This window comes from Protomyctophum bolini (genome assembly GCF_963924005.1).
Source record: "Protomyctophum bolini genome assembly, chromosome: 15".
Taxonomy (NCBI): Eukaryota; Metazoa; Chordata; class Actinopteri; order Myctophiformes; family Myctophidae; genus Protomyctophum; species Protomyctophum bolini.
In genome coordinates this window covers 17726347-17870525 of record NC_137876.1, presented here as the reverse complement: position 1 = coordinate 17870525, position 144179 = coordinate 17726347, and the positions used below count along the sequence as shown (strand labels likewise).

At 44.6% G+C, this 144179-nt stretch overlaps 7 protein-coding genes across 9 annotated transcripts in view; 4 read left to right on the top strand and 3 right to left on the bottom strand.

The window, feature by feature from the left end:
* lck (LCK proto-oncogene, Src family tyrosine kinase) overlaps positions 1-15667 on the bottom strand; it is a 37146-nt gene extending 21479 nt beyond the window's left edge. The window contains exons 1-8 of the mRNA XM_080784393.1: positions 15560-15667; positions 8289-8410; positions 5793-5862; positions 5508-5598; positions 4904-5005; positions 4416-4519; positions 3421-3570; positions 1347-1499 (exon numbers count right to left, since the gene is read on the bottom strand). Coding sequence (XP_080640519.1) covers positions 1347-1499; positions 3421-3570; positions 4416-4519; positions 4904-5005; positions 5508-5598; positions 5793-5862; positions 8289-8399 — 781 coding nt within the window. The 5' untranslated portion in view covers positions 8400-8410; positions 15560-15667. The remainder of the gene's footprint in view (positions 1-1346; positions 1500-3420; positions 3571-4415; positions 4520-4903; positions 5006-5507; positions 5599-5792; positions 5863-8288; positions 8411-15559) is intronic.
* A 13011-nt stretch (positions 15668-28678) lies between these two features.
* fam167b (family with sequence similarity 167 member B) lies at positions 28679-34289 on the bottom strand. Its single transcript, XM_080784901.1, has 2 exons — positions 33810-34289; positions 28679-31939 (listed from the first exon to the last, which is right to left on the bottom strand). The coding sequence occupies exons 1-2, from the start codon at positions 34185-34187 to the stop codon at positions 31676-31678; spliced, it is 642 nt and encodes a 213-aa protein (XP_080641027.1). The 5' UTR covers positions 34188-34289; the 3' UTR covers positions 28679-31675.
* A 2067-nt stretch (positions 34290-36356) lies between these two features.
* On the top strand, positions 36357-53302 carry LOC308330169 (myotubularin-related protein 9). The gene is made up of 11 exons (XM_080784902.1): positions 36357-36600; positions 36771-36844; positions 38758-38866; positions 39430-39555; positions 41980-42153; positions 43874-44091; positions 45801-45962; positions 47472-47613; positions 49376-49596; positions 51763-51914; positions 52510-53302. Exons 1-11 carry the CDS (start codon positions 36484-36486, stop codon positions 52608-52610), a joined length of 1596 nt encoding a protein of 531 aa, XP_080641028.1. The 5' UTR covers positions 36357-36483; the 3' UTR covers positions 52611-53302.
* Positions 53303-54434: 1132 nt separating this feature from the next.
* Positions 54435-61496, top strand: tdh2 (L-threonine dehydrogenase 2; the record flags this gene model as incomplete). Its single annotated transcript, XM_080784247.1, has 8 exons — positions 54435-54624; positions 55499-55541; positions 55633-55703; positions 57055-57204; positions 57934-58106; positions 58693-58783; positions 59939-60208; positions 61308-61496. 8 exons carry the CDS (start codon positions 54435-54437, stop codon positions 61451-61453), a joined length of 1134 nt encoding a protein of 377 aa, XP_080640373.1. The 3' UTR covers positions 61454-61496.
* A 6741-nt stretch (positions 61497-68237) lies between these two features.
* Positions 68238-69281, bottom strand: LOC308329747 (kelch domain-containing protein 3-like; the record flags this gene model as incomplete). Its single annotated transcript, XM_080784245.1, has 1 exon — positions 68238-69281. The coding sequence occupies one exon, from the start codon at positions 69279-69281 to the stop codon at positions 68238-68240; it is 1044 nt and encodes a 347-aa protein (XP_080640371.1).
* A 1845-nt stretch (positions 69282-71126) lies between these two features.
* srrm1 (serine/arginine repetitive matrix 1) lies at positions 71127-95524 on the top strand. 3 transcript variants are annotated; one of them, XM_080784438.1, is made up of 17 exons: positions 71127-71259; positions 72849-72938; positions 73577-73699; positions 76731-76901; positions 80738-80832; positions 80932-81210; positions 82626-82814; positions 83278-83397; positions 84709-84935; positions 87906-87989; positions 88241-88327; positions 89454-89595; positions 89999-90088; positions 90495-91061; positions 92455-92623; positions 93759-93932; positions 94542-95524. In XM_080784438.1, the coding sequence occupies exons 1-17, from the start codon at positions 71239-71241 to the stop codon at positions 94551-94553; spliced, it is 2640 nt and encodes an 879-aa protein (XP_080640564.1). In that variant the 5' UTR covers positions 71127-71238; the 3' UTR covers positions 94554-95524. The 3 variants fall into 3 exon arrangements, with proteins under 3 accessions (XP_080640564.1, XP_080640563.1, XP_080640565.1); XM_080784437.1 differs by having other exon boundaries at positions 94535-95524; XM_080784439.1 differs by lacking the exons at positions 71127-71259; positions 72849-72938 and adding an exon at positions 73987-74110 and having other exon boundaries at positions 73580-73699; positions 94535-95524.
* A 1810-nt stretch (positions 95525-97334) lies between these two features.
* clic4 (chloride intracellular channel 4) lies at positions 97335-139331 on the top strand. Its single transcript, XM_080784394.1, has 6 exons — positions 97335-97838; positions 125299-125408; positions 131410-131535; positions 131838-131944; positions 134472-134653; positions 136209-139331. The coding sequence occupies exons 1-6, from the start codon at positions 97770-97772 to the stop codon at positions 136371-136373; spliced, it is 759 nt and encodes a 252-aa protein (XP_080640520.1). The 5' UTR covers positions 97335-97769; the 3' UTR covers positions 136374-139331.
* Positions 139332-144179: the final 4848 nt, after the last annotated feature.

Here is a 144179-nt window from a genome sequence, read left to right as displayed (position 1 = left end):
TTATACACCCAATTGCTGAATGTCAAGTCTCCAGGTTATCTTCAGAAAAAACAGACCTGCTCTGTGGTCTTCAGGGCTATCTCTTTATATGTGTTTCTTATTATTATTGTCCGCTCAGTTTCTATGTCCACATGGTAAAAATATAAAATAAAAAAAAATTGACAAAAACAGCCCAACATCTGGTGGTGAGTGACAACACAATCAGACCAGAGGCTGTTTTGCATAGATACGGTCGGGTGTGCCATGGTTGGGATTTTGACACAAAAGGTTTTAAAACCCACACAGACGATGTAACACTAAACCCATGGATCTTTATGAATGAAAGGACGATTAATGTGCTTATGATTTTATGATAAGCTATACCGTTTAATGAGGAGCATTCACTCTCCTGCAGGTAACAATTGTTTGAGTTAAGCTACCGTGTTAAGGTTAATAATACGTGACATCAGTCGATATAGGTTCCAACCAACCAGCTCAAACAAGCCCTGTGGTTGTGGCTGCGTTGAGGGAATGCCTTACGATGGTGGAAAGCGCACACCGTCAGTATATGAAGGCCCAAAGCCAGATTGAGCAACTGTGGGCGCGTGATCAAACTGTGCAAGCGAAAGTGCATCTATAAACTGCCAATGCCACACGTTAACGTTGGGCTGCTGCATGCCTGGAGGCGTTTAAAAAAGTGTTCCCACACGCAGGTTGATTGGCTGATTCGGTGCAGACGAACATCAACCGTCATTATGTGTGACAACTCACCCCAACGTGTATTAGGTTCATATAGAGTCCACACACGCGGTACACCGGGGTTCGCTCAAAAACACTGGCAAGGGCATGCAGACTATAGTGTTCTAGAGTGACTTGCTCTGCGTGCCTTAATAAGGGCCTTTCAAACGTGAAGCGATATAATAACGCGCCTATAGTTCATTTCCAATGAGACCTGCGGTTTATTTTTGCGCCGAGAAGTCGCGGCGCGACAACGCAAGCGTATTTACGTGAGCGCGGGTGGCCCCGTGAATTTGTGGCGCGCGTGCTCGTCATTTGGGTCTGAATGTCCCCGCACTAATTGGGGGAATGACTGGTCTGTTAATTAATTATTTTTTCCCCCCCCCCGACCCACGCTGGTGGTCTCTCTCTATAGCGCCGTTCCCATTTTTTTGCCCCGCAATCGTCGCTGTGTATTGGCTGCAGCTGCGTAACTTGCCTCTCGCCGCAACGACCATTCTGGCTACATAACTGTATAGCAGCCTACCCTATATATACATGCAGTTGCTCTCTATAGTCTCAACTCTCGTTCTCCAATATTGTCCAACTTTTCATGTCCCGACGGTGCCCAACTTGTCTGCAGCACTCACCCATCCAGACCTCTCCAAACTGCCCCGCCCCGAGCCTGCGTTCCAGTTTGAGGGACTCTCGGGGGATCTCCCACTCGTCCTGCCACCAGGGCTTCTGGGGAACCTTCGACTGGCACGGCTTGGCCAGCCGCGTGCACAGCCCCTCCGCCTCGCCTGCATGCGCCACACCACCAAAAAGACAAACAAAGCGTGGTCCGAAATAGGGTCGTTAAAGGTTTTATGACATTCATTTTCTTTTTCTTTTTTCTTTTAGGACCTCAATTACACCCAAAAAAAACCCTGAACTTTGAACATTCAGTGGATTTTCTGTGGTCTGAAGTTTTCTTTGGGGTTTGGAAGTCTTTTGAGCTACAATGAAAACAGGCAACACAGTGAAAACAGTGACATCTGCTGGCAAATCCCATTGACATAATATATGGGATTTGCAGGATCTTACATCACAAACAGCAGGAAAATCTGAGCACCTAGTTTGAGCCAGAAAACCCCAGATCACAGAAAATCTACTGAATGTTAAAAGTTCATGTTTTTTGGGTGCAATTGAGATTAGAAAACCTAAAACAATTCCAAAACCTATTTTTTAATGTCACCATCCCTTTAAGCAAGCATGAACCCTATAGCTTCCCTGGTCTGGGGGGGGTCGTGTCATATAGTATAGGGCAGGCAAACATTTGACAAAAATAGGTCAGCATTTTTTATGAAAATCATGGCAGATCTACACGTTGTGACCGTGTAGATTTCCGTTTGTGGTTCTCTAAGTGGATTTTAGGGTCTACTCTAAATGGACCCTTGCAAGTATGTAACTCTGACAGTGTACACATAGAGCCAAATGGACCCTCACAGGATTATTCGGTTCCATTTGTGTACTGTCAGAGGTAAGGGGGAAGCTTGAAAGGTAAAAAAGAAAACGAAACAAACATTGGTGTGTAGAGGAAAAAAAGTCGGGGGACAAATCCACAGCAAATGGTTAAAAGATTGTTAGTATGATCATGATAATATGACCATGATGTGGTGATCCGTATCCCTCTACACCGGTGGTTCCCCAAAGTGGGGTCCGGCGGGGACCCCTAGGGGTCCTTGAGTGAGTTCCAGGGGGTCCCCAGCTGCAGCTAAATGATAACTATAGGAACCAAATGGACCCTTATGGGTCTGTGTAACTCAGAGAGTGTACCAGTGGAACCATATGGCCCTATATAGGGGTCCATTTGGTTCGATGTGTGCACTCTCATATAGTTCAATTAACATTGATTTTACAATATACATTGGGGGTCCCCAGAGATGGAAATGCCATTAACCCATTTTGGGGCGGGCACCCCTTTTGGTGTTAGCATCATGTTATGCTTTAGCTATTGAAAAACAGCAGATCTACAAGCTCATAGCGCGCCACCGAGTGGCGCGCTACGAGCTTGTAGGTCTGCTATACTGTCATTTTCAAACAGACATTTGTAGAATCTGATCTCAGGTCAGAATGGGTTAAATGGGGGGGGAGTGAGTTCTCATCGGGCCCGAAAATTAAGGTCCGGCCCTAACTGGGCCCTAACTGATCAGGCCCTATAGGCCCGGCCCGGCCCGACTGATTAGAATAGATTTTAGGCCCGACCCGGCCCTAAAATGTCGGGTCGGGTCGGGCCTGGTCGGATTTGTGTATAGAATTTGAGAACTCTACACAGAGTAAAAGTGAAACGCCAGTCAGCACCATCTTCATAATAGATAAATACACAAACAGACAGAACAGAACTATTATTTTTATTATTCTAAACAAATTCAATATATATATATATTTTTTTCTTTCATGGAGCCCCAGGCCCGGCCCGGCCCTGCCCTACTGATTAGCATACATTTTAGGCCCGGCCCGGCCCTAAAATGTCGGGTCGGGCCTGGTCGGGTTCAGGCAGAGTTTGAGAACTCTAGAGTGGGTGGTCCTTGAAATGAAAATCGGTGAAAACACTGCCAGAGCCATAAAAAATATATATTTTCAAATGGGGGGGTCCGCGGGCTAATGGGTATCATTTTGGGGGGGGTCCTTGACATGAATAAAGGCTTTAGGGAACCACTGCTCTATACACATTCATCTCACGTGAGTAATGCTGGACGAGCTCCTTCAGGGAGAGGAAGGATATCTTGGCGGTGATGTAATACCCTCCGCTGTCCATGTTGCGGATTCTGTAGTGCTTGACCGTCTCTCCCGAGTCGTGGTCCAGGTCCCTCACCGATAAGGAGAACGACCCTGCAGGGAAGAGGGGCTGTATTACATATCATTTTGGGGCCGTCCTTGAAACATGAAATATTGAGAAACCGTGGAATGCACTTATCCCGCATTGCAGTCAGAACTGCAGCATCACTCCCAATCTTTCCGCCGTATATAGTCTGAAAACCCACCTTTTTAAGACTCCTGAAAGTCATGGCTCGTAGCACTTATACCCTATACCCCCCCTTAGATAGCATTTCTGTAGACTTAGATAGCATTTTATACAGATTTATAGCATGTTACTGTAAGCAGACAGCATTATAATTGCATTGTATGTAGTCATAGCACCTCATAGTACATATGTATCTAGAATAGTATAGTATATATGTATAGTTTCATTATATAGATATTCCACTGTTACGTTCTTAGCTTACGCATGTTTCATGATAAATGCTTTTTATGTGATTATTCCCATGCTTTTTTTTGTTCTTGCTTAATGTATAAATCGCTCTGGATTAAGAGCGTCTGCTAAATGCCTAAATTGTAAATTGTAAGAAACACTGACGTAGAAACATAGGTTTTTTCAGAAAACATGTCAGGAGTTTAGAAGACATTTGTAGAATCGACTTCAGGGCCTAAATGGGAGACATTATATATATTTTTATAATGGGCCTTGTTTGGTTGTTTACCCATTTTGGTGTTAGCATTATGTTGTGCTTTAGCTATTGAAAAATAGCAGACCTACAAGCTCGTAGCGCGCCACTCGGTGGCGCGCTATGAGCTTGTAGGTCTGCTATTTTTTTTGTTTAAACTGTCAGGATTTAAGACATTTTTAGAATCTGATCTCAGGTCAGAAAGTGTTGCAAAAAGAGCCGGTGGTTCACCTGGCGACGTCTCGCTCTCTCTGAGCAGGAAGGACCCCTGAGTGTTCCCAGGAGCCAGGAGCAGCCTCATGGCGTCGTTTCTGGACAGGCCCCTGAAGAACCATCTGGAACGCCACACAAGCACACAAGCAAAGGTTAGAATGTAAAGAAGTGTGACTCATGGACTGCAATATAGATCCATGATATAGGATCTTAATAAATAGATCATATCATCCCTAAAAGATCCCTTGTTATAAATTAATTTTTTTGAAAGGACAAAAAACTATGGGCAATTTGGTCTATATAATTTCAGATTTTAAAGTTATCTTTTTTTTGTTTGTAGTTAACTATAATAAACCTTGATACGTTCTCACACACTCGCACACTATACAGTACATCTCTAAACCACATCCCCTGCCCGAGAATATATATATATATATTCTACGCAGCAGTGTTGTGGTGGTTGTCGGAGCATATATATATGCAGCAGTGTTTCCTGTGTGACTCACGGCTCTGTCTCGTTTGTGTTCATGGCGGCCACGAAGTTGTACGGAACGTAGCCCCTCTGGCCTGTGATGAGCGACTCTGCCATGTACCACTCTGGATCATCCCTGGTGGCACACGCACACACACACACACACACACACACACACACACACACACACACACACACACACACACACACACACACACACACACGTCACACACACACACACACACACACACACACACACACACACACACACACACACATGAAAACGTGTTCAAATCTTCCAGTATATGTTCATTCACAGCGAACGCTTTTAACTCATATATTTGCTTCATGGAGGGAACCTGGAGACGGAGGTCTGCGTCCAAATACATGTAATCGTGTGGGTGTGGGTCGTTGGCATGAAATAGTTTGACATAGACAGAAACACTGTCAGGATTTAGAAGACATTTCTGTAGATTCTGGTCTGGGGTTTACTAGCATGCAGCCAGCGTGGCTTCCTCCTCTCTCTCTCTCTCTCTCTCTCTCTCTCTCTCTCTCTATCTATCTATCTATCTCACCCAAAAACACAGCTTCTTCTGTCCACGGCTGTCCGCTAAAGTGTGCCCAGAGTGACTCCTTACTTGTTAAGGATCTTCAGCTTGTCTCCCTTCATGAAGCCCAGGTCGTCGTTGTGGTTGGGTTCATAGCTGAATAAGGCCACCACGAGGTTGTCTGCACACACACACACACACACACACACACACACACACACACACACACACACACACACACACACACACACACACACACACACACACACACACACACATGCACACACACACACACACACAGTTGTATAAGGCCAACACGAGGTTGTCTGCACACACACACACACACACACACACACAGACAGGTTTGTAGTGTACCTGGTAGAGGGGACGTCGGAGGTGAATGTTGTGAGTGCTGTGAGGGGTATGGAACCAGCTCATCTGTGTACTGTGTGACGAGAGAGGGAAAAGGTTTGTTTTGTTATTATGTTATTGGTATTTGAGCACAGGCGAAAATAACATTTCCGCTATGCATGAATGGTAAATGGTGCATTTATATATAGCGCTTTTATCCAAACGCGCTTTTCAGATCAGATTGTGCATTTCATTCACCCATTCGCGCGCACATTCACACGCCGATGGGCGGAGGAAACCATGCAAGGCACAAACCTTCACATCGAGAGCAATTAGGGGTTCGGCGTCTTGCTCAAGGACACTTCGACACTATAACTCTTAAGATCCCAATAATGCGACACCTTTACTTTGTAGGACACGTGCATTTCCCTTATGCAGTTTAAGTGGACTTTCACAATACAGTTACAATTACAATTTTGGCATTCAACAAAATGCTCTTGTTCTCTCGCATCAGTGGTTTTCAACCTTTTTCATATCAAGGCTATTATTTATTCGGCATTTAAGCCACGGCACCACCATTTGATGACATTTAAAGCCTCTCAGACCCAAAACTAAAGAATATTGTGTTGCTGTTGGATAAGATCTTGTCCACAGTTCCATGCTGTATTGATGTTCGTGCCATTAGGATAGACAACAGGCAAACATTAATCAAAAATCAAACAATATTCTACATTCTCTCTAAATCTGTAGACTTTCTCTTGAGAGCGTAAAATGAAATCAAGTGGACCCGTGTACGCTCTCAAGAGTTAAAGCTCTATAAGGGTCCATTTGGTTACCAACTCCCCATCGTTTACCTGGGGACCACCTGGAACCCCCTCAAGGACCGCACTGGTTGAAAACCACTGTCTCACATGAACCATGTTAGTCAGTAAACAACAACAGGGTAAATATATATAGGGCCATAAATAGAGTGCAGAGAAAAACAATTTAGTGCTTCGAAGAAACTAGGATAGCGGCCAGGTAACCCTAGCATCTGTGTAAACAACATGCTATATAAATAGCACACACACACACACACGCTAGTGTGTAGAATAAATTGTCACAGGTATTGTGAGAGCAGACTAAGTGGCTCATATACAGTGGTCACATGTGTTATTCTCCTCTGACTCTTTAGAACGGGCCATGTCTAATCCACATGGGAGGAAGCAATGGAACGCCGATGGAAGGATTACAGTTTTCCGATTAATTGCTCGCACAAAAGAACAACTTCCCCCCGCCCTGAGATAAATAAGCATAAAGCAGCCTTGGGAACCGACGGTTCCAGGGTGGTGGAACCAGGAGCTTATGTCCTGTTTACGCGTCTCAAATAAACTTTAACTGGCCTGCGGGGCTGGGCCATGGCTCAGCGGTCCAGGCACCTTGGCTGGTAATCCAGTCTGGCAGTGTGCCACGGGTTCGACTCCCGATCCCGACGGCCTTTACTGCATGTCCCCCCCCCCCATCTCTCTCCCCATTTCCTGTCAGCCTACTGTCTGTCCCTCCATAAAAAATATAAAATAAAGCCAAAAAAACATTTAAATAAACTTTAACTTACATCATTTCAAGGGGAAGTTGCCTTGATTCCCAGAGCCAAAAACGTGAAAATACCCCATATACAGGTACTAGAATTTTGTGGCCCTGACGGGCCGCTCATCCTGGTTACATTGCAGCGCACTATGGAAGAAGGTAATTGCGGGAGTTGACTCCACATGTAGTAACGGATGGGTTATTAGTTATTATGTGTCCTTATTAGTGTAGTGTAGTGTATAGTCAACATGTTAAGGCTCGTACACACTGCCCGGTATTTGCTCCGATTATGCTGTCAGGGAGCATTTTTGGCTCTCGCCGACAAAAACCCCTGATCTGACGTTAAGTGGTGCCCAAATGGTAGATCACGATCTACAAAGGCTTTGCAGGTAGACCACATGACATGCCCCTAAAAATATATATAATTTTAATATAAAAAACGATTTTTGCATCTGCCGCTTTAGATGACCTGAGATGACTTGATTGATTGACATCAAAAAGGGCCTTTCAGCTCAAACTGCAAATACTTGTTGTTGCTTACAATCATCAGTAGCAAAGTGAAATACCAACAAAAATAAAACGGTTTTCAGACAGACAGCTATGTTGTATGGTTTAGAGACAGACAGCTATGTTGTATGGTTGGTTTAGACTAGAGACAGTCGCACTGAGGAAAAGACAGGAAGCCGAGCTGGAGGTAGCAGAGACTAAAAGGTTGAGGTTCTCTCTGGGAGTAACAAGGATGGATAGGATCAGGAACGAGTACATCAGAGGGACAAAAAACTGAAAAGAGGACATGATGTTAGTTGTTGTGAAAGAATTGGAGAGGCAGAGGACAGGTTGAGATGGAGGCAGATGATTTGCTGTGGCGACCCCTGAAGGGAACAGCCGAAAGGAAAATAAGCAAGGTACAGGCCATATAGAAGAACACATGCAAAGTTGCAGACAAAAACTCACCGGATTGCAGGTCTGAGGTGGCATGTCACAGTTGCATTGATCACAAACTTCATCCAAGTTCTCGATCCATTCGTCGTTGTCTGTGTAGTCTGAACTGCAGCTACAGCCCATCTTTGCTGAAACTTTAAACATTCACGTTAATGTCACGAATTAAATGATACCGTATGTCACTTATTTACTGTGCTTCTGGATGTGGAGCGATTGGGTTGGGTGAGGAAAGATGCAACTAAGTCCTGGCATTGAGGCCTAAAGAGCCATCCACCTCAAGCACTAACTATGACTATAACTATATAACCAGTAAGGGCCGATTCATACTCCTATTTTACGCTGTTTCGGCGCTGTAGTGCCGAAATGATTTCGGCTCGTCAGAAATTTTCAGTAGCACCGAAGAGCCGACTTTAGGACGGTACCCGCCCCCCCGAACCTCAAATGACGTCAAATTGTAGGCTCTACAGAGCCGAACCGACTTTTTTTTTTTTTTTTTTTTTTTTTTATCCCACGATTTTGTAACCCAGTTTTCTTTTTCACCCAGTGCCAATTATCTAATGTAATCCTGGGCGCTACACTTCCTCTGCCAACCTGGGGGGGCAGCGGACTGACCTCATGCCTCCTTCTATGCATGAGGAGTCCAAGCTGCTTCTTTTCACCTGACAGAGGGGAATTTCCCTGGCCGGACATAGCGTGTGGAAGGGACACGTTATTCCGACCAGGTCCTTTCCCCTCCATCAGGCGCCCCGGCTGGCCAGGGGGAGGTAGTTTTAGAGACCAGGATTACGGCATGTTTTTGTGAGGGTATCTACCCTAGGGGACACGGGGAGAACATGCAAACTCCACACAGAAAGGCCCTATCGCCAACCCCCACCTCGGGTATGGGCACTGATGACGCGGAGGAGGGAACACGCCGCCAGTGCCCACAGTGTCCCCAGTGGGAATCGAACCCAGGACCTTCTAGCTGTGAGGCGACAGCACTACCAACTGTGCCACCGTGCCCCCCCGAACCGACTTTTATTCGGCTCTAAAATAGGAGTATGAATCGGCCCTTAGACGCCTGAGAGCGAGAAGCACGCATCCGCCCGGGTGACAGCAGACTGCTGGGTGAGTGCTGGCGCTTTGGAATGGGGGGGGGGGGGGGGGGTCAGATCAACATCTGTCCATGGGTGACAACAGACAGCTGGGCGAACGCTGGCGCTCTGGCATGGGGGGTAAGATCTTAATTTTCGGGGCCTGTTGAGAACTCTAGTTTTCGCCGGCTGCCGGGCACGGCTGCACTAATAACTTTGGGGCAGGCCCGTCTAGAGTTTAAATGGACAGGTATCAGTCAACACTCATGAGGGAGACATCGAAGAGGAGGAAGGATGGATGGGGAAGGATGAACATATGGAATGTCAACACAAGTCAGCTCCATATATGGTGATCTAACCCGCCTTGACTATACTGTAATGCACACGACTATACAGTTAGTCCAACGGTTAGACTACAGTTAGTCCAAAACCCGGCCGATCGCCTCCTAACAGGGCACCGGAAGTATATGACCGCATCTCCCCGATTTCTCGCCTCCCTATACACTGGCTCCCTGTGCGCTATACAGGATCCAGTTGAAGATTTTAATGTTTGTTGATTTTAAAGTCTGTAAATGGGTTGGCACCAGTCTACATATCGGAACTTGTAGCTTCCAAAGAATCGACAGGGGCCCTGAGGTCGACTGAACAGTCACTTCTTAACCCATTAGCATCACGTCATGCTTTAGCTATTTAAAAATAGCAGATCTACAAGCTCATAGCGCGCCACCGAGTGGCGCGCTACGAGCTTGTAGGTCTGCTGTTTTTGAAAAAAAACGAAGAACGGCTGACATAGAAACATAGCTTTTTCAGAAAACTGTCAGGATGTATAGAAGACATTCTTAGAATCTGATCTCAGGTCAGAATTAAGATCCCCGAAAGCAAAGCTGAAATCCCAGGGGGAAAGGTCATTTTCCGTTGTGTAGCGCCCTGCCGCCTACGCTGTGGAATGAACTTCCAACCTCGTGTTAGAGCTTCTTAATCCTTGCCTGTGTTTAGATCACGTCTGAAAACTCACTTGTACTCCCTGGCGTTCGAACGAACATGTTGAGTCCCTGCTTCTACCGCAGTATATGTCATTGTGTTGCACTGTTTATAATTGATTGCTTTCGCCCCTTGGTATTTTAGCATTTCTCTTAATGTGTACAGTACACTTTGTTTCAACTCTGTTGTGTTCAATGTGCTTTATAAATAAAGTGGATTGGATTGGGGTAAAGGTTTGAGTTGGTGTGTAGAGTTGCCGGCCAATATTGATGACATCAGGGATCTCCATATATGGCCTTAGTATTGATGACATCAGGGATCCTCATCCCTGATGATGTCACGTAATGTCACATGCTCCGTCCCTGATGTCACGTGTTGTCACGTGCTCTCTCTCACCCCGACCAACACACTGACGGGAAATGCACGATTCCATAGTTAACTATGACTATATTATTTATTATCATTATGTGTGGACTTTTTCAGCCGGGCTCAATATTCAACAAAATACTGTCTTGCATTACAATATATTTTGGACACAAGTATATTCACTTATTCACATCATGCAGGTCACAATGTTCTGTTTTCACAGTCACCTCTATATAGCCAGATCCAAACAAATGGAAGTATACGGGTCAATTTTGTACACTTTGATTTGGACTGTGTAACATGCTATGCTATGAGAGGGTCAAAACATTCTGTTTAAAGGTTTTATGACATTCATTTTCATTTCTTTTTCTTTTTTCTTTTAGGTTTTATGACCTCAATTACACCCAGAAAACCTTAACTTTGAACATTCAGTGGATTTTCTGTGGTCTGAAGTTTTCTTTGGGGTTTGGAAGCCTTTTGAGCTACAATGAAAAAACAGGCAACACAGTGAAAACAGTGACATCTGCTGGCAAATCCCATTGACATATATGGGATTTGCAGGCTCTTACATCACAAACTGCCGGCAAATCAGAGCACCTGTTTGAGCCAGAAAACCCCAGATCACAGAAAATCTACTGAATGTTAAAAGTTCATGTTTTTTGGGTGCAATTGAGATTAGAAAACCAAAAAAATAAATAAGAACAATTCCAAAACCTTTATTTTAATGTCACAATCCCTTTAATATTGTCTGATTAATGTTGTGAGAGTCAAAATGTACAAGCACTGTCCGTGTCCTTGACTAAAGAACATATGGGATGACTATATACACTTCTAAAAAGCATGCACATCCAAACCATCCGCATTAGATGCTGGACTGTGGTTGTAATATTTAACTACCGTACAAACTTTTCAATAGTTGTTGTTGTTTCTAAATATTTTCAAAAATGGCATTGTGAGTCGTTATAAGCTTGTAGATTGGCTATTTGTTAGTTGAATAAATAAAATAGGGCTTATGTGGTTAAAAGATTACATGGGATTATTTTCTACTATGTGGGACTCCAATTACCGGTAGTTCATGACATTTCCTTTTCCTTCCTTCCTTTTTTTTCCCCAGCCGTTGCAGACTTTAAAACCTACAGTATATGTATTGTTGTTTGTTGTCCCAACGACAGTAGCAGAGCATGTCACAGATTTGACACGCATGAAAGTTTAGTGTGAACCTGGTTTGTTTTGAAGCAGTCCTGCATGTACCACTGTGTCTCTTTTCTTTGTTTCTGGTGTTGAATTCTGTCCGGTTTTGTCTGTGGTATATTGAATTCTGATCCACATCCGAATGAGTACAGTATAACCAGGAGAGGCTGTTACCAATACCATGATATTATCTATTATTTCAAAGTTGGTTTTCTTTTGATAATTCGCTCAAGAACAGAACAGCCCAAATCAAGTCAAACTAAATGAATGGTGTTACAAGCTCAGTTCTATCGACTGTGTCCTGCGTGTATACTTTTACAACGATGATATCAAAAATCCTATCGATATCCCGTGTAATCCGTGCTGTGTGCACGTGCTCGGCACATGGTATCCGTCCACTGCCGTGCGTGTATACAGTACGCACGTGAAGGAATAGTGTTCTCAAGCTCACTGAGCTCCCATTGGTCCAGACAGTATACCGGCCTGCACTGACCCAGTTGGTCAGTGGGCTAATCGCCGTCTGTCCCTAAAGGCTCAAACTCATGAGAAAACTCTGGAAAAGTCTGACCCTGCAGTGACTTGCGAGGCAGCACGAGGGGGTCCCCCGAGGAGGACCACTGGAGGCAGGATGACAGAGTGATATATATATATAAATATATAAATATATATAGAACTCTTTGGGGACACGACAGCAGCAGGGACGTGCACACATAGACATCAAAGGGGGCTTCAGCCCATGCCCTTTTTACGCGTCTGTAAAAAAAACTGCCCTCTCCAGACCACGAATGCAGCGTTTACTACACGGTGAAAGAAATGCAAAATGCAGCTCCTTTCCATGCCATGCCGGAAGCCATGCAGCATTCAGGAGAATTGCTTTTTTTCTCCAAAGTCTCCTGAACTTGAACACAGTAATTTGTTTAGAAATCCATGTCGTTACACCGCATCTCCACTAGCTGAAGAGTGCTGGGTGGCGGCCCAAAAATAGCTGATCTACAAGCTCTCAACGCGTCGCAAACGCCACGCGTTGTGAGCTTGCAGATTTGCTATTTTCTCTACTTTTGTCCAAAGTTTCCAGTTTCCAGCCCCTGCCTCTCTATAACACTCTCTGGACAGCAGGGTTTATCTACTGGCAGATCATCACAGAGCTATATACGCAAACAACGACAGCAGTTTCCATTCGAGGGGCCGGGAGATGCCCTGGTTCTGAGAAGATAAGATGAGGGGTCTTCTCTTCACACTCACGTTGTTATACTTGCGCAAGCAGAGCGCACACGCACTAGTTTCGCCCAGGACGATATTCGATGCGTATATGCACCGTCCCAGCAAATGACGTAATGACTATACTTGCGCCTGATACGGCAGTGGTGCCAGATTACATGTACACACAGGAGCATTACCTTTAATCCTCCCGACACTAAAACATAATATCGTCATTACGTCACCATCGTAAACCAATTACACTCTGGCATTGGGTCCTTTAATCCACATCTTTATTACGTCATCATTGAGAGCTAGTTATACCAGTTATACCCTGACGTCATATGCTGGGACTGTGCATACACATCGAAAGTGGCACAAAGTAACCACAGTATACCGCTAATCAATTTATAACTTACATAATACATAGAGGCATTTCCTTTAATCCACCCGACATTGATCGACATATACGTCACCATCGAAGGCATTGGGTCCTTTAATACACATCTTTATTACGTCATCATTGAGAGCTAGTAATACCAGTTATACCCTGACGTCATATGCTGGGACGGTGCATACGCATAAAAAAAGTACCCACAGTATACCGCTAATCAACTTACAAATTACATACCTAGAGGCATTTAGTATTAATCACTATAGTCCAAGATTAAGTCAATTTAAAGCAATTAAATAATTATACTGTGTATACGTGATAACATGTTTAATTTCAGTTTATATACCTTTTGTTTTCATCCGATATCGATGATTTATTTTTCTTTGAGAAAATAAAAAGGGATCCAGAATAATTCTAAATCGATAAAACTGTATTTATTTTATACATAGAAACTTGTACCATACTTCATAATGCTACCTTTTTACATGCATAAAGTAGGTAGGTAGCAAATAGCTAAACCTAATAATTCAACATTTCAAACGTTCCTTCACAGAGAAGCCGAGATGTGACAGTTTGTAGCGGTTGAAAGTACTTGTGCGCTCTGCTTGCGCACTAGTAGGCCATTTATGGCCATTTATGGCCTACTAGTGTGCAACAAGCAAGTAGGCACTCGACAGAGTGCAGTTCTAGTTTATTCTGGTTCTGATAAGATGAGGAGTCTTCAGACTCACGTTGTTTCTTTGAGTTTGCATATTGATTCTCTTGAGTTTCTGAAAATCACAGAAAATCTCGGTGGTTCTCTGCCATGTTGATTTCGTCGACGATGACGAAAAATGTCCGTCAACTAGCTTTCTTTCACTGACAAACTAAGCTATATGATGTCTAAAACTAAGACTAAATATATTGACAATTCCGTCAACAAATATAAACTCCCTAACTATAATGTTAGGGAGGGACTAGTGGAGAAGAGATCCAGTAGAACTAAAAGACAAGTCTGTTTATGCTTGGTTGTGTGCGTGCCACTCTACGAAAATTGTGATCTACAATTAAGCTACAAGCTTGTGAAATACTATCCTTCAGTGTTTATCGATTTAAATTAATTTCTTTGTACAGTAGTAACCCAGTGGCCATGATCGACTCCCCATCAAATATTATTTTTGAAGCACAACAAAAGCAGTGTTTTTGAAGGATGAGAAAACATGCCGTATCGTGCGTGCTGGAATGTAAAATTAAATTATTTTGTGACATTTCGATCATTCAGTTTTTTTTTTTATTGAACCCAGGGTCATGGAAATAACTTGAAATCAGAAAAGGTTTGGAATTAATGAAATGTTTTTTTACAACTCTTGGGCTATCGTCTCTTTCGAGTGGAAAACTCTTATCTCTCTTCAGGATTCAAATTTAAAAAAATGGTCAAGCCCAAAACGCATCTCTCCGCACCACGGAGCTTGTAGATCTGCTACTTTGGATGCTTTTGAGTGTGACTGTGGTATGATTCACAAACGAAAACATGTCAAAATATGGAGATAGAGGTCAGTCAGCAACAAAATACATGGTCTTTGTCTAACATTACGTGAAGGAATGCATGTGCTACTTCTGATACGTTGTTAGCTTGTAGATCTGTTCTTTTTGTCACGTGGGTGACTGTCACCTTCGTCTCATAAATGCACTGTATGTATGAGTGCTACAGGCCTGGATACGGGATAAAATACTTTTGGAAATGCTTTGAAAATGAATTGTTAAAAGAATGTGTGCCATGGGAACACAGTGAATAATACATTTCCGCCAATATGACGAGAGAGAAAATGGATCTGAGCCTATCGTTTGTTCCAATACTTGTGTCTTGTGCATATATTATGAAAGTGTTTTGTCATGCATGATTTTCACACCCATGTTTCAGTCAGTCAGTGAACTATATACATTTTTTGACCAAATGAGAAAACCATCTACACACATTATTTGGGGTTAATAAAAAAAAGATTGACTCTTGCTTTAAACCTGCATGTTTCCGCACACCAATCATATCCATATACTGACATGTTTCGATCAATAAAAAAAAATCTCTTTAAAATCGCTCTCACCTCTTTATATGAAAAGTCTTGGCACCGAAGGTCCAACCGCAACAACAGGTTCACTTCTCTTGAGCCGAAACACTCTTATCCATGACCAGAATAATGCACGCCGCTCGCAACTTATTTTATTTAATTTGTGTTGCGAATATAACTATTTTAAAGCATATGTATGTATATATATATACAGTATATATACACCCGGGGGAATACTTTCTTCTAACGCCTGCAGCAGTCTAGGTAGGAAGATGATGTCCTGACTGACATCATCAGCGTGGATGTGTGTGTGTGCAGTGTGTGTGTGTGTGTGTGTGTGTGTGTGTGTGTGTGTGTGTGTGTGTGTGTGTGTGTGTGTGTGTGTGTGTGTGTGTGTGTGCGCGTGTGTGTGTGTGCTGCCTGCGTGGTGAGTTAACTACCCAGAGAGAGCATTTCCTGTCGTTGAAAGGTTGAGGCTTGGTGCTCGCAGCAGTCTTCTTCTAACAGATGTGTCACAATACGCAGCTTGCGTGCGTGCGTGCGTGCTTTAGCATTGTGAACTGTCACCTCTGTTAAAGACTGTACTTTTCCCTGTGATGGCAGAACATTATAACGTTAACGTTAACGGTGGGCAGGGGCCATCAATACGCCTGTCTGTCCACAGAAAAATGTGTCTGCAGTGGCAAATCTTTACCCTGCGTTGAGAACCACTATGCCCTTTACTTAAGTGACTGTGTATCATCGTCAGATCACAACAGGAGGTCATGTTACACCTACTCTATCTAACTCTATATGTCTGACAAAGTTCGGTGATCAAAGACTCAAGCCAGGACTCGTGAGGTCATCGTATATGAATCAATCACGCACTCTTTACTATATTCTTCGTCACACAACCGAAGCTGGAAATAGCATATACGGTCACAATGTGTCACAAGTCGATTGTATGACAATTTTGTTAACGTTCAACCAAAATAATGTATTCCAGAGTGTCCAAACTCATGCCACGTATACTGTACACACAGTAGATAAGACTGATATTGCACTTATTTGTTTGAGCTCCGTTTACAAAATGCAGGTCCTATATAAAAGTGTTTATTTGATTGATTTATGAACGTCACGTTTCCTGTGCTGTGCTGTGGTGGTCTGCTGCTCTGAAAAAAAGCACCATGCTATGTTTGTGTAAGTGGTTGGTTTGTCTCTGGTCGCTTTGTAACCTGTGGCTTATTGTTAAGACATGTTTCGTCCTATGGACGCCGGTGTCTGCCACAGACTTCTGTATTGATTTGAATGTATTGTGTATATTGTCTCAGTCACTAACAAAAATATAAACCAAACAGTTGATGGTCTCTTCTCTTGTTGTGACCCATAATAACTGGAGGTGTTAGTTGTGTCAGTAGTCTGGGTTCAAGAGATATGAATTCAGAATTCCTTTCAGATAGTCTGTAACGTGCGCTCACGTCGAACAACACAACAAAACACAACACAACACAACACAACACAACACAAGACAAGACAAGACAAGACAACACAGCACAGCACAACACAACACAACACAACACAACACAACACAAGACAAGACAAGACAAGACAAGACAACACAACACAAGACAAGACAACACAACACAAGACAACACAACACAACACAACACAACACAACACAACACAACACAACACAACACAACACAACACAAGTTACACAACACAACACAACACAACACAACACAAGACAAGACAAGACAAGACAAGACAAGACAAGACAACACAACACAACACAACACAACACAACACAAGACAAGACAAGACAAGACAAGACAAGACAACACAAGACAAGACAAGACAAGACAAGACAAGACAACACAACACAACACAACACAACACAAGACAAGACAAGACAAGACAAGACAAGACAAGACAACACAAGACAACACAACACAAGACAACACAAGACAAGACAAGACAAGACAAGACAAGACAAGACAAGACAAGACAACACAAGACAACACAACACAACACAACACAACACAACACAACACAACACAACACAACACAACACAACACAAGACAAGACAAGACAAGACAAGACAAGACAAGACAAGACAAGACAACACAACACAACACAACACAACACAACACAACACAACACAACAATGGAACACAGAGCTGTTTTGCGGTGACAGACTGCAGCTTCAGCGCACGCACTGACAGGAAGTGGGACCCATCTTCACAGGAAGCGCACAGAAATAGGTGCTTACATTGTTTAGTTTTTTTTTGCCACACCATATCTTGCATGTCATTTGACCACTTATGTATGTTAAGTATTTTTCCATTAAACAAGAACATGACGTATACTAACTTGAGAGCACAAATTAAATTATCAAATTAAATACAGTTTCCAGTCATATTGACATTTTTAACAGAAACGTGCATTTAGCTAAATTAGAAAGGTGTGCTCAGTGAAGGGCAAATCTCCACCAGCAGTGAGACTCGCCCAAATATGGAATGGATCTGAGATGATTGATCGAGCGATTGATTGATTTATTGATTGAATTCTTCATTAACAGTTTGCAGAAAAAAAGCACAGGAAGGTATACAGTTCAATACAAGGTCTGCTAAGAGAATTTAAACCCAAGAAAGCCTATGGCTTGTTTCCATTGGTGTCCTCATAGGATTTATTTTACACATAAAGTAAAGTTGTCATTGATCGATGTGACAGATATACTACTAGTATGGCTATACACAATACTGTTGTTGCTGATTGGTGTAGGACACACACACACACACACACACACACACACACACACACACACACACACACAGTCACACACACACACACACACACACACACACACACACACACACACACACACACACACACACACACACACACACACACACACACACACACAGTGTGAGAAACCCCCCCCCCCCCCCCCCCCCCCTTTTTATTCAGCCTGTAAGTGGTAAGTGGTAATTATCCACGGATATAAAACAGTAGTGATTATTATCTGTTGTTGGGAAACCCTAATGAGGCATTCATTTTAAGGCGCACCGGCCCCAGGCCCGGGGTATTCCTGTTTTCCACCAGTTCCAAATGTGGTTGGAGATCACTATATTCGCTTACGCAATCTCATGGAGATACTATCAGAAAACGTTCCAATACCTCCCCTGCTTCAAAGTGCAGGTGCTGAAATGGTTATTATAGTAGGCAATCAGAAGTGATGAGCTTCAGCATGAGAATCTATTCAGTTCATTGTTCGTATGCCGCTCACCCTAGTTTGCACGTGATGCAGCAAAACAAAATGTTGCGAGCGTTTCTGATTGAATACGAAGCTGTTGTGACATGTCACGAAATGTACAGTGAAGACACGGAATGCGCGCGTGCGGGGGTGGGGGGGGGGGGGGGGGTAGAGCGCGCCAGGGAGAAAGAGCGGGGCTGTGCTGTCGTTGCTGTGTGTTGCTAAGATGAAGTTTAATAAAAGTGAAGTTGTTGTGAAGAAGCTTGTCACCATGTCTACTGGAGAAGTAAACCCTAGCAGTCATCACAATGGTGTCAGAAGTGTCACGTTGCGGCATGGGAAGGGCATCAAATGGTTTAAAGACCTATTTATAGAAGGGAGCTTTGCATCCTTTGATCACATTTCAAAGGAATATAGTCTAACCTAGACCACACTTCTACAGATTTCTGCAGGCCCGGCATTATGTGAGCTCTATATTACCTGGCTTCCCCGATAAGCCTATAATGCTAACCCTATTGATGAATTGCTGTCTTTTGACCCACCGATTAAGGGCGCCATTTCAATATTATATGATTGATATCATTTCAAATTTGAGGCCAGCGCCCTTAGATATAAGATAAAGGCCGACTGGGAACATGATCTGGGGCTCACATGACTGTCTGATGAAGTATGGGATTATATTTTTTCTTCTACACACACACACACACACACACACACACACACACACACACACACACAAGTCCTCTCTTTGTGCACGACATTGTGCAGTTTAAAATAGTCCATAGAGCTCATATGTCTACGGCTAAACTGGCTAGTATTTATCCTGACGTAACTCCAACCTGTGACAAGTGCAAGAGCGGTGATGCAACGTTGATCCATCAGTATTGGATGTGTCCGAAATCACAACCATTTTGGTGGAATGTGTTCAATACTCTAAATGGTAAATGGTGCATTTATATAGCGCCTTTATCCAAGGCACTTTACATAGATTGTGCATTACATTCACCCATTCACACACCGATTGTGGCAGAAGCCATGCAAGGTACCAACCAGCACATCGGGAGCAATTTGGGGTTCAGTGTCTTGCCCAAGGACACTTCGACATGTAGACAGGAGGAGCCGGGATTCGAACCGCCGACCCATGGATCATTGGACGACCTGCTCTACCTCTTGAGCCACAATCGCCCCTCTATCCAACATTCTACATCAAAGTCTAGACCCAGATCCCTTAGTGGCTCTCCTTGGCACTGCTGTAAAGGGATGACCTTCCTCTAACACGCATAGAGTGTCGTACGGTCGACTTTGCCTTGTTGCTCGCTAGGCGTGACATTCTTCTCAAATGGAAGGATGCTGCCCCGCCCGTGCTCCGTCAGTGGCTTCGTGATATAATGTCCTGTCTCGAGTTGTGGAGATGTTAAGGTTTTCAATTTCCGGCTCTGAGAAAAAAGTTTTACAAGACCTGGGGCCCGTTTATGGCATTCCACCACAACACACAAACTGCATAGTGTGCCGCGTGCCTATGCCTCGGCCAACGCCAAACCACAACAGATTTTTTTTAAATGCATGTATTTTTGTGTATAATGTGTATATAGATTTATTTATTTTTTATTTCCTCCAGACTTGTTTTTCCGACTATCCTTGGGATTGTGGGTGGGAGGAGGGTGGGTTATAGGGGATTGAGTTTTATTTTATACGTCGGTTTAATACTTGCCCCTGGGCTTCTGTTACAAAAGACCTGAATAAAAAGATTTTGAAAAGAAAGAAGTGTCACGTTGCTCACATGAGGGAATGGGGCTCTATATGCACATACTGTACGCCATTTTGGAAAGAACTTAGGCCCCTTCCCTATACTGCTTGATACAAGTTAAGGCTCTGTTCCATTCTGGTCAAACAGTTTGCTACACCAGTGGGCCTCAAGGTGTCCTTGAGTGGGTTCCAAATGGTCTTGTACGGGTGTGTAACGAAGAGAACCAAATAGAATTTGGTTCCATTGGTACACTCTCAGAGTTGGGGGTCCTTGAAATTGAAAGATTTGAGAACCATTGTATACACTAAATAGAACAGAGCCTTAATTAGTAGGCCCATCATCGGGTAACACCCGGAAGCAAGGAACGTAATGAAAGGAAGGGACGGGAGATCATGTGACTCATGAACGCCAGGGATGCGCCAGACACAAATTAGCCATTGCCATAAAACAAATTGACAGTGTGATTTGAGTCTGGCTTATTTGCCAGGCTACAGTAGTGCCATATGGGTGGCAAACCTCACACCGGAAATCCCATGAAATACATGGCAGTGTATATGGACCAGCTCATGAACAAACACTATAGTCATGGACGATTGCAACCTTTTTCATATACAATCGGTTCAGGAACACAAAAGAAGACATTACAGGTTGTTTTCTAATCACTTGCTTTTCTATGTGCACACACACAGTATACATCATTTTATTGAGGCATCGAAACAGCGGCAGGTATCGTTTCTGTCTCTCGAGTCATCGCAAGGTTTGGATGCCAGACAGAAATTTGGTCGCGATACTAGTATTCAGAAACATACTCGGTGCTCTTTAGATACCTCTATAAAATGACACAGTGAGTGTTCACATCGACAAAGCAACACAGCAGACAATAATGTGTTTAATGTGTATTCTGCCCACCCAGTGTGACGAATCTGACGGCCTTTCTCCTTTTACGTTCCTTGCCCGGAATTAGGTATTTAATTGGTTATTCTGTGTGCATATAGAGCCTCTCCGCTCAGCTTTCTTGACGCGGGTGGTCGTTGGCCAGACTGGTAAAGCCGTGGGTCTTGTGTTCGATCCTGGGCCCCTGGGCCCTGTACTGTTCAGTCGCTATACACGTAACAAGTTAACAACAATGGTTAACTACTTAAAGCGTAAAAATTTGAAAAAAGGCCGCACACACACACGTAGCCAGGATGCTGTATAATTATTGAATTCAATAAATATACAGCATCATGGCTTATACGTGTGTGTGTGTGCGGCCTTTTTTTAAATTTTTACTTATTTACTGCCTTAGGCCAGCACCTCACCAACACGGGTGTGCGCCCCTTTCCTGCTTTGTCTAACTACTTAAAGCGGAATTCCACACTTCTGGGGGTCATTTTAACGTCTACTCCCGAGCCCCCTGGGTTAGTGTCCAAGTGTCCGACCTGTATAGAAATGTGTCCGTGAGCCAGTGTTTGGAAACCAGCTTTGTATATACTATTACCCAATGCTGAAATGGAAGCTGTTGGAATAAGATCAGTCCATCTGCGGGGCAGGGAAACATGAACAGAAAGCACATACCGGTACTAAAGAATTAAGGCCTTAAGGTGCCAACACACACACAGTGTCTGTCAAATCCTGCGTACGATAGCGTTCGTGACAATAGACCTTTGTGTGCTTTTTTGTGCTTTTTGTACGCCTTGACGTCATCAGTGATGTAATTTATGTCCATCATCATGTCATGTCCATTTAAAATGGTGTGCGTGTGTGTGTGTGTGTGTGTGTGTGTGTGTGTGTGTGTGTGTGCGTGTGTGTGTGTGTGTGTGTGTGTGTGTGTGTGTGTGTGTGCGTGTGCCGTGTGTGTGTGTTGTAACTATCCACATGGGGACCAAAGATCCACCCAATGATGCTGTAGCTGAGCGGTTAGAGAGGCCATCTGAGAATCAGAAGGTAAATGGTATGCATTTATATAACGCCTTTATCCAATTTACAACGCTTATTCATTTACAAATGTTGTGCATTACATTCACCCATTCACACACCAATGGTGGACGAAACCATGCAAGCCACAAACCTATGCTCATTGGGAGAAATTAGGGGTCCAGCGTCTTGCTCAAGTCAAAAGTCAAAGTCGTACGATTTGTCACACACCGTTACCGCAGTGAAACAGTGAAACACAGTGAAACACATCACAATCAGATTCGACCTGAGCAGTCGCATTCCCAGGAGCTCTCTCCAACCAAGAACCGGTAGCTATGTTTTCAACTTGTTCCGCCTTTTACCTATTCTTCATCCTATGGATTACGGACGCATGCTTTAATTCAACATGGAGTTTACACCAAGAAGAGATGGAACGATACGGAAACGAAGCAGAGGAGTTTGAGTTTCACAGCGACTATTTCCTCCTAAATGGTTTGGAATGCAAACACATTTCTTTTGGGTCGGCGGCGATTCATGGCCTGTTAACAGCGAACCCGAATCGCAAGTACAAGCCCCCGACTGGCAAAATGGATCGCAGAACTGTGATTATTTTATGCCTGTTGCTATCGGGAGACATTCATTTCAATCCTGGACCGGTTACACGATCACAAGCGGTCTCACAAGCGAGACTGCTCCTACAGCAAGAGGTACTTCCGCAAGCCACAGCCGTTTCCATCGCAACGCGCCACGGCTTCCAGAGCGCCGCCTCCATGGACTTGACCACGGACGCAACTCCAAGATCAGCCTGGGAACGCTCTCCAGCCTCTCCCCCACAGCATACAACCAACGCCAGCGGACCCCCTTATTTCACCGCGGGCGTTATGTTTGCTGAAACCAACCCGGCTGTGATCGAAACCGAGGAACACCCCCCCCTCCCCCACACCCCCAGTCAATCCAGGACTACTGAGGACAATGGCATTGACATGTGCAGGACATGTCCTGACATGCACAGTCAATCCAGGACTACTGAGGACAATGGCATTGACATGTGCAGGACATGTCCTGACATGCACAGTCAATCCAGGACTACTGAGGACAATGGCATTGACATTCCACCGCCCCTCCCCACTCACACCTCAGCCACGGAAATTCCACCGCCCATCCACATTCACACCTCAGACTATTTCAACACAGACGAAATTAACACAATCGTCGAAACCAACGGCCTTCATCTGTTTCATTTGAATGTGAATAGCCTCAGTCGCAAACTGGCAGAGATCAGACATCTATTTCAAAACGGTAAGGCAAACATCCTGTGTTTTTCTGAAACTAAGCTTGACGAGTCCACTAAGGACCCAGAGATAGAAATAGAAAACTATACTGTCATTAGGAACGACAGAAACAGGCATGGTGGTGGCGTGTGCATGTATATTCACAAAGACACTGAATATGTTACTCGTACTGAATTACAGCATGATGAAATTGAAACTGTGTGGGTTGAATTAATTTTCAAAAATGCTAAATCAGTACTAGTTGGCACCGTCTATAGACCGCCTGATCAGCACGGGTTCTATGATATTCTTGAGGGGTGCTTAGCTGGGGAGGAATCTGTAGAGAAAATCCTGATTGGCGACTGGAATACGGACATGCATCGTAAGGAAGTGCCTGTGTTTAAATCGTTTAGTCGGCTCTGTGATCTGCATGGTTTCAGCCAGCTAATTACCCAACCCACAAGAGTGTGTGATTCTACTCAAACTGTCATTGATCTCATTCTGACCTCGGACAAATCCAGAATCTCCAAGAAAGGGGTTATTGTATGTGGGCTCAGTGATCATTTTATGATTTTCTGTACCCGCAAAATACAGAAACTAAAATTTGACTGTCACAAAACAGTCATATCTAGGGACCTCAAAACCTACTCTAGTGAGGCCTTTAACCTAGAACTGGAGAGACTGGATTGGTCCGATGTGCTCAGGAGCTCACTAGTCGAAGAAGCATGGCTTGGCTTTAAAACCAAATTTACAACAGTACTAAACAACATGGCTCCTCTGAGAACCATCAGGGTCAAAACCCGCTCGGAGCCATGGATGAATTCGGACATACTGACTGCAATGAAAGCCAGAGACAACAAATGCTCTGAACTTCTTAAATGCAAGTCCAAGCTAGCTAAGCGCTTCGACAGTGATCTCCAAACCAAACTGTGCATCCTTAAAACCCAATGTAACAAGCTAAGAAACGGTGTAATTGCCATGACCAAATCAGCCAAAAGTAACTTTATCAATGATAAAGCCGAGGAAATCAAAAACAATCCTCGGGAGCTCTGGAAGCTACTAAATAACCAACTAGGCTGTGGTCAGAAACTTAAAACCAGGTTTACTAACATAAACATCAAATCAAATAACACACTCATCACTGACAAGGTTGATGTAGCCAATCACTTGAACATCTTCTTTACAAACATTGCAACAATGCTGGTTAACAAACTGCCCTCCCACTCTGGGCGTTTTGGTGTAGAGCACATCAAAGGCTTCTACAAAAACCTAGGTGTTTGTAAAGATGATTTTAAAATGACAATGGTAACAACTGAGGAGGTACTTAAGAAACTGAGTGCCCTCCAACCCCACAAGGCCACTGGCCATGACAATATTCCCTCCAAATTTCTCAGAGACTCAGCCATTTCCATAGCTCCAGTCATCACCCACATAGTTAACCTCTCCATCAAACAAGGACAGGTCCCCAGAGATTTCAAACTGGCCAAAGTAACCCCCCTGTACAAAAAAGGGAGCAAATTAGAACCCGGCAACTACCGCCCTATTTCTATTCTAAGCTCCATCTCGAAAGTGATGGAAAAAATAGTCTATGAACAGGTTGAAAAGTATCTTGCCACTAATAAATTGTTGTACGAGTTCCAATCTGGTTTCAGAACATCCCACTCCACTGACACATGCCTTCTCTATTTGAGCGACCACATCAAACACGAGGTGGATGCTGGAAAATACTGCGGCATGGTCATGCTGGACCTCCAAAAGGCTTTTGACACCGTGAACCACTCCATACTGGTTAACAAGCTTAAAGCTATTGGTTTTGATAGCACATCAGTGAGCTGGATGCAATCCTACCTGGAGGGGAGAGAACAGATGGTGGAAGTGAACGGAACACTGTCCCCCCCCCTCCCAGCGAGCTGTGGCGTCCCACAAGGAAGCATACTAGGGCCTTTACTGTTCCTAATATATGTAAACGACATGACTTCAGCTTGTGACTGCAACTTGTTCCTGTTCGCAGACGACTCAGCACTGCTGGTCTCGGACAGGAACAAACTGCAGGTTGAAAAGACCCTCAGCTCTGAACTCGGTAGAATCTGCACCTGGCTCGCTGATAACAAACTATCCTTACACCTGGGAAAAACTGAATCCATTCTCTTCGGATCAAATAGTAATCTCAAAAAGGCAGATGGCTTCTTGGTTAGAGTTGGTGATGATATTATCACACGGAAGGATCAAATTACCTACCTAGGTTCCATCCTGGAGGCCAATCTTTCCGGTGATAAGATGGCCACCAACGTAATCAAAAAAGTCAATCAAAGAACAAGATTCCTCTACAGGATCTCCTCACTGGTCGACAAAAACACCTTGAAGACCTTAACAGGAGCCCTTGTACAAGGTTTCTTTGACTATGCATCCACCTCCTGGTACCACAGCACCTCAAAGGCCCTTAAAACAAGGCTCCAGACCTCCCAAAACAAACTGGTCAGGCTCCTACTTGGCCTCACCCCCCGAACCCACCTCACCCCTGCCCACTTTGACAGGCTGGGATGGCTTAGGGTCGACGACAGAGTACAGCATCTTGCAATGGGTCTGGTCCACAAGATTAGATACACCACCAAGATACCCATGTACCTGTCTAAATACTTCCTTAATGTAAACGAAGTCCACACCCACAACACCAGAGGGAGTGCAACAAACCATGTACAACCCAGATTCGGCACAAACAAGGGACTAAATTCTTTTCGCTCCTATGCGACCAAAATGTGGAACGCCCTACCAACAGTCATTAAGACATGTGAATCCCTTGGCTCCTTCAAAACTGCTCTCAAAGGGCACCTACGGATGGCTGCAATTCGAAACTGGCCTCTGTAAAAGCTGAATTTGTATCTGGATTGTACTATGTTTTTGTATGGACGTGGTGTTGGGTGCCTGCACATATGCACACATGGCATCAACGCATGGTGTTGTGTGCAGGCGCCCTACACTCTGTCTTTGTACTATGGATTGTACTATGTTTTTGTATGGACGTGGTGTTGGGTGCCTGCACATATGCACACATGGCATCAACGCATGGTGTTGTGTGCAGGCGCCCTACACTCTGTCTTTCGTTTTCTTTTCTCTTTTCTTTTATCCCCCTGTTCCCCTCACTGTATATATATTTTTTTTCCCTTTTCGCTTCCTATATGATGAATTCCTGTTCTGTTCTTTAACTACATAGAAGTGTCTATTTGTTTGTCTCTAAATGTTTTGATGAATTGAACAATGTGGACCCTGTTGTAAACAAGTGTAAGGCTTAATTGGGTCGTCCACTCACAGTTAACAGTCTTTGTATTGAGTTTGTGCTTGAAATGTACTGTAATTCTGCAAACTGTTAATAAAGATTTCAATCAATCAATCAAAACTTGTTCTCCGACCCATTTGACCCATCTCTGGGAGCGGTGAGCCGCATCCAAGGAGCGGTGAGCTGCAGCGTGCGCCGCGCTCGAGGAATCATTTTGATTAGTTGATCTGACCCCCCCAATCCAACCCTTTGATGCTGAGTGCCAAGCAGGGAGGCACTGGGTCCCATTTTTACAGTCTTCTTTGGTATGACTCTGACCCGGGCCGGGGATCGAACCTCCGACCTCCCAGTTTCAGGGCGGACACTTTTGACACCAACTCTGGGGGAGCCAGCCCGGGATCGAAACGGCAACCTTCCTGTTCCCGAAGCGGCCGATCTTCACCTCCTGAGCCAGCGCCAGTTCGCTCCACCAGGGCCAAATTAGCCATTGGGCCCAGGGGCCCTTGGCTCCCAGGGGCCCTTCAGGGAAAATGTAATGCTCTGCAATGGGTTTGAGGCCCTGAAAAAAGCTCCTGCATGGGACCTTCATTGGCCATTGATTTTGTTACATTTATAGGTCAAAAATGTTATCAAAACTGGAAAAGGTCTGCGCGCACGCACACTATAGGGGGCCCCCAAAAAAATGTTACCGACCCAGGGGCCCTTGTGGGGGTTCATCCGTCCCTGCGCTCCACATGCCTCAACCTGTAAGTGTGGATGTGTCTCTGACAGTGTGGTTTTTGTTGACAAAAGAATGTAAAAAAACTGTGTGTGTGTGTGTGTGTGTGTGTGTGTGTGTGTGTGTGTGTGTGTGTGTGCGTGCATGCGTGCGTGCGTGCGTGCGCTTGTGATAATGACTACACTAGAGCACTAGAAGTCTGATGTAATTTACACTTCTTTAAACAATGAATTAATATAATGAATCCACTGACGTTATACCGCCGCTGAGTTATAGTTACATTTTCGCCAGAAACAGACTGTGTATATGAAATATGAGTAACTGACTGTCATAAACAATACAGAGCATATCCCCCACCACGCCCCACCCCAACAATATCGCAGAGACGGTTTGTTTATTTTTGGACCACAATGCTTATATATGAGACGATTCTAAGTTGACCCGATGTTATTCTCCACAGAGGAAAACTTCTGTGACCCTGCAGGGGATGAAGTGACGTCAGGACTTCGGCACTCTGCGCTGGCTATTTGGTTTCTTGCTCAGCCAGTTGGTTGCTCTGTAGTGTGTGTGTGTGTGTGTGTGTGTGTGTGTGTGTGTGTGTGTGTGTGTGTGTGTGTGTGTGTGTGTGTGTGTGTGTGTGCACGTGTGCGTGCATGCTAATGAGGGTGTGAATCCCTGCAGGATGACACTTTTATGTTTATCTCCTTTTTATGTGAGGAAGACTCTAAAAAACTATTCCTGATAAACCAATGCTTCTATATCAGTGGGATTCGAGTTAAAACACGTTCGCTCTGAAAGATTTGCACCACATTTTCAAGGTTTTTCAAAAATATCAGATCTACAAGCTCATAGCGAGGGCAGTTGGTGCCAGGCTATGAGCTTGTAGAGCTGCTGTTTTTCAATAGCTAAAGTACGGTATAACATAATGGAACATTTGAAGCAGGTGGACAATAACATGAATAGAATAGCTTTATTTTGAGTACAAATATGTAATCATCTACATTTTTTGACAGACACGTGTTAATACAAAATGAATAAACATAATCCATAAGGACATTGTGGTGCTTGTGCAACAGCGTGGCGGGTTTAAAAAAAGAAGCACAACTTTTTAAATTGTTCAGTGTCATTTGCTGTTATATTCACTTCACTTGCAGTCTTGCAGTAAAATGCACCCATCCATTGGATTGCACTATTTATTATCTATCTATTAGGACCACTCAGTTTCATTGCATTAGGCCACACAGACCCCCGGCCCATTTTATCTCTGGGACCCTCAATCTATACACCGTCAAAAAAGAAAGAAGGTCCTCAGTGTTATTGTAACTCACAGAGTGTGCAAATAGAACCAAATGGAACCATTTGGTTATATATTATTTGTATTGTACTTTACACTATACCCATGCAGAGTTCCAGGCATTCGTAAAAATGCAACAATCGCAGACACTGCACTGCTTGATGCTAGCTTGGGGGGGGGGGGGGGGGGGGGGACCTCGGGGGCACACCATGCCTTCTTATTAATATAATAATCAGCTCTTTTTATTATAACAGTGGATAAGCTGCTACTGTACAGTATATCATGGGTTGTTGTCGGGCCAGGAAACTCTTATCTCCATATTCTAACTTTATTTTGTTTGGGGGGTTTTTTCCCCAGTAAATGAATGCCCTACTGGCCTACTTGATCATCAAGGTTTTGAGCAAAAATAGCAAAAGTAGATCTGCTACTTTTGCCATTTTTTATTTGAATCCTGAAAAGTAGTTCTGGACATATGAGGTTTCCACCCGACAGAGACGATATTACATATTAATATGCGTACATAATTTTAAGTACAAAACATAGATATGGCTATACAGCAATTACGCAAGTACTTGAGACATTGTTATACTTGAAAGTGCTCATCATTTAAACGTTAAATGATGACTTTCAAGTATAATACTTGACATTTGAAAGTATCATTACTGATGGAGACTATGTTGTTTGTGTTGTCACCCATTTAGCGGAAAGATGCTTTAGAGGAAAACCACTGTAGCTGCTGGTGTGAAATTCCGTGAAATTAGTCTACCTGAAAAGAATACGTTTTTAAAACCAATTTAATGCCTGACATGCAACACAATACAAAGGGGTTTATCACCAGTCCATATTCCATGGAATCTGCATGTGCTCATGTGGCATGCGGACATTGTGATGGAAATCACGGTGCGCTGCCCGTCACTGCAGTGAAATAATGACCCTTTACTGGGTTGGCTGTTATTTTTGGTCAGCGAAGGAGGAGAGGTGTGAGAACGCTCACTTCCTCTGAGGCCCGCCCGTTTGGCACTGGTCCAGGCCCGGACCAACCACACAGCGGAGGGAAAGAATGTTCTGACCCCTCAACGAGTGAGGTCAGAATACACTCTTTCTGACGTGGAGTTTTATCAGGACCGTGTTAAGTTATGCTCTCGCAGGCACGGCCAATCTATTGGCATATACAGTCATATTTCTGTGCGGGGAACATTAGGCGCTTCGCAGGGGAAAGAGGGGTGCATTGTCTTAAATGCTGTACAACATCTCTATTCTTCAGTGTTTTACAATGCCTGCAGGGCACATATCTTCGTTGTTTTTTGTTTTTTTTTAGTATTGAACCCATATTGATGCTAGCAATTGGTAACTGGAGCAGTGGGCCCCTGGGAAGTGGGAACATATTTATTATTAATATTATTATTATTATTATTATTATTAAAAGAATATATTATGTTTAAATTTATTTTACAAATGAGGGACCAAATATTCGACATAAAAAGTGTTTTATTAAATTTAAGGCCCGGTTTTCTACAACATGCTACAAATTGCTACAAAACCCGTGATAGCCAGTCATTTTGGGGATAATCAAGTTGAAAGGTGAATCTAGGTCTGTTGCACCATGCATATTAAAATCACGTGTACGGTATCCAAAACATAAAGTTTTCATTTTTATTTTTACATTAAAATAAATGGCCTGTCTATATCCGTAAGCGTCCCGCACCTTCCCTAAATCACAGCCTGACTCAAGAGTAGAAATAACAGACAATACCTGAGCAGTTATGGTTCAATATTGGTACAGGTCAGTATAAAGGACCCTCTGAGGTGTGTGTGTGTGTGTGTGTGTGTGTGTGTGTGTGTGTGTGTGTGTGTGTGTGTGTGTGTGTGTGTGTGTGTGTGTGTGTGTGTGTGTGTGTGTGTGTGTGTGCGTGCGTGTGTGCGTGTGTGCGTGTGTGCGTGCGCACACAGGCATGCATGCATGCTCGCCCACCCAGACAAGGCTCAACAAACACGGCAGACCTTCTGTCCTTGAACAAGGTCTCACGTCGGGGGTCTGGCAAGGCAAGCGCTCTTCCCTCCGTCGTCCACTCCAGAATGAAGCCTGGCATGATGGAAGTGATCAAACTAGCAATAGAATACATGGTTTAGAGAAGCATCTTCCTGAAACATGAATGGTCTTTCTTGAGATTTGAGATTTAAATTTTTTGCTTTATTCCATGATGTGACCTCCATCCTCTCTGCCTTGCGTGGTTCTTGCGGTGCCGCGCTTGCTCCCTATTAACACAGCGAGAAGCGCCTGGGAGTTGATGTTTCATCTTGGCGAGGCCACGGTGCTTAGCTTGAGGGGCGTCGACAGAGCCAAGGGTGCGTAACACTAACCTTGCGTCACCAGGCTTTCCACCTCAGAAGAAAGCGTGGTTCCGCGTTACTAAATTGCCGCGTGATCCGGTCGGGAGCGGATGATATCGTCACGTCATGTCGTCGTCATTGTTTTGTATAGTCATCAGGCCCGGAAACCGTCTAAACCAGAACATCCTTTCCCTCAAACCGGAAGAATTATATACCTTCCCATTATAAAAGCCTTGGATGCAGTGCGAGTCACGCTTTTAATGGGTTTTGATGACTACAAAACAATGACTACAACATGACGTGGCGATATCATCCGCTCCCCGGGGGCCGGATCATAAACCTCACGAAAAGGGAAAGCTGCCCCCGGGGGCGGCCGGCCCAGTCTTTAACACAGCGAGAAGCGCCTGGAGTTGATGTTCATCTTAGTGAGGCCCAGGTGCTTGAGGGGCGTGGACAGGGCGAAGGCGGCCTTCATGGGGATGTCGCAGAGCAGGTCGGACTCCTCGCCGCACTCCTCCAGCTCGTAGGTGGCGTCGTCCAGCATCTCCTTGTGCCGGTGGCACACCTGCTCCACCTTGATGCGGTAGATCTCGGTGCGCAGGCGGATCAGCTGGCGCGCCAGCCGGTTGTCCTGCATCTGCATCTCCCTCTGGAGGGACGGAAATACGGGAATGAATGATACATAATAATAATAATAAACATAATAATAATTGTGTCACCTTTAGTGTGGTTGTTGCCGGGGCTGTCGGACAAGTGCATGTACCCAGTGAAGTGACAATTTAATGCCTTTCAAGACCTTTTACTACTATATTGCCTGGGCCCCGGGGCTCAGCGGTCCAGGCACCTTATAGCCGGTATAGCCCGAGTCTGGCAGTGTGCCGCGGGTTCGACTCCCGTCCCCGACAGCCTTCACTGCATGTCCCCCCCCCCCCCCCCACCCCTCCCCTCCATCTCTCTCCCCACTTCCTGTCAGCCTACTTTCTGTCCCTCTATAAGAAATATAAAATAAAGGCGAAAGCTGCAAAAGAAATCATTAAAAATAAATTAATAATAATAGAAAGAGGAGAAAATGGCCGATCTACAAGCTTTGTAGATCACGGTCTGAAAAAAGGTGAAAGCCACTCATCGCAACTAGCCTACACTGCCCCCACATGATCGCTCACCCTTGAGAACCACTACTTAACGGTTAGAGTCAAATGAACTCTCCGGAGTTCACTGTAGTGTAAGTGTCATTTTGATGCATGCGTGCTATATCGGTGTAGTGAGGTATAGCCTGCTATTTCTTATCTCGTCTTTTTGTCTTTGACTTTTTGTTGTCGACGTTGAAATGGCTGACGTTTCTATCTATCGCAGTGGGTTCAGGACCGCATTAAGAACACACGTCCACTCCGTACTCTTTCAATGAGTGTCATTGTGTGTTTTTAGGATGCAGACATAGTAATGAGGTAAGTCATGCATACTCTTGTCAGCCATGGCATTCATGCACAGGCTGGTAGCAGTGAGCGCATGAGGGTTGAGTGACTCACTCACCAGCGTATGTATATGCGGCCAGGCAGGCATCTCAGGATACATAATAGTTAAACCACTGTTGGCCAAACAATGGGTTCGGGACCCACTCGTGGGTCGCGGACACTTTTCTATATTATGGGTCACAACTCACGACGAGTAAATATCTATAATAATAATCCCCCACAAATGAGAAAATAAGAAGTTCAATGAATTTTCAAAAAGAATTCCTGGGCAGAATTTCTCTTTTGGTTCTCGAGCACCAGTGTAGTAAACATAGTAGCCTACTCTATAGTGAAGGCAACAGCGGAGCATGCAGCGCACAGTAAATTCCTGCAATTTAACCCTGACTGCCTGACAGTGTGCAAATGGAACAAAATGGACCCTTACATCATGCAATCATTTTGTTCCAGCTTTACACTCTCAAGAGTTGGAAATGGTTCTCTCGTGTATATCAAAAAGTATTAGGCTGCAGTGCAGACCGGGATATACCCCCGTTTGAAAAGAGAAGATTTCTCTGTTGTTGGACCTAGATTTTGTAGGCTAGAATTCTACAACTGCTGTCCACCGCAGTGACATCATCATTAGGCAGATTTTATTTTTAAACAAGATTTTCATTATCGTGAGAACGATGGCTTCCATTTTCACATTGCAACTTTTCAGGACTAGAAAGCCTGCAGTTTCTATTAGCTTGTATTCCCCATCGATGATGTCACTGGAGGACCTATAGCCCTGGTTCTTGACTCTCGTGTTCATACGTCATGAATTCATACGTCATATGTCATGATAATCATCATGGCAGCCATGTATCAGGGCTACTGGAGGACCGTTTCTGAACTGCCCACAGCCCTCCTATGAGACACAGACCGAGTAGAAAAATAATTGCACCATGTCTTCATGATCATTACTAGTGAGGACCTATTAGGCTATATGAAGATAGGTTGAAAAGTGGTGAAGTGGTCCTTTAAAGTTAAACCGTATACCCATAGGCCCAGTCAGTCAACTGCACTCACCAGTTCTTTTCTAAGAAAGTCCAGGGCGTCATCGATCGTGTCAAAGCCACAGATGTTGCGTACGACCAATTCTTGGTTCTCGTCTCTTAAAATCACTGGCACGTTGACAGCAGCAGCATCTTTCTGTCCGCAGGAGGAGGAGGAGGACTCCGCAGCGCCGTCTCCCCCCTCCTGCTGCTCCTCCGGACAGTCAGATTCCTCCGTCTTAATGTTCTTCCACGGGGTGCTCTGGACTCGCTCTTGCCACTCCAGGTAGGACGGTCTGCGCGTCTGCAGCTTCAGCTTCTCCGTGAGCGCCTTGACGCTGTCCAGGTCCTGGTCCTCCGCCTCTCCCTCGGAGCTGGTGCAGTCGTCTCCTCCGAACTCTTTAAAATCCATCGCGAAGTCGACGTTTGTTTACGTTACGATTTTTTACGAAGTTACTGTATACGTGAGGCTGCGCGCAAACGGTCTTCTTGGACTTGCTGTGCGTTCAGTCAGTGCGCCTTCTGGAGGTCTAGTGCAGCACACAACGGATCCTTAACTTTATTTATAGGGAGATGAGGAGCAGTGAGTGACCGCCCATATCTCTCCAGCGGAGTCAAGCCTACTTTATGCTCCCTGTTATGTTATAACAGACGGTGTCTTCTGGAGGTATTGGGGGTTGCCATTTAATTAAATGTGCTGCTTCTTGGTGGCAAATGGCAATAATACACCGTATTTAATGTGTGTTTTCTATATGCAGCAAAGCTGTCAAATATTTGTAGTGGAATAAGAAGTGCAATATTTGCAATTAATTGCTCTGATAGAGAGAGGCTGAATGGATAGCCTACACATTTGTCTATATAAAAATGGAAATACTCAAGAAAGGTAAAAGGACTCACCGCAACTGCTCAGGTTTCATGTAGGATAATTATGAGTTCACTCATATTCACTTATCCATGAATAAAGTCACTATCGTATGCTGAATTCTGTAAACGGTTTGGCTGAAATAAAATTAAAATACTATATTGTTCACGGTTAACTTTCATACAAGTCATAATTGTTTTGTGAATTACCTTTGGGTTCGAACTCGAGGGTGAAACTGTTATGACGCTGCCTAGGCTGTAGCCAATTTATTATAACTTAAAAGTCAGTTTCCACGGCCTACCCCCCAATGTTGAGGAAATGCTGCCACCATGTGGTCTAATGACATACTGCAGGCGGCCATAGGCATCCATGAATCCGCTGCAACAAGTGAATCCAATTATGTGCAAACTGCAAACACGTGTGTAGCAAGATTTGTGAAGTGTTGCGATAAAAGGTTGGATTAATGGAATACAATGAATGGAGTAAGCCTATTTATTATTACCGATAGACCTACTGCACATATTTTAATCTGAGTTTTATTTTTGTATAGCCTACTATTTAAATAGTTTTGAGGGGGAAAAAATGCTGCTGTACAAAAGTGACTGCAAAGGATACATTGACACGAAACAAGACAGGAACGCCCCAAAACGTCACATCCGGGACATTTACCCTGGCAGAATTTTCTATGGCTGCCAATGCAACTTTTTCCAATCCTTAATAACATACGGACAAACATCTATGCCGATAATATCTAACTTGCGGAGGTAGCGTGCCTTGTCCACGGGCAACAGATCTTTCAACGTATGTCATTGCAAATAAGTTTGATAATCGCTACTCTGCGCAATATTGTTTTGGAAATGCCGCAAATTGCATTGCAGTGAACGAGAGCAAATCACAGTTTACCCGGGGGGTGGTGACTCCGCCCTGAATACGCGTTTTCGTGTCAATGTATTGGTGCCATTTGTTTCAAAAAGCTTTATACCCTGTAGGCCCTATGGGGATCGAGCTATATATGACATTCAACTGTTTTTATTATATTTTGAGACTGTTTTCTCATAAATAAAGCTCTCATAAATAAAGCTCATTTGAATTGAATGAACTGCGACGGTGTGTGTGTGTGTGTGTGTGTGTGTGTCCGTGGCGTGCTTGTGTTTGTGTGTGTATCATGTATGTATGGTGACATATTTGGCACGAGCGCGCACAGAAGAGAGAGAGAGAGAGGGGAGGAGAGAGAGATTGTGGAGAAAAAACAAAAAAGCATTGCTTCATTGTGACAGCAGGAGGTCGCTAGAAGCCTGTCGTTATTCTGAGGAAACAGAAATACTTCCTTGTCTAGTTGTCTTCTGCTTTAGTTGCCTGAAGATGTCTCTTTATTCTTTAATACTTCTTTCCACCAGCTAAGCGTTTTGAAGGTGTATAAAACCAGAATGCAACGAGCGTCTGTTGTTCTATTTATAGGATCCTTATCTTATCAGTTGAACAAACAGGAGATTGCAGCAGCAGCCAGCTCGGTAGCAGCAGCAACATCAGGTTTACTGGACTGGAGTGTATGAGTGGAGTGGAAGGGGAAGGGCTACAGCCTACATGGAACTTTCTCAAGATCTTTTATTTTCGGTTTTAAAACAGTCAGTCAGTCACTATAGTCAGTGCGTCCTCACTCAGTCCTCTCCAGTTCTATGACAGGCAGCTTTTACGCACGTGCCACGCGCGCACACACGCACGGACGCACACACACACACACACACACACACACACTCTACCAGTTTTACATTTCAGCAGCAGAACTAAACGCACCCAGACGGTGTGTTAACTTGCTGTAGGTTAAAGTGTTATTATTATTATTATTATGGAGTTTTCGGAGCACATCAAGACGGCCAACGTGGAGGACGTAGTGCTGCGGCTGCCCTTCCAGCCGCCGGCCAGAGGCACGCTGTGCATCACCGGTCACCATCTCCTGTTCTCTGTAAGTATACATTTCGATGATGTTGTCAAGTGCTATACTTCTGTCATTTTACTCAAGTACATTTTGAATTCCAGACTTTTCTGGGAAAGTATAAGAAATGTGAGTATAGGCGGCTTACTTTTTACACCGTGCACATGGCTGTTGGTTCCTTCTGACTCGCACCATGCCAGGACAGGGAGGCGGACTGCTGCCGACGGAGACAGGTCCTGCTGCTGCTCAGGAACATCGATGCCATCGAGAAGAGGTGAGTGATACCCAGGCTTTCATTTAGTAAGAGTTTGCTGGTAAAAAACGATCAAGTGTTAAGAGCTTCGATCCATCCTTCTCATCACCATCATCATCATCATCATCGGGGTGGTGATATCCGGGTTTTCTTCTTTTTTGTATTTGTTTTAATTACTATAAATGATGATAATGGTTATTATCATGTTAACCTCCAACTTCTTGTTTATGCCCCAAAATGACTGCAGGTTTTGTAGCAAGTTGTAGCAGTTGTTGTAGAAATATTAGAGCCTTAGAATTGTCACATGTTTAAGCATATTCTAATCATGTATAGGCCTACTTAAAAACATTTTCAAAATATTACCATTTTCAACATTTTAAAAATACGGTCTGATTATGTATGCCTACTGTATATGATTAATGTTAACATATAAATTGTACAAACACTGTCTGTAGGGCTGAGTCTGATCTTGTCTACTCTAAATGTCCCTTTGAAAAATCTAAAAAAATAAATGATATATAAAAGCTTCAATCCTGAACTTATTGTAATTAATAAAAATGTTATTTTGTACAATAGCTTATAGCCTATATCTATGGTATCTTTGTAGGCCTATAACATAGCCTGGCCTACTACTAGTTTTTAATAGGCCTACATTACTATATAACTACTAGCACTTCGAGGTTGGAGGCCCCTACTATACTCTCATTGAGAAATGTAGACAATGTTGTAAGACACATAGATGTGTATCTACATACTACTAAGTACATATACTGCATTGATGCTCACATGTACCTCCCCTGGTCAAGTGGGTATTGCATCGTGGATGAGTGGTAGGAATTGGGGTTCGAATCGCAGGTAAGACATTATGGAATGGATTGCTGCCTTAATTTTACGGTCCATGTCTACACTCTGATCGATACATTGACACAGAGGACTGGAGCCTTTGGACTAATCCACTAATTCGACAATAAACTAATCGACAGCTAAATCAAAACGAAAGCTGACGGACTGTTCCATGATTGCGGTGGTGGTGGTGGTGCTTCTTTGGGTGTGTGTGATTAATTGTCTAATCATCTCTCTAATCTAATCTCTCTAACCAGCGTGGAAAACCTTTTGGGCTATTCCGATGTCCTCTCTAAAGCAGGCCAGAGTCAAAGGTTGGGCATAATTGAAGTTGCTGTCTGGATTAAAAGGAAACTGGTGTGTTGCTTCTTGTCTTGTCCCCGCAGCACTGGAGCTGCCTAAAGTATAGTGTACAATCTGTGTCTTTTCATAATGCTGCTGCATTGCAGACTTCCTGCGCTCTCTCTCTCTCTCTCTCTCTAGACATCTTTGCTTCATGCATTGCATACATCTATACATACAGCTACACCGCGTTGACCCAAAGCAGTGGTTTTCAACCCGTTTCATATCAAGGCCCCATTATTTATTCGCCGTTTGAGCCATGCACGGACCACCATTTTGATGACATATAGCCTCTCAGACCCACAACATTGAATGTTCTGCCGTTGTTGAAATCGGATTTTGACCACAATTCCATGCTGTAGCCTATTGATGTCATGGTATATACCATCAGGGGAGAAAACGGGCAAACGCTGATCAAAATAGCTATTCTTCTGCGTTCTCTAACCGTGACTTTCTTGTAAATTAACAAGAAGTCACCGGCTCCAACACATTATACTATAGTACTAGAAAAACACATACAGTACCTCGCTCCCACGCATACTGTATACCATGTACTACTGTGTACAGGCCAGTTGACTCGGCTGCTTGTTTTTCCTGCTACAACTAAACATGGCGTGTGATATGAGACTGGGAGGGGCAGCGGAAGGGGAGCATTGTTCCTCACAGCTTTAATACGATTTGTGATGGTGTGTGTGTGTGTGTGTGTGTGCGTGTGTGTGTGTGTGCGCGTGCGTGTGTGCCATATACAGGACGTCGGGGTCCTCTGGGACCATTACTCTGAAGTGTAAGGACCTCGGTGTGATCCAGCTGGACGTTCCGGGCATGGAGCAGTGTCTCAACATCGCTCACTCCATTGAGGTGAGCCATGCTGTGGGTTCATCTCGCACATTTACACGAGGCACATCGAAACATGTCATTCAGTATATGTATTATATTATCATACTATATTAGACTATCTCAAACCAAACACCAGTGATTCGCCATGCAACTCCTCGCAAACCAAAACGGTTGAGAGTATAGTTGCATTTAGTAGCGTGGAACCATTATCCCCATTATGGCACTGTGTGGCAGTTGCAAGGAGTTGCATTGGTGTCTGTAGGAGTTGCACGGAGTTACGACTAGTTGTATTGGTGGTGGTTTGGGCCTAAAAAAGACTGTTTTAATTAACAGCCATACTACTTTCTTAAAATGTATTCAAATGTATATCTGCACTTGGGTCTGAATATCTCTCTCAATTCTTCAAAATGGGCTTTATTGGCATGAGAAAACATACGTTTACATTGCCAAAGTGAGACAATACAATTCCATTTGATATCCTTCTCCTATCACAGCAGCTCAGCTTGTTGTCGTCATGTTTTTAGTCATGTTTTTCTGTGTGTGTGTCTCTCTCTCTCTCTCTCTCTCTCTCCATCTCCATGCAGGCCCTGTCCTCTCTAGAATGTGTGTCGGAGATGTATCCGTTCTTCTTCAGACCTAAAGACCTCAGCCTCCAGGACCAGTGGGGTCTCTCCACGCCTGAGAAGCACTACGCTGAAATGAAAGAGCTGGTAAAGGAGCTTACACGCACGCTCACGCACACGCCAGTGTTGATTTCGTCATGTAAAACTATGACAAAGAATGTCTGTCGGACACCTTTTTTCACTGACGAAAACTAAATAAAAACCAAGCTGTGAATAATATGAATACGACATACATATACTGCCAATTTCGTCAATAAAAAAACAGATCGCAATGTTAGGGAGGGGACTAAGTGGAGAAGAGATCCAGTAGAACTAAAAGACAAGTAATGTATGTTTGGTTGTGCTCTGAAGCATGAGGCTCAGCACCTGTGAGCTTGTAGATGGGCTATTTTCACGCCATAAAAGGCCAAAATACATTTTAGTCGACAAAAATCTCATGGTATTTAGTCAACTAAAATTAGACTCAAACTAAAACATTTCAGATGACTAAAATATGAATAAAACAAAGGAATTTTACTCAAAAGACTAAATCAAAATTGCTGTCAAAATCAACACTGGCGCACGCACGCACTTACGCACTTACGCACTCACACACACACACACACACACACACACACACACGCACACGCACACGCGCACACACGCACACGCACACGCACAGAGGCGAACCTCAGTGGCACTCTGTCTTTCCTCCCAAACGGGGGACAATGGTGCATGACAATGCCCCTAACTAACAGACGGTCACATGAGAGGAAGGCACCGGTCAGTCAGAATGCAGGGGGTCAAGAAACAGCACATCCTCTGTGTCACAGAGAGCTCTCACCCCCTCATGTGCTTTCAGTTATTCCTCACAATGGCTGCTGCATCGCGCACATTATATAATGGAAGTGTTCAAAACCTCCCCAGAAAACATCCTCTGTAATCGCTGCCATGGTATGCGGTGGAAGTGGCGACATATACCAAAGCCTACACGGCTTGTGCAGTCGACGCGCTGTGATTGGCCAGTCGCTGTGATTGACAGCCTAAACCTAACCCTAACCCAACCCCTTTGACACTAATGGGCTTGATGGGTGGACTTAATCCCCTCAAAGGTAATCACACTTTAATCATTGACCTCCAGACACTTACAAAAAAAATCTAAAAAAAAACACACACATGCACACACTAAAAAAATAACTTAAATAAAACGTAACTTAAAAAAAACGTAACTTATTATTTATCAATATATTATTGATTATTTAATATTTGAGTCATTATAATACTGATGCTAGATAAAACCAGGCTTTTCCATTCCATGCCAGCTTGGAAAATCAACAATGGTGGACATTGTAAACAAAGTGGAAAAGCAAATTTGGAACTGAAGACTGAAGAGAGGGATGAATTATACAAAGTAGGGTGACATTGATGACATCACGATGAGGCCAAAATCAGTCGAGCTGTTCCTGAGAGCAGTTTCCATTAAAGCAACTACTGTACTGTATATGATATGAAAGCCTGATTGTTCAAAATGGGTTATTTGTGGGGATAGAAAACACACATGGGAGCCCCAAAAACACAAAAGAAATTGAAAAAGTTGAATTTTATGTTATAGGTCCTTTAAGAGCAGGACAATAATGATAGATAGATAGATAGATAGATAGATAGATAGATAGATAGATAGATAGATAGATAGATAGATAGATAGAGGGGGGTCCCCGACAAAATGAGGAAGAGCTACATTTTACTGTTATTTCACAGCTAGAAGAGAGGCTGTGTGTATTCTATCAATGGCTGTTGTGGTCATAGGTTGGTTTCACTTGTTTTCACTGTTTCCACTGTTATCTATTGCAAAAAGAGACTATGGGCCTAATACACCGTTTTTTCTGTGTATGAAGAGATCCTGAAGAATGAAAGAGATCTTGTTCTCAGTTTGAAAAGGAGTAGGACTGTCTGGTTCCAGATAAAACATTATTTTTAATGAACTAAGTGACCTTGTGCAACATTCAAGGTTTCAAAAATGATTATATTTCGTAAGCATTTTTATCTGCCCCTGTAGCAATGGATTACCCACGCAGTTCTATCTGTATGCCATTATACTGTATAATGTGTTATAATGGCTTACAAAAAACAGTCTAGTAGAGTCTACTAGACTGTTTTTTGTAAGCCATTATAACACATTAACAACATGATGAAAATAGCAGATATTTTCGTGTCTATATTGTCTACTAAGTAGACAATATAGACACGAATAGATCTGCTATTTTCATCATGCAACCAAGTGTAAAATGACTCATCCTGGATCTCCTCTCCACTAGTCCCTTCCTGACATGTTAGTCTAGTTTTCATTTGTTGACAAAATCGACAGTATATATTTAGTCGTGGTTGTAGTCATCATGGCTTAGTTTCTATTGAGCGTCTATGTCGTTTTTGTCAGTGAAAAAAGGTAGTCGACGGACATCGTTTTTTTGTCGACGAAAACAACACTGATTAACAAGTCGATCATTCTCATGTCGTCTGTGGTGTGTCATGCAGCATGACCGCTGGAGACTGAGCGACGTCAACAGGGACTACTCGGTGTGTCCCTCCTATCCTCCTGCCGTCATCGTCCCTAGAACCATCGACGACGACGCTCTGGTGAAGCTGGCCAAGTTCAGACACGGAGGACGCTTCCCTGTGCTCTGCTACTACCACAGGACGAATGGCATGGTGAGGTTTACTTCATTATATAATAGCACAGCTACTCTTTAAGGAATGGAACAATGAACGAACCTGCGTTCCAAATGGATCCATGGATGCAGAAAGAGCGAGTTGAACCCAAGTGCAAAGTCACAACAACAAGAGTAGACTTTAAAGTATTAAATAAAGAATTGGGCAGATCTTACACTGAAGATGCAGGTCGGAATCAGGCAATCGAGAATAACATAACAGTCCAAACGGGAACAAGTAAAACCTCCAAAGCAGGACATCTTTCTATGCCAACCAGGTTATGAACTGACATTCTGCCACAGGTCGTTTCGAGGAAGCAATCTGATTGGTTCAAACAGCCTTCTAGCCGTGGGTTAAACCAGCACCGTTCACCACCTAATCAAAACAAAGAATTCAGCTGCTCTGTTCTCCCAGAGCGCTAGCAAACTCGGTGGCTATAGGCTAGCTAGTTCCCTGGGACATTTGTGGTCGTAGTGACTACATCTGTCATTAAAAATATATTTTTTTTCAGCGATTCTATTAGTTTTAAGGGTAACTGTGGTAGAATTGCAATATTACACTTGAGGGTGTGGTTTAACGTGATTATTGCCACTTCAGTGACGCTTGCGGAACTCGACTTCGTCTCGTTCCTGACCGCATCACTGTCGTGGCAATAATCACGTTAACCCACACCCTCTCGTGTAATATTGCTTAAATGAGTGTTTACTTTGCGTCCAGTCCAGTTTTATAGTAGCCGGGTGTTTGTAGAAGTGTTCACAGGTGGGCTGATGAGAGAGTTGAAGACAGGTGTGTAAATGGGACTTCAGTCTGTTGGTGGAATGAGATATGGGAGTGGCCAGGGTGGAGACAGACTGTACCAATGTAGTTATTATTTAGCTGTTATAACTACTCTTGATTGGTTCAATATTCATGAAGAAAGTGATATCGGAAGTGATGACAGAAAGAAATGGCCATGAAGACACAATTGGAACTGGAACACTATACAAATGATGCTGATAAATGGCCACTCTCTCCTGACTGGACTGAAAGTTTGTCACCTACACACCTGCAAATGTATTTTCAGTTTATTAAAGAGCTGGGGAGACAGAGAGAAAGAACCCTGTTATTGAACAAACACTCCGTAGCAATGATTACTATCGCACAATAGTGCTTTAACGTTTTAACCTAAACATATCACTTACCCTTGCCTTGCCTATACCTTTAACTACTGTTCATCCTGCCGTCACTATTCTGGGCTTACAATGTGAAAATCCAAAAATGTTAATAAATGGCGGACAAAGTACTCACATTTCTTTATTGGCATAGACCAAAAAGGAACACTTACGAGTTTCGGCTATGAGCCTTCATCAGAGCATCAGGGCATTAACCCATTTAGACGTTAGGCCAATTTCTGTTTCTAATTCCTGAAAGTTTTGTCAGTGGTTCTCAACTTATTTCATGTCAAGGAACCCAAATATTATCTGTATTTGGCTGCGGATACCCCCATCTGAAAATATGTTGTTCCAGGGACCTCCCAGAAGCAAATATTTGAGTTACAAAACGTCCACTGTGAAAGACTATATAAGATTTGCGCCACATTTTCAAGAACTTTAAAAAAATAGCAGACCTAGATGAGCTTATCTGCTATTTTTCAACAGCTAAAGTTTTAAATAATGGTTAAAAGTGGTGAAACGTGATGAAGCGCGACACAGATGCGCTAATTTGTCCTCGTCCTTATCAGGTGGTCATGCGCAGCAGTCAGCCGCTGACAGGAGCCAATCGGAAGCGGTGCAGGGAGGACGAGCTCCTCCTCCAGGCTGTGATTGACGGCTCGGACAGAGGTTACATCATCGACACCCGCTCCCGCCAGCAGTCCCAGCAGGCCAGAGTGACGGGCGGAGGGTTCGAGTCCAAGGCCAACTACGACCGCTGGAAGAGACTACACAGACAGATGGAGAGGTGTGTGTGTGTGTGTGTGTGTGTGTGTGTGTGTGTGTGTGTGTGTGTGTGTGTGTGTGTGTGTGTGTGTGTGTGTGTGTGTGTGTGTGTAATAGTGAAAATCATGTCAGTAGTGCCTCTGTTATGGGGGGTCCTTTAAACTGAACCATTGGAACATGTGATGTTACGTTATTAGTATAGGTCAGGGTTCCCCAATTCATTTTCCTCAAGGGCCATATTTTGACTAGGTCGAGGTCTTGCCCTGAAATCAATGTTCAGGGCAAGACCCCATTTGAAAGTTCTCCATAAAAGTCAGAGGTTCTTTACTCTGGAATTCACACATACTTATTGCCAACTCCGCATCTTCACTCTGTAACTTTAAACATAGATTGAGGGCCAGCCTCTTGAAGTTACCCTCTCCAATTTATTCTAACGTAATGTAGCGCATACGCACGCACGCACGCGCACGCACACACTAGCACACACACACTTCACAAGTGTAAATAATGTATTTACTTGCGCAAGCAGAGCGCGCAAGTAATCATTTCGCTTGGTCTCTTCGAAGTGAAGCCAAGTTTTCTTCAACCGTAAGTCTGTGCCTGGTTTGCTGGGACTAGTTACAAGTTACAACATTACGTCATATACACACCGTGTACTCTGGTCCCAGCTCTCAACGATGACGTAATGTGGTATCTGGTGGGACCAGATTACACAGATGACCATTTCTCTTACGTCATCACTGAGATACAAATCCAACTACAGATTTCGGAAGTATTTTAGATCATGTATATTTCAACAAATTTGAAAGTATTATTACAGAAATTGAAGTTAGAGACACATATTACTCTGATCATGATTTAGTATTAATATCACTATAGTACAAAATGAAATACATTTAAAACAATTGACAATTTACAATAAGTAATAAAATAATTATACTGTATAATATATTTTAGTTTATATACCAGTTTATATACCTTTTTTTTCATCACATATCAATGATTCATTTTTCTGTAAAAAAGTAGTTTGGTAGCAAATAGTTACACGTAATGATTATACATTTCAAACGTTCCTTCACAGAGATACTGAGATGTGATAGTTTCCAGCGGTCGAAAGTACTTGCGCGCTCTGCTTGCGCACTAGTAGGCCATTTATGGCCTACTAGTGTGCAACAAGCAAGTATGCACTCGGCAGAGTGCAGTTCTAGTTCTTGTTGTTTTTGTTTCTGTTATTTTCCATACCTATGCTTGATTACTTTGTCTTACTATTTGTATATTACTATTTGTTAAATTGTATATTAACCTTGGTGAGAACCACATATAAGCCCTCCCTGGGTTTCTTTTCTCACCTGCACACACTTCTCTTTTATTGATGTTACCTTTTTGTACTGTTTTTATTGTGCGAAATAAACTAAACTAAACTAAACCCCCAGTTTGACATGCAGAGGCTACTGACCCCAATTTAATGCCATTTATATCTGGGACACCCCCCCCCCCCCCCCCCCCAAAAAAAAAAGATGTCCCGCGGGGCGCGCTAATTGGGGAACCCTGTTATAGGCCAACCAGACTATAGCAATGTCATCTAAATCTAAATTCTAAATCTGTGTGCGTGTGTGTGTGTGCGTGTGCGTGTGCGTGTGCGTGTGCGTGTGCGTGTGCGTGTGCGTGTGTGTGTGTGTGTGCGTGTGCGTGTGCGTGTGCGTGTGACCGTGCGTGCGTCCGCGCATGCAGGGGCAAAGCCCTTCAGGAGAGTCTGATCAAGCTGGTGGAGGCGTGTTCAGACCAGTCTCACAACATGGACCGATGGCTCAGCAAGCTGGAGAACGCCAAGTGGCTGTCCCACGTTCAGACTGCCCTGTCCACGGCCGGTCTGCTGGCCGAGTGCGTCGAGAGGTAGGCAAACGCCACGGGTATACTATACACGGGTGCATGTGTTTGGTCCGACGTCCGACAAACAGTCCTATACAGTCACGCACAGTCCTGCAATGGATATACCCGCGTTTGACGGGTGTTCGCTTGTTCGTGTAGGTGCTACGGGCAATTTGGACATCCGCCAAGGACTGTCTAAAAAGAGGACGAGACGCGAAGACGCACGCGCAAGGGCGCCGCCATGTTGCTCACATGGTGCTCCATGGAAGGAAAGAAACATGCGCAGTTGAGACCAAAGGAAGCTGAACGCGGAAGTGTTGGCTGCATATATAGGCCATTGCGCATGTTTCTTTCCTTCCATGGAGCAACATGGTGTCGCCCGTACGACGCCATGTTGTCTTCGTGTCTCGTCCTCTTTAGACAGTCCTTGACATCCGCAAGGAAGTGGTATATATCGTCATCCGGTTCAAATAGGCCGCTGACTCCATAACCACCGTGTCTCTCCTCTCCGGGGATAATCCTTATGCTTTCTTTCTATGCTGTAAAGCAGAACTGGTGATTTAACTAAACCAAAAGATAATTGAAAAGAACAAATGTGATCAGCCAGGGTTCTAATTCACCCTTTGTCAAGTCCCTGGTTGTGCCCCTCTTCGCACCCTTTGGTTGCTGTTTCGTGGTTGGACAAAAGCCCTCTCTCTCCAGCCACTACCATGGAAATAAGGTGTTTTCCAGTTGCTTCGTATTGATATTCTGTGTATTCAAGTCTTATTTTAAACCTGGTGTCAGTAAAAAAGGAACATCACATCTGCAGCATGGTGACTGGGCATATCATGATTGTTTTTTAGTTTTCACCCAGAAATTATGTTTTAGCAAATTCAACATAAACAAGGTGGAACAAGGCAGAAAGAGCCTGCTGGTTGGTCAGTCAGGGACCAATCAGGAGGCTGACAGAGGGTGAATTCTGTATCAACTCTTAGTAGCAAGTTAACAAAACAATATCTCTCTTCCTCTGAAAAGCGCGACCGCTTCCCTCAACACCAGAACCGCTTCCCTCTACACCAGAACTGAAAGTAAACCCAAGATATCCCATAATACACCTCGTGAGAGCGCTCAGCCCGCCAACGCAGTTAAAGGAACAATCCCCCTGTATACAGTATATATACCTTAGGGTTGTTACACATGTAGTGATTTGAAGATTGGGCATTCTTCATCGATGATGCGTTCAACACAGTCTGTGGTTTCCCACACTCACACTGAGACCAGTGGCAGAGACACCCCAATCATGTGCCGATACTAGTGTTCGGTCTTGTCTTCTCCAGAGCCAAGTATGTTGTCGCGCACCCAGGAGGATTGTTGTGACGACGACGACGAGTGAAAAGATATTTTGTATAAGTTCACAGAGTACGGTACTACTAAACGCCGGCAGGTAACCTTTTTTGGGGGGAAATCAGAGCACACTGTTTCTGAATATGTTGTGGTGCGTGCGTGTGTGTGCGTGTGTGTGCGTGTGTGCGTGTGTGTGTGTGTGTACAGGGACGGTCACTCGGTGCTGGTCCATGGTTCTGAAGGGACAGACTCCAGTCTCCTCGTCAGCACTCTGGCTCAGCTCATCATGGACCCCCACTGCCGGACACTGGAGGGCTTCCTGGCTCTGCTGGAGAGGGAGTGGGTACAGGTGCGTGCGTGCGTGCGTGTGTGTACATGTGTGCGTGTGTAGTCGCTTTTATGCAGAGTACGTAATATAGTAATATTTAGGCAGTCAGAAACAATTTGTTTGTATCAACAACAAGGTGTTTAGTTTCGACTCTGTGTGTTGCTTTACATCCAGAACTCATGGTGCTGCCTGATGTGTGTCAACAGTAACACCACACTAACTAAGGGCTGTATTTTGCGTGTCTTAAGTACCAGGTCTTATTCCCTAACTTGAGTAAACTAAAGACCTGGAGGCGTGATCAATGCCATTTGGCTATTCTGAGTGGCCAAAGAGCATTGACCACGCCTCCAGGTCTTTAGTTTACTCAAGTTAGGGAATAAGACCTGGTTCTTAAGACACGCAAAATTTAAATACCAACTCAAAATGGACTGCTGGTGTAGCAGCAAGCCCCACGACGTTACTGAAGCCTTTCACTTCACGGAGCAACACGAGGCTTGTTTTATTTTCCTCTCCGAAGTAGACGAGTGTGCTGACGTCGTGTATTAAACCCAGCTTCAGCTTATTTCAATTTTTTATTAAATATAAAATCTACAAGCTTGTGGATCTTCCACTTCTTCCCTAAATAGAACAATAATCTTGTAAACCTTTTATATGTTTTTTTAAATTATTTCTGCTTCTATTTAAAAACCCATTCTGGGCGGGAACCCCTTTTGGTGCTATTTCTTGTAAAATGAAGAGCCACTGACATAGAAACATAGTTTTTTTTTCAGAAAACTGTCAGGATGTAGAAGACATTTTTAGAATCTGATCTCAGGTCAGAATGGGTTTAAAGAAATGCCATTTTTGCCGCAGACATACTAAATGAGTGGACAATAATATGACCAGAAACACATAAAGAACTAGAACTGCACTCTGTCGAGTGCATACTTGCTTGTTGCACACTAGTAGGCCATAAATGGCCAACTAGTGCGCAAGCAGAGCGCGCAAGTACTTTCGACCGCTACAAACTGTCAACCAATTACATATACTATGTATATGTATATGTAATTTTTAAGTTGATATGTAATTTTTAAATTGTGCCTGATACGGCAGTGGTGCCAGAATACATACATGTATACACAGGAGCATTACCTTTAATCCTCCCAACACTAAAACATATCGTCATTACGTCACCATTGAAAACCAATTACACTCTGGCATTGGGTCCTTTAATCCACATATTTCTTACGTCATCATTGAGAGCTAGTTATACATATACATATACACCATGTAATCTGGTCCCAGCAAATCAGGCACAATTTGCTGGGACGGTGCATACGCATCAAAAGTGGCGGGTTGGCTGGGCCGGTGCATACGAGCCGGGCGAAACTATTACTTGCGCGCTCTGCTTGCGCAAGTAATGACCGTAACAGGTCTGTAACTCTGAGAGTGCAGACTCTCAGAGTCATTTGAAATAAAACATTTGAGAACCACTAGTACTATGTCGTAGTAAATCAGTGTCACACATATATTCTGAAGAAAACCTGGAGACTTTGACATTCAGTAAGTATTGGGTCTACTTATGCTCCAAATAAGAACATTATAATGGCGTGTGTAAAAACTGAAAATACAAAATGTTGCCACGGACGAAACCAAGTCTTTGCCACGGACATATTTGTCCGTGTGCGGACACATTGGCGACCCCTGAATGTATAGGAATGTCAGGTTGACATTCACACACACACACGTAAAACTGTGCTCTCTCTCTCTCTCTCCCCCACCCCCACCCTCCCCCCTTATTAAGGCGGGCCACCCCTTCCAGCAGAGGTGTGCCCACTCGGCCCACGCCCATGCGCGCCTCCAGCAGGAGGCGCCGGTGTTCCTGCTGCTGATGGACTGCGTGTGGCAGCTGTGGAGGCAGTTCCCCCTGGCGCTGGGCTTCTCCGCGGCTCTGCCGCTCCGCCTGGCCACCGAGGCCTACGCCTCCGACTACGGCACGTTCCTCTGCAGCAGTGACCAGGAGAGGTCAGTCGTGTGACACTGGTTGCCAAAGCCTGCATATTTCCAGCCTAATAACGTGGATTCATTCACAAGTTGCTTGCCTGGTTTGGTTTTTTGGAGGCTGCTTTAGCTTATTTCTGTCACGACAGTCGCCACGCCACCACTGGCAACAACCCATAACGTCCCATCGTCTGCACAGCATTGGCTAGTCGAGCAGTTCTGATTGGCTGCCTCGTCTCCAGCCATGTTGCCTCGGAATTATTTAGGGTCACTGATTTGAGCATAACAGCGGAGCGCAGCTAAAAAGTGGCATAACGTCAGCAGCAGACCCACAGATAATACTAATGCAGGCTTGCAGCTGGTAATTAATTGATTTAATCAATTTGGGCTTTTTTTTTTTTACTACTACATTTTTGTCCCACAATTTTGCAACCCATTTGTTTTTCACCCAGTGTCAATTATATAATGTAATCCTGGGCACTTGCAATCCCTCTGCTAACCTGGGGAGAGCAACGGACTGACCTCATTCTCTCTGTGGTAAATGGTGCATTTATATAGCGCTTTACATAGATTGTGCATGAATTCACCCATTCACACACACACATTCACACCGCACCGATGGCAGCGGAAACCATGCAAGGCACCAACCTGCACATCAGGAGCAATTTGGGGTTCAGTGTCTGAATAGGTGGCGCAAACTTGGAAATGAGTCGGCAGCCTTGACCGAGGGGGGGGGGGTGTCATTCCACAGCTTGGGAGCCTGAGGGGAATCTTGGAGCGTTGGCCATGGAAGGGAGGGACAGACGTCCTGTGTTTGCTGATCTAAGTGTGCGGGAAGGGGTGTGTGCAACAATCTAAAATGTTGAAAGCAACAATCTAAAAGTCTCGTACATTGTCTCCCTCTCCTGGTGGAGAGAGGTAATTACAATTATATTTCAAACTACAATAAAATCACCACCAGCTCAGTGGCCTTGTGGTTACTGGTTGTTAGAGTGTCCGCCCTGAGACTGGGAGGTCGGGGTTCAATCCCCGGCTACTAGCGTCATGTCCAGGGGGTGTACTTGTACATCAAGCTGCCTCACGCTACAGAAACAGGAGATAGGCTCCTGCCCCTATATGGGCCTCATGGCTCGGCAAGGCTACTTCCTTACTTACTTACAATAAACTTGGTGACACGTCTAGTGTCCAATATGCAGTTTGCAACTAACCATAACCCATCACACCCTGAAGAAGACGCAAGCCGACACACATAGCCCATATTTAAAAACCGGGTAAAGGCCTTTTACTTATAAATCCACCTTGAGTGCCTGGACGGTGGTTTGAGAGATTACCAGTAGTGCTCCTGTAATTCTTTATTTTTATTAAGTGGTGCAACCACTTCTACATCCAGCTTTGTCCGTGTACATACCTGTGTGTGTACCTGTGTACCTGTGTCCGTGAGCCTGAGTAGTTACTTATTTATACCAGAAGGGGGCGCCAGAAACAGAGAGAGGGGTAGTGCTGTGTCTCTAATGAGAGAGAGAGAGAGAGAGAGAGAGAGAGAGAGAGAGAGAGGGGGGGGGGGGGGGGAATTGCACCACTTGGTTCACACAGGTGTGATTTTTTCATTTTGTTGACATTGTCAAACCATTCAGTATCCTACCTGCCAATGCCATCAGGGTCTATACATCTCTCAGTGGAAGACCACCTCTCCAACCACTGCAGATGTACTATACTGACAAACTTTACCATGATACAGATTGGTTAAAATAGTTTTTTATTGATTACCGGTAAACTAAGTACCGGACTTCAAAACAAGGAAGGCGCCATGACAGCATGCAGGCACAAAATGAACGCGCCATCCGAGTTGAAATGCAGCATTGGCAGCAAGTGAACATTTGGAAAGGTTGAACTAATTAGTCAGTCCAGGCATTCTGGGTCATCGGAAAGGCATTTGAGCGAGCATGCAGGGAGACCAGTAAGGAAGGAGACTTTGCCATATCAAAGCCACTTAATTCATTCACACATACATCAGTCATACATTTCTGTACAAACTCCATCTCCCTCTGTTATTTTCTCACACTGCAGATCTTTCTTCTCGATTTCCTTCTCCCTCTTCCGTCCTCGTTGGATTATCTGTCCCTCTCTCTCTCTCTCTCTCTCTCTCTCTCTCTCTCCCCCCCTCTCTCTCTCTCTCTCCCTCATGCCTAGGTGTATTGCAGGGGTAAAGGGGAAAACGCATTGTCTGTTCCAGGCCCTGCTGAGGCCCGGGGAAAGAGAACATTACTTCAACCCCCTGTATGAACGCATGGAGCTGGCCATCTGGCCTTCGGTCCACCCCCAGTCTCTGCAGCTCTGGGAAGGTGAGTCATGATGCCAAGCAAGCACCCAAAGATTCTTTGTTGGTTATACCAATACCGAGGAGGAATCTGGCCATGTTGGGATGAGGAGGGAGTGTCACACAATATGTATGTGCATATACAGTATGCAGTGATGTAAACAGGTTTTCAATGCAATGAGTCCCTGGGATGCAGGGATGGTCTTTAGATGAGTCTCAGGGACATTTTATGAGTCCCACTTCAACAACGTTATAGGAGTCATATTTTGCCATTTTTGACAAATTGCAGCATTTAACTCCCATTTCATTTTATATAGTTATAATGTGATTATATTCATGTAGAAAACAGAAGAAGAAATTATTATTATAACTAAAGCTAGCAAAATGAATTAAAAAATCGGTACAGTAGTACTAGTACAGTAGTGCATCCCTTGGATCATGCAACGGTCGCTGTTTTATTGCGTCCCTTAACTATGAACTGCGTTTTTGGGATGCAAAATGCACCCTATTTTAATCTCTGCAGTATGTGCAATTTATGAACAGGTGCTAAGCTTATTCCATTGCTCCATCATGGCGTGCCAACTGACGAGGTATGTTGTTGTTTCTCATCGTGCTGCCAGGTTTCTTCCTGAGGTGGACGCAGCACGCTCGTCAACAGGAAGAGAACCAGCGGGAGATCAGGAGCATGGTCATTGAGTGGAGCAAGTTGACAGCAAGCTGATTATTATGTGATGATTGTGGAGACATTATGAACGATACGACGAACGGAGGCGTATAAGAACAAACTTTTTTCCCCGAAGTCTCCTGAACCTGAACACAGTATTTTGCGTTGTTTAGAAATCGATGTCAAATAACGCCACATCTCCAGTAGCTGAAGAGTGCTGGGTTCCCCCCCCCCCCTGATAGCTGATCTACAAGCTCTCAACGCGTTGCAGCGCGACGCGTTGTGAGCTTGCTATTTTTGTCCAAAAGTGACCTCTATACGGGATTTCAGCCTCTGCCTCTCTACAGGCCAACACAAACCTCCTGCGAACGCCGCGCGTCAAAACAGCCGCCTCCGTTATTTTCAATGAACCTATATCCCACACCGGCGGCGTCCGACGACGCGCGCTGGCGCGCGTTCACGCCTCGCCTGACGCTCCGATAGTATACGCCACTGTTCTATTTTATTCCGCGGCAACGCCTGTGCCGCGTCGCTCATGGCGCAACCGCTTCACAGACGTGTGTTGGCCCTTTACACTCTCTGCACGTCCCTGGATACAACAGACCGTTTGGGTACGCAGCGCCCTGATCACCATGCACCTGACAATGGATGGAGGCTTCCATAAAGGCCATGGCTTTGGGGTGGAAGTGCTATACCAGCGTGTGCAATGCTTCTGAACGTGTTTTTGAATCTCGATAACTACTGTGTAGGCCTATAATTGTTCTGCGCTTGTCTTTTTTTATGACTTCATAAAAGAAACGTAAAATGTTTTAAAGACATGTGTTGGTGTCGTTTCTTCTGATGTTTGCTTTAACAGTAGTTTAGGGGAAGTATGTCAGCTATACATGTGATTATTCCTATAGATCTTATTTTAAGAGGTTTCCTTCACACTTGCAACAGATTATTATTATTTTGCATTTTTTTTTATTAGATGCAATTGTGAACAATAGCCAAGTAATACATAGTAAGATACATATCCATTGGCCAATCAAATGGTTCACTGCAGCTCATTGATTCATAATCATATTACAAACGTGTGTAAACAGTAGCCTACAGTACACAGCTAGTTTGTTTTCCATCATAATTATCAGTAGTTGCAGCCTACAAACAAGGCCAGTGCTGTTTTGGTCCTGTTAAGCTCAGCTATTACAATTCTTCAAACAATACTAAATCCCCGTGGCCAGCAAGTCAGCATGTTTGCACAGACATAATATGGAGCTTTGGAGTCTGGGAAATGTAGTCCTGTTTCGGTCCCCGAGACCCAAGTGATGGCCCACAGGGGACAAGAACCACAACCCCCAGCATGCCTTGTAAGTTTCTACAGCTGCGTATTTGCCCAATGGCCTTTCGATGCGCCCAAGCGATGTCCAATCGCAAGGCAATGTCCTAATTCTAACAGTTAAATGCCACGAAATACCGTTTTATCAGCTCGATCTCATTAACTTTAGCTGGCTGCTATTGCGTTTGTCAAGTGAAGTGAACACTGCATTCGCCTCAGTCCAACAACAAGTGCAAGTGGTGATGATCGTTTCAGCTGTTGCAACTTCCAGTAGAAATCTGTCTATACACAGGTAATACTTTGCTCTATATTTACAACTTTCGAAACTTTGTGCCTCGTAATATCTATAGGCTAACAGCTTTGTTATTTTAATGGGAACGGTAGCATCCGTTGATGATGTAAAAAAAAAAAAAATACAGTTGATGTTTATTATCATTGGCACAGAAAAAACATCGATGTCTAAAGGCATATGGGGGATTATTATGTCAATTATGTTCAGATTCGCTTTTCAGGGGCGGCTGGATCGGGCGCTCCTCCTCAACGTGCCGGCGACGGTGTCGAGTATGCGGGCGCAGTGTGTGAGCACTGCCGCGGCTCTGCTGCTGTCCTCCCCGGCGTGCCGCGGCTGTGGCAGCAGCAGCAGCACGGTGCGGGCTTTCAGCTCATCCAGCAGGTGGAACAGTCCCCCCGGTACCCCTGGTGGTCCCCCCAGCAGCAGCGTGGACCACTCCCAACCCCGTGTCCTCATAACAGGTATGGTGGTAGGCGGTAGCCTCTATAATGCAGCGCTTCTCTCAACAACAATGCAGGGTCGGGACCCCCAGGGGGGGGGGGGGGGGGGGGGGGCACCGGCCCCACGTGATTTTTTTTTGGGGGGGGGGGGGTTCCTTTCAAATTGTGAATGATTTAAGGACTTTTTTTTTTTTTTTACATTGAATCAAAAGAATCAACAAACTATAAGTATTAAAAACTGGTAAAACATCGACTTAATTTCTTAATAATATATAATATGAGAAAGAGGGATTTTCTTTTTGAAAATACTGTAGACAATTCTACAAGCACACACTGCATGTTGTGAGCTTGGGCAGATCGGCTATTTTGACAATATTGCTGTGGGACCGAAAAAACTGAACCACTGGCCTAATGTTATTGTCATAGCCTCTTATATAGCATGCAGAAACCCACGTTTGCCATGGATTTGTAAGTGGGAGCCATCAGCCATGCACAATAACACAGGCACAACGCCTGTGGCGTATTTGACATTTTATTTTTCTCTTGGGGTTGTTTTCATTGGCAGCAGGAATCCCATTCTCACCGCTAACAATAGGCTGCGCTCAGACAGATCTGGTGCCATAAAGGCAATGGACTCAGGCCAGAATAATAGCATGCAGTACACTTTTTGTTTCTGCCTAAAGCTGCGGGTTAAAAAAAGAAAGAAAAGTTGCTGTCCAGTTGAACTATAGCTATAGTTTATCTGGATTGTTTAACATGTAAGTCTATGCAATGTGTTTGTATATAGGCTATATGTCTTCTAGCTTACAAACAGCACATTGTTATATTTTACCAACGTAAATGTGTTATTATTTGCTAAATAGTTTAACATACTAAATTATCTTTCTGAATAAAGGTGGCCTTGGACAGTTAGGTGTGGGGCTTGCACAGATGCTCAGGTGAGATATTTTCAAATGTTTTTCACCCAAACGTTACTTTTGATTCCCCAAATAATTTTTAATTCTCAATGTGCATTAATAATCCTTATAGGGAACAGTTTGGAAGAGAAAATGTAATCCTGTCCGATATCAAGAAGCCTCCACCCCATGTGTACAGCAGTGGTATGAGAAATCAGTTTGAACTGTTGTTTGTTTGTTTTTGTTTTATTTATAAAGTGTTTGGTTTGGTTTTCGATTTTGCTATCTGGAATTCAAACTTTGGTCGGCTATATACACCAAATCTCTTTGCTGAAAATAGCACATCTACAAGCTCACAAACGCATTGTGAGCTTGGCAGATCAGCTTTTTCCTTGTCAAATGTTACACTATTCTTTTTGCCCAAAGACTGTTTGCCTTGACATACCCATGCAGAATAAAGATGCTAGGCTAGTGATACTCAAACTCAGGCCTGCGAGCCACTTCCGGCCCACGATGCAATGGTCCGCCACTTAATAACCCATTTAGACCTGAAAGAAAAACATTCACTTTGAAAGAATATATATTCAAAGATTTGCGCCACATTTTTATGATTTTTTCAAAAATAGCAGACCTACAAGCTCGTAGCGCGCCACTCGGTGGCGCGCTATGAGCTTGTAGATCTGCTATTTTTCAATGGCTAAATTATAACATAATGTTTAAAACACCAAAATGGGTGTCCTCAAAGTCACACATCCAACAATCTTTAAACTGAGCAGACTGGACTTTCCATTCCAGAGATAACTGCCAAAACATCTTGAATTATTTTTACCCCTCTCTCTCTCTCTCTCTCTCTCTCTACAGACAGACTTACAGTATAGGCCTATTACCTATTACCAGAATTATTCAAAAGAGAGAAAATGTAGCAAATTAGGCTACTTTGATTACAAATTGTGTCATTGACAGAACTGAAATGGAAGGCCAAGCCAGAATGCTCGATGCACATAATTGCATTTGCCGAAATAAAAGCCACGTTGCATTATGCGGAAAAACTAATATTTCCGCATTATGCGGAAATAAATGCACATTGCATTATGCAGGAATAAAGCAAAAAATAAAATAGAGAAGTTATCAAGTTATCATTAATGTTATTTTTGATCAACCTTCCCCTGCCTGGCCCCGTGCCATTTTTGTAATGTGGGCCCACAGGTTCAGCTATATATTTGAGTATCCCTGCTATAGGGTTTGAGTGACTAACCCATTTTGGGCAGGAACCCCTTTAGGTGTTAGCATCATGTTATGCTTTAGCATATTGAAAAATAGCAGATCTACAAGCTCATAGCGCGCCACCGAGTGGCCGCGCTACGAGCTTGTATAGGTCTGCTATTTTTGAAGAATCGTGAAAAGTCTTTGAGAGAACGACTGACATATAGGGAAAAAACAGCTTTTTCAAGAAAACAGTGCGGGATTTTGAGAAGACATTCAAAGCATCGTTCCCACATGGTCAAAACGGGTTAAACACAAATTGCGCTGACATTCTCTTCTCCCCATGCCACAGGTCCATTTGTGTACGCAGACGTCCTGGACTACAAGCATCTCAGGGAGCTGGTGGTGAACAACCAGATCACCTGGCTGGTTCACTACAGCGCCCTCCTCAGCGTGGTCGGGGAGGCCAACGTGGCACTGGCTCGCAAGATCAACATCACAGGTCCGCTCTTAATGTTGCACCCACACAGCATGTACTGTAGAGTGCGTACTGCGTACTGTACGCTTTTATGGAACGCTCTGTTCCAGTGGCTTTTTTTTCAACCAGTGGTCCCGGCCGACCGGCGGGGACCTATAGCCTGGGTTCCAGCCTCATCCGCTGCGTTCCACGTGAATCTGAAAATGTCACTTGCGCTATATAATCATTCTCAGATCCGCGGAACGTATAGCGAATCATGCTACCGGGGGACCACCAGTGGTCCTTGGGGTCCTTGTCATTTTTTTTAATTTTTTTTTAAACATATGTTTATTAATTTTCTTTACAGTAGGCCTACACATAAGTATTTTCAACAATTTACATATATTTTTTTCCCCCACATCCCCCCTGGCAGCACAAATACAAACAAAATCTTGTCACGAAATGATTTGACAATAATAAATACAAAACAAAAATTAATAAATAATGACAAAACGAGAAGAAAAAAATGAAACACATTACATACAGTTAAACAAACAGCTTTGGTCCTTGTCATTTTGACAAAATCTTCAAAGTCGGGTCTGAGAGAGGCTATATATACATCTCATCAAACGGCGGCCTGTGGCTCAAAATGTCAAATAAAACAATGGGCCTCCTCGACGCAACACGGCTCGGAAAACCCCAACGCTTTGCTCTATTCAAAATGGTGGCTATATATATATACTTATAAATGTCTCTGGCTCTGCCGCCATGCAGGGCTCCACAACGTGCTGGACTTGGCGTTGGAGAACTCCCTGCGTCTCTTCGTCCCGAGCACCATCGGAGCCTTCGGACCCTCGTCTCCCCGCGACCCCGCCCCCGACCTCTGCGTCCAGAGGCCTCGCACCATCTACGGGGTCTCCAAGGTGCACTGTGAACTGATGGGGGAGGTGAGGCTGTGTGTGTCGCTGTGTAAACTTCTTTGCGTGCAAAAACGTAATCGAATAATCGCCACTGAATCAGTGTCCTCCTTTATAACCCATTCTGACCTGACCTAAAAGAATGTCTTCCACGTCCTGACAGTTTTCCATTCTGACCCGAGATCAGATTCTAAAAAAAATGTCTTCTATGTCAAGTCGCTCTTCGGTTTTTCAAAAATAGCAGACCTATACAAGCTCACTCGGTGCGGCGCGCTATGAGCTTGTAGATCTGCTGTTTTTCAATAGCTAAAGCATAACGTAATGCTAACACCAAAAGGGGTCCCCGCCCAAAATGGGTTAAATCTCTTTTGAAAAGGCACTTTCATCGATTATCCTTAGCCTTCACTGCCAATCTTTATTAATATTTTATTTTTTCCCCCCTGCTGCTTATTATATTTTGCTGTTTTTTTGTGATGTTTTTCTGCTGCTCATTTTGCTGTTAATTGTTATGTATAGGCCTAAAGCAAATGCGCTTGCAATGGTTATAGGACTCTTCTGAATCTCGAATTCCATGTCCCTCCCGTCGCACTCACGTCCGATTCTTTACTTTTCCTAGTATCTCCATCATAAATATGGCCTGGATTTCCGCTGCCTTCGCTACCCAGGAGTTATCTCAGCCAACACACAACCTGGGGGCGGAACAACAGGTAGGACTATAGCTCTCTTTAAAGTCGCCGTAAAGTGATATTCTTTGCTAAAATACGCAGTGTTTGTTGTTCAGTAACAAGGGTCTCCTTCTCCAGGTCTTTAGTAAACATATAACATACAGTTTCCTGGTTGGGATATATCGAGTTCATCCGATCAGGATGGAGAACTCATTCAGGACACAAGATAAACAAAAGTTGGAACTGTCTGAATGTCACAATATACAAATACAACTAAAGCTGATGAATGGGTTCTCTTTCCTGATTGGAAACTGTATTTTCTCATTCTTGAAGAGCTGGAGACTCAGGGAGACCCTGTTACTGTATTTAAAACAAACACTCGATAGCAATACCACAATATGTAGCACAAACATTGTTGTTGTTGTTGTTGTTGTTTTAAACCAAAGAATGAAATGAAGAACTATTACTACTAATTATTTAAAGAAAGAATAACAGGTGTTCTTCCTCTGGAAACTGCCCTCGGTTCTCAGCTTTGAAAATAACTTAACTCATAAACCAACTATGTGGAAAAAGCAGCACTTCAAAATAAAAGATGCAAGGACTGGCTCGGATGCAATTTCTCATGTTTAATGTGCAAACGCCGACACGTTTCGGCAGTAGCAGACTATACACTTTTTAGTCTTGCATCTTTTATTTTGGAGTGCCGCCTTTTCCATGGTATGAGTTAAAACCCATTTTGGGCGGGAACCCCTTTTGGTGGTTACATACATTATGTTATAATTTAGCTATTGAAAAATAGCAGATCTACAAGCTCATAGCTTCATGTACTTGTAGGTCTGCTATTTTTGAAAAATCGTTCAAATTTGCCTCAAATCTTTCAGGAAATTGTCATGATTTAGAAAACTTTTTATTTATTTTTAATTTCGACGTCAGGCCTAAATGGGTTGGGCGGGAACCCCTTTTGGTGTTAGCATTATGTCATGGTTTAGCTATTTATAAAAATAGCAGATCTACAAGCTCATAGCGCGCCACCGAGTGGCGTGCTACGAGCTTGTAGGCCTGCTATTTTCTTTTAAATCGAAGAACGACTGACAGAAACACAGCTTTTTCAGAAAACTGTTAGAAGACATGTTTAGAATCTGATCTCAGGTCAGAACGGGTTAAATATAACAATCTCCCGTCTCCCTTTACACGCAGACTACGCCGTTCAGATCTTCCACGACGCCCTCAGCACGAGTCACCACGAGTGCTACCTGCGCCCCGACACGCGCCTTCCCATGATGCACATCACCGACTGCCACCGCGCCACGGTGGAGTTCATGCAGGCTCCGGAGTGCCAGCTGACCCTGCGCACGTACAACATCGCCGCCATGAGCTTCACGCCGGCGGAGGTGGCGGAAGAGATCCGGAAGCATTTGCCTCACCTCAAAGTCACCTACAATCCTGACTCGTTTCGCCAGACCATCGGTATGTCTTGAATCGGTGACCTGAGATCAGATTCATGCGAGGTTGGTCCACTGGACACACACTGGTCTGATTAACCCATTCTGACCTGAGATCAGATTCAAAAAATGTCAGGCGCCCTTCGATTTTTCAAAAATAGCAGACCTACAACAAGAGTGGCGCGCTACGAGCTTGTAGATCTGCTATTTTTCAATAGCTAAAAGCATTTAACATGATGCGAACACCAAAATGGGTTCCCGTTCAGAATGGGTTAAATTTAAAAATATGGATATTGCAATGTAGGAACTAGTCCGGAAATCCAATTTTACTTGACTCAAAAGTACAAAGGTATTGGTATCAAAAGGTATTTAATGTACCAAAAGGAGAATGTACTCATTACACAGAATGTCCCATTTTACAAGTTTTCAAAATGTATACAAATCTTTTGAAAAATAGAAGATCTGCAAGCTCACAATGCATGAGCTTGTAGATCTACTATTTTCAAATGGACGAAATGTATCCAGGGCTGAAGTGACTAATTCAAATTCTGCAAAGTAACTAACTGGTAACTAAAGTTTTCAAATAATTGTAGTGGAGTGAGTGGAGTGTAGTGGAGTATAATATTTGGCTCAGCCTCTGAGATATGGGGTGCGTTCGGAAACGCAACCCTGAACGCACTGGTGTGCTCTCTTGTCGTTCGTTCATTCAGTGCACTCGGTGCGTTGTCGTTCGAAAATCCAGTGCGCAGTAGAACCCGCACTGAGCGACCGACCCATACCCTGAAGCTGGGGTTGTTCCGTTCCGGTGTGATTCGTCACAGCTGTGGTCGTTCGTATAAATAAGGCACACTGAACGCACTCTGTGACGTCACCGCACCACCGTGACACTCAACAAACTGACCACATTCCCGGTGCGCATTTCCGAACGCACCCTTATAGTGGAGTAGAAGTGAAAGTACAGAGAAAACTGCAAATGCTCCAGTAAAGTCAAAGAATATCTCAAAAGTGTACATAAAGTGACATTTCACTTAAAAAAATAAATTAAAAAAAACTCTACTCAGGCTTTTATAATGTTCAACAAATGTGGAAGTTTCCTAAAATCTTGCCCGGTATTCTTTTTGCAGCGGACAGTTGGCCGGTGAGATTTGATGACTCCAATGCCCGGAGAGACTGGTGCTGGGCACCAAAGTACGGCCTCGAAGAACTGGTCTCCGACATGCTCACGTCCATCCGAAACAAGCCGCCCGACGAGAGACGGCCAGTCAGCTAACAAAAGAAGACCAACCAGTCATCCAGCGCAGTGATTCTCAACCCTTTTTTCATTCCAAGTTTGATATGCATTTTCAGAACGTTTAATCTCTGGGTATCCTAATCTACTCTACAAACTCAGGCACAAATGGGGTCCTTTTTTTCGTTCCATTTGTACACTTTTGGAGTTATACTTTGGTTACTAACTAACAATAATTTAGCTGGGGGGGACCCACTGGAACCGCCTCAAGGACCCGTTGAGAACCATTGATCTATATAGCACAGGGTTTCTGCCTATAGGGCGTCGTGATGCCTCAGAATACTTTGATAACATTTGGATTGATCATTATCACTTCAGTTTAACCACTTAGACCCCTCTATGCTTAGTAAGAAGGACCACCGAATCTCCTCTGCAAAAATAGACGATATACAAGCTCACAACCGGTCACGTGATGGGGGCGTTGTGAGCCTGTATAGGTCTGCTATTTTTTTGCTGAATGTCCCCCCCCAGAATAGGAATGCTGGGGTTCAAGTGGTTAAATGTAGTTGTTTTCAATCTGGAAACTACCATTCATAAATGTGTGGTTCTGTAAAGTAACGGTGTAATTCAGGGGTGGCCTCGAATGAAAACGTTATTTAGAGGGGTTATTACCTGAGACAATTTTTTTAAAATAAAAATACGTTTGAGAACGACTGATCTAGCAGCATATACACCTATCTACTTCAGCTTGCGATACAGGATTGGATCTTCCTTTGGCCAATCACAGTGTTGAGGTTGAGAAGGTGTCACATTATATAGGGTATATGGGCACATCTGAGATGCCATGCGCGGCCAAAGGAAGCTGACTCCCGGCGTCTTTTCCGGGTTTTTTAGACAGCTGGTGGATGGAAAAGAAGCTCCGCCCTCGCGGCCAGATTCCCGGAAAAGCTTGCCCCAGCGGCAACCTGCTGCGTGGGTGGAGCTTATTTTCCATGGATGGAAAAAAACGGAAATGACGCAAAACACAGCTTCTTCTGTCCGCGCATGGAATCCAAAGTGTGCCCGGGCAAATAGCCGGATGACCCGATAGATCTCTGCCCCGGTGATCTAGATTTAGTGGATGCAGCCAAAACTGGAAATCATTCAAAATGAACAAAGAAAGAAAATAAATAAATAACGTCTTCTTCACAGAACAATGCAAAGATACTTTGACGCAGTCCTTCGTAATTATGGGATGGTATTTCAGGATTGGTTTTCAAAGCAGTGCAGGGGTGCGTATTCGGCTTGTCACCGCAGGTTATCTCCAGTGGTTTAAGACGTATTCAATGAATTTAGATCCACAAACGTGTCAGTAGGTGGAGATCACTGATTCATCTGGCTATATAGCCAGAGCCTCCCACCTTGCATTGAAACACTGAAAGACTGCCTGCCAAGTAAGGTTCATGAACACACACACACACACAGTCACACACACATACACTGCAGCCGTGATATCTTTCAGGGAACCATACAATGTCAAACATCCTCTTTTCTTGTGTCTATCACTATTTTCTGTTGTTTTAATTGTAAAAGTAATTTCATTCTACAAATGGGGCTGTTAGTGTTACCCCAGAGGACGTAGAACTTTTATACCGTTCTCTATGAAATATAGCTAATATGGTGTTACGTAATGTCAAGTAAAACATCTGTCAGAAACGTCAGGAGTATATATATATATGCCTTAATAACCATACATCAGTCCTACACATGCTTTAATTCAACGTTGGAGTTACTTCTGGTGGCGTAGAGGTGATACAATCGCCTATACCACAGCATGGACCCCATGGGTTGAATTCCCAGCAATTCCGGTTTGGCCAGCAATACTATAGCATGAAACTCTGCACACGCTTTCCCAGTGAAAGTCCTGTGTGGAGGACACATGGAAGTCAACACACTCCAGTCCCCACTAGGTCAGTATTTGGGGGGGTTGGCAGCAACAGGGACGGCCGTGCACACACACTCACACACGTGGAGGGAACTGAATAGAGAGGGTATATGCGCATGCATAAAGCGAGTGGCAAGTCGAGTGGAAAAGGGAGCGGCAAAGTGAGTTTAACGACGTTTAATGGAATCAAGTATAGGGACTTTTCTGATTGGATGTATATGGGCTGTCAAGGGCCAGAAAGTAGTTTTTTGCCACTCGGTATAGGGCGTTCCTGTATGATGATGTCACGCGCATATATCTCGCCAAAACCAATAATCCACCTGCTAAACTTATTCTAAGAAAAGAATGGATTAAAAGTAGGATTTTCATTTACATGCTTTACCCTCAGTTTGTGTGTTACCATCATATACGCAGTATTATTATGCACCATATTCAAGCTCCAATTCACCATTTTGTGATGTTAAATGTGTGTCTCCTATAAGGTTTCATTTCAATTTAAACAAATTCTCTCCAGAACCTGGACATTAAACGCATGGCAGTGAATATATTTTAGAATATTTCGAGTTGTCTGTGAGTGTCGGTGTCTGTCTGTTCAAGGGCAACTTTGACGATTTTCAACATGAGCCTTAACCCATTCTGACCTGAGATCAGATTCTAAAAATGTCAGTCGTTCTTCGATTTTTCAAAAATAGCAGACCTACAAGCTCGTAGCGCGCCACTCGGTGGCGCGCTATGAGCTTGTAGATCTGCTATTTTTCAATAGCTAAAGCATAACATGATGCCGACACCAAAATGGGTTCCCGGTCAGAATGGGTTAAAGGATGACTTGTGTGATCTTGGGTAAATACGAGTAGCTACGGTAAGCTACCAATACAAGTGAAGCCTTATTTTTAATTGCAGATTAATTTGGAACATGTTTGCATAAAACGACATTGCAGTGTGCTTTGAAAAGGACTTTGAAATAAATATCACCCGTGCCCAATAATTGTCATTATTTTCACTTATACTGCTTACTATATTTACTTTTAAAATGTATTAGAGGATAAGCCTTTTGTGATGAATCATCTTGTTTTCAAGGGTGTCCTCCTCGCGGACAACACACAAACAACTAGAAATGCACTCTGTTGAGCTGACAACTTGCGCTTCGCACACAAGACGGCCATGATTGGCCAATGGCGCGAGCAGAGCGCGCAACTTACTGCTGACTCCCGTCAACTTACTGTCCACCCGAAAGACGAAAGACATTTCCGGTAATAATGAATTTTATCTTTATAGCGCTTTTCCAAGTGCTCAAAGCGCTTTACAACGGTTCATTCATTCATACGTTGGGAGGTGAAGCGGCGAACAGTCGACGCCAGCGTCCTCACTTCCCACATTCACACACCAATGGTGGCGAGCTGACACCGACCAACTCATTGGAGGCAATGTAGGGTTCAGTGTCTTGCCCAAGGACACTTCGACATGTGGACGGGAGGAGGAGCCGGGATTCGAACCGCCGACCCATGGGATCATTGGACGACCTGCTCTACCTCCTGAGCCACAGCCGCCCCCCGGTAATGAGCTTAGACTCTTTTTTTTACCTATAGTACAGGGGCCATGCAGTTACAATTTGCAGCCACCTGTAGGTGCTCTTTTAGAGCTGTTTTGAGGAGGGTAAGGACTCGGAGTCACACAATTGTATTAGTGTAGGAGGCTGTAGGGCCTTCCACATTCTGCAGTGGTGGCATAGCAGTAGAACAGATTTGAGATTTTGTGCCGAAACTGCGTTCAGTGAGATCAGTGGAGCTCCTTCTGCATGGCGTGTGCGTGTGTGTGTGTGTGTGTGTGTGTGTGTGTGTGTGTGTGTGTGTGTGTGTGTGTGTGTGTGTGTGTGTGTGTGTCTTTTATGCTATTGGAGTAGTCTAACAGCCAGTTATTGTATACAGTATGTGTATCCCTGCTTTTCCCTGTATCTTGAAGACCATGGCCCATTGCAAGTTGTCCTCCTCTCTACCCTGAGCCAATACACACCGGTGTAAGGCCTATAGTTTCGACCAGTTTGTTTTGAGAGGTCTGCCGTTTTGTTTTGAATGTCTTTGAGGTACTCAAGTACAGTATTAGGGCCGGGACTTTAACGCGTTAATCGAGATTAATTAACTACAGAAAAATGTATCGCGATTAACTATACAGATAAATGAATCGCACCTTTTTGTTTCCCCCATAATAAAGTTGTTTTTATTTGTTTTCTCATGCCCAGCCATGTAAAGCACATTTGAGTATTCATATACACACTGAAGACACTTTATATAGGCACTTGCTGCATATATCACCTGCCTATATATCACTGTTGGGATAAAACGCATTTTTCTATTGAGTTGTGTGCACTGGAAATAATAAAACGTCCCCCCATTCTGTGTTGCCTATAGAACTGGAGGTCTGAAAAAAACAGTAACATTATGAAGTACATTTTTGTGATGTCACTGAGATGTACTTCATAATGTTTGTTAGATTTTTTTTCTTCAGTTCTAGGCAACACAGAATGGGGGGGACTTTTATTATATCCACACAACAACTCTAAGGTATATGAATGACAGTAAAATGTTGACTATTCACTGGGATACCAAAAACAACAGGTTTCTCACTGTTCCCGGGTTAAATATTGATATGCGATTAATCGAGATTAATTAACTACAAAGCCTCTGATTAATTAGATTATTTATTTTAATCGAGTCCCAGCTCTGTACAGTATATACCACAAAGTGCACACATGGTCAAAATTACATTGGGTCAGTGCTCCTTTGTCCTCAGGGGGACTGCCCGTAAGTCCGACATCCCATTACTCCGACACTGAGGCGTGGTCGGTTAAGACTGCAGGTTAGGGTTAGGGTTTGGGATAGTGTTAGTAATCAGTCGGACTAACGGGAGGTCGGAAAACAATGACATGTTGCCGTTCTCAGTGTATTCCCAGTGACCACTGCGGAGATCCTGAATAGAAAACTTGATCTTTGATTGACTTTTCTGAGTGGATTTGGATTTGTTTTCACTTGAGACGTTGCCCTCTCTTAAGATGCAACCCATGTAGTTAATTTCATCTTTCCTTAATTGTCCGACATTGTCGCCCACTTTGACCGTGAAGTCTTTGGCCTTGGAGAGGTTTATTCTGGACCCAAAGAGAATGGATTCAGTTGTTTCCTAAGGTAAATGGTGCATTTATATAGCACCTTTATCCAAGGCGCTTTACATAGATGTGCATTACATTCATCCATTCACACACACATTCATTCATACACCGATTGCGGCGGAAGCCATGCAAGGTGCCAACCAGCACATCAGGAGCAATTTGGGGTTCAGTGTCTCGACATGTAGACAGGAGGACCCAGGATTCGAACCGCCGACCCATGGATCATTGGACGACCTGCTCTACCTCCTGAGCCACAGTCACAGCCACAGCAGTCATAGCCACAGTGATAGTTTGTTATCAGTGAGCCAGGTACAGATTCTATACCGAGTTCGGAGCTAAGGGCCTCCTCAACCTGCAGTCTGTCCTTTCCTTGCCCGAGTCATCTGCGAACATGAACAGACTGCAGTCACGTGCCGATGGCATGTCGTTTACTGTACATACAGTAGGAACAGTAAAGGTCCTGGCCTATAGTATGACGCAGCTCACTGGGAGCTGGGGGGAGGACATGATTCCGTTCACCTGCACCTTCTCTCCCCTCCAGATAGGATCTTATCCAGCTCAGTGGCCTTGTGGTTAGAGTGTCCGCCCTGAGACTGGGAGGTCGGTCGGGGTTTGATCCCCGGCCGGGTCATACCAAAGACTGTAAAAATGCAACCCAGTGCCTCCCTGCTTGGCACTCAGCATCAAAGGGTTGGATTGGGGGGTCAAATCTACTAATCAAATGATTCCCGAGCTCGGCGCACACTGCAGCTCACCGCTCCTTGGCTGCGGCTCACCGCTCCAAGAGATGGGTCAAATGCAGAGAACAAATTTCACTGCGGTAACGTGTGTGTGACAAATCGTATGACTTTGACTTTATCCAGCCCACTGATGTAACCATCCTAGACCATCCTAGTAACCAGTATCTAAAACAAATTTAATTTAAATAAGAAAACAACAAGAATAAACAAACATGTTTACTATTTTGGGCATATGTCATTATAAGTTCAAACATTGTATAACTACTGGCAACCATGACCTCATACTGCTTGCTTTAAAATTGTCCCAAATATGACAGAGCAGAAGAAAAACGAATAAAATACTTGTGTGAAGCGAGGGGCACGCATATATCATCATACATCACATTCCGTGCTCAGCCAATCAGCTGAGCACATTCCGTGCTCAAACGAAACGGACAGACAGACAGACAGGGTTCCCTCTCTCATAGTTCTCTTCCTTAACTCTCCATTCCTTTTCTCAAAGAATGCATTCATCCCTGATGGAGAACAAGTGGGCATAATATGATACTTTGCAGCCATACCGTGGCACAGTTCAGTTTTAAACAGTTGGTTTATGCTCTATGCTGCTTATAGTTCCTGGTGGGTATCATTAAGCACATTCCTGTGCTCTGCTTTCTTTCTTTCTGTCTTTCTGAATGGACACTTTGTAAGTGTGGGGATCTCCTGGTCCTGGTCTTTCCATTTCTTCTGTTCCATTGAACTTGTTTTCTGCCGATGTCATATCTATGTTTGAGCAGTGCTGACCGCTCAAACAAGTGACTTTGTGTGCATTCTAATTCCCAAGCACAATTCCCATTCAAGTCAATGGCAAAATACTATGACGTCATGTATACTTAATAGTGGGTTCAGAAAATCAACTCATCAAAAGGCACCTCTCACTTCACACTGGGGTGTGACCTTTAATCTGTATGTGGGCTTGCTGTATACTTGTTTTTTTTTGTGGGTTCATGTTAGCGAGCATACTCAATAGTCTTTTCTGTTTCCGTTGGTCGTCATGGCTGCCAATTCCCACCTGATGGTGTGTGGGAGTCCAGACTGCTCCAGACTGCACTGAATAACTGCCAGCTTGCATAATGTCTTCAGGCTAGGACTTAAGTCTAAGATGTACAGGTCATCGGGCGTGTATACTCCAAAGGTGACGATACGATCTCCCACAGTGCAACAGCACATCCTAGACATCCAGCACGGGCCTTTCCCCTTGGGCTTGATCTTCCTCCAGGAGAAAGTCTCTGGATGGAATTTCCACAGATCGTTGAAGTCAAGGTGTTTGCCACCGAACACGTACAGCTCCCCGCCGTGGGCGAAGGCGGGATTATCCCCTCTGACTTCCGGGAAAAGCCGTGCGGAGGGCGTGCTCAGCCAGCAGTCGGTGTCCGTGTCGAACACCCTGACGTTGTCATAGTTCTCGTAGTCGTTGTTGTAGCCCCCGAACACGAACATCTTCGTGCCGACGACGGTGGAAAAGTGACGTTCCGAAGCGGGCGCGGGGGTGCCTCCGGCGTCGACCAGGGACCAGAACATGGCGCCGGTGTCCAACGTGTGAACGGAATTTGTGCGTCCGGTCAGCTGGCCGTACCCGCCGTAGACGTACATGACCCTGCGCAGGGCACAGGCCGAGTGGTTGTACCGCGCCTCGGGGACGGTCCCGTGGACCCTGGGCTTGAGCCACGTGCGGGCGTCGACGTCGAACGCATAAAGCCCGTCGCCGTACCTCCCCGTGTTGGTGAAACCGCCCCAGACGTAGATGACGTCTTCTATGGCCACGGCCGAGTGGCTGTAGAGCATGGGGGGAACCTGAAGGGGTCGTTCCGTCGTGCCTCCTCCGGTCGTCACTACTTGGGCCAACGTGATCCAGCGCAGCGACACCGTGTTGAAGACGTGGACGCCGATCTGATCCACGTTGTGCGCGCAGTGCCCGCCAAACGAGTACACCCTGTGTCCCACCGCCACGGCAGCGTGGAAGTTCTTCTTTGGCACTCCTTTCAAATTCAACGTCCAGCGCAACATTTCTCAACTGCCGTTGTGCGGTTGACCCATTAAAACCTATAGGAGGAGGAGGGGGGGGCGATTCTACAAATGCCTTCTGAATCGTTAGTTCTCGCACTTTCAAGATTCCTCGAAAATGTTCACAAATAGCAGATGCACAAGCTCGCAGCGTGGCACAAAGTGACGCACTGTGAGCTTGTATGTCTGCTATTTTTGAATAGCCAACACAAGATGCTTCCCCTGATTCAATGGGGGTTAATGGTAAAACAGTGTTGTGTTTTTACCATTTATATTGGTAAAGGCACAAACATCACGTGAAGCCTGTAGAAAGTCCAAGCTTATCCCCAGAAATTCACAGCACCCCCCAACCATTTAAGGTGGTTGCACACTGGACGCGTTTTCTCGGAAAACCGATGGAGAAACGCAGCTAAAAATCCGACATATGGCCAATATAAATCCATCTTGTGCCCCTCACTTCACGCAAGTGTGATTTTTGAGGGGCACTATAGGCCCTCCTATGCCCAGCTTTCCGGGTTTGTGTGAACACAATCATTGAATATGTGAAGAAAGTGAGGACTCACCCAAATTGTGATTGGCCAGAATGAGATGATGTATGATGATGTATGGTGAGCACCACTCACTTCACACAGGTGTGATTTTTCTTCTTTTTTTTGTCTGGCTTTTGAAACGATATGGCAGCCAAGTCTATGGACTTTTAATGTTTGTTTACAGAAGTTAAACAAACATTGATGCAGAATTGCAGTGGCGTATCTATACAATAAGGCGTGTCCAAATCCTCTTCTGCGGATTGACCGTTGCGCATAGAGCATTGATTGATTGATTGATTGAAATATTTATTAACAGTTTGCAGAATTACAGTACATTTCAAGCACAAACTCAATAGCCCATCGACAATGTAAGGAGAAATTAGATCAAATGTCCACAACACAAAACATTAAATGCCATTGACAATGAAGGAAAAGTTGACGTCATCTTGTCAACCACGCGTCTCATATTTGCCGTCACCCCCTGAACCCACCTCACCCCCTGCCCACTTTGACAGGTTGGAATGGCTTATATAGTTGACGACAGAGTAATGATCTTGCAATGGGTCTGGTCCACAAGATTCGTTACGCCACCAAAATACCATGTGCAATCCAGATTCGGTACAAACAAGGAACTAAATTCCTTTCGCTCCTGCTATGCCACCAAAATGTGAAACACCCTACCAACAGTCATTAAGACATGTGAATCCCTTGACTCCTTCAAAACCGCTCTCAAAGGGCACTATACGGATGGCTGCAATTCGAAACTGGCCCCCATAACATCTGAATCCCCCACCCACCACTTTTCCCCCTCACTGTATATGTTTTTTTCCCTTTTTACCTCCTATGATGATTTCCTGTTTTTGGCTATAAGTGTATAGCCTATTTGTACATCTGTATATGTTATGATGAATTGAACATGGTGGACCCTATTGTAAACAAGTGTAATGCTTTATGGTGTCGTCCACAGTTAACAGTTTTGTATTGAGTTGTTGAAAATGTACTGTAAATCTCCAATCTGTTAATAAATACATCAATCAATCAATCAATCAATCAATCAATCAATCAATCAATCAATGCTTGTAGATGTATTTTCTTATTTCTTCATAGCTTTTATTTATTATTATTATAATTATTATTATTTTAACAATTGTCTTTGTCCCTGGCACGAAATATTAGTATCAAACGGCAATTTAATAGCTTGTTCTAACCTAACGGTTTCTAACGGTCTACTCTGGCGAGACCCAGAGCCCTCTCTCTCTCGCGTGACCACGCCATACCCACGCGAGAGATCACTACCCTATGGTGTGTCACTCTTCCATCCATGTTTAGCCGGAGCCTCCGCCGCCTCGAGTCGAGACTGAAACCTCCACCCCACACACGTACTGTCTGTCTGTCTTCAACATCATCTGTAATATCCTTCTTCTACCACAATGGACGCGGGATTCTTCCGCGTAAGCAAAGCACCTTTTACAAAACCAATTACACGATTTGTTGTCGTTACCCAGTGCATTTTGAATCGTGTTGGTTTTGTGTAAAACTTAGCTGCAGCAGCAGCAGTGTGTAGCCGGTTGGTTTAATACGCGACGCCATTGATTCAAAGTGTAATCTGTCTGTAATAAACACCTCGGGGGTGGGGGGGGGGGGGCTGATCCTGTTCCACTTCATTAGTTAGTTAATTGGTTAAGACTGTGTTATTACATACATGGACAATGTGAGCTAACGTTTGGATAATCTCGGTTATTTTGTGGCGTTTGATCATTGAATTGGGGATGATGGAAGTGCCGTTATAATAAAGACACCAGGAAGTAGACCGGGGTCCGTTTTAGCTAACTTAGCATTGAGCTAACTCGTAGCATTGAGCTAATAAACATGGCGGCCGTGTGCTTGGTTACCCACTTATTCAATTCTTAAATGTTTCAAAACAAATGGTATAGAGATCTACAACCTCGATACGACGCGCTTGTCGATTGAATACGCGTTTGAAGCGCTGTGAAAGAGTTCGCCATGATGGGACAAAGTGGCTAAAAAGGCTCACGCACACTTCGTCCTGGGCTGGCTAGCATGGCAAAGTACATGTTTATTTTACAGACCGACTAGGCCACCACGCGAGGCTGTCTGTCGCTTGCCGACATACAAGAGAGCACCTTTTGGCAAGGGAAAGCGACAGTAGGCTACAGTACACCCCACTATGTAATGTGAATGAATGGCTCGAGACTAATGAATTAAGGCCTGGGTGGTTCTTCACGCGCAACAAATGCACGCACGAGACACTCACGAGTAAAACAAAAAGTCAAACTTTGAAACCACCGAAAATGTGTCATCAATCATGCCCGCATGTTTGTTGTATTATTTTAATTATCTGAAAAGTTTGAGACATCCTGGTTACGCCAGTCAGTTCTCATACATTTTCATATCAAGGACTCCCAACTTGATTGTATTATTAGGCTGCAGGGCCAGCCACAGACCCCCATGAGATTTAGTTGTGTATTTTTCATTTTACAACTGTCTCTATATGGTGTGTGTAGAGAGAGAGTGTCGCCCTGACTGCCCTGTGATCAGAAAAGTCATTCTCAACAGTGGAGGGGGTGACTGGGGTCATCCCTATGTTCCCCAGGTTCCATGTTCCCTTACTTTACCTTAGTTTTAGGGTTATTGTAAGCGGGGAACAAAAGAGTGTGGAACATGTGTACGCTCCCCCTTAGTGCAGATATTTCTCAGGGCAGCTCACCTCCTGGGAATGGGAGCGATTGGTTTACTATCAGGTCTTTATATCAAGTCTCGGTTTTCTGGCCTATTACATATTCCAGAACTTGTAAGTGTAAGATATCAATAGTTAACAAGAGCCGATAATGAGCTAAACTTAAAGAATTAATCTGGTTTTGAGCCCTGATATTGTATTAGGCCTGGGAAATCCTCCTGTAGCTGACTATCCTGTGATTGCACTCATTGGCTATAATATAAAGTGTACTCCAAGTGTAAGTGTACTGTACTAATTGTATGCCAAAGTAATGTCTGTTATATTTGTCGGTTTAATTTAAAGGGTACCAGTGCGGAGCAAGACAACCGCTTCAGCAACAAACATAAGAAGTTACTGAAGCAGCTGAAATTTGCAGAATGTCTGGACAAGAAGGTACAGTTCTGCCACTATGTTAACCACTAGGCAAATGCATCTAGTTGTGATCTGATTATGCTGTCTATCAAATGCTTCCAAGTCAATTGTGTAGATGTCGTGTTCTGTAAAAAATAAAAATCTAATTGGTAAATCTAGTTTGTAAGATTTCTCTCGTCTGTGATGCATTTCTAATGTAATGGGTCCTCGAAACCAGGGTGTTTTTTTGTTATGGGTCCTATTGACATTGGGAGTCATATTTTGTCATTTTTACAAATTGCAGCATTTAACTCTCATTTACTCTAGTATGGTATGGTTATAAAATGGATATATTCATGTATGAAATATACCGTATCTTAAAGAAATAAACACAATTCTAAATCTGACAATTGCAGAGTTATGCCAACAGTGCAAACTTAAAGTAAATCAAATGGCACCAAATGACAGTACAGTGCAGAGTACAGTAGAGCGTCCCCCAGAAAGGTCCACGGATGGGTCCATCATCAATAATCTGCGTTTTGGGATAGCAAAATACATTAGCATTAGCATCACTAAGATGCATTCAACCGTATCTATTAGAATGTCAACATTTTGACAACCTAGTATGTTTGAAGTTGTGTAATCTGTGAGTGAACCCTTGCTGTTGTTGCTCCGTCCAGGTGGACATGACCAAAGTGAACCTGGAGGTCATCAAACCATGGATCACTAAGCGAGTGACGGAGATCCTTGGGTTCGAGGACGATGTCGTCATAGAGTTCGTATTTAACCAGCTGGAGGAGAAGGTAATGTCCTTGACGAAATAACTTGTTTTGTTTTTCCACAAAACAAAAAGTATTACTGCAGGCTATATTGCCTAAAGACTAAGAGGGACATGAAAGGCTGTTAAAAAATAAATGACACGTTAGTTAAAAAGTCAGATTACCGGTACTAAATTAAATGGGGGGTGTGGGGTGAAAACAGCAATATAAGCCTAAAGCGCATTCATAATGACATTTGTTGTTGCTGTGATGTGACAAAGTGCCTCCTGTGCAGCAATCTTCTAATGATGATGTGATTTATGATTTAAAAGGCCTGAACCAATATGGATGTTATACCTTGCATCAGAAGTATAGCACCAACACCTAATTAGCTCTCTCCTGAGCCCAAAGTCACTGAGCCCAACTCTCCCTTCATGATGCAGTGTGTGGTCTGAGGTGAGTTACGTGGAGGGATTTAATAACAATCATGACAGCTATAGACATTTGAAACAATGCCGTATCATTTTTTTCTTAACAGCAATTTGCAATGCAACTTTACTTCTCAATCCCCCTCAGCCCTAACTGGAATTGCAGGGGAAACAGAAAAGCAGTCTTGTCGTCTAGCATGATGGTATAATGTTAAGATTAATGCATAATGCTACTTGACACGTCAGTGGCAGTTGTACTTTGGATTTGTTTTTTTTTAGACAAAAGCCAGCCTTTTAACAAAGCTTTCACGTTAAGCCTCCATTATACTGTGCATTGATGTTCTGTATGCCATCAGTGAGGACTGCAGTACAGTGTTGATTTTGACAGCAGATTTTAGTTTTAGTCATAGTCTCTTGAATAGTTTTCATTTAGTTTTAGTCACCTGGAATGTTGTAGTTAGTCTAGTTTTAGTCTACTAAATCTACGGTTGATTTAGTCGACTAAAATGTATTTTGCCGGGCCTTGATCCCGTCCTAATGGCTGATGCTTATGCTTGCTGAAAATAGCCGATCTACAAGCTCGTAACGTGTCGCAGCACGGCGCGGTGTGAGCTTGTGCATCTGCTATTTTCAGCATGCAAGCAAGTGTAAAATGACTTCTACTGGATCTCTTGTCCACTATAGTCCCTCCCTAACATTCTAGTCTAGTTAGTTTCTATTTAGTGGAAAAAAGGTAGTCGACGAACATTTTTTGTCATAGTTTTTAGTCGGGCGAAATCAACACTGCTGCAGTATGCATGCGTCATGTTGTACAGTCCTCGTCATAGAGATCTACTGTAGTCGGATGAACCCGTGCATTTAGAGCATCCTATTGCAATGTTTGATTCCCCACTTTAACCACATAAACCCTATGTTTAACCCATTCTGACCGGGAACCCATTTTGGTGTTGGCATCATGTTATGCTTTAGCTATTGAAAAATAGCAGATCTACAAGCTCATAGCGCGCCACCGAGTGGCGCGCTACGAGCTTGTAGGTCTGCTATTTTTTGAAAAATCGAAGAACGACTGACATTTTTTAGAATCTGATCTCAGGTCAGAATGGGTTAATCAGACCAGTGTGTGTCCAGTGGAAACCTCGTATGAATCTGATCTCAGGTCAGAATGGGTTAATTGACTTGGGTCCCCAGGGCGTCCACACACACGGTTCCTTCGCAGAAGGAACAAGCTCACAGTGACATTGCGCCCCGTCGTGCTGTGAGCGTGTAGGTCTGCTATTCTTGCCAGACGTTAACCCCAAGAACATAAATGCGAGGGGTTCATGTGGTTAAAGTCTCACTATAACTTGACGTTTCACACGACACGGCAAGGAATAATATGCCATTATCCATGCTATATATTAGGATAATTGAAAACTATAAATGGGAGAATTGCTCAGAACCTTCTTGTTTTATGATCCAATCCATGGTATATTTGTTAGGAAATCTTGGTGTGTGTGTATACTGTATAACTTGTGATCTGATTTTCATTCAGCTAGAGGCGATGAAGGTCCAAGTATACTTAAGATTCTGCTTACTATATTTTGATTCAATGTTTTGGGTAACGGGGAGGGAGTTAACGGCTATCGTTTAAAGGGCAACTGTAGCATATTTGGTAAAACGTATATAACTGGTATCTCAGAATCATTCTTGTGACAGTTTTGTTGAAACATAAATCCCCGTTTCTTTGTTCTGTGCACTCATTATTGCTTGTTCGTCTCTTGCAATTTAGATAAATGATATAACATTAAGCTCAAGGTGGTTGAGTCTCAAGCAGTAGGGAGGCGGAAGCAAGCCAAGGGAGCTCCCTGCCCGCTGGTCCCCGCGCGCTGATCTCACTGAGAAGACCCCCGGGGACTGTACTTGGCAGTGTTGGGTTTTAACGCACTCTGTACTGTGGCTCTATATATGTGCTTGTGTCCTGAGGAGTATAGACTCACTGTGGTGGAGACTTGAGAGCAAGTTGACAGAAACTCCCAAGGAGTTATAAAGCCTGATTTGTATTTTTTCTTTTTAAATATAGGTGTGTATATATATATACGTCGTCATACGACCGTCACTCGCCGAAAACACGCTTGCGGATGGCTGTTTTCGGGCAAGTGACAGTGTCGTATGACGGGGTATATATTTAGTATACATTAGCGGGGGTGTGGGGTACAATTTGTATAGAAGAACGAGGGGGGGGGGGGGGGGGTTTATCACTTTAATTGTATGGCAGCTATTACATGGGGAGGCACAACAGCAGTATTGCATGCAAGTGGGATTATTTTAATTTGATAAAAGACATGTCTATCCTCCAGCTAACTCGCATTCTCAGTTTCAGGAGAGTGCGTATAGGATTTTTTTACAGAACACCCTCGCTTGATATGTTTATGATTCGGTCCTTAATTTGGGCCCAGAGGATTTTTGAATATCATAGTCATTCTTTGTATGGTTAATATTATACAGCTAAGAAGGGAAGTTAAGTGGGGGTCTTTGGGGGTAGGCAGTCCACTTAATGGGATGCTGCCCCCCTCGCCTGCTTTTCCATTCCACGTTTCAATGGCCATATGTTTCTTTTTTTTCTCCTCCTTTTCCCCCTTCGTGTGTGTGTGTGTGTGTGTGTGTTGCAGCATCCGGACAGCAAGATGATGCAGATCAACCTCACGGGATTCCTGAATGGGAAGAACGCCCGGGAGTTCATGAGGGACCTGTGGCCCCTACTGCTCAGTGCCCAAGACAACATCGCCGGCATCCCCTCTGCTTTCCTGGAGCAGAAGAAAGAAGAGATCAAGCAGAGACAGGTGAGGAAAAACCGTGAGCTTCAACACCGGCCCGCACCCGGTGGTGCTCTACACCACCAGTGTTTCCCCAACCTTTTTTTGTCCCAGGGCACACTTTTCATAGCCTAAAAAATCTCGGGGCACACCTAGATATATATACACGCACTTTCTGAGAAAACCATGCATTTGTTCATGGTGCCGGGCGACCGCCGCTGTGACGCCATGTCGAGCCAGCAAAGTGCTGCCGCTCTGCGGTGAGACGAAGCAGCGGAAATCCAGATGTGCGCTGTTTGGTCTCGAATATCTATCAGGCAATCTTTATTTATATGGCACATTTCGTACAGCAAGTGCAACCTGATGTGCTTCACAGAATGCAAATGGGGAAAACATTAAAAAAAACATGGAGAAAAAAAATGAATTTTAATTATTCTATTTAATTTAACAATAGCCGCCAAAAGAAAACAACGGAGTAATGATCAGACCTAGGTAAAGGCAATGCTAAATAGGGGTGTCGTGAGAATTCTTTTAAAACCGACAATTATAAATGTACGGTATGACAACGGCGAACGTTATCATGAAACATGAAGGACCTGCAGGCGGCACCTGGCCACTCTCTTGTGTCGTCTCACTCTCACGTCTGCCGTTACTTCTCCGGCATGCAGTGGCGTTCAGCTGTAGCTCCACCCTCTGGCGATTTGTAAGCCCATCACTGCCGCTTTTGCATCACAGTGTGGGCTTGTAGGTCTGCTTAACCCATTCTGACCGGGCACCCATTTTGGTGTTGGCATCATGTTATGCTTTAGCTATTGAAAAATAGCAGATCTACAAGCTCATATCGCGCCACCGAGTGGCGCGATACGAGCTTGTAGGTCTGCTATTTTTGAAAAATTCGAAGAACGACTGACATTTTTAGAATCTGATCTCAGGTCAGAATGGGTTAATCAGACCAGTGTGTGTCCAGTGGAAACCTCGTATGAATCTGATCTCAGGTCAGAATGGGTTAAAAGACCACAGCAAAAAAGCCAGGCTGGAACTATGGATGTCTGTAACGTTTAATTTTCCAAGCCGGGTAGCCGATGGCATTATCCGGTTAATGAATGGTTGTTGATTATGTTTTATATTTTTTTAATAGGCTACCCCAAATGTAATATGCATGTATTGTATAGGCTGCATAATTAAAGTTGGCAGACGAATGGTATACATTTATCTATGCTCCTTTTTAAAAGACAAACAAAAAAGCAACATTTAACAATATAAATAAATTGTTGTCGGCTTAATCATCAATAAACAACGCATCGCATCTGCATGCATGCATCTGCGCGTCTACAGTACAGAGGTCCGCCGGTTCTAGTCCAAAACATAAATAAGTCCAGTCCAGATCTGAGCAGCCTATACCTATAAAGCCACTGGACGCATGGGCTAAGCCTTTTTTTATTATTAAGGAAGATCAGCATGCATGTCACCGTGTTCCGTTTGTTGACTTTTCGCTGACGAGAAAACTCTCAAACATCGATAGCACATGGCTAACTCGATAATGGATTTAATAATGCCAAGTAGGTCTCTGCATTGATACGGTCGACATGTTGTGTTAATCTCGTCTCGCTGTCACTCGCTTAAGCTTTTGACTACCGCAAAGCTACCGTTGTAGCCAACTAGCTATCGAAGTACAACGGAGAACTTTGGGACATTGAGGGGGCAGAAAACGGCGCCCGAGCGCTGTTCATGCAGCCTGGAGTGTGACAAGCTGGGCGGCGCAAATAACAGCCATTTTAGGCATGTGTGCAACATGCCAACTGTTTTAAAGTATTGTACAGTGACAACTACAGTCTCTGTAATGTTTATGTTGTACTATTACTAAAGAACGATCTAAAATAAAGGGATTCAAGATCAGAACACGCATTTATTATTATGCAAATTAACCGTAAAGCTGATAAGCATACTCGGATATTTCTTAAAGGTCGGCTAACCGGCTAGCCGGTTACCCCCTGACATCCCTAGCTGGAACGCACGCGTTTTTTGTTTAGTACGTGCCAGGAGAGTAGGTGATATGACTGTCCCCATGTAAACAAAGCCACACATTAGCATTTCTATGGCCGAGGGTCGTTAGACTGGTGGGGATGGGCAACGACAACCGCAGGCAGCCCAGTGTCTATCTATCGGGGGAGGGTTACTTTTCTTCCTGGAAATAAAAAAACGTCTGGGTTTCCGAGGCTACTTTTGTTCCAATCAAACGTAGGGGTGCAACGGTTTTCAACCGAAAACCGAACCGTTCGGTTCCACATACACGGTTCAATGCGCTCTAATGAACCGCGCTATTTCGGTTTGCATTAATTCATTTATTACAGCTGCGAAGAATGTATTTCTCGGTCACACACTGGCCTACTTAGAAGTCTAGCACTCTATCGGTCACACACCGTCCTACTAAGAAGTCTAGCACTCTTTCGGTCACAGAAGTGTAGCACTCTGTCGGCCCACCCCCTACACACACACACACACACACACACAGAGAGAGACGGCATGATGAGGAGAATCCAGCACTCGTCTTTAAACGTCGTTCTTGGAATAATTATTGATCGTCATACACAGAGACACACACAGCGGAGTAACCTCGCGCCAACAGGCTTCTAAGCACGGTCGTTGTAAGTTTGTTCAGATCTGATTCTGCATCTGCACTCGCTGTTTGAGTGCTAATTAAGAGGGAGAGTGAGAGCATAAACAACCCGCAGCAGGACATTCATTCCGTCAGAAAAGTACCAACAAAATACTCCCATGTCCAATCCACGACTGTAGATAGAAGCCCTTCTTCTAATAATATAAGCATAATATCCTTAAATCCTCATGTAGACTTATTGTAAACTTTTGTAGGCTATTTTTCTGAGACACGACGCATTCACTGTGAATGACTCCCCTCCCAGGAGGCACTCTCCTCTCCTCTTTCCTGCATGTGCTTAATGCCCCGTGTGAGCGCATAGGTGCATTTATTTCCCCTTGAAAATAATGATAAGGCACATTAAAATAGCAATATAAGGTATTTTTCCCCCTTTAGGCAGAAATGCCTAATAAAATAATATATGCTAAAAAAAGAGAAGAAAAGAAAATGCTATAAATAAACTTTTTTGAGTGGTGCAAGCCACTGCCTGGCTGGCTGGCTGGGTATGAGCATGAAAACAGCGTGGTTGTTTTTCACCACCTGTGCACAACCTAACACACACGCACATTATTAACTGTATATATGATGATTTCGTGTGTGCCAGTACAGTGACACTAGTACAGTACAGTACAGTAGAGGGTACAGTAGGGCGCGTTCCTGGGGATCACTTCACAAGGGGGTATTTTTTTTTACTGTACCGAAACCGAACCGAAACCGTGGCCCCCATACCGAGGTTCGAACCGAACCGTGGTCTAACTGAACCGTTGCACCCCTAATCAAACGGCACACCTGGCCATTTCAAACGGCACACTAAAGTGCCGCGGCACACAGGTTTGGGGAATCACTGGACTAGACGACGTCCAAATGAAAGTGACATGGGCGTTTCAAATGTTTTGTACACACCCAGCGTCATTTAGCAGCAAAGCTCAGCAGTAGAAATCACTGACTGCTGCTGTGGGTGTGGATTCAACTTAAAGGGGAGTTGTGTTTACCCGAATCCTATCATTCTAGTATTGTGAATATCTGATAAAAAAACCTAAACTAATTTGAATGTATTTAACCAAGAGACAAGAGACTTATTGAGATGACACTTGACCTGCCAAGATAGGCATTAGTGTCTCCCAGACAACATGCGGCATCAAATACAATTGTCATCATCACAGAATAAATTAATCCATGAACTACTGCTGTGTCTTATCTTTGGCAGATTGAACAGGAGAAACTTGCTTCTCTGAAGAAGATCGATGTAAAGAAGGACGAAAGCAGAGAGAGGGCTCAGTCCAAGAGCCCCAGGAGATATATGTATGTAACGTGTATCGTGCAAACACCATAGTTCTATATCATTCACCACACACACAAACCCGATAATTCCATGTCATTTTGCGTCTTTTCCTTGCCTAGACGTAAGTCGCGGACGCCGTCGCCACGCCGGCGGTCGCCCGCGAAGCGAGACCGGAAGCACAGTCCCTCGCGCTCCCCGCCGCGACCCAAACCCAGTCCAAGTCCCCGGTCCAGTTCACCCCCGCCTGCGTTGATGCAGCTCCCCCCAAAGCCAGACGAGCCGCTGCCACAGGCTCAACCTCTGCCTCTGCCAGAGCCCGAACCTCAGCCCCAGCCTGAGCCTGACACGTCGGAGAGCATCGTGCCTGAGCCTGTCATCCAAGAAGCCTCCTCCACCAGGTTGGCACTATATCTCTCTCTGGCATTCTTGACCACTCTTCAACCCTAGTGTCCATATATATTCTGGTCCAAAACATTTGGAGAAAGTAGCAGATCTTATCATCTATAAGCTCAGAACAACATGGGTAATGTGAGTAGGGATGCTGCCGAAAATTTAAATATTTCTAATCCATTTGGCTCCCAAGTTAATTTTAATATTTCATAATTTAGTTTACATATTTCTTCCCTGTGGTCTGCACTCTGCACAGTGATGTGGTGGTGAAGGTGTTTTATAAATGTTCCCTGTGGAGGTGGTGAAGGTGTTTTATAAATGTTACCTGTGGAGGTGGTGAAGGTGTTTTATAAATGTTCTCTGTGGAGGTGGTGAAGGTGTTTTATGAATGTTCCCTGTGGAGGTGGTGAAGGTGTTTTATAAATGTTCCCTGTGGAGGTGGTGAAGGTGTTTTATAAATGTTCCCTGTGGAGGTGGTGAAGGTGTTTTATGAATGTTCCCTGTGGAGGTGGTGAAGGTGTTTTATAAATGTTCTCTGTGGAGGTGGTGAAGGTGTTTTATGAATGTTCCCTGTGGAGGTGGTGAAGGTGTTTTATAAATGTTACCTGTGGAGGTGGTGAAGGTGTTTTATAAATGTTACCTGTGGAGGTGGTGAAGGTGTTTTATAAATGTTACCTGTGGAGGTGGTGAAGGTGTTTTATAAATGTTCCCTGTGGAGGTGGTGAAGGTGTTTTATGAATGTTCCCTGTGGAGGTGGTGAAGGTGTTTTATAAATGTTCTCTGTGGAGGTGGTGAAGGTGTTTTATGAATGTTCCCTGTGGAGGTGGTGAAGGTGTTTTATAAATGTTCTCTGTGGAGGTGGTGAAGGTGTTTTATGAATGTTCCCTGTGGAGGTGGTGAAGGTGTTTTATAAATGTTACCTGTGGAGGTGGTGAAGGTGTTTTATAAATGTTACCTGTGGAGGTGGTGAAGGTGTTTTATAAATGTTACCTGTGGAGGTGGTGAAGGTGTTTTATGAATGTTCCCTGTGGAGGTGGTGAAGGTGTTTTATAAATGTTCCCTGTGGAGGTGGTGAAGGTGTTTTATAAATGTTCTCTGTGGAGGTGGTGAAGGTGTTTTATAAATGTTCCCTGTGGAGGTGGTGAAGGTGTTTTATGAATGTTCCCTGTGGAGGTGGTGAAGGTGTTTTATGAATGTTCCCTGTGGAGGTGGTGAAGGTGTTTTATGAATGTTCCCTGTGGAGGTGGTGAAGGTGTTTTATGAATGTTCCCTGTGGAGGTGGTGAAGGTGTTTTATGAATGTTCCCTGTGGAGGTGGTGAAGGTGTTTTATGAATGTTCCCTGTGGAGGTGGTGAAGGTGTTTTATAAATGTTCCCTGTGGAGGTGGTGAAGGTGTTTTATAAATGTTCCCTGTGGTGTGCAGTGACGTGGTCGTGGAGGTGGTGAAGGCAGACTCTGTGACGGAGGCGAAGGAGCCGTCGGTGGAAAAGCCCGTCAAGAAGGAGGAGCCGAGACCCAAGTCCCGCGAGAAGGACGGCAAGCGGGATCGGCCCCGCCATCGCTCCCGCTCACGATCCCACTCCCGCACCCGCAGAAGACGCTCTCGGTCCAGGTAGGGAATGGCCTTTCCTGCGATAAACCTCTCACGGATTACTGTGTGTGTGTTTTTGTGTAGAGTCGGACTTGAACACTTGATCTCTCTGCACTTTATTTTTATTCACTATGTTGTTTTTGCACTGCCTTGTCCTGTTTGCACTTGAATGTTGAATGTTGAAACTGCACTCTGCTGCCCACCAAAGCAAATTCCTAACATGTTTACATGTAATGGCAAATAAAGTCTTCTGATTCTGATTCTGATATAATGGCAATTATGCAGCCAATATATCCAGATGTTTTATTTTGGACTGGGCATAGGTGAAACTTTTCCCAATTTAGTTGTTACTTGAAAAGAGCTTAGGTGGACAAATTATTTGTATTTGCTTTCTTATGACTTAAAATGTAGACGCAGAAACTTAAAGATCTGCAATTTCAGTCAAAATATCTATCTATGTTCCTCTCTCTCTCCCCACATCCAGATCGTACTCCCCACGCAGACGACCGAGCCCCCGGAGGAGGATGTCCCCTCGCCGTAGGAGCCCCCCGAGGCGCGGCCCTCCGGGCTCTAGACACAGACACAGACGCTCCCCTGTTCGCAGGTCAGTGTGTTCACGGTTCACACAGCCCTCCTCTGTAAATGAAACGTCTACTGATGACATAAACGTGGACACGTCATCAGTGTGCTCCCGGCGCATCAACTATGCGCAGCTGTGCGACATGAGACTAATTACTTAGAGCGACAGAGAGAGAGGAGCGTGTGTGTGTGTACATGTGTGCGTGTGTATGTCAATTTTACAAAGGTGCAGACGATCAGAAATCAGCAGCGAGTGAGCAATGTTTGCGCTACTCAGACCCAGACTTTTGTTTCTTCCCTGGAAATAAAAACGTCCGGGTTTCCGAGGCTAGTGTCCCAAGTGGCACGCTACAGCCCCCACTGTCTCTTGGGCCGCTGAAGCCCAAACCACACCAATGGGTGGCCATATGCAACTCCCTGCGACCAAATGTGGTTTAGAAACGGTCAGTGGTGGAAGATGGCTGATGAGATGTTGGTGGCGACACTGGGAGGCTGCAGGCGCTGTGGCTCCTCCTCCTTCCTCTGAGCAGAAGTGCAGAATCCGACATTTTTAGAATCTGATCTCAGGTCAAAATGGGTTAAACAACCACCATTCTTCTGTGCGTCAGAATCTGGTCTCGGGTCAGAATGGGTTAACCCATTCCTGGTCGGGAACCCCTTTTGGTGTTTTACCCCTTCAGGACGGGAACCTCTTGTTATGTACAGTCTCATCGGCAGCATGACATTTTTGTCATTTTAGAGTTGAATTAATATTTGAAGCTTTTTAGAATCTGAATAGCCTAAATGGGCTAAGCTCATGCGTGAGTCTGTTAGTCACGTCATATCCAGTGTTGCATCTCGTATTTAGCGAATTTTACTTTTTAAGAGCCTGCCCAGGGACTACAGATGAAATGTAGCTTTGGCTAACTCTGGCCCCATTTACATTGATGTGAAAACTGACATGTTGATTAATGAGCGTTGTCCCTGTCAAATAAATAAATGATTTGTCTGACTCAGTAGCGCCTCAGAGTTAACCCATTCTGGTGTTTTAAGCGTTACGTTAAACTTTAGCTATTGAAAAATAGCAGATCTACAAGTTCATAGCGCGCCACCGAGTGGCGCGCTATGACTTGTAGGTCTGCTATTTTTAAGAAAATCGTTAAAATGTGCCTAAAATCTTTTTTTTAGAAAATTGTCATGATTGAGGCCTGAATGGGTTAAAGTCTTTGGTCATGCAAAATTACATGACGACGGTTGATGTAAATGTACGATGCTCTTCAGACGGAACCCGTGGGACCTTTAAAAAAAAAAAAAAAAAAAAAAACTAAAACGATGCTCTTTTTTTTGTGACCTCCAGGAGGCGCTCTCGCTCTGCCTCGTCCTCGGGCAGCAGCTCCTCCCCCTCTCGTTCGCCCAAGAAGGCCGTGAAGAGGACGACGTCGTCGGCGCCGCCGCCCAGGAAACCGGCGGCGGCGCGCCGCGCCGACACGTCGCTCAGCCCACTGGGGAAGGCCCGGCGTTCGGCCAGCCCGCCCCGGAACGCCAGGAAGGCCAGAGGGTCCGCCTCCCCGTCCAGGTCGTCTGGTACGTAACGTCACCCGTTCAGCCCATTTCTGGGCCTGGCGTAGAAATAAAAAGAAAATGTTTTCTAAAATACCTCATGTTTCTATATCGGTATAGTGCTCAATATTTCATGTCAAGGACCCCCAGAATTATATGTAATTGGCCGCTGACCCCCCCCCCCCCCCCCCCATCTGAAAAATATGTACCTTCGGAAGCAAAGATTCCCTCTGAGAGAATATATTTTCAAAGATTTGCGCCACATTTTCACAATGTTTCAAAAAACTATGAGCTTGTAGATCTGCTATTTTTCAATAGCTAAAGTACGACATAATGCTATAAACGCCACAAGGGGTTCCCGTCTAGAGTGGGTTAATCCTGACAGTTTTCTGAAATACCTATGTTTCTATATCGGGGGGGTGCTCAATATTTCATGTCAAGGACCCCAAAAAAATATATGTAATCGGCCCCCCCCCCCCATCTGAAAATATGTTATTCCATGAACCCCTCAAAAGCAAAGATTTGAGTTAAAAACGTTCACTCTGAAAGAATATGCATTCAAAGATTTGTGCCGCATTTTCACAATGGCAGACCCGAGTGCCGCGCTATGAGCTTGTAGATCTGCTTTATTACAAACGCTAAAGCATAACATAATGCTTAGCTGCTTAAATAAATAAAAAGGTTCACATGAGTGTGTATGTGTGTATATATATATATATATATATATATATATATATATATATATATATATACCCGTATTGTCCCGAATCACACATACACACACTATTCAAAAATAGTAGATATACAAGTTCATCTTATTTTTTTTTTAATTGCAGTTATGCTGAGAAGATTCTAGCTCTGTTCAATAGGTTTAGTACAAGCAAGAGCCTTGATGTCGTGTCCTCAACTCTGCGACCCGGCAATTAGGACATTCATTATCTCGGTTCCCTTGATATTTTAATTGCCAGGCAGAAAATGTGCAGACCTTTTCTAGAACCTAGAAAAGGTCCGTTCCGCCCCCCCCAAACAATTATAGCGCGTGGCACTACAATCTAAAAGTAGACCATCGATCAAAACGAGCAAGAATCCGTGACCTTGAAATCGAGTCAAGTTGCCACCAAGAGCTTGAAAGTCAGCTGCTGTTTTTATGTGAAGCGTGGCCGTTGCAATTGTGCGAATGAAGAGTCACTACATGGCAGAATGGTACTTTCCCTAACTGTTTATAACATCAACAGTGACGGTCAAAAATCGAATCGTGACATTAAAATTCAAATTGAATTGTGGATTTGGAGAATCGTGATCCCTAAATAATAATCACAATGAAGCACACATTCAAACAGTGGTTCCCCCAACCAGGGAAACTCCCCCCTTTCACGTGTAAAGGAGCAACTTGGACACTCTGGCATGAAGGAAGCATGAGTTGCTCTCCCCTTGTCCCCCATATATGGGGACTAGGTTGGTGGAGGGTGTGTAGAGCCCAGAATCACATTAGATCATTGACACAGGGGTGAAAAATGGGTTACAAAATCGTGGGATAAAAATTATATATATAAAAAAAAACAGTGGTTCCCAAAGTGTTGTCCGGGGACCCGCAGGGGTACTTGAGGGAGTTCCAGGGGGTACCCAGCTAAATGATCATTTGGAACCAAATGGACCCTTATGGGTCTGTAACTCAGAGAGTGTACGAATTTGTACGCTCTCAGAGTTAAATTGGCATTGATTTTACAATATAAATTGGGGCTCCCAGAGATGGAAATGCTATTAAATGGGGATCCGTAGACTAATGCATGTCAACTTGAAATTAAACGGGTTGAAAATCACTGAAAATGGGGGTCCCTGGCATATCTTTTCAAATGGGGGGTCCGCGGGCTAATGAGTGTCAATTTGGGGGTCCTCGACATGAAAAAGTGTGGGAAATAGTGCATTAAAAGACAACCAATAGAGCTCATCCCCAGGTTCACGGAGGTCATTTCTCTATGGATAATAACATGGGGTCAGCTTAAAATTGTGGTCCAAAAACAAACAAGCTGTCTCTGCGTTATTGTCAGGGAGGCGTCTCTGTATCGTTTGCGACAGTCAGTCACTCATGATAATCTGTTTCTAGAGAAAATGTAACTAATAGCGTTTTCTCTCAGTCCGTTGATTCTTCATATCCACATGAGTGTAAAGGCCCGGGATGACATTTCTTTCAAACACAGTTCTTATATGAGGCGATCTAAAATCCCCCTATGTCCCGGGATTACAATGCATATAAAAAGCAAATGAACCCATGGATTTGCGCCCTCTATTGTTTAACCCATTCTGACCTGAGATCAGATTCTAAAAATGTCAGTTGTTGTTCGATTTTTCAAAAATAGCAGACCTACAAGCTCGTAGCGCGCCACTCGGTGGCGCGCTATGAGCTTGTAGATCTGCTGTTTTTCAATAGCTGAAGCATAACATGATGCTATCACCAAAATGGGTTCCCGTTCAGAATGGGTTAATGAGTACAAAAACACCAGACCTGTTTAGTGGTACACTGCTCAATAACTGATTTGTTCTGTGAATGAATTGGGCTATGTAGAAAGGTATTGTGACATCCCAGAACATGAAGACATGGAATGCCTACCTCCCAGATCCTTATAGCCTAGTCTTGACCACACCAAACCAAACTCTAAACCCCGTTTTTGACTCTAAAAGGTCTAAACCTGAATAAAATGGATGCATACATGGATAAATTAAACCACACCAACAGTTTGATTGGTATTCTTCTGTATCTACATTTAAAGGGATCTAGCGCTACACACGGATGCATAGATGGATACATACCGGTAGATGGATAGTACGCACGGACATTGCTGGTTGTAGGAGTGGTTGCACCACTCAAAAACGGTGACATAATTCGTTGGCAAGGAATGTGTTATTGTGGCGGTCGGTACATGCTTTCGATATTGCATATAGGGAAAACACTGAAACACATTCTTATTTTCAAGGTTGCACTGACTTGTTTTTCAGGCTCCATGCAAAAACCAAGAGGGAGGAATGATTCTCCACCTGTCGCAGCAAAACCCCGACTGACATCGGATGGGTCTGAGTCAGGTGAGCATCAGTCAGTCAGGCTGTGTGTGTGTGTGTGTGTGTGTGTGTGCTTCAAAAACACTTGATCATGGATTCCATAGAAGACCTGCCATGCCGACTCCTATGGCTTCCGTATGACTGAAATCGGTCACGGAGCATGCTATGCTATGCGCCGAAAACTATCGAAACGATCTCAATTGTGATCGCGTACTGCATTTCCATGTGGTTTCCCCCCGGGGCACTGACCAGAGATCTGTGCTTTGCATTTGCAGAGGACGATAAAAACGACAAAGGGGCAACGGCAGATTCTGTGCAGCAGCGACGCAGCTATCGCAAACAGAACCGGCAGACATCTTCAGGTTGGAAGCATTTTGATCATTGTGCTCTATTCTAAAAAAAAAAGTATTTTTTCTCTTTTTCTTTTCTTTCTTTCTTTCTTTCCCATATCTTTCCTCTGCCCCCATGCATCACTGACTCCCATCTCTCGTCCTTAATACCATTTGTGCACTTGTGTAATGTTGTGTGTGTCCCCCCCCTCGCTCTGTTATGTGTTTCTATTGTGTTGTGTGTGTGTGTGTGTGGGGGGGCTGCAGCAGGGGGCGAGAGCCCGAGCCAAATGTTCCTTGTGGACAATAAAGTTTACCGTGACCTTGACCTCCCTCTTGAGTCTTAGTTGTCCGTCACAGTTGTCATCCTCAACCCATTCTTCTCCCTGACATTTTGACACCGTGATGTTTTTCTTTGCTCTCTAAAGCCCTGACCACACCAGACGGTCGCCTGCACGCTCCTTGCAACATGCGACTACTTGAAACTATAGGGATGTCCCGAGACACCTTTTGTTTGTAGCTATCTAGCGATATATATCTCGTGTTGTGTTCTATAGCAGACTCCTCACTCAATATGTGCACTTGCACTTTGGGCAACTCCAAAGCAAACTCCACGACGTGCCCCCAACGTTTTATTTACCTGCCATAGTGTCAACTGTGGCGGATCGGTGGTTAAGACATATATTCGCCGATGTGACGGATGAGGGTCGATACCGATACCGATACAGTATCGGGGACATCTCTACTTTGCAACCATTGCAGTGGTGTGGTTTGGGCCTTAACCCATTCTGAACGGGAGCCCATTTTGGTGTTGGCATCATGTTATGCTTTAGCTATTGAAAAGTAGCAGATCTACAAGCTCATAGCGCGCCACCGAGTGGCGCGCTACGAGCTTGTAGGTCTGCTATTGTTGAAAAATCGAAGAACGACTGACATTTTTTTAGAATCTGATCTCGGGTCAGAATGGGTTCATCAGAACCAGTGTGTGTCCAGTGGAAACCTCGTATGAATCTGATCTCAGGTCAGAATGGGTTAAGTCAGTGGTTCTCAACCTGTGGTCCTGGGGTCCCTGAGGGGGGGGTTCCAGCCAGGTGTGGTCCCCAACTGAATGAGAGTCGGTAACCAAACGGACCCCTTACTGGATCTTGTATCGTTACAGATACGGGCTCTTCCTCCTCGTCGGAGGACGAGGCGCCGAAGAGGCCGGCGGGAGCGCCGGGCGCCGCCAGGAACGGCGAAGTTCGAAGGAGGCGGAGCCACACACCCTCACCGCGGAGGCGACACCGAGACGCCTCGCCACGGTCAGACACACACACACACACACACACACACACACACACACACACACACACACACACACACACACACACACACACACACACACACACACACACAGCATGTCACTAACCCACTCTCTTAACACTTTTGACAGAGACAGAGCAGTGCCCATCTGGTCAAAACCACGGCGAGTTCCCTAAGATTAGGAGATACGAGCCTTTCTTTTAGAGCCCGCGAGCAAGTTGGCGAACGTCCGTGTGCATGCGCGAGTGATTTGATTAGAAAGGACGCTTATACACGTCCAAGGCCCAATTGGTGTTATTAAGACCGCTGGGCAGACCGAACAGCGGCCCAAGACAATGGCATGTAAAGATGTGTTGTGTGTTTGTGTGCCGTCTAATAATCTCTCTCTCTCTCTCTCTGCAGGAAGAGACGCTCTCCCTCTCCCGGAGCCCGGCGCCGTCGCTCCACCTCCCCCCCACGCCGCCGTAGATCGCCCTCTCCAGCTAGACGCAGGTACAGGCCACGCCCCTTCGCCTTAAACCTCTTTTGTTGCCATCTTGCGATGTTCAGGTTTTATAGTCTATAGTTTGTCAACTTTCTTTTGGCCGGCCGGCCTTGATGGTGTCGTAAATGCCTGAATCCATACACTTTTTGGTTTGCATGTTGAAAATGAGAAGATCTACAAGCTCTACAACACGCCGCGATACCTTCTCTTTTAGTTCCACTGGATCTGCTTCTCCACTAGTCCCCCCCTCCCTAACATGTTTTTTAATTTGTTGATGACGTCTATATATTTAGTCGTCATAGCTTCGTATTTTAGTCTTTGTGTTTAGTCTTCGTCAATTTTCATCATAGTTTTGTCGATGAAACGACGCTGGCTGTCCGTCCATGTCCTCATGTCCTCCTGTCCTCCCCCCAGGTCTCCGTCCCCGCCTGCCCGCAGACGCTCTCCGTCCCCCCGGCGCTATTCTCCCCCCATCCAGCGCCGCTACAGCCCCTCCCCTCTGCCTCCGCCCAAGAGGAAGCTGTCCAGCTCGCCCACCAAGCAGCAGCGCGGCGGCGGCGGCGGCTCTCCTCCGCAGGCCAAGCGCCGCCCCTCCCGCTCCCCCAACAACAAGCGCCGGAGTTCTCCCCCTCCTCCTCCTCCGAAGAGACGCACGCCTCCCTCGTCGGCCTCTCCTCCCCCCAGGCACAGGGGGAGGAGCCCCATGTTGCCTTCCAGCCGGCCCGGCAGGGAGGCGCGCTCCCCCCCGGCGGCGGCCGCCAACCGCCCCCTCTCCCCGTCGCCCGCCGTCCGCGGCCGCGGCAGCAGCAACAACAACGCCGCCCCGCGGGGCTCCTCCGCCAGCCCCGCCGGGCGCTTTGAGAACAGCGGCTCGTCTCCTCCGTCATCCAACCAGAGGAGGCAGCAGTCGTCTCCTTCCCACCACGGGAGCAGCAGACCCATCCGCAGGGTCTCCCGGACTCCTGAGCCACGCAAGCAGAGGTAGGTGGTGGTGGTAGGGGGTTTACACTGGGCTTCTAAAAGGAATGACTTATTATTATTATTTTTTATTTTTTTAATCATTATTTTAACTCGACTTCCCTGCCGGAAAATGAACAGCGGGGGAAATGAACAGCAAGCTAAATCGCCTAAAAATAATCTGGCTACTATCAGACGCATTCATACTATTGTATCCGCGAGGTATAGCGACGATTTAGTAATGAGCTGCTAACATAGACATTCTGTTGAAACCTTAGAGTATATATGAATAGAGAAGACGCCCAAGTTCTCCTCCCATCCACTTGCATCAAGTTGCTCAAAAGCGCATGAGGCGATTTCACTCCTCCTTCCGTGTAGGAACAGAGTGCATTCTGGGATGGATTTGCCTCAAACACATGAACGTGCTGCCGTTGACTATCATTGTGCCGTTTGTGCGCGTTCACGTATGAAACATTCGTTCACGTGTCATGGCCTCAAACACATGAACGTGCGCAATGATAGTCAACGGACCAGTGCTGGCTCGAGCTGCAATGACAAATTCGGCCACTATGTCCATTTCGCCTCAGGGTTTCCTCCGGGTGCCTTCTCTATTCATATATACTCTAAGGTTGAAACCCCTCAATCTGAGCCTCAATCCAAGAAAAAGATAAATCACACCTGTGTGAACCGAGTGGTGCAACTCCCCTTTCCCCCTGCCTCTCTCTCTCTCTCTGTAATTAGCACTAGGCAACAGTGCGACACTATCTCTCTCTCTCTCTGTTTCTGGCACAACAGCGCCCCTACTGGTACTCGTAGTCACACACATAGCCACATAGTCACGGACGTTGCTGTTCCTTGGAGTGGTTGCACCACTCAAAAAGTGTTCTAAGATCGCACTTGTGACACAACGGATGGCCGGGGGAATCAATGAATTGACGGACCACAGCGGAACCGAGCATTCATTAAGAAAAATCACACCCGTGTGAACTGAGTGGTGCAGCTCCCCCCCCCCCCACCTCTCTCTCTCTCTCTCTCTCTCTCTCTCTCTCTCTCTCATTAGCAGGCAACATTGCAGCACTGTCTCTCTCTCTCTGTTTCTGGCGCCCCCTACTGGTACCCTATAGTCATATACTCGTGCCCATGGCCACATAGATGAACATGCCACATACATACATATAGGTGTACACACGGACATTGCTGGTTGCAGGAGTGTTTGCACCACTCAAAAAAAAAACGCGTTCCTGGCGCTCTGGGCTTTCAATGAAAAACCATGTAAAACACGTGTACTTTGCGGTGAATGAGTTCATCAACGGCCTCATTCTGGTTTCGTCAAAGCTGTTGAATATTATTATTTCTTTATTTAAAAAAAAAAAAAAGTTTCATCTTTTTTAAATGAACTCTTCCTTCTGTTCCCCAGAGTGTCTCCGAGCCCCCAGCCTATGAGGAGAGCCCTGTCCAGGTCCGTTTCCCCTCCGCCTCCGGCAGCACAGAAGCGCCCTGCCTCTGCCTCCTCGCCTGCTCGCTCAGCCAGCGGGTCTCCTCCCCCGGCCAAGAAGGCCAGCAGTGGCTCCAGGAGCCCAAGCAAGGTGGGGTCCGCTATCGGAATACACATGTTGCTTTAACCCATTCTGACCTGAGATCAGATTCTAAAAAAATGTCTGACGGTTTTCTGAAAAAGCTTGTTTCCATGTCGGTGGTTCTTCGATTTTTCTAAAATAGCAGACCTACAAGCTCGTAGCGCGCGCCACTCGGTGGCACACTACGAGCTTGTAGATCTGCTATTTTTCAATGGCTAAAGCACGACATGATGCCAACACCGAAATGCGTTCCTGCCCAAAATGGGTTAAGTTGTTCTACGTATGTCATGTTTGGAATGTACTCCACCCACTTTCACTTTGTGCCGATCCTTACCCAAAACGACGCAGTATGACCGTCTCCTCCGGATGTCTGGATCAGAAGGGATATTTATCCCATGTTTTTAGCCAAGTTCCATTTCAAAAGGAGCTTAGAATGGTGAACCTTTTGACACTCCAAATGCACTTATTTGTCAAAAAATGATCTACTTCTCTGCGTCTCTGGATTGGATTTGTTGCGCTACAGGTTGGCTCTGGAAAACACAAAACAGCTGAGAAATGCTTCAAATACTGGAGGGGGGGGGGGCATTTACAACACATTAGGCATTGTATGACGGGACAACCAGTTAGCCTAATAATGCATCGTGTGAAACGTCTCCGCTCCCTCCATTGGCTCCCGGTCGCTGCCCGCACAGAGTACAAAACTCTGATGCTGGCATTCAAAGCAACCAGAGGTATACGGCACCGCCATGTCTTGCAAGTCTGATCGCACGCTGCAAACCCTCCCGAGCGCTCGGATCAGCCGACGCAGGGAAGCTGGAAGTACCTTCGCTAAAAAAAACGACAGCGCTCCACACGTCCCAAACTCTTCTCTCTTCTGGCTCCAAAACACTGGAATGCACTTCCCATTGCAGTCAGAACTACAAGATTCACTCCCAAACATCCGCCACGGTCTTAAAACGCACCTCTTCAGACGCCATCTTAGCCCTTAGCACTTGCCGTAGTACTTTTTTTAATGTAACTTAAATAGCAATTTATGTAGACATGGCACTCTATAGTATAGTTGTCCTTGGATAGATATTCCACTGTTGGGTTCTTAAGCTTACGTAGGATTCTAAAGCCTAAATTGTAAAATCTGCCATTACAGAACTCGGATGCTGAGGCCGGAGGGAAGAAGAAGAAGAAGAAGAAGGAAAAGAAACACAAGAAAGAGAAGAAACACAAGAAACACAAGAAGCATAAGAAGGAGAAGGCTGGCAGCGTGGGGGCCGGAGACGCCCCGGAGAACCAGGGGGTGAACGAGGACGCGGGGTCGAAAAAGGTGATGGCAATTCCATCGAATTCAAGTCAAATCACACATACTCTTCATTACACGTCCGACACACACCACAGTTCTACAGATTAGTTTTTAAATCTCTGCTTACGGAGACGCCTGGTGACATCTATTATATTATATATATTTGGGGCGGTCCTTCATATTGGGACTGTGATAATGATAGGTTTCCAAAGCATGGGGCCTGGGGTTTGTTTGCGGCCATTCTCAGCCTCTTAACGGCCACGTTGAATTTAGATCATGACACCAGATGTCATCAATCGCCTGGCTAGGTTGAGAGGCTAGCTTGAAAGGGGTATTATTCCAACATGGTGGACTTTATATCGCCCATATTTATTTTCAAAGTTCCCTTGTCACATTCCCATGCCATTTTGTTTGGAAAATGTATCCAGTGAGAAACAGCAGGCACACATTAGAAGTTGACAAGTATGAGGTGACTTTGGTAGCATTACAAAGACTAACTTCTGCTTGGGGGAAGTATTTTTTCTAGTCCGTAAGATGCACCATTCCTAAAAAAACACAGCTTTCCATTTGCGCATGCCACCGGCTGCAAACGAATTACGTCTAATTAAAGCCCCCCTTTCCTTAAGGAATCAGACAGTGAAGTAGACGACCGCCTCGATGACTTGGAGAAACACCTACGGGAGAAGGCACTGCGCTCCATGAGGAAGGCACAGCTGTCGCCGTCGCAGATGTCATGAAAACCGAGGGGGGGGGGGGGAGGGGAGGGGAGGGACACCCCTCTACCCTTCACTCACTCCCGTTCCACAATCTTCCTTTTCTCTCGTTTTAAGTTTGTCGTCAACATGGTTCAGCTTTAGAATGTACAAAGTGTTGGTTCCTTGTTCTTTTTATTTCTTTGTAAGGGTTTGGTACTTCATTCTGACGGGTGGGTTTTATCAAGAGCTTTTCTTTTTTTTTTTGCCCAATGTGTAATATTACACTGTATTGTGTAAACTGTAAAGAAGCTTGTGTTGTCCCTGCATATATTAGATAATTTGAGGAAGGGGAAACAGTTTAAAACGTCAAAGATTTTGTGTTCGGGGGGGAGGGGGGGGGGGCAAGGACTTCACATCTTTAACACGAGTCGCAGTAGATTTCATGGGAGATTGATAGCATGTACAGTGATTGTCTGATGTGCATGAACCACGGTCCTAACTGGAGACGTAGGCAGGAGCTTAACATACAGTGGCATCCTGTTACCGTTGCATTTTATCAGTGGATACAGTTCCCTTTTCTGTATGTGCCGTTAAAATTAAAACGGTAACGGGATGTCTTCTTGACCCATATTGTATTGTAATAGAGGTGTTTTTTGGCGCTGTTTAACCTTGCTGTTATTCCTGGCTGTGTGAAGCAGTCTTTTTTTTTTTTTTTTGACTAAAATGATTTGACCTAATCCTCCCTGAGAACACTTTTCTTTTCTTTTTTCTTTCTCCAAATGGGTTGATATGCAATTTTACGTCGAGGAAGAAAAACGCTGTTGTATTAAGCCAATCGTTTCTGTCGGAGTGCTATTTGAATTGTATTTAATACTCCTGGCTCTTGTCATCCTTTCAAGATTAAAAGATTTTTTTATAGGATCTAGGATTTTTTTCCTTCATAATTAGCGGTGTTTATGTGTTTAGTGTTGGCACATGTAAAGCTCAGGAGAACAGGTGAATATCTTAAATTCCTCTAGGTGAGCTGTAGATATGGTAGCAATGAGATCATCTGGGTCCCTGTCATGACTCACTGTTGTCACATAACTTAAGTGACCTGTGCAGGTTAATTCTTAACCAGTGAAATAAAACTTCCTTTTTTTTGCTAGGGGCCCTGTGGCATGCAGTGGTCTTAAAGTGGACCCCCAGGGGTCCCCAGCAAAACATGTTAATGCATCACAATGGTTTTAACCACATTATCCATTTATGTTGTTATTCAAAGGAATCACACCCGTGTGAAGTGAGGGGTGCTCTTATGGGAATTTTTGTCATGACGTAACATGGCCATTTGCTCAGACACTGACGTCAAATTGTCAATGGGAATTTAATGTTTGTGTAGAACCAAGTTTACCCTAATGGCTAGTTATAGGAGGGGCTAGCTCCCCTCAAAAATAGATCTGGCTTTTTTCTGAGGGGCGCTATAGAGGGTATGCGCGTGACATCATCAAACCCGGAAGTTATGCAGGAACGCCTACTGAGTGGCAAAAAACTACTTTCTGGCCTTGACGGCCCATAATGGAAGTCTGATTGCATTAAACGTTTGCATTAATGTTAAACTGACTTTGCCTGTTTTGCCACTATGTGCCATTCACTTGACGCATGCGCATACCCTCTATATTCAGCTTTTAGTGAATATAGGAAACTATGGTACAAACTTTAAATTCCTTTTGACAATGAATGGAGAATTTTACGTTTGTCTTTTACAACGTGATGATGTACGATGGTAAGAGCACCTCACTTCACACGGGTGTGATTTAGTTTTTTCCTGATCCCTGTGACCAAATCTATCCATATCGGGGTGCTTGGCACAAAACGTACGTTTGAGAAGAACCACTGCCCTGTGGAACCTTCAAGAACCTGGGTCAGGGGTTCCTCTGGTGGGGTTGGGTCAGGGGGTTCCCAATGACCCAACTTTGAGAACCTGAACTATTCATATAAAGCCATGTTCTCTTCCAGTTCCAGCATAGCCTTCATCTGTACAGCTTCAGGTTTCATCTAACCTTGTGTCACCAAGCTTTTCCACCTCAGAGGAAAGGGTTTCATCTACTATACTAGCTCTGGTCCATAGCTCTAATGCATAGAAGCCTTAGAGCTATGGACCAGAGCTACTACTATACTACACTACAGCGGTGGTTTCACTTTTCAACCAGTGGAACTTGAGCCTACTTCCAACTTCCAGGTGCTCTCCAGCTAAATGGAGAGTTGGTAATGGTAACCACATGGACCCTTAACTTATAGACCTTTAACTTTTCAGAGTGTAAAGTTAAACCAAATGGACCCATTTAATTAGATTTAAATAAATTGTTGTTAAATATCTGCATTAATGAATTTACAAGAAGTCTACACGTACACAATTAAGAGCAAGAATTGTTATTTTGATTGATCAACGTTTTCCTGTTAGTCCAAATGGCACATGATCAATTCAATACATACAGCATGACATTGTGGACAAAATCGTATCCAACGACAACAGAATATTCTAATGTTTTGAGCCTGAATGATGTCATCGAATGGTGGTCCGTATGGCTCAAATGCAGAATAACTAATGGGACCACCTTGATACGAAAAGGGTTGAATACAACCACCGTACTACAGAATATAATACAGCTCCATCCAGCCACTAGCCAGGCGTCCATCCATCCTCCCTACAAACCGTATGCTCCTCAAACCCTGCCCACATTTTAGTGTTTGCTCTCTGCCGATGACATCACAGCCTTGAATATTCCCGTTGCTTCTTCTTCCCCTCCTGCTCTAAAAAGGCTTTGGCTGAACAATGATTCTGTAGCAGCCTCAGCTCACTGTGGAACAACAGCCTTCGGCAAGCCGTTTGCGTTTCTGATCTGTGAGGAGGTACAACAAGAAGAAGGACTCTACTTTGCTGTCTCGCTTTCGATTGTTTTTCACCCCTCCGTCCCTTTTCATCTCGTGTGGGAATCGAGGCGAGTTTTTGCAGCTGCTGGTGGTTCGTTCCTGGGGGGGAAAAAAATAAAACGGTTTTGAACGGTGGAGAGACAAGGAGGGGGACCATACTAAAGAAGACGGGCGTGGTAGCAAAAACAAAAAGAACGAAAAAAGGACTGATTTTGCTGGCAAAACTTTTCAAGAAAGTATAGCCTAACATTGTAGAATGTCTCTGTCGGTGCCACAGAACGGAATAAAGGCGGACAACGAACCGGTTATCGAGCTTTTTGTCAAGGTAAGAGAAAGTCCGCACCATGGACAACTTTGATTTTCAGTTTTTTTTCCAGTTCATTTCTGTGTTTATTGATTATATTCGATCAAATTGATGCGAATGTCATGTGAGCGGTTTGCATCACAGGAGGAGACAAACAATGTATGTATCAGTATATCTACACTACACACGAGGTCGTTACTAATGCTTTGTTTTTATTCAATAGTTGACTTTAGTTTTAATCCCTGTATTCACCTTAAATTAACCGAATTACCTTTTTATAGTTGAAATGTCCTTGAGATGTAATAATAAGTATAACCTGGCTTACGGACTGATCAGTGATATATTGCCATGTGGACCCAGCTCTCTCTGCAGTGTCACTATTCTCTCTAGTATCAGGGCGGATGCGCCACTTCTCCCTGGTCGTATTAAAATGAATTACCACCATAATAATGACCAGTTCACAGCTGGCCGCTGGTTTCGTTGTTGTTACAAGTGTTTGTTGTTACAATGTTGCCCTGGTAACCCTTGGTAACAGTTTATTTCTTTGATCTTCTGAGTGGGGTGGGTATAATCACGATGATATTTATAATGTAGCGGGCGGCTCATCCCGTACAGTGTCCACGCAACGTGGAGTTCCGCCCTGATAGGATAGGAGAAGGAATAGCGAAATATAGCCTATAAAGATTTAGTCTCGTGGATGTTTTTTTTTTTTTTTTTTAATCTATTCAGAAAAAAATAATACATCTACGAGAGTCTAAGGTCCAATGATTCAACAGAAGCCATTAACAGTTTGCAGAATTACAGTACATTTCAAGTACAACTCAATACCAAAACTGGACGACAGACAACCATAAAGCATTTCACTTGTTAACAACGGGGCCCACCATTTTCAATTCATCATAACATTTAGAGACGTACGAATATAGCCAAAAACAGGAAATCATCATTAGAGGAGGTAAAAAGCCTTATAGGCCTACAGTGAGGGGGAAAGGGTCAGTCAGTCACATCATGATCACTGATGCATCCACAGCAATAGCTTTAGGGAGGTTGGTGGGTCCTTAGGACTATAGGACCAGAGCTAGTGGGTGACTAGCTCTGGTCCATACTAGCCTAGAAGTCCTGACCAAGGCTATGGACCAGAGCTAGTGGGTGACTAGCTCTGGGACTCCATACTAGCCTAGAAGTCCACTCCTGACCAAGGCTATGGACCAGAGCTATAGTGGGTGACTAGCTCTGGTCCATACTAGCCTAGAAGTCCTGACCAAGGCTATGGACCAGAGCTAGTGGGGTGACTGACTAGCAGATCAGTTCGCAATCATCTGCAACAATGAAAAAAGAGGAAAGATATCTACTAAGTTTATATACACAATTAACTTGGAAGAGGATATAGTAACGCGTGTCTCGTCGTCATCGTCACATCCCTGCGATCTGACACCGTGCTGGAAGGCTATACGTCAACAAAGGTGACCACCTCCCTAAAGCTGATCCTGTGTATGTGGTTTCATTGTGATCGCTGTGGATCCATCAGTGGTCATGATTGACTGGCTGACCCTTTCCCCCCCCCCTCACTGTATTTACGTTTCTTTTATGATGATTTCCTGTTTTTGGCTATCTAGAAGTGTACATTTTTGTACGTCTCCTAAATGTCACGATGAATTGAAAACGGTGGACCCGATCTCGTAAACGAGTGTAACGCTGTATGTATGGTGTCGTCAGTTTTTGTATTGAGTAGTTGTGCTCGAAATGTGCTGTAACTCTGCAGACTGTTAATAAAATAATAAATACTTAAATCGATCAATGAGAGCATCTTATCGTGTAGCCTATAAGTATAACCAGGTGGTGATGCTTGCTTTCCTGCCACACAGACAGAGCAGAACTCAATGGAGTGGTGGTGATGATGATGATGATGATGATGACGAGGATGTTTTTCCCTTTCTGCACTGCTAGCCTGTTGCTTTGCAGGGCGGGAAAATGGTAGAAGAAAGAACAGAGGAGAGGAGAGGGGAGGGGTTGGGACTTGGGAGACCCCGCTAAGGGAGGGGGGGGGGGGGGGGGGGGATGGGAGGGGGGTTTATGGTGGCCTGAATTCAATTAAAAGATTGGGAGAGGGAGGGGAGGGGTGGGGCCGGCATTGGTTCTGCAATCTCTGCATCCAACCTTTTTGAGCTTTAAGTGTAGAGTTGTAGAGAGAACCATTAATACATTGTTTACGTTCAGTCAGTGGCATTTTTGTCCCATTTTCTTATGTGCGTGTTCTTCTCACATCCTGTAGGTTTGGGACCATACTGGTGTATACTATATAATATAAGCCAGTGGTTCCCAAACGTTTTCATGTCAAGGACCCCCAATTTGCCCAAATTGACACTAATTAGCCCGCGGTACCCCATTTGAAAAGATAATGTCAACCAAATGGGTCCATTTGTACACTCTCATTTGTACACCACCCCCTGGAACTCCCTCTGGGACCCCCCGGACCCCACTTTGGGAACCACTGCTGACTGAAGCCGGGTCTTTTATCTTTGTTATTTGCTTCCTGACACTTTTGGAGAATTCCAGTCATTCCATTCCATTCCATTCCCTTTGGCCATTGAATGAGAAGCTTTTCTTTTTTTTTTATTGCTCCTGTTGACTCTGGAGTGCAGGTCGTCAGACCCCGCTGTGTGTCTCTGTTCTTGAGTGTGGAAACGACAAGGCTGGTGGTGACTCAGTTTGGCCTCTGACCGACCAGCTGACTTTGTTCTATAAAGGCACGACGACAACGGAGGCCGTCGGCTCGCTCACGAGGCGCTTACAGCAGTGGTTCTCAACCTGCGGGGGTCCACAAATAATATTAAGAGAAACTAATAGAATACGCACGTCGCTTGGTAGAACGTGCTGGGTTCAAAAGTGTAGCATCAGAAAAAGAGAAAAGAACCCGCACACTTCATCTGCTCCAAATCTGGCCAAACTGACTTTGACCAGAGGTTGCGGCGACGCAAAATGATATCCTCACTAAAAGAATGAGAGAGGAGTCAAGACTAGGACGCAGTCATGTCACCCTCCGGGGGGGCGGGGGGGGGGGGGGTGTGTCCTGGGATGCAATACTGTACTCGGTACTGTACTGTCCAATGTCGTTGAAGTATAGGACTCATGAACTGTCCCTTTGGAGTGGACCCATCTTTCACACACATGTGCTCAGCGTCATCATTGTCCCTGCTGCCCCTCCCTTCACATCATGTGTGCTCAGGCTGAGTGCCGGCGCTTGTACAGTATGTGTGTGTACAGTACACACAGACCTTCTAATGTGCACCTGTGTATGTGTGCATGTACGTACGTACGTCTAAAGTAGCTGCTATCTGCCCCGCTGTGCAGAAGCGGCTGACAGACACGACGGCATCCATTATTGATGCCCCCAGGTTTTGTTCCTTCCTCACCGTGGCGCGTCAAAAGCACAGTTACAGGAGACAATGGTTGGCATTGGGGTTGCCATAGGCAGCCTGCTGTGTGACCGTGGTGGCGGCCCCTGTTATCCAGCTGATAACACACTCACTGTGTGTGCTCATGTACGTAACGTACGCACTGTAACTGTCTCTCAACTCAAGCTGCCTCGTCGTCGACACACCTGAGTTTTGGCGCTCGGTAATGAAGGTTGACGAGTAAAGTATAGCTGACGCTTTATAGGTGAATTCTGCACCCCTGGAAGAGGGCCTTTGAATTCACAGAGATTTGCTTTTGTTTTGTTCACATTCCTGAGCCAATGATCTGATCCCTGTTCCCTGTTTCCAGTTCCTTTTGGTGTTAGCATTATGTTGTTATTATTATGAAAAATAGCAGATCTACGAGCTTGTAGGTCTGCTGTTTTTGAAAAATCGAAGAACGACTGACATAGAAACACAGCTTTTTCAGAAAACTGTCAGGAATCTGTAGAAGACATTTTTAGAATCTGATCTCGGGTCAGAATGTGTTAAGCTTCTAATCTGAACCAATTCATTTTCAATGGAAAGTAACACTCTGAACTGGTCCAATATTGGTGAGTTTAGTTGGGGGGGGGGGGGATAAATATCTGAACCGGTTCAACCTGGCACTCTCCATATAGGTAACCTCGCCTCACCAGGCTCTCCACCTCGGAGGAAAGCCTCAAACTGTAGCTTTTATTGAGAAAAATCGGTTTGAGGGAAAAGGAACTTCCGGAAGATTGATGACTACCAAAACAATACTACAACATGACGTATAGCGATATCATCCGCTCCCGACCGGTTCATAAACCCGAAATGGAGTGGTTGTGCCCAGGCTACTCCATATAGGACGTAATCACTGCTCGTCATCAAATTATTGGCCAAAAAATTGTTCCAAAAAACAAACCTTGACCTTCCCCCTGCAATTTGTTATACGCAAGACTCACCAGCTGAGTGGTTTGCGCTATCATAAGAATGAGTGGAGGACATAGAAGGCTTGAGTATGGTGCAGGAAGGGGTTCACCAAAATATTACCCAAACTTGTTTGGAACCTCGGAAGTCCATTTTGGACCCTCTCTCTTGAGCAGCCGCGGCGATATTGGAAATTGCAGTAGTTCATTTTGTCATTTTGATGTTTTGTATTGCATTTTGATTCTTTTTAGTCACGCCTATAGCGTTGAGGCAAAATGTCGTTCTTCCACCAAGGGACTCGAGACGAGAGGGGAATGGTGTAAGAAGAGAAGAGCATGTGATCTTGTAGTAGAATGATTGACATGATGTCACCTGATCACTTTTCATTGTGAAACGGCCCCGGGCCCTCCTGTCTGTGTGTAGTGTAGACGGAAGGTACTTTTATAGAACCTTACAGTCATATACGGTAAATATTTTTAAATATTTCGGCCTGTGCCGTGGCTCAGTGGTCCAGGCACCTTATGGCTGGTAATCCAGTCTAGTGGCAGTATGCCGCGGGTTCGACTCCCGATCCCGACGGCCTTCCCCCCCCACCCCCCCCCCCCATCTCTCTCCCCATTTCCCTGTCGGCCATACTGTCTGTCCCTCCATAAAATATATAAAAAAATAAAAAAATAAAAAACCATTTTAAAAATTCTAAAATCTCTCCCCCTAAGATACAGTAATGTGTGTCGTGAGGAAAACCTCAAAATAGTAGTTTCCATTACGACAGATTGAAAATAACTTCATACCACTTGAAGCCCAGCATCCCTTTTTATGGGGGGGGGGGGGGGGGGACATTCACCAAAAATAGCAGATCTACAGTACAAGCTCGCAAGTCGCAAAACACATCACGACACGACGACACATCACAACATGACGTGTTGTATTGCGTGTAGATGGGCTGTTTTTGACGAGGAGGTTTTACTAAGGGTTCATTTATTTTTTTTTCACTTACTTTTTATCGATGAAAAGACGGACGACAACAAAAAAAGACGATACGGAAAAAGGAGAAAAGGACTAAAAACAAGGCTGCATTATTCACATCACAAGATGCATTCATTGAAATCCTCATACATGATATATCGCTATGGGCTTTTTACTAAGGGTTTTAAGTGGTTAAACGGAAGTGATATTGATAAATTCGCCCACTTTGAGAAACCCTGCTGTAGACATGCAGGGTGTCCGCTTTACTTATAATTTGTTATCACACCGGCCCATTCTCCTAACTCTAGTCTATACGTGAGCTAAACGAGGTCCACCCACATTCTCTGCCTTATTTTTGATTCTGTCGCATTATGCTATGCTTTAGCTATTGAAAAATAGCAGATCTACAAGCTCGTAGCGCGCCACTCGGTGGCGCGCTACGAGCTTGTAGGTCTGCTATTTTTTGAAAAATCGAAGAACCACTGACATAGAAACATGAGCTTTTTCAGAAAACTGTCTGGATTTATAGAAGACATTTTTAGAATCTGATCTCAGGTCAGAACGGTAACCTGTCAGGATGTAGAAGACATTTTTTGAATCTGATCTCAGGTCAGAACAGGGTTATAAACCCCCGTTTTCACTTGCTCAGAAACCACCGAGTGTCCTTTCCTGACCTGATCCTGAAAAGCTGCTCCAACGAGGTATTTCCTCTCGCCTCAGAGCTCGGAGAACGGATCACTAGTCGGATCAGCCGCTGTGGGATGCGTGTTGGTGTTGATGACTAAACAAGTCTTATTTTAAGACTTAATATATATATAAGAGATGGCATCCTTCAGAGCGAGTTAATAACCACACATTACACAAGCGTCCCTTTTCTGGGGGGGGAAGGATTCGGTGCACCGGCAAATAAGCATGAGGCCTTCGTATAGACCCCTGGGGGATGCCGAATGTCAGTGAATAATGGAGGTTAAGGTTTAAGTCTGTTGTTAAATGGTGCAGGTTGAAGAACTGATGTATGCTGATAAGAGTGCCCCTCACTTCTCACTGGTGTGATTTATTTTAAATTTGTATTAAAGGACCACTTCACCACTTTTCAACCTATCTTCATGTAATCATTGTAATGGGTCCTCACAAATAATCATGAAATAATGGCGCAATTTTTTTCTACTCAGTCTGTGTCTCATAGGAGGGCTGTGGGCAGTTCAGAAACCGTCTTCCAGTGACATCATCGATGGGGAATACAAGCTAATAGAAACTGCAGGCTTACTATAGTCCTGAAAAGTTGCAATGCGGAAATGGAAGCCACCGTTCTCGCGATAATGAAAATCTAAACATTTTTATAAAAGAATCTTGTTTTAAAAAAAGGATCTGCCTAATGATGATGTCACTGGAAGACGGTTTCTAAACTGCCCACAGCCCTCCTATGAGACACAGACTGAGTAGAAGAAAATCGTGCCATTTTATCATGATTATTAGTGAGGGCCTATTATATGAAGATGGGTTGAAAAGTGGTGAAGTGGTCCTTTAACATGTTAACGGCTAGAGACCCTGGAGGTACTGCTGGGGGTGGTTGTCTGTGTGTTTGTGCAAGTCTCCCCCTGACACAATCTATAGCGGTTACTATGGAGATGGAGCCCAGTAACACACCGCTAAAGCGGGCTCGCTCAACAAAGCAGAGCTGTAGTCTTTTTTTGGTGATTGGATTGACCCCTGATGACCTCAAGAAAGCTGAGTCACTGTCGCTGACGTCTCTCTCTCTCTCTCTCTCTCTCTGAAAGGAAGGAAGACGTGAAGTGAGTGTCTAGTAGAAAGTTAAAAGTGTCAAAGAACGGTGAGATCTTGAAAGGACCCGTCCGATCGATTTTGTTTTGTTCTAAGAGCTTAGAAAGTAAGGTTTATGGTCGTGTGATGATGTGATTGTGCTCCATGTGAGGTCATTGTCTTGCCACTTTTTTTTTATATTCAGCTATTCGTGAATACAGGACACTTCGTCCTACACAAAATCCCACTGACAAATGTATGGAGAATTACGTCATGATGATGTGCGAATAGCAGATCTACAAGCTCATAGCGCGCCACGAGCTTGTAGGTCTGCTATTTTTTAAAAATCGAAGCACGACTGACACGGAAACACGGCTTTTTCAGAAAACTGTCAGGACGTAGAAGACATTTTTTAGAATCTGACCTCGGGTCAGAATGGGTTCAATGATTTACTCGTAGGAGTTCACAGTTGTATCTGAGGATAATGGTTTTTATTTATCAATGTTTTTTTGGCAGTTCTTGCTTCATTTGTTATACAAGTGTAGACCGAAAGGAAACCGACAGACACAAGTTAGAACCCGGGTCCTCCTGGCGTCTCGTATAAGGAGCCTGTTGTCTGCGTATATACTACAGTTAGTATACTAATGGTACGAGCCGCCAGGCCAACCCAGAGGCCAACGTTTGGTGGCGATTATTGAAGCTAAGCTATTGTTCGGCACAGACATGGCATCCAGCCGAAGTATTAACTAGTTTCCTGAATAGCAGGACCTTGCTCCGACTGGCTTGCGTGTCAGTCGGAACGGAATTTGCCTCTTGTTTGCATGTTGCTTTTTCTTTCTCCAAAAAGGTTTAACTTTTTTCCCCTTGGGTGATATTCTAAGCAGCCGAGAGCTGTCTGGTGCTTTATTTATTAATTTATGTATAGGGAAATCAATACAGCAGTTTGTTTTTCACAAGCAGTCTAGCACTATAAGCACTGCTGCAGTCAGCACGGTGCGTTGTGCCCGGGACAAAGATTAATGACTTTCAGATGGTATAGGACTCTGTGGACTCTTTGCTGCAACTAGCCTCATGCTACTTACATCCATTATAACAGACTGTTTGGACTGGGCTTCTATATAGTTAAGACCCCAAGACCCAACTGATCTGACAATGTATAGCCTATACCAGACTGATTATAGGATTTAAACCTGCATTCCATGACTTGAATAAAACATCATTTTGTAAGAAGAGCGATCGCCGTTCACAGCTATATGACAGGCCGATGTGGAACAGTTGGGGGCAGAGGTTCTTCTTTGGTCCTCCAGGGAGTGCATGTGCATGCAAAGTTTCACGCGGTTTTCCGACCTATATAACCGCGCCAGAGATTAGCTGCTCACGGAAATCTTGCCAGTTATAGTGCTAATTTGAGGGCAATTTGAAAAAAAAATGTATAGTGTGGCATTTCTTCCTCTGCCCAGTGGAAATGTTCGTACACGAACTGCAAAGTTTCACGGCAATTGTCGTCATAGCTGTTTAGGTGTTCTCCCTGCTCTGCTATTGAGAAACGTATTATCCGGTTGCAAGGCAGGCTCCCTGCTGGATGGCTAGTGGCATCGCTAAGTAATATATAGTAGGGCTTAACCCATTCTGACCTGAGATCAGATTCATACGAGGTTTCCACTGGACACACACTGGTCTGATGAACCCATTCTGACCTGAGATCAGATTCTAAAAAAAATGTCAGTCGTTCTTCGATTTTTCAAAAATAGCAGACCTACAAGCTCGTAGCGCGCCACTCGGTGGCGCGCTATGAGCTTGTAGATCTGCTGTTTTTCAATAGCTAAAGCATAACATGATGCCAACACCAAAATGGGTGCCCGGTCAGAATGGGTTAATGGGATGGTATAGTTTAGAGAGAGAGGGAGGGTGGTGATGAGGCTCATTTCATATTCATTTCAGAAAGCTCGTCCAACTTCCACAGCCGTTATTGCTTGTATAACGTTATTGTATACGTGCAGGCAACGCCATGCCGTCCGGAGGAAGAGGCCTGATTGGAGCGCTCTCTTTCGGGGTCAGTGGTCCTGTTAAAAGCCCCCCCCCCCACGGGGAAGCCCAGGCTTAACGAGCTGTTTATCCTATATGCATGGCAGCCAGGAACAGGAAATGACTCCAGCCATTGGGCTGAGGTCGATTTAAAAAAAAAAAGAACAAAGGCTTCTAAATCCTAAAACTTTTCTGTTTCTATGTCAGCGGTGCTGCTCAACCTTTTTCATGTCAAGGACCCCCAGAATTATCTCTATTGGGCCACGGACCCCCATCTCAAAATATGTAGTTCCAGGGACCCCCCACCAGAAGAACGCAATGTTTTAGTTAAAAATGTTCGCTCTGAAATACAGTATATATTCAAGAATTTGCGCCACACTTGAAATCTTCTTTCAAAAATAGCAGACCTACAAGCGTGCCACCGAGTGGTGCGCTATGAGCTTTTATCTGCTATTTTACCACATACACACACACACACACACACACACACACACTCATTCATACACCGATGGCGGAGCCCACCATACGTTGGGCATACAGTACGTTTGGTTAGACATTACTGTACACCAACAGACCTATACAATCATAAGTCGGACAAACCCGTGCTGCGGGTTAAAAATCACCCGTGCCCCCCCCCAAGGCATGCGTGGTGGGTTAAAACGAATTGGTGCAGCTGCAGGCGTTCTTAAAAATCACCCGTGGCTTCCTGTGAGGTTTATAGGGTTTTGGGGAGGGTGTCTCTGCACTTTAACGGGGAAACCATGCAAGGCTTAACCGACCTGCTCATCTGGAGCAATTCGGGGGTTCAGAGTCTCTTGCTCACAAGGACACTTCTGACCGCTGGGATGATCGGACTGGGAACCATTCGGTTCACAAGCATCCACACTCTACCCCCGATTCACTGCCGTCCCGAGCTTAGAGATGGACGCGCGCGCACGTGTGTGTGTGTGTGTGTGTGTGTGTGTGTGTGTGTTGTGTTCTGAGACTTTGGAGAGGTGGGCCTGACATGGAGAAGATATAGCATGTTCAGGGAATTGGTGTGTTTTTTTGTTCTTTGTTAATGGCTGCATAACGCAGGGAAAACGAGCCTTTGAGAGCTTCCACCCTATAGCTCTCTGTCAAACATCACCTCCACCATGACCAGGCCCGCAGCCCCAGAAATGTGTGTGTGTGTGTGTGTGTGTGTGTGTGTGTACTGTAACTCAATCTCTCACAACAACACGATCCTCTCTGCTTATGTTTCACGCACGCCGCTGCGTTTCTTTGTACTCTTAAGGTAATACTGTAGTAAAACGAGCTACGTGAGCTCCGCTGTGGGGATAGACGGCTAGCGTATGAGTGTATACAGTAGATAACCCTGGAGGCTGGACTGTCTCCTCGTAGTGTATAGCGTATAGACTAGGGGATAGGGTTCTGGTGGCAGCAGCAAACGGCCTGACTCATGGCTCTGTCGGGGATACGCACACGTACTGTACAGTACAGTACAGTACGTTCAACCTGAAGGGAATGTGTCTGTCACATATAGGCTTTGTTTTAGCCCGGTAAAAAGAAAAATGGCAGACCTATGAGCTTGTAGATCTGCTATTTTTCAATAGCTAAAGCATATACGTAATGCTATTAACACCAAAAGGGGTTCCCGCCCCCAAAATGGGTTAAACATTTTTCACTAAACACTTTCAAGGTTTTTCAAAAAGAAATAGTGAGCTTGTAGATCTGCTATTTCTGAGAGCCACTGTTTCTGAACCAATGTTCCACAATATGACCCCAAGAGTTTTCTGAAAAAAACGTTTGCTGCTATAATGTATAATACCGTTTAGCTAAAACGACACATGATATGCTTTTCCCCGGTTTCAAACTGTACAATTCTAGTTCTCTGGGTGTTTTCTTTGACGCGGCCCTTGTAAGTTTCAATAAACAAGTTAGTAGTGTTGTAAAGCAGAGGGCAGTTTCTATCTGATTTGAACACACACACACAGACTTAGTCACACGCGTTCATCACCTCTTGTTTGGACCACCGCATAATCCAGGGTTTCCTCAGTCCACCCTGGTTCAAAATGTGCCACTGCTAGACTTCCAACTGGAGCCTTTGGGCCTGACGAAGAGGACAATGTTACCTGAACAACATTTTACATTTATTCGGAACATACTCGGGTTGATGATGTCTGCCAAGCATTTGTGCTATTATTAATGTGTACATTATTATTACATGAAAAGTTATGTTTTTACCTGCCGGGCGAAAACGATAATCGTCTAATTGATTTGTTTATAGGTTCAGGTTTGAGATGAGCCTTTGCCATCCTTTTGTACTTTTAATTAGCTTTAGAGTACTGTCTTTAATTAATTAATTACACAATCAAAAATGTATCGATTTTTAACCCATTCTGGGCGGGAACCCATTTTGGTGTTGGCACTATGTTATGCTTTAGCTATTGAAAAATAGCAGATCTACAAGCTCGTAGCGCGCCACTCGGTGGCGCGCTATGAGCTTGTAGGTCTGCTATTTTTGAAAAATCGAAGAGCGACTGACATCGAAGACATTTTTTTAGAATCTGATCTCGGGTCAGAATGAAAATTGTCAGGATGTAGAAGACATTTTTAGAATCTGATCTCGGGTCAGAACTGACGATGCGACGGCGATGTCGCTCCGCTCTCTCGGCCTGCATGCTGAAGCTGAGAGAGCAGTCAAAACAAATGTGTTCGTGCACGAGCTGTTGCTCAAGAGTCTGGCACCGTTTTCCTATACTTTCCTTCCAGTTAGCAGCAGAAGGCTCATTCATTTGTATGTAGCAGGAGCAGTACCCCCCCCCCCCCCCCCCCCCCCCCAAGGTCAAGTTCAAGGAAGGGGGGGGGGGGGGCACAAGTCTGGCATGTGTCCAGAGACAGTCCTCATGCAGTCCAACCAAAATGGTCCGCTCTGAATGAGCCATGCGGGGGGGCCGCACGTGTTTTTGTTGTTTTGTGAGACCTGCACTGACCATGATGGACTCCATCATGTGACAGCTGTTGACTTCTCCTTCGGGGCAGGAGGGAGAGAGGAGGGGGAGGGGGTGGGGGGGTGGGGGGTGGGTGACAAAGTTCGATTCAGTTTGATTGTTCTGTGAGAGACTTTGATTTGTGCAGAGAGGCTTTAAAGAGCTTTGCCTTTTGTCAGACGAGCACTTTCAACAGGGTAATGGGGCTTCTGCAAAACTGCATGTTCTTTACTTCTATTCTTAAGAGTGGTCGAGGAGGTGAACAAAAGGAGGAGGTGCGTGCGTGCGTGCGTGCGTGCGTGCGTGCGTGCGTGCGCACATGATAAAGTCTTGAGTGCACGTGTCTGCCGTTATAGTCACCAGCCTTGGCTGTGTGTGTGCGTGTGTGTGTGCGTGTGTGTGTGTGTGTGTGTGTGTGTGTGTGTGTGTGTGTGTGTGTGTGTGTGTGTGTGTGTGTGTGTGTGTGTGTGTGTGTGTGTGTGTGTGTGTGTGTGTGTGTGTGTGTGTGTGTGTGTGTGTGTGTGTGTGTGTGTGTGTGTGTGTGTGTGTGTGTGTGTGTGTGTGTGTGTGTGTGTGTGTTGTTGGTGTCAGCCTTTCTCACAGTATGGTTCAGCAACGTTCTGGTGTTGGTGTCAGCCTTATACTCACAGTAGCTGGTTGGTTCATGTCACGCTCATCTTCAAATCATCACCCACCCCAAAATTCTCCCACACAACAAACTAAAGTCTCTCCCTGTGTGTGTGTGTGTGTGCGTGTTTTCATCTCGGTTCACTGTATTCTTCTCCATGGCATCCGTTCTAACTTATCCCATTCTGAACGGGAACCCATTTCGGTGTTTGTAGGTCTGCTATTTTTGAAAAATCGAAGAACGACTGACATTTTTAGAATCTGATCTCAGGTCAGAATGGGGTTAATCAGACCAGTGCGTGTCCAGTGGAAACCTCGTATGAATCTGATCTCGGGTCAGAATGGGTTATATAGCATTATGTCATGGCTGTATTCGGTTTATCCAGTAGCGTTTCATTCCATCCATTTTGAACCACAGTGGAGGGCCTGTGCTGTGTGTGTGTGTGTGTGTGTGTGTGTTGAGAGAGAGAGAGAGAGAGAGAGAGAGCCTGGAGGTTTCCAGGGCATGACGTGGGCCTGAGTCACGCGGCCACACCAGGGATGTGATGCGTTTTCCTGGGTCTGACCGACTCCTCCACACATTCCCGTCTGTGACGGTGGTCGGACCGAAAGACCCCCGCCACACCCGGGGGGGGAGGGGGTGAAAAAGTAAAAAATGTAATTGCGAAATTATGCTAAATGACGAGTTAAGATGGTAACAAGAAGACTCGCCCCGTTTCTGTTTTCCTCCCAGAATCTTCCCCAGTGAGGGGTGGGAGAGGCTGGACAGCAGACGGCTGGACTTTGAATTTCTCTAACTATAAACTTTCATGACAGCAGACAGCCTAAGTACAAATATAATTTATGAAAAGCTACTACATTGAAGTCTGTTCACAGAAGTTGTTGTAGGCTATGTGGGGATTATCTGACGAGGTACCATTTGAGTGTGCAAAACATTATACTAAATAATACTAAATTGTTTATAGGGTCAATATAAGTAAAATAATATAGCCTTTCTACAGGAGTATCTTTTTATATTTTTCCAAAAAGAATACAAACGGCCAATAGCATATTACAAAGTTATCCCCCTCATGGTGACAATTCCGGGAGGAAAAACGGGCAAGCACCGGGGCGAGTCTTCTGGTATTCGTTAAGATGCCCTATGATCCATAGACGTCGTTGCAGAACGTAAAAACATTGCATGGTTAAGAAATCATGTGCTTTTTCTTTTGTTACTCACTCAAGACTCACGTCTTGACTCAAGTGATGCTTTAAAATGCGTTCAAACTACAACATAACGTGTACAAACACGCGAATATTTTTGCGTGTTCTCTTTCATACTGTACTGACAAGAATGGCTTGATCAGAAAAACCCACTGTAAACTTCGGACACCTTTTATTATGTTTACTATACTACTACCCATGCAGTCCAAAGTTTCACTTAAAAAAAAGAAAATCCCATCAAAGTTTTTCTGAAAAACCTCATTATGTCCGAAACTGTTACTTTTACGGATTCAAAATCTTCAAAAAAAAAAGTAGCAGATCTACAAGCTCAAAGGGCGCGTCAATTCGCAGCACGTTTGGAGCTTATGAATCTGCTACTTTTGTGATGCTACAGTATTGTGTGATGCTGTAGTGTGATGTATAGAATCTGATCTCGGGTCAGAATGGGTTAATCAGACCAGTGTGTGTGTGTCCAGTGGAAACCTCGTATGAATCTGATCTCAGGTCAGAATGGGTTAAAATGGCTGATTAATTGCACCGCCCTCGTTGACAACTCCCAGCTTGTAACTCTCCAGGGCTGCATGAACGGTGCTTAACGAGCGCTGTTTTCTGACCCCCACAATGTTGCTATAATATACTCTTATCAGCTATATGGCCCTGGTATATAGGTGTAACCAGTCTAAATGGGTTCATGGTTTCACCCTCGGCCCATCACGGTAAACCAATAAATGCAGTCTAGAATCAGATCTATAGCTGACTTATTCCCATGGAAGCAGCCATGCAGCCTTGGCTCTCTGCTCTCTATATAGCCACAGTCTTGGCCTTGGCCTCTCACACACACACACACACACACACACCCAGCAGCCTTGCCCTGTCTGTCTGCATGCTTGTCCAGCAAACGCAGAGAGAGAGAGAGAGAGAGAGAGAGAGAGAGTGTGTGTGTGTGTGTGTTAACGTGACGTTTCCATGGCCACCTCCTCCTCCTCCTCCTCCTCCTCCCAGACGACATTCCTGCCGTGTCCCCGAGCGGGAGGAAGAAACCGTTCGCTCGCGACTATAGAGCCTTATTCGGTCAAAGCTTGGACTGAACTTTCAGAGCCCACCCAATTTAGAACGTGTATTAGTGTGTGTTTGTGTGTGTGTGTGTGTGCGTGCGTGCTCAAGCCTTGTCATGGTACTAAAATTAGCTCATGCCAGAGAGGCCTTAGAGACCGAGAACAGTGGCCAAACAATATCTATTGTATATCTTAGCTATAGCTAATCTATAGCATAACAAGCACTGTGACTTTGATCACCGCGTGGGAGTCGAGGGCGGCGGTTTCAGATATAACGAGCGCTCGTTAAAAAAGAAGCGAGTTGCATCCGTGTATAGCTGAAACTTTGGTGCGTTTAGTTCTGGGAAGAAAAAAAAAACTGCAGGGAGCAGGGTGGACATTTTTATTTGCCCCCGGTCATAAAAAAGTGTTACAGGCCAGTTCCAACGTGAGGCATTGCACCTTTGTGCCCTGTTAAAATCCACACGCGGATGGATAGATGGACTCTCGCTGCATGTGAGAGAGAGAACACTGCAGTGTCATCGTCGCCTGCAGACTCGTTAGCTATAAGACCTGGTGCAATCAACGCCGGCGCACGCACAGTCGCGCGCACACACACACACGTGCACGCTGAATGTTATCCAAGTTAGAGTGGAAGTGATGAGGCATGACCTCACCAGTGGAGTGTGTGTGTGTGTGTGTGTGTGTGTGTGTGTGTGTGTGCACGCGCGTGTTCATCCCCGGGAGACGAGCTATAGCGGCCCCCGCTAGCTGTGTGAGCTTCCATTGTTGGGTGGTGGTGTTGGAATGGTGGTGGTGGTGGTGGGGCTGTCCCGTCCTGGACAGTGACGCCCCTGATGATGACTTCCCTTGACTCTTGGGGTGACTCACACTCTCCCGGGCCACCATGCAGCTGTGTGTGTGTGTGTGTGTGTGTGTGTGTGTGTGTGTGTGTGTGTGTGTGTGTGTGTGTGTGTGTGTTTATTGATTCATGTTCCGGAGAGACGGTGTAATCAGCAGTCAGCTGTTATGAGAACGTTTTCCCATAAGGGTGAGATGTCGCAGCCGCTCTCTCTCTCTCTCTCTCTCTCTCTCTCTCTCTCTCTCTCTCTCTCTCTGCGGAAGATGATGCAACACTCGGCAAGCACTCGGTAGTTTTCACAGCGGCCAATGGAACGTCGGAGGAACACGAGGGGCGTTCCCGAAACGGGCAATAACACGACCACTGAATCACCGTCTCGTTGTGTGTTCGTTGGAAAACGTTCATGAACGTCCACCACACCTCGGCCCCTCGATTTCCCGACATTATAAGGTTGCCGCCGCCGTCCCAAAATAGGTTTCTTGCCTCACTTTGGGGTGTTTTATTGGGGGTGGGTGTGGGTGGGTTGGTGGGGGTAGTGACGTCATGGTCCAAAACAAAAAGAGCTCTGTGTTGTGACTGTACAGTGTGCTCTGCTGCTGAGGGAGGCATGCTGCGTAGCACTGGAACAATAATAATATTAATGTGGGTGCTGGCGGCGTGTTTCCTCCTCCGCGTCATCAGTGGCCATACCCGAAGGCGGGGTTGGCGAAAGGGCCTTTCTGTGTGGAGTTTGCATGTTCTCCCCGTGTCCCCTAGGGTAGGTACCCTCACAAAAACATGCAGTAATCCTGGTCTCTAAACTGCCTCCCCCTGGCCAGCCGGGGCGCCTGATGGAGGGGAAAGGAACTGGTTGGAATAGCGTGTTCCTTCCACGCGCTACGTCCAACCAGGGAAACTCCCCCCTGTCAGGTGTAAAGGAGCAACTTGGACACTCGGGCATGAAGGAAGCATGAGTTAAGTCCGTTGCTCTCCCCAGGTTGGCGGAGGGTGTGTAGAGCCCAGGATCACAGTAGATGATTGACACAGGGGTGAAAAATGGGTTACAAAATCGTGGGATAACAAATATATTAAAAAAAATATATATATATATATATTAATAATGACACTTCACTTATAAGGCCCCAAAGTGGGGGAACCAGGGGGAGGGGGGGGGGGCGTCCTTGAGGGAGTTCCAGGGGGTCCCCAGCTAAATGATAGTTTGGAACCAAATGGACCTTTTTTTTAATGGGTCTGTAACTCTGAGAGTGTATACAGTAAATGATACATTGATTTTACAATATAAATTGAGGGTCCCAGAGATAGAAATACCATTAAATGGGGGGGGGGGGGGGGGGATGTCCGTAGACTAATTCATGTCAAACTTCTGGTCCTTGAAATTAAACGGGTTGAGAGGGGGGTCCCTGCCATATGTTTTCAAATGGGGGCTAATTAGTGCCAATTTTGGGGGGTCCTTGACATGAAAAAGTTTGAGAGCTATACTGTTCTAAGAGCACTCCCCTTTTCCACCAGAGTTGAACTGGTTCGATTATTTTTTCCCCCGTTTTAATATTGAACCAGTACAGAGTGTTTACACTGTAAATGAATTGGTTCAGAACCCTTAAAGTTTGGTTTGGAACTGGAACCAAAAAATGGCCACTGGTTCCATGAAAAGCACCAAGGTTCCATGAAGGATCTAGAACGGAACCAGTTCAAGAACCAAAGTTATTTTGATTTAAAAAAGGGGCCAAAGTGTTCTACAAATGCCTGCTAAACCAGTAGTTCTTTCAAGATTTTCCGGAACTGTTCAAAAGCTCAGTGTGAGCATATCTGCTATTTTTGAATAGCCAACCCTCTAAAGCCGCAACACCTAAAAATTACACGGGGTTTTCCTAGTTTTAATGGGTTAAAATACAGAGTCGTCTCAATGGAAATGGAGTTTCATTTTGTGCTGTGGCAAAAAGTTAATATTTCATTTCATTTAGTGAGATCCTGACGAGAGAAAACATATAATTATGAAATGTATACTTTATAGAACTCCTCTATATACAAAATACAACGGCATAATTTCTTTCCATTACATTTTAAAGTTTATTTTTGGCATACATCTCTTCTCTTCCTTTTTTATGTGTGTAAACAAAAGCATTTTCTCTTCTGGTTTGTGTTTGATATGGTTTCATCATGCGTGCTAGCTGAAGGTCATCATTACACACACACACACACACACACGCATGCACGCACGGGTGCACACACACACACACACACACACGCACTGAGTGAGAGCAGCTGTATAGAGGATGTTCAGATGATGTGGTGAAAGACACCTTTAAGGAAACTATATCATTTTAGCCATACAATGTATTATCATCATTTTAGAAAACTGTTAGAAGACATTTGTAGACTCGGCCTCAGGTCTCAAAGGCCAGGTGTGTGTGTGTGTGTGTGTGTGTGTGTGTGTGTGTGTGTGTGTGTGTGTGTGTGTGTGTGTGTGTGTGTGTGTGTGTGTGTGTGTGTGTGTGTGTGTGTGTGTGTGTGTGTGTGTGTGTGTGTGTGTGTGTGTGTGTGTGTGTGTGTGTGTGTGTGTGTGTGTGTGTGTGTGTGTGTGTGTGTGTGTGTGTGTGTGTGTGTGTGTGTGTGTGTGTGTGTGTGTGTGTGTGTGTGTGTGTGTGTGTGTGTGTGTGTGTGTTTATAATCTTATCTACGACCTGTAGCTAGATGGTGTATACCAAGCAGAGGAAATGTGGCTTCCGCCAGCGACATCATCACTTCAAACCAAACAACAGTCCTCTGCATGAGGAATATACGGGACATTTCTGGAATAGTTTCTCCCCACCAGCCCTCCCCTCTCCTCTCCTCTCCATCCTCCCACCAGCCCTCCTCTGCCTCCAGCGAGGGGCCCAGAATGGGATAAATACTGTCTGCATTTATCATCTGCCTTTCTTTCTCTCCTCCATCAACCGTCTTTCTCCTCCTCCTCCTCCTCCTCCTCACACCTTGGGGATAGGGATATGCATCATGTGTGATTCTCTGTTACCTGCCAATCTCTCTCTCTCTCTCTCTCTCTCTCTCTCTCTCTCTCTCTCTCTCTCTCTCTCTCAGATATATCACTGTCTCCCTCTGTCCTTTGCCCCCCGTCCCCCCCAACGTTGTATATATAAAGCAGGAGCGCAGTAGATGTCTGGGAATTGTCTTTCTCTTGTGTCTTTCCATCTTTGCAACAGGCTGCAGTCTGCTCTGCATGCAGAGTATAGTGTATATACGTAGGAGCTCTGAGGACACACCACACAACAACAAAGAGAGAATCTTTATCAGCTGTGCAGCACTGTTTTCTTTCTTCCTTCATTATTTTGTGTGTAATCACTTATGTTTGACCACGTTCGACCTGGCATATACCTGATTTGGGCATGTCTTCCTCCTTGTAGGCAGAAGTTACACAAAAACAAAAGGCAGATTGTTCACAATGCGTCATACAGTAGGTCGGCTGCCCCCCCCACTCCTGACCGTGTACATATTTTCCTGTAGTCCGAGGAGTTCCTTTCAGCAGGAGGACATGTGTAACGCATGTGGAACAACATGCTCTCCCACCACACACATGTGGAAGAAGAGAACGTGCTCTCCCACCAGAAGAACATGCTATGTCCCTCCCTGCTGAACAGACCAACCTGTAGGAGTTGCTAGTGCAGTATAGCCTGAGCTAACGTGTTACGTTTCTGGTCTATAGGGGGTGGGTCGCGGCTGAGATTTGCGCACGCCCTGATTGGATCTCACCGATCTGTCCGTCAGCCCTGGCCACTCCTCTCCCACCTATAGTGAAGCGCTACGTCACATAATTTGGAGCGACGCCCACCCGGAAGCGTTGACTCCCACTTCTAGACCAAGGCAGCCAATGCGTTCCTCCAGGCTTTCATTTTTCGCGTAGACGAAATGAAAGCCTGGGTATCGAGGCTACTATACTAGTGCAGTGACAGAGATCCTCACAGCTTCGTGCTCGCAAACCCTTTACCCTTACCCCTTATCCCTAAATTTATTTTGCCTTTTTTTTTTTACTATTTTAAAACATTTTAAAAATAATAACGACTAGCCAATCTACATCGACAGCTTGTACAGTAGATTGGCTATTTGTACCATTAAAAAAAAAAAAATGTTTTAACCCATTCTGGGCGGGAGCCCCTTTTGTTGTTAGCATTATGTTACGCTTTAGCCATTGAGAAATAGCAGATCAACAAGCTCATAGCTGAGTGCCACGCTACTTGTAGATCTGCTACAACTAATAAGTTTAGGGGTGGCGCAAGATATAGGGCTAAAAAGGCCTATTCATACTCCAGTTTAGGTGATACGGTGACCGCCGAAAACTATACACCATGACGTCGCGGATCTCGGCTGACCTCGGCCCCGGGCGGACGCCGGCGGCCGCTGGGAAAGTCTGACCTGAGATCAGATTCATACGAGGTTTCCACTGGACACACACCACTGGTCTGATTAACCCATTCTGACCCGAGATCAGATTCTAAAAAAAATGTCAGTCGTTTTTGGATTTTTCAAAAATAGCAGACCTACGTACAAGCTCGTAGCGCGACACTCGGTGGCGCGCTACGAGCTTGTAGATCTGCTATTTTTTCAATAGCTAAAGCATGACATGACGCTAACACCAAAATGGGTTCCAGCCCAATATGGATCATTTAGGTTTAGGCAGAGAGAGAGAGAGAGAGAGAGAGAGAGATGGTCTTGTGTGTCCGCTGCGTTGCTGCCTGCCTGGCGTGTGTTCTCCTCTGCGTCGAGGCCTTTTGAATCGGTAATCCTCTCATTGTTGCACTCCACTCCATGTCATGTGTGTCTGGCTGTCGCCATGGCTACCACCACCACCACCACCAACGTATACCGCGGCGACGATCCATAATAACTAACTGAATTGATCGGTGTGTGTATATATATATAGCGCCGTGCTGAGGGAAATGGGACTAATCAACCCATTGATGTTTTTTTTTTAACGTCTGTTCATTCATCTACACATAAACACATCGCTTGCCCAATGATGAGAGCCACACAGCCTGCTGTGTGGCTCCAAAGATTCGCCAGACAAACTTTTTTTTTTTTGCAGAGGAATCGAATAAGGCGACTTTGGAGGGCATATTCATCTGTTGCACAAAGGCGTTGATCTAATCCCAAAGCCTCTCTGTTATTGGATTCTGAGAAGAGAGGGAGGGAGAGAGAGAGAGAGAGAGAGAGAGAGGTAGCAGGACAATGACAACCCAACGTACAGAGAGCCATCCCACAGCGGGAGGACGGCATCCACTGTGTCCTCCTCCTCCTCCTCCTCCTCAGCGTGGCAGACGACTGAAGGCCACCATTCAGCCCTCTGAGGCGCAGTAGTATAGGGTGCTTTTCCACTGCGGAGAAGAACCCACTCCACTAACTGCTTTTTCCGCCGATTTTATAGGGAAGCCGAGTCCAACCAACCCGCAGCTATAGTCGCTGATACGGTATGGACGCTGTCGGACTTCGCTGTTCGTTCGCGGCAACGTCCCGCCGTTTGTGTAGTTAGTTAGTTAGTTACCGGTAGTTAGTTTCATTTATTGTCCACGTGTGGAAATTCGTCTTCGGTCTCAAACAGTAAAAAACAAACTGTTACAACAACAGCAACAACACTTAACACAATTATTTTCTCATGGCAAAAAAGTGCAGGACAACAGTGGCAGATACATTGGAAAAACAAACAAATCTAGCGAGACATGGTATCATTTAGTGCCTTAATGGCATTTGGTATGAAAGATACAAAAGGGATACATTCGCGAATGTAGATCTATGTAAAGCGCCTTGGATAAAGGCGCTATATAAATGCACCATTTACCATTTACCATTTACCAGGTGCATGCCACATTATAGGCTCTGGCCTGACGGCGCATGTTGCATGTTCGAGTCCCGTTCATGACGACCTTTGCTGCACGTCTTTCCCCTCATTTCGTCTCTCTCCTGTCATTCTTCACTTTAAAAGTCCATAGACTTGGCTATACGACATGACATCATGTCTGAAAGCCTGAAGTCGGTTGCGTCAAAAAGTATACCGTATACCTTTTTTTTGCCTAATGGAAAACGAAAGGTGTCAAAGTTTCAATGCGACGGAAATGCAGCAAATGTCTCGGTGAACACAGAAACAGATGGATCTGGGTTAAATGTCTTGCATTGAACAGTGGTCATGTCAGGACATCTTAAAGGCGCAGTGAAACGGAAATGGTGAACAACATGAAAATGGTGTTTCCACATGAAACACCGGTCTGAAGTTTCTGAACCAATCAGAGTGTCGCATCCCTTCAGGCGATGGGACGGTAGCTAGGGACGGTAGCTATGCTATCCGCAACACGCATGGTGTGTGTTTGTTTACAAATCAGATTGTCGGCCAGCTACACCAGTTTACTGTTATGTGGCTTATTTCTACCCTATAACGTTTCAGATACATATTTTAGCGTGATGATTAAGTTGAAACCGAGTAATACACTGTCTGGAATCTGGATGTTATCTTGAATGGGAATAAAAACGGAGGATTTCTGTAATCAGAAGCAGCTGTGTTGGACGGATGCGCAGATATGGGGAATTAAACGGGTGAGCTTCATTTTTATTGGCTTTTATCGATGTGTATCTCTACACGTCATCACGCAGCACGTTTTCGTTTTAATAAATAAATAATACAATCGTTTTTATGGACCTTTGATATAAAAACACACAGAAATGAGAATTTTCCCATTTTTTTGGCATCCATTGTTAGGTATGCCCATATGATGACCACGGATATGGTCTAAAAGTGTGAAAAACGTCTTTTTCATTTCACTGCGCCTTTAAACCTCCTGCTAACTTGGCACAAGTTCATCCCCAGCAGCACATTAAAACATTTTATCAGAATTAGAATGTTTTTTTTTTTTTACATAAGAACACTTTTGCCTATATTGATCACGTTGAACCTAACCCTACATGTAATGGACTTATTTAATGTATTGGCCAAGAAGCTCAGAATCTGTTTATTTTTTATTTTTTAGATGGAGCATTAGTGGATACTATAGAGAACGACCAAGAAGATTATTAATGCAATGAACCGTGCCTGAAGGATATGTGTGACATGTGTGCAGACAAAGGGGAAACAGTTAAAATCTTTCAAACGGGAGGTTTGGCTGCGGTAGTAAAAATGCACTGCATTAAGAGATGCATTCCATTCCTCCACGCCTTGTCCTGGGAATACCTGAATACCCGACATTCCTTACTCCATAGAACCACAGATGCAGCCTGCAATAACCCCCCCCCCCCCCCCCTCTGTGTCGTCATAATATTACTGCTTATAAATGACAAACCTTATTCTTTTATTTTTTGTTGTTCCCTACAAGTTTCTTTTTTTTTTTTTTCAAACATTGAGCATAACAATCGTGGACTGAATCTGTTCATATACTTTGCGAATGCTTGTGGTTTTCAGGTCTGAAAAGATAAAGATGCCAAATGAACATAGTCGTCAGACACCAGGGTTATATTTTAGTAACCACACGCCATGAATGACCTGGAGAGATCTGGACTGGGTGCGTGTATGCGTGCGTGCCGGCGTGCTCGCAATCGCACGACTCTCACCGAACTGGCCCCAGAGGCAATTTAACCCATTTTGTGCGGGAACCCATTTTGGTGTCGGCATCATGTCGTGCTTTAGCTATTGAAAAATAGCAGATCTACAAGCTCATAGCGCGCCACCGAGTGGCGCGCTACGAGCTTGTATAGGTCTGCTATTTTTAGAAAAATCGAAGAGCGACTGACTTCGAAGAATTTTAAAATCTGATCTCAGGTCAGAATGAAAACTGTCAGGATGTAGAAGACATTTTTTTTAATCTGATCTCGGGTCAGAATGGGTTAATGGACATTAAATTGGTTTCTTGGATGCGATCGCAGCCCTATGTCAGTCATCGGCACAGATTTCATTACGATCCTGCGCCGGAGTCCGTTAATCAAATCAAATGGTTGTTTTTCCTTCTGATGACAAACCCAAACCATATTTTGCCCTCTTATGTCGTATTCATTGTAGACACACACACACACACACACACACACACACACGTTTCATAACCTGGATGCTATTTGTCCTATACGACAAATAGAGAAAATTGCGAATATATACAAGCTCACACACAACACAAAAGTAGCTATTTTCACTACTTCTTTCTTGCTTATAATAATGACGTGCCCAAAATACACCGCTTGGAAGTGTCTTAACAGTTTGCATGTTGGCAGAAGCAGGGCTAGAGGGAGAGATAACAGTACATGATCCTGGTACCAGACGGAGAGATCTCTGAGAGTTGGTGCGTTTGCCAAGGAAAGTGTGTGTCTGTGTGTGTGTGTGTGTGTGTGTGTGTGTGTGTGTGTGTGTGTGTGTGTGTGTGTGTGTGTGTGTGTGTGTGTGTGTGTGAGAGTCAGTCAGTCAGTCAGTCATTGACTGTCAGTCAGTCAGTCAGAGAGCAGGCCACTTCTTGGGGGGACATTTGTGCTGTGATTTGTCACGCTGGTTCTTTATGCTGTGGTTTTAATCTTTTGTTCCAAAAGTTGATCACCCCAAATAACTGTGTGTGTGTGTGTGTGTGTGTGTGTGTACTTAGGACTGGGCCTGTTGTCCCCACAAGTATGGTAGAATTTCATAAATCAACCACAAGAGAAATGTTGTTTTCATGGTTTACAAAGACATTTAGAGCTAAAATTACAATTGGGAGAGGATTCCGTCGTATAGGATCACGGTTGGGTTTGGGGTTTTGGCTTGTAGGGTTAGATTTAAGCTTATAGGGCTACAAAATAGCCATAATTAAAACGTTAATGCTATGCTCTCAAGCTGTGTGTGTGTGTGTGTGTGTGTGTGTGTGTGTGTGTGTGTGTGTGTGTGTGTGTGTGTGTGTGTGTGTGTGTGTGTGTGTGTGTGTGTGTGTGTGTGTGTGTGTGTGTGTGTGTGTGTGTGTGTGTGTGTGTGTGTGTGTGTGTGTGTGTGTGTGTGTGTGTGTGCGCGCGCGCCTGAAATAAGCCTTGCAAATAGGGGAACAAGAAGCTGTCCTGTCCTTAATCACAGTGGACGGTTCCTCTTACACCGAGACATTAGCGGAGTGGATTAACCCATTTTGGGCAGGAGCCCCTTTTGGTGTTATAGCATTACGTTATGCTTTAGCTATTGAAAAATAGCAGATCTACAAGCTCGCAGCGCGCCACCGAGTGGCGCGCTACGAGCTTGTAGGTCTGCTATTTTTGAAAAGTCGACCGACATGGAAACATGGCTTTTTCAGAAAACTGTCGGGATGTAGAAGACGTTTTTAGAATCTGATCTCAGGTCAGAATGAAAACTGTCGGGATCTAGAAGACGTTTTTAGAATCTGATCTCGGGTCAGAATGAAAACTGTCAGGATGTAGAAGACATTTTTACACAATCTGATCTCAGGTCAGAATGGATTAATGGAGGCAGCAGGGGAAGTGTGCTGAAGCATTTGAGACAAGGGGGTCAGCTCTCTCTCTCTCTCTCTCTCTCTCTCTCTATGCTTCTTATGTCTTTAGAGAAGAGTGTGTGTACTTGTATTACGATACTCGGGAGGGCCAAATGTCCCCACAACAACAACGCGTTACAGTAGAATTTGAGAAATGGACGTTGGACGGGAGGACCATTTCTCTCACAAGAAAAACAACTCTAAAGGTTTTACAGTAAAGGGTTTGACGAAAAAAAAAGTACTGTATGGCGCTGCGACCCGTCGTGTGTTTTGTAAGACCGTATATATAGATCTGCTACCTTTCAGCTATTTTTCCGATGCTTTCCTAAAATCTTGATGACCTCCTATAGAGTGTGTGTGTGTGTGTGTGTGTGTGTGCGTGTGAAAACGTCATTGTCTTTCTGGGTGAGTGGAGCAGTGGTGCAGAGGAGATGCGATCGGTGTCGGCCTCATCTTCCATTCTCTTTTGGTGTTTTAAACATTATGTTATCATTTAGCTATTGAAAAATAGCAGATCTACAAGTGCGCGTATAGCGCGCCACCGAGTGGCGCGCTATACGAGCTTGTAGGTCTGATATTTCTTTTAAACCATCAACGTGTGGTGCAAAGCTTTGAATATGTTATACTCTTTCAGAGCGAACGTTTTTAAACTCAAATCTTTGCTTCTGGGGAGGAGGTGGTCCCTGAAACAATACATTTTCAGATGGGGGGGGGGGGGGGGGGGGTCAGCGGCCAATTTCATATATTTTTGGGGTGTCCTTGACAATGGTGATGAATGATTAGAAAAACTATAAACGGATTGGAGTCTAATCTGTTCAGTGTTCATCGTTAATGGACCGCAGTGGTTCCACGGAAGAAGACGGTGTCCGTCTGCTATATCTTCTGTGCACTCCTTTGTTTTCACTCCTGCCAGGGACGTGCACACTAGGGCTGCCGTAATTGTCCAAAAATTGGATTCGGATATTCGTTTTAAAAACCCACGTGGATTCGAACAATTCGAGCCATTCGGATTTCGGATTTCAATTCGAGCCAATCGGATTTTTTTATAATTATATTTACACCAATACAACCTGAGACATAACATTTAAGATCGCATTGCTGGCGCAACTCTCTCTCTCCGCGCATTGGTGTTGCTGAAAACTGAGATGGAACGGAACGCATACATTCTCCCTTCTCCAGTAAAACATTTTTCTTAAATGAGCAATCCTACAAGCCTTATCAAAACGAGGCACGGAGGCAGTGTTAATTCTGCTGCATTATTATTATCTGTGGACTGTGGGTCTGCTGGCTGCTGCCGAGTGCCGACGTTATGAAACTTTTTAGCTGGCTAGCGCCTGCGCTCCGCTCCGCTGTTATGCTCAAATTAGTGACCCTAAAGAATTCTGAGGCAACATGGCTGGAGACGAGGCAGCCAATCAGAACTGCGCTGCGCTGCGCTGTATAGTCTGTGTTTAGGAAATGTCCGAGGCAGCTGATTTATTCTTCAATTCAATGTATGCCGTTGTCGGCGTGTCGCGTGGCAAATATAACTAATCTACAAGCTCACAAGTCACAACGCTTACCCATGGCACCGAAAACTAATAATAATAATAAATAAATAAATATTTTTTATTTATTTTTTTAATTCGAACCTTAATTTTATATATTCGGTTATTAATTATTATTTTTGATTCGAATCTATATTCGGATATAGAATATTCGTTGGCAGCACTAGTGCACACATAGACATGCCCCTTTTACCCGTCTGTATAAAACAACTGCCCTTTCCAGGTACTACGAATGTAGCGTTTACTAATGGTGAAAGAAATGCAAAAGGCCCTCCTCTCCTTTCCATGACATGGCGCGCAATTTTTAAGGCAGCGTTCAGGAGAATTGCTTTCTTTCCCCCCAAGTCTCCTGAACTCGAAGGCAGCATTTTTGCGTTGAACAAAAATGTGTTTAGAAATCCATGTCGTTACGCCGCAATCTCCACTATGCTAAAGAGTGCTGGATTGCGCAGTGAAAATATCTGATCTATACACAAGCTCTCAACGCGTTGTGTGCTTGTAGATCAGCCATTTTCTGCCCTCTTACGGGATTTCAGCCCCTGCCTGCATCTATAACACTCTCTGCACGTCCCGGACTCCTGCATTCTATAGATATCTTATTGTCTGTGTCTCTGTGTCTGTCTCTCTGTCTCTCTGTCTCTCTGTCTCTCTCTCTCTGTCTCTGTCTGTCTCTCTCTCAGGCGGGGAGCGATGGCGAGAGCATCGGAAACTGTCCGTTCTCCCAGAGGCTCTTCATGATCCTGTGGTTGAAGGGGGTCGTGTTCAACGTCACCACAGTGGATCTTAAGAGGTGAGTCCAGCAGGAATCCTTTTTTACAGGCCATCGCTGGGGAGGGGGCGTGGGGCGGGCTCCCTTCCCTTCCCTTAGCCCTGCCCCCCCCCTCTCCCTCTTCATCCGCCTTCCTCCTCCTCCTCCTCCTCCCACCTCTCCTCTTCTCGTTGCTGTTCGGGGGGGGTCCCGCGAAAAGACCGTCACAGAGGGCGGGGCGGGGCGGTTTGCGCGCTTTGATCCGGCCCCGCCCTTCCGGCGCGTTCGGCGACGGCCGCCGCCACCGCCCCAACAACACCGACTGCTTTTTTGCTTTTTCCCATGACCCTTTCTTTCCCAAAAGCCGTATAGAAAAAAGTGCGCGGGACTCCAGAGGCTATATTTAAGGTTCCAACTTCCTGCCTCAGATTATTTTTTTGCGGGTTGCTGGGTAACATGTCATTTTTTACCGCCGAGGTCACCACGAATCAAAGGCAGGATTAAAAAAAGCAGATTCTCTGCAATTTTCAGCAGTATTTTCTCCTCCCAGAATGAGGGGGACTAGCGTTAAGTCGTACCAGGCTATAGCAGCAGCAGCAGCTCTCTGGAACCGGTCGCTCTCCTCGTCATGTCTCTGTCTGTGAATGAGTCATGTGTAAATGCTTCCCCCATTATAGTTTTTTCCACGCCTCGGGCCTGGCTCGGCGAACGTATATATGGCTCGATTATTTTCAGACATTGTGGACAGATTGGACTCCTTGTTTCCATGGGTCTCTTTATGTGTGACTCGGAGGGCCTGTGTGTGTGTGTGTGTGTGTGTGTGTGTGTGTGTGTGTGTGTGTGTGTGACCCGCTTCTGGATTTTTATGTGTTGCCGCGCGGCTCGTGACGTCGTCTTCTGGTGGATTCGTCATCATAAAAGATGCCACCAACATGCTGCCTGGAGAAACACACAAGACATGTTCCTTACACGGAAACATGCTAAACGTAATAAGACGACGTGTGTCTATTTGGCGGTTACCGTCGCCACTTGGTCAGCCAGTAGTTCTCATAATTCCGGCGGTCTTTGACGTGAAGAAGTTTATGTTTTTGACTGCAGACCCCCCATGTGAAAAGTTGTTGACCTCCTAGAAGCAATGATTTGAGTTAAAACAAAGTTTGTTTATACAAGTTATCCCATTCTGGGTGCGGGAACCCCTTTTGGTGTTAGCGTTATGTTATTCTTTAGCTATTGGAAAATCTACAAGCTCGTAGCGCGCCACCGAGTGGTGCGCTACGAGCTTGTAGAACGACTGACATAGAAACATAGCTTTTTCAGAAAACTGTCAGGATTTAGAAGACATTTTTAGAACCTGAGCTGAGGTCAGAATGGGTTAAATAATATATCGTCATCATCATCATCATCATACTATAATTCAGCGAATGTCTGAATGTCACTGACAGAGCGTTATCTCATCATTGACTGCACGAATCACTCCCACTTTTCACACAGGCATGGACCATGATTATATGGAGGTCTTAACAGAGCCCTTTTTTCGATTTGACACATTAATGATTAATAATGAATTTATTAGTGAATAAAAACAGCCGTTTACAGCCGTTTACAGCCGTGGTCTTTGTACGTGGTCTATCTCCGACCGAGCCACACTATTAGCACATCTCTCCATGCCAAAACAATTCTGCACGCTCCCAGAAGTGACCTAGGCTACTTTTTACAGACGCAACTGTCATATTTACTGTACAAATATTGTTTTTACATCACCACACGATCCCATGGGCAATGCGCCTGGGTGCAGCACCCCCCGCGGCCACAAGATGGGGCAAATATCTCACAACGGGTAAGGGCTAGTGTATATAAAGCAGCATCGGCTGCCACTATCATGGAGGACATCTGCCTGAGAGCAGACCCCGCATCAGCCTTCTGATAGGCTCACTGTTCAACCTCCTATACTGAGTGGGAAACCAGCGTCTCAGGGTCACCAATAACAAGGCTCCGCCACGACTGTGTCAATGATGAACTATAGGGCTGGGCAATTAAAGCAACGTAAAATGAAATTAAAACGCATATTTCGATCAATAACTCACTTAATCTTGCTCATGCACTGTGGGTTAATTTCATAATTGAGAGGCAGGGTTTTTCCCCTCTTATAGTTCTCATATCAAGGAATATCTCACTGTTTATTCTGTGTTTTGCACAGGGGGACACAAAAGGGATTGAAAACGCTGCAGTGTACTAGTGTGCATGCCAGGTGGCACTGAGACAGACGTGTTGCCAGGTAGACCGATCGTTTTCAACGATTTCCACTCTGGAAGGGGGTTTAACGTTAACTTTCTCTAGAGGCGATGGTTGTCGTTTAAACAGGACCTTACTTCGGTCAATTCTTTGGTACAGCACTGCCTTTTCTTTAGGTTGTTCTGCTTTGTATGATGAAACTGTATTGAACTGAACAAACCCGCGTCTTTCTGTATATTGTCATACAAAAGAAATATATATTTTGTCAGCCCCCCCCGTACCCTCGGTATCTAATCTAAAACACAGGCTGCCAAGCCATGGCCCTGCTGTACAAGAAAAGGCATTGGAGGATATCCGCCCACTTAGCAGTGTCTGTTTTCCCCCCTCTCTCTCTCCCTCTCTCTCTCTCTCTCTCTCTCTCTCAAACAAGCCTTTGTTCCGCCGGTGGGACCGACCACTCGTTGCTCCGGCTGGCATGCGTGTTGTTCTGAGGAGACCATTGATAACGCGCTTCACTTTTTCCACGCCCGCATAGAGGCGGCGGCGCACCGTGTGACCTTGACTGTTCTAGACACAAGAAGCAGTTTGTTTGTATACCGTTTATGGCTCTATTATCCCATTCCGACCTGAGATCAGATTCATACGAGGTTTCCACTGGACACACACTGGTCTGATTAACCCATTCTGACCTGAGATCAGATTCTGAAAATGTCAGTCGTTCTTCGATTTTTTTCAAAAATAGCAGACCTACAAGCTCGTAGCGCGCCACTCGGTGGCACGCTATGAGCTTGTAGATCTGCTATTTTTCAATAGCTAAAGTATAACGTGGTGCTAACACCAAAACGGGTTCCCGTTCAGAATGGGTTATATTTCTTTTTTTTTTACTGCGGCATAGCATGTGAATATGGATGTGTCGTCTCGTCTTTATTGGCCAATGCAAAGAGTTATACCGCCTGGAGTTGACATGGTTTCTCTGTGACTTTCCCCTAAACTAAACACAAAAAAAAAAGTTCCATTTTCTCTCTCTCTCTCTCTGCCTCCAAGGAAGTCTAACGTTGCTGCGATAAAAGCCTGATAATCTCCGGGGGAATTCTCTTCCACTGCTGTTAATCCATTCTGACCTGAGATCAGATTCATACGAGGTTTCCACTGGACACACACTGGTCTGATTAACCCCATTCTGACCTGAGATCAGATTCTAAAAATGTCAGTCGTTCTTCGATTTAAAAAAAATAGCAGACCTACAAGCTCGTAGCGTGCCACTCGGTGGCGCGCTATGAGCTTGTAGATCTGCTATTTTTCAATAGCTAAAGCACAACATGATGCTAACACCAAAATTGGTTCCCGTTCAGAATGGGTTAATCAGCGTCTGGTACAGGGTCCCACCGGGGACCCATTAAATTAAGGGTCTTTTTTTTAAAATCTTGTTTCACCCCAATCTACACTGTAAAAGTCTGGGTGTGTTGAGGTCCATTTTAGACCTTGGTGGCCCTCGAAGCCAAGGTTGGGAACCACTCCCCCCCCCCTCCCCCTCTTCGAGTGAGGGTGCCACTTCCTTTTTGCATGCCCAAGAATGGAAATAGTTTCCTGTTTTGTTGCCACCCTCGGGCGTCTTGTCCAAAGCCCTGATAAGTACCGTGTGTGTGTGCGTGTGCGTGCGTGTGTGTGTGTGTGTGTGTGTGTGTGGCGTCAAGTCCAAAACCCTGATAAGTACCGTGTGTGTGTGTGTGTGTGTGTGCGTGTGTGCGTGTGTGCGTGTGTGCGTGTGTGCGTGCGTGCGTGCGTGCGTGCCACGGGCTCTATGTTGGATCGGTGGTGATCAGAGAAACCTCTGATCTCCATGTTTTTGGGTAAATGAATGCCTTGAGAATGAGATCACACGACAGCGTCGGAACAAATGCATCACGAGTAGCAGATCCACAAGCTGTGTGTGAAACGCGGACGCACATCGAATTGCTTCATGTTGGATTCTTTCTTTTTGTAACTGTCTTGAGCTGAAACGTCTGGGAACCACGCACTGGCTTGGACCATCTCATTTGGAGGGACTCTTGGTGAAAGACGATGAAGTCACCCTGAATCTGGGCAAGAACCCAATCAAGAACTGGTCTCCATAATCTCCCTAATTGGTTTAATCGACTCCAAAGAATTCGGCTGCAGTAGATTATACAGACTTAAAAAAAAAAAAAGAGAATGTAATTCATTCTCAGAGCTGATATGCACCAACTATTTCAGATATGAGGAACTGGACAGCATCTATCATCTATTAAATATTAACCCATTTAGACCTGAGGTGTGTGTGTGTGTGTGTGTGTGTGTGTGTGTGTGTGTGTGTGTGTGTGTGTGTGTGTGTGTGTGTGTGTGTGTGTGTGTGTGTGTGTGTGTGTGTGTGTGTGTGTGTGTGTGTGTGTGTGTGTGTGTGTGTGTGTGTGTGTGTGTGTGTGTGTGTGTGTGTGTGTGTGTGTCATATCTGACCTCTGGAGACATCTAGAACACAGCGTGCTAGCTCTGAGAACTGACTGCACAGAGATAGGAATGTGCACAAACATACGTGTGAGTGAAGTGGTCTCTAGAACAGTCTAGCATGGTGCAGCTGCAGCAGGCTATTGTGATACTCTGTACTCACCCAGGAAAGCTATAGTCTACTATTGGCCTTTTTTAAAGGTATATTCAGTGATTTCACTCAAAAAAAACTGTAGGTTTCGTTTTTTTGGCTATAGGTGGCAAAGCCTTTCATCCAATCAGGATAGAGAGCCGAAAACGAAACCTAAGGTTTTTTTGACCCCCCCAGGGGTTAACTGGGGACAGGGAGGAAATCCTTATATGGTCAGCACACTTTATAGTAGGGAGGATTATCACAACAAAACAAAAAAAGGAGTGATATTTGAATTAAGTGAAATCACTGAATATACCTTTTAATATACATCTCTCTCCTTGTTTTTGTTTTTTTACCATAATCTGATGTTATATCCAATAATGAGTGGTACAGGTGAAATATTACTTAACAACATCCAGTGTAAGACTGGGTCTTAGGCTAATTCACTTATTTTGATTGTTCGCCTTTTTTTTTCTCTCTTTCTCTGTGTTTCATAATGACCAAAGTCGTTGCACAGTGTTTTGTCCCAAAGGGGCTTCTGTAACAGCGCGAATGAGCCTAAGACCCGCCGGCGCGCATCAGAGCTGTTAGAGTAAGACAGCGTTACGACATTGAGGGGGCAGAAAACTTGAGTGCTCGAGCGCTGTTCATGCAGCCTGGAGAGTGACGAGCTGCAGTTTTCAACGAAGGCGGCGTAATTGGAGCTATTTTAGGCATGTGTGCGCAACATGACGACTGTTTTAAAGTATATTGTACAGTGACATCTAAAGTCTCTGTGATGTTTATGTTGTACTATTACTAAAAAAAACAAACGATCTAAAATAAAAGGGATTTGAGATCATTAAAGCTGAGCTGTTGCCGGAGTCCAGTGCATTCTGCCAACTTGTCCAGGACATTGTCACTGTTCGTGAAGAAACGGAAATGAAAACCGCTTTACAAAGGGGTGTTATGGTCATGATTCACCAGGATCCTGGATGGCTGGAATTCTAAGCTTAATATAATTTATATCATTTATTTTTTTGTAAATCTCTATGGAGGAAAAAAATGAATGGCCGATTTGTTTCAGTGGGTCCAGAAGACCACAGCCACCGTACAACGCTCTATAATGGTCTCCATGGTGATGTCCAAACGGTCCCATTCCCTAAAGATCTCCCGTCTCATGGTGATTTCCCAAACGGTCCCATTCCCTAAAGATGTGGTGTCTTCCATCCTATACAGGAAACCCGCAGACCTCCAGAACCTGGCCCCCGGCACGCACCCGCCCTTCATCACCTTCAACGGCGAGGTCAAGACCGACGTCAACAAGATCGAGGAGTTCCTCGAGGACATCCTCAGCCCGCCCAAGTGAGTGAGGAAAGACCCCCCCCCTTATCATCATGAGCACCCTGTGGGTGTGGACAGCCCCCCATATACATCCAAACAAAAACAAAGTCCTATCTGATTCTGATTGCATTAAACGACGTTAAACTCACTTTGCCACTCGGTTTGCCCATTCACTTCATGCATGTGCATACCCTCTATATTATCGGGCTTGTGTTGTGTTCAACACAGGCCAGTCATTCAACACGTGCTCATTACTGTGTGTGTGTGTGTGTGTGTGTGTGTGTGTGTGTGTGTGTGTGTGTGTGCGTGTGTGCGCGTGGTAGATTTGCCAAGCTCAGTGCCAGGCATCCTGAGTCGAACACAGCTGGTATGGACATCTTCGCTAAGTTTTCGGCTTTGATCAAGAACTCCAAACCAGATGCCAACGAAGGTGAGTTGATTATCCTAACATCTGTGTCTCTCTCTCTCTCTCTCTCTCTCTCTCTCAGAGCGTGGTATGTGACTTCAGAGAGAGGCGCGAACCCCTGAAGTCCTCCAATTGTCTGAATTGTGTGGTTGCTGTGGGCAATGTGGGTAGCCTCGCTGTGATTGGTGCTTTGCTTTGGGAGCGAGCGTGTCACGGAGCTTTTGTTCGTCTGTGACTGAATCTGACTGTCACTCTTTTAAGATTAAAGAATTAAAATTAAACAAAAGAAAATCTCACAACTTTTCATCAATTAAAAACAATTCCCCAAAAATTCCTAAAAACAAGTGCTGAATTGATCTGCTATTTTCACTAGTTTGGGTCCCAGGCAAACATGCATCTAATTTCTCTTTTGTTTCGTGAGCTAAAATGTTTGGGAACCACTCACTGGCTTGGACCATCTCATTTGGATGGACTCTTAATAAAACATGATGAAGTCACCCTGAATCTGGGCAAGAAACCCAATCAAGAACTGGTCTCCATAATCTCCCTAATTGGTTTAATCGACTCCAAAGAATTCGGCTCCAGTAGATTATACGGACTTAAAAAAAATTTGAACAATTTCAGAGAATACTGCAATGAATGTATAATGCATTCTCAGAGATGATATGCACCAACTATTTTAGATATGAGGAACTGTACTGCATCTATCATCTTTTAAATATTAACCCGTTTATACCGAGGACGCATCTGTGTCGCCTTATAGCTTTTAACCACTTCAACCATTGTTTTATACTTTGACAAATAGCAGATCTACAAGGTCATAGCGCGGCACCGAGTGCCGCACTACGAGCTTGTAGATCTGCCATTTTTGAAAAATGTGTGCAAATCTTTTAATATATTCTTTCACAGAATTTTAACTTGAATCTTTGCTTCTTTGAGGTCCCTGGAACAACGGGGACAATGGGGAGGGGGGGGGGGGGGTGTCGGTCGGTGGCCAAATACATATCATTTCATGGAAAACCTGAGGTGTGACATGACACTTGGCGTTGTTGTTGCTATCTCTTCTTCTCGCGCTATCTTCGTTTAGATGGCTGCTCTCACTCCACCCTGGGGAAATATTGACCTAACTGTGGTTGGTGCAGAATGCCAACAGGCCAGGGATATGTCAATAAGAGGTTTTATGCCTGAATCGCATGTCCAGATGATAAAGACACTACTCGGTTAATGATAGACCTACGGGTGTTCACGTGTTCTGCTGCAAGACTACTGTAAAACGTGGTGTTAAGATCTTCACAGTATGTGCCTGAGTGGTTGCCTCCCTCTCTCTCTCTCAATGAAATGCCGCCCTCTGGTGGCTGATCGTTCATACTGTGACCACTGCAGCTGTGGTGGTCGGAGGAGGCCTCCGAGAACAGCCTCAACCAACATGGGGCGTGGTGCCGGTAGGCGGCAGATGTCCAGATTGTGCGTCAACCTCACCGTTTCCTCTCTTGTCTTCTATATGAATGCAAGGAATCTCCGTACCCATTATCTTCCCTTCGCATAGCTTGAGAACCACTCGTCCAATGAGTGAGGACACGAGGAAGAGCGGTGTGAACTGAAGTTTATTCACCCATTTAGACACTGAGACCAGATTCTTACAAAATGTCTTCTAAACCATGACTTGTTTTCTGAAAAACCTGTGATTCTTCTATGTCAGCGGTGCTCAACCTATTTCATGTCAAGGACCCCCAGAATTATCTGTATTTGGCCGCGGACCCCCATCTGAAAATGTTGTTCAGCTTAAAACACCGAAAGGTGTACCTGGAGGGAACGCAGGCCTACGTATTCGTTGTTATACATTTCAATCCGGGAACACCTTTGTGTAACATTAGCTGTTGGCTAATGTATAACTTACCGTAGATCAGCATTTAGAAGGTGTTTTCTTTTTAATCGGCCTAAAGTCTAAATGGGTTCAAGCTACAAGGAGCAGTTCTCTACACAATGCTACAAGGAGCAGTTCTGCTGGGTCCGATCGACCCATTCCCAACGGGCAGACTTTCTGACAAACACAAAGGCACTGTCTAAAATAAAGCTCACAAAAAAGAGCTTAAAAAAAAAAAAAAAAATTAAAGCCTTTGTTGAGGGGTATATCCAGCTTTTAGCGTACGTTCACAGACTTTGTCCTACACAAACATTAAATTCCCATCGACAATGAATGGAGAACTTCACGTCGGAGCCTGAGCAAATGGGCATGGTGTCAATTTTCCACCATGATGATAAGAGCGCCCCTCAACTTCACACGGGTGTGATTTTCAACTAGTTAAGTACTGACATAGCATATAATGGGCATCAAAACCTAACCTCTTTCATCGGCTGTGTGTGTGTGTGTGTGTGTGTGTGTGTGTGTGTGTGTGTGTGTGTGTGTGTGTGTGTGTGTGTGTGTGTGTGCGCGATTTACTCTACTGCACCTTTACTATGTGTGTCCTTGTATGCATCTCCTTTGTGTGGACATAAATAAATGGTTAATGTGTGTGTGTGTGTGTGTGTGTGCGCGCGCTCCTGCGTATAGCTCTGGAACGTGGGCTCCTGAAGACGCTACAGAAGCTGGACGAGTACCTGCGCTCGCCGCTGCCCGACGAGATCGACCACAACAGCATGGACGACGTCAAGGTGTCCAGCCGCAGGTTCCTGGACGGAGACGACATGACCCTGGCCGACTGCAACCTGCTGCCCAAGCTGCACATCGTCAAGGTCAGTGTTTGATCAACCTGCTGCCCAAGCTGCACATCGTCACGGTCAGTGTTTGATCAACCTGCTGCCCAAGCTGCACATAGTCACGGTCAGTGTTTGATCAACCTGCTGCCCAAGCTGCACATAGTCACGGTCAGTGTTTGATCAACCTGCTGCCCAAGCTGCACATAGTCAAGGTCAGTGTTTGATCAACCTGCTGCCCAAGCTGCACATAGTCAAGGTCAGTGTTTGATCAACCTGCTGCCCAAGCTGCACATAGTCAAGGTCAGTGTTTGATCAACCTGCTGCCCAAGCTGCACATAGTCAAGGTCAGTGTTTGATCAACCTGCTGCCCAAGCTGCACATAGTCAAGGTCAGTGTTTGATCAACCTGCTGCCCAAGCTGCACATAGTCAAGGTCAGTGTTTGATCAACCTGCTGCCCAAGCTGCACATAGTCAAGGTCAGTGTTTGATCAACCTGCTGCCCAAGCTGCACATAGTCAAGGTCAGTGTTTGATCAACCTGCTGCCCAAGCTGCACATAGTCACGGTCAGTGTTTGATCAACCTGCTGCCCAAGCTGCACATCGTCACGGTCAGTGTTTGATCAACCTGCTGCCCAAGCTGCACATAGTCAAGGTCAGTGTTTGATCAACCTGCTGCACATAGTCAAGGTCAGTGTTTGATCAACCTGGTCAAGGTCAGTGTTTGATCAACCTGCTGCCCAGTGTTGATTTCGGCAACAAGTTTTCAAGTTTTCATAGACTTTGGAATGGAACTCAATTTAGTTTTAGCCAACTAAATATACAGTTGGTTTAGTTGACTAAAATAATAATATTTAATTAGTTTTGGCGGGCCTTGATGTCGTCGTATAATGGCTGATTTTAACACTTGCTGAAAATAGCAGATCTACAAGCTCCACAACGCGTCGCAGCGCAACGTGTTGTGAGCTTGTAGATCTGCTATTTCCAGCATGCAACCAAGTGTAAAATGACTTGTCTTTTATTTACAGTATACTGGATCTCTTGTCCACTAGTCCCTTCCTAACACGTTTGTCTAGTTTTTATTTGTTGACGGAATTGTCAATATATTTAGTCTTAGTTTTAGTCATCGTACTGTAGCTTAGTTTCCACCTGTGAAAAAAGGTAGTCGACGAACATGTTTTTGTCATAGTATTAGTCGACGAATTAAACACTGGTCAAGGTGAGGGTTTAGAAGCATGAGTTCATGTCCGTTGCTCTCCCCTTGTCCCCCATATATGGGGACTAGGTTGGTGGAGGGTGTGTAGAGCCCAGGATCACATTAGATCAGAGGTGTCGAACTCAATTTGGGGCGAGGGCCGCATTGGCCCCTGTGGCACGCTACGAGCTTGTAGTTCTGCTATTTTTGAAAAATCGAACGACTGACATGTAGAAACATGGCTTTTTCAGAAAACTGTCAGGATTTAGAAGACATTTTTAGAATCTGATCTCAGGTCAAAATGGGTTCAAAGTGTTTTTATCAGAGCATATATACGACCTGGCGGGTGGCTCAGTCTCTCAACACCGGCGCTAAACCCGCGTTTCCCCCCCGAGACAGGTGGTGACCAAGAAGTACAGAGGCTTCGACATCCCCAAGGAGATGACGGCGGTGTGGAAGTACCTGAGCAACGCCTACACCCGCGAGGAGTTCACCAACACCTGCCCCAGCGACAAGGAGATCGAGTTCGCCTATGGAGACGTGGCCAAGAGGCTGATCAAATGAGGCTCCTCCTCCTTTACTCGTGCCACAGCTCCTCCGTCTCAACCCACCCCCCCCCCACCCCCCTTCCCAGATGCCCCCGCCCACCCGCTGCTCAAGGATTGGTCCGTTCATTCACGAAAAAATAACCAAAAAACTATGGATTCCTCTCCTTTGCGTCGCCGTGCAGTGCAGTGCAGTGCATGAAACCGTTTTCTGTTCGTTCGTTACTATCTCAATGTTTTCTTTTCTCTTTTTTTTTTTTTTTTTTAAAGATCTCCGTATAGCCGAGAGACGGCAAAACAACAGCAGTGGTTTGACCACTTAATCGTACCATTTCGTACGTCGTGCGGCGCGCAGAAAAATAGCCCATGTGCAAATCTCACGACGCCATGTGGCGTGAGATTGCAGATCTGCTATTTTCTCCCCCCTATTTTTTTTCTTCCCTTTTTGTCTTTTATGTTCGCCTATATAATCACATGCCCAAAGTCGGGACGCCAGATTGAATGTGGTTAGTTTTGTTTTGTTTTCGTCCTGCACGTGTGATAAATGTGAGCTGGTGAGACCGCAACGGGCCAGCTAGACACTCCATACACAGAGGCCTGCAGCACGTGCACCTGTGCTTATCAGTGTTGGGCGCAGCACCTGCTGACCGATGGATGCTCCCCCCGAGAAGTGACCTTCAAGTTGACCTTCAGTCTCTACCGGCCAAAGGTCATCATAACGCTGTCGTTTATTTTCTGTATCGAATATCGTTCACTGAATGAACACTGAGGGCAGAGACAGTTTGTTTTTTGTCTCTCTCTCTCTCTCTCTCTCTCTCTTGTCTTGTCTGTCTGTTTGTCTTTGGCTAAACGAAGCAGCGTAAAAACAGTGTTGAAAAGCTTCAGTGTTGTTGATGTTATTTCTTTTTTGGTTTGTGTGTTTTCGAAAAGGTTAAGAGGCTTTTTAATGTAAGGCCGAACCAGAACCGGTTGACATATCAAGCGAAAGATGCATTTCTTATTCTACTGTAGAGTTGCTCCAATAAATCAGATTAACTGTAAACTACAGGTAACTGCTACCTGGCATCCATGCTCTGATTTCTCACTATACTATATTATATTATATCATATCATAGGGCAGGAGTGTTTTTAGTTCAGAGGGGTGGGCGATATGGAAATATATAATGTCACCATTCTTTTTCAAGCAGTATCACGATCCACGATTTCGTCACCATTATTTTTTCTTCGGTTTGTATGGTTATTTTTCAAGTTACTTAACCGTACTTGACCACCTACAAGGTAACAACAACAACTAAAAGAAAAGGGAGTGACAGACCAAAATACTTTTTATGCCAAATATTTTTGCAGAACGAAACCGCCGTTCTACAGAAATATGAATTGAGGCACAGCAACTGCAAATCGTAGAATGTGATATATATATATATCACACACACACACACACACAATATCTCTGTAAAGGCATATCGCGGAGACATTGCGTCGACTTCGACGATATTTAATCACCACATCGCCCACCCCTACGTAGGGCTGCGTAGAAATTAAGCCGTACCGGCTACACACACGTATGTATAACACTTTTAACTCAGGAAAAAGGGAACCTGAGATTTATGAAATCTTTAACCGCATGTATAGCTTAATACGGCAACCATTTGTGGTTGTATGGACGTAAAATAATGGCCTTTTCTTTTTTTTATCACTACATTTGCCTCAAAATAATATGTCTGTGTGTAGACACCAACACACACTGAGTAGCAAGCTTCTTATTATTTACCAGAAATGCAAGCTGACTTTATTTTTTTCCTTCTCTGGTGGAAGGGGAAGTGTGCACTTGCGTTGGCGCTGGGAGTACCAAGCAGTTTGGATTACACATCGCGGACCAAAAAAGGGCACATTTATTCTGGTCTTGACTGTGGCGATGATGGGTTGACTCCTGCCGTGTAAACCAGCGTAGTCATTATTAGCTCATTTAGACCTGAGGACGCGTCTGTGTCACCTTATAGCTTTTAACCATTATGTTAAACTTAGCTGTTGGAGAAAAAAAATAGCAGATCGACAAGCTTGTAGATCTGCTATTTTTCTTTTTTTTTTGAAAAATCCTGAAAATGTTGTGAAAATCTTTGAATTTATATTCTTTCACAGTGAATGTTTTTAACTCGACAACTGAAACTGAAACAACATATTTTCAGATGGGGGGGGGGGGGGGGGGTCGGTCGGTGGTCAATTCTGAGGGTTCTTGACATGAAAAAGTTTGAGAACCACTGACATAGAAATACAGGGTTTTTTCAGACAACTGTCGCATTTTGTAGAATCTGGCCTCAGGTCTAAATGGGTTAAAAAAAATTAGAAAGAAAAGAAACCGCGCTCTGGTGTCCAGCAGCAGCAGACGGAAGGAAGGAATTGGCCTCTAATGTGCGGTCAGACAGCGAGCGGGGAAGGTGACACTAAAGATATTTATGAGGCGATGGATAGAGTAGAGGAGAGAGTATCGGTGGATTCTGGTCTTCAGTATAATATGTAGCTTGATCCGAGTTAGTGAATGTATTATGATATTCTACAGTAACTCTAACAAAAGAACACCCCTCACCACGTCCACCACCACCCGCCATGTTTATCCAGACGTTTTTGTTTTTGAACGAATTTGATAAAAAAAAAAAAAAAAGGAATTGTAAATATTTGTTGTGATGATTGCTCAATGTGTACATTTTATATACATTCAGCTCGAGGAACTATATAGGCCTATTTCTTGCCTGCTTGGATTTTAATTCTAGAAAATATCTCTTCTGGCCTTACAATGTTTTCTCTTTCCTGATCTTTTTATCTCTCTCTCTTTTTCTCCCAGAAATCACTGCATTGAAATGAGTGTCATTGTAAAAAAAAAAGGAAGTCAGAAGTCAGAATGATGTCATATGGCTTTTATTCTCTCCATTTCCCCCCTTTTTTCTACGAATCTCGACAGAATAAAAATAAACTCTTCTCTTATTATATCTGGCTTGTGTATTTGTGCTTTTGTTGCACATCTATCTGGTCTTGTATGATGAACGAAGAAGCAACGCAGAAGAAATAAGGCCTACATGTTTGTTTGCAGTGTGCCCCGCCCGCTTGCCCCTTCTCTCTCTCTCTGTCTCTCTCACAGTTTTCACCACCAAGGAATGTATCGAGTGGGTGCTGCCCACCCACTCTGCCAACTCCACCCACTCTGCCAACTCCTCCTCCCCATGCAGACACCCACAGCAGTCGGTCGCCTGACCATGGCATTTTTTGTTTGTTTTGTTTTTGCAGCTCCCAATGTTCTTCGCAGCACAAACAAGTCTTACGTTATGTTTCGCAACACGGGCAAAGTCCGGAGAACACGGAGAATATAGGTGTCGGGGGCGTAAAGAGCTTTTTGGACACCGTCCAGAGTCATTAAAAGATCATGTTTCAGTCACAAACATTATCCTCTGCCTCCTTCCCCCTGAATAACTTTGTCACATGGTCTCTCCACTCGTAGTAGCTCCACGGCCAAGGAAATCCACCCAGACGTGTGTGTGTGTGTGTGTGTGTGTGTGTGTGTGTGTGTGTGTGTGTGTGTGTGTGTGTCTCTCAAAGCTGGCTATCAGACCACAGTACTCATTAGCTGCAGGGTAATGGTAATTATGTAATGAGAGGTACAGTAGAAGGCAGGGAGGTTGTTATGTATGGCTGACATGTTGACTGCAGCATGCAGTCCACTTACTGTCGGACAGCAATGCAGAAGACGAGGCCAACAGAGGGAGCCAGCACGTCACCATGGATTATATTCCTCCCGTGGAACCTGGCAGCGGCAGCCTATATTTTGGGCACGTCACTCAAATGGGTTAAATACAATTCTTTGAAAGGAGGTAGGGGGGGAAAGGAGGCCCGCACACCATTCTTTAGGTAAAGGATTGGCTTTATTGAAAATGGAGACGTTTCGATCTCAATGGATTTTGGCATACTGACCTGACGAAGATCCATTGAGATCGGAACGTTTTTTATTTTTCAATAAAGTAATCCTTTATCAAAAGATTGCCTTATTGATTGCCTTATTGGCCCTGCACCCACTGTCGAGATGCGTGTACAGTAATTAGGTATATGCTCTGATATGATAATACAATTCTTTCCAATGTTTAGTTTTTTTGTTTGGATGATTATAGGACAACAATAAGACACTTAATTCTGAATATGTATTCCATGGGCTTGTAAATTGATGGTCTTTTTGTGTTCTATCATTCATACACTTAATGTTAACATGCGATTGACATTTGTAACCCATTATAGCTCCTATCATTATCATTAAAAAAGCATAGTGCAATCTTTTCTGTGCAAGTCATTGAAGGCCTTAGTATGAGCAGGCCCGGATGCATTTAGGCTACAGCTTTTCTTTTTCACTTTTTTCCCTCTTTTTTTTCTAGAACAGCCATTTATACAGCTGGATAAATATTTACACTAGTGAAGCACTCACTCTAAAGTAGGCTACACGGTGATACTCTGTCCCAAGTGGGGTTTGAACCCACAACATGCACAAGACATTCTTTTCGTATGGGGGCTACTGTATATACATGTGCACCTGATATTCGGTACGGACACGGCTTGCCTTGTTTCACTCAATCTATTGACAGACGGTATTCTTCTACATATTCTATACACAGAGCGAACATGCCCAGAAATTATAGACCTATATGAGTTGTTAAACTTGTAGGCTATACAATACGATAATGTTTGTTTCGTTTACTGGATATCTACTAATAAGAATATTCAAAAATATGGCACTCATACATCCACTCATACATACATACAGCCTCATGTCATGACATGACTGACAGTTTTAACTCAAAGGGAAGCTAGGAAGGAAAACGATATATTAAAAAAAAACGGTTTTGAGGAATGAAATCCTATCAAAGTTAGAGTGACATAAAGGCTATAAAAAAAGAGGCTGGTAGACCCCTTAAATACAACCTGTACCCCCCCCCCCCCCCCCCCCCCGGGCAAACCAGAAGAAACCCACCCTGGATGTTTAGCAAGCGACTTCTGGCCTGGCAAGGCGGGCAATACTCTGGGTGTGATGTTGTTCTTGGAAAATGCGGTGGACTCTGTGAGACATTCCTCTGTGACTGCAGTGTACTGTAAATCTAACAGGCCTCCCTAATGCTTTCCATGCACTTTATCTGCGTTTTACATCTTCAGCAGCGTTGTTGGCCTTTATTCAGGAAATATGTTGGCATCCAACGCGTCCTCTTATAAAAAATAAAAAAAGGGGTGTATATAGGCTATACGTTGATGAAGGTGTGCTTTTCTTGCCAGGCGCAGCCGTATGAAAGTCATACACAGTCATGTCGTTCTTCTATCATGTCTATTTTGGCTGCAACAAGAGGACTCTTGTCTCCTCTCGTACAGCGTGCAGGTCTTCAGGAATAGGCGGCACCCCAGGGCCGGCTTGTTAGGGGGCCCAAGAAAATGTCTGGAGACAAAAATGTATTAATATTATACCGGAGATTTTTATCCCCTTTATATAGCAGTGGGACTGCATAATGTGTCGGTTGGTTTGCTGCTCTCAGTCTGTCTGCCCATCGTCATCTGTCAAACACTAGTGGTGCCAAGCAACATAGCTTAAAGCGCACTGGTCAGATTGCCATGATGAAACTTGCTGAGCGTATTAAGCACTTTTCAAAACCTTGGCATGGTGAAATCCTTTGAAAATAGCTGATCTACAATCTCTCACAATGGTCTCCGAGGCTACACAACTTCAGTTTCTGACGATGTGATGACTTGTAAGCTTGTAGATTGGCTATTTCATAGACTGGGTAGTGGGTAAAGGCGCAGTATAGGCACAAGTGATATTTATTTGTTAAAATACGTTTTTAATATTCTGTTAGTAATCATCAATGGGTGGTTGTTTGATTCGGAAACAGAGGTCCCCAGCTCTTTACAAAAACAGAAAATACATGTTCAGGTTAGGAATTTGGATACCACTTTCATCCAATCAGGAGAGAGAATTCATACAGGATAGGCCTACAGGATAAGTGAAATTGGAATGACACATCTTGGCACAATAAATTGATAGTCCTATACTCCCCTGATTGAAAAAAAAAGACTGCAAAAGCAGACAACCCGAAACACTCCAAATTAGAAGAGAGAATTCTTATAGTTGCAAAGCTCAGAAATACACAATGGAAAGAAGGAAGCGCACAATAACTGTCCTTTTCACATGGTTTATATTACCTAATGCCACCACTTTTACAGAACAACATAGGCCTGAATGATACAAACCAACAGACAACTACACAGCCCTTTGTAGAGGGTTTATTTGTCACTCACTGATACAGTGAAATTATCACGATGGCACTGGCAGAATGGCAGCACGCCCGGACCTTTCCTGGTGGCATGCCGCCTATTGGCACTGCCTGCCTGGCTGCCTGTCATAAAATAAATCATGGCGGCCCCCTATAGCAGGGATACTCAAATAGATTTACCTGTGGGCCACATTACAAAAATGGCAAGGGGCCAGGGGCCAGTAGATAAAATTACGACATTAATGATACTTGATAACTTCTCTCTTTCAATTGCTTTATTTTCGCAAAATGTATCAAAGTACAATGTGCATGCACACAATATGTAAATAAATAAATGTGTTACATTTTCTTGCATAAACACAAAGAGCTGTTTCCATAACTGCACAAATTATTGCACATAACATGAGTAACTGTTATAATAACATAATAACATAACATGAGTAGCTCTTTGCCTGCCTGCCTGTCTGTCTGTCTGTCCATGAGTAGTTATTTGTCTGTCTGTCAATGAGTAGCTGTCTTACTGTCTGCCTGTCTATGAGTAGCTGTCTGCCTGCCTGTCTATGAGTAGCTGTCTGTCTGCCTGCCTGCCTGTCCAATTGTCCATGAGTAGCTGTCTGTCTGCCTGTCTGAGTAGCTGTCTGCCTGCCTGCCTAATTGTCCATGAGTAGCTGTCTGTCTGCCTGTCTATGAGTAGCTGTCTGCCTGCCTGCCTAATTGTCCATGAGTAGCTGTCTGTCTGCCTGTCTATGAGTAGCTGTCTGCCTTCCTGCCTGTCCAATTGTCCATGAGTAGCTGTCTGTCTGTCTATGAGTAGCTGTCTGCCTGCCTGCCCAATTGTCTATGAGTAGCTGTCTGTCTGTCTATGAGTAGCTGTCTGCCTTCCTGCCTGTCCAATTGTCCATGAGTAGCTGTCTGTCTGTCTATGAGTAGCTGTCTGCCTTCCTGCCTGTCCAATTGTCCATGAGTAGCTGTCTGCCTGCCTGTCCAATTCTCCATGAGTAGCTGTCTGTCTGCCTGTCTATGAGTAGCTGTCTGACTGCCTGCCTGTCCAATTCTCCATGAGTAGCTGTCTGTCTGTCTGTCTGCCTGTCTATGAGTAGCTGTCTGCCTGCCTGCCAGCCAGCAAGTTGGTTAACAGAAAATAAATTGTTATGGCTGAGTAAAATAAAATACAATAAACACAATTTGCCTGAAAATAGATTACCCAGCTATGACCTTTTTCATGAAAAAAAATGAGTAGTGATATGGCTGACTGAGTAAAATAAAACAATCTACCTGAAAATAGATAGCTATAAGTGAAGAGCAATTTCCGCAATTTCCGCAATTACCATTTCCGCAATTTCCGCAATTTCAATTTCCGCAATTTCCTCAATTTCCATTTCCGCAATTTCCGCAATTTCCATTTGCACCATTTCCGCAATTTCCGCAATTACCATTTCCGCAATTTCCGCAATTTCCATTTCCGCATTTCCGCAATTTCCGCAATTTCCGCAATTTCCATTTCCACCATTTCCGCAATTACAATTTCCGCAATT

What these genes read in the sequence shown, in the direction of transcription:
- srrm1 (XM_080784437.1), top strand. Translation starts at nt 71,239, where the DNA reads ATGGACGCGGGATTCTTCCGC. An exon ending in CAGAATGTCTGGACAAGAAG is followed by an intron (nt 72,939 to 73,576) that starts GTACAGTTCTGC and finishes TGCTCCGTCCAG; the next exon opens with GTGGACATGACCAAAGTGAA. An exon ending in AGGACGCGGGGTCGAAAAAG is followed by an intron (nt 93,933 to 94,534) that starts GTGATGGCAATT and finishes CCTTTCCTTAAG; the next exon opens with GAATCAGACAGTGAAGTAGA.
- LOC308330169 (XM_080784902.1), top strand. Translation starts at nt 36,484, where the DNA reads ATGGAGTTTTCGGAGCACATCAAGACGGCCAACGTGGAGGACGTAGTG. An exon ending in ACATCGCTCACTCCATTGAG is followed by an intron (nt 38,867 to 39,429) that starts GTGAGCCATGCT and finishes ATCTCCATGCAG; the next exon opens with GCCCTGTCCTCTCTAGAATG. An exon ending in ACGCTGAAATGAAAGAGCTG is followed by an intron (nt 39,556 to 41,979) that starts GTAAAGGAGCTT and finishes TGTGTCATGCAG; the next exon opens with CATGACCGCTGGAGACTGAG.
- fam167b (XM_080784901.1), bottom strand. Translation starts at nt 34,187, where the DNA reads ATGGATTTTAAAGAGTTCGGAGGAGACGACTGCACCAGCTCCGAGGGA. An exon ending in ACTTTCTTAGAAAAGAACTG is followed by an intron (nt 31,940 to 33,809) that starts GTGAGTGCAGTT and finishes CCGTCCCTCCAG; the next exon opens with AGGGAGATGCAGATGCAGGA.
- clic4 (XM_080784394.1), top strand. Translation starts at nt 97,770, where the DNA reads ATGTCTCTGTCGGTGCCACAGAACGGAATAAAGGCGGACAACGAACCG. An exon ending in TTATCGAGCTTTTTGTCAAG is followed by an intron (nt 97,839 to 125,298) that starts GTAAGAGAAAGT and finishes TCTCTCTCTCAG; the next exon opens with GCGGGGAGCGATGGCGAGAG. An exon ending in CAAACCAGATGCCAACGAAG is followed by an intron (nt 131,945 to 134,471) that starts GTGAGTTGATTA and finishes TCCTGCGTATAG; the next exon opens with CTCTGGAACGTGGGCTCCTG.